General features: G+C 33.5%; 6 protein-coding genes across 6 annotated transcripts; 3 read left to right on the forward strand and 3 right to left on the reverse strand.

The window, feature by feature from the left end:
- The first annotated feature begins 35,694 nt into the window (after positions 1-35,694).
- LOC132255075 (secreted RxLR effector protein 161-like) lies at positions 35,695-36,093 on the forward strand. Its single transcript, XM_059742714.1, has one exon. The coding sequence runs from the start codon at positions 35,695-35,697 to the stop codon at positions 36,091-36,093; it is 399 nt and encodes a 132-aa protein (XP_059598697.1).
- Positions 36,094-42,781: 6,688 nt separating this feature from the next.
- Positions 42,782-43,486, reverse strand: LOC109123853 (uncharacterized). The gene is made up of 2 exons (XM_019224848.2): positions 43,150-43,486; positions 42,782-43,050 (listed from the first exon to the last, which is right to left on the reverse strand). Exons 1-2 carry the CDS (start codon positions 43,250-43,252, stop codon positions 42,782-42,784), a joined length of 372 nt encoding a protein of 123 aa, XP_019080393.1. The 5' UTR covers positions 43,253-43,486.
- Positions 43,487-60,750: 17,264 nt separating this feature from the next.
- LOC109123907 (uncharacterized) lies at positions 60,751-61,483 on the forward strand. Its single transcript, XM_019224978.2, has 2 exons — positions 60,751-61,087; positions 61,187-61,483. The coding sequence occupies exons 1-2, from the start codon at positions 60,985-60,987 to the stop codon at positions 61,453-61,455; spliced, it is 372 nt and encodes a 123-aa protein (XP_019080523.1). The 5' UTR covers positions 60,751-60,984; the 3' UTR covers positions 61,456-61,483.
- Positions 61,484-73,912: 12,429 nt separating this feature from the next.
- On the forward strand, positions 73,913-74,892 carry LOC132255017 (uncharacterized). Its single transcript, XM_059742419.1, has 2 exons — positions 73,913-74,216; positions 74,330-74,892. Exons 1-2 carry the CDS (start codon positions 74,114-74,116, stop codon positions 74,596-74,598), a joined length of 372 nt encoding a protein of 123 aa, XP_059598402.1. The 5' UTR covers positions 73,913-74,113; the 3' UTR covers positions 74,599-74,892.
- Positions 74,893-77,432: 2,540 nt separating this feature from the next.
- On the reverse strand, positions 77,433-96,013 carry LOC100257012 (uncharacterized). The gene is made up of 7 exons (XM_010662070.3): positions 95,662-96,013; positions 94,693-94,818; positions 92,721-92,921; positions 91,955-92,051; positions 81,054-81,157; positions 78,069-78,120; positions 77,433-77,911 (listed from the first exon to the last, which is right to left on the reverse strand). The coding sequence occupies exons 1-7, from the start codon at positions 95,874-95,876 to the stop codon at positions 77,684-77,686; spliced, it is 1,023 nt and encodes a 340-aa protein (XP_010660372.1). The 5' UTR covers positions 95,877-96,013; the 3' UTR covers positions 77,433-77,683.
- A 31,437-nt stretch (positions 96,014-127,450) lies between these two features.
- LOC100258732 (uncharacterized) lies at positions 127,451-128,457 on the reverse strand. Its single transcript, XM_002268577.4, has one exon. The coding sequence runs from the start codon at positions 128,212-128,214 to the stop codon at positions 127,681-127,683; it is 534 nt and encodes a 177-aa protein (XP_002268613.1). The 5' UTR covers positions 128,215-128,457; the 3' UTR covers positions 127,451-127,680.
- Between the last annotated feature and the right edge of the window lie 15,722 nt (positions 128,458-144,179).

Genomic DNA, 144,179 nt, shown 5'->3' on the forward strand with positions numbered 1-144,179 from the left:
TTTTTTTCTTTTTTTTTCCTTCATATTTTTTTCTTTCGATTTTTCCTTCAAAATTCCAATGCATATATACATATGTTATTATAAAATGAGAAATAAAAAAAATAAAAAAGAAAAACATGTAAAACTTCACTAACAAAAAATATAAATATAGATTTTTTAAGAACTTTTAAAAAGTAATTTGTAAGTATGCACTCCAATAGTAACACAAACAAAATTCCAAAATTATCCTTCATTTTTTCTCACTTTCATAGCTAGCCGTCAACTACCATACTTTTTTTTTTTTTTTTTTTACTTTAAATTGACATGATAATTGAAAAAACTCATAATTGTTATTTTTTAAAAAGAAAATTTACATATGGCAATCAACCATATCACATGAATGTTTATCAATGTTTTTAAGCTTGACATGTGGCAATCAACATGTAACATTATTTTTGTTTTTTTCCCTCTTTCTTCATTTTACCGTTTTACTTTTTTACAATATGCTAGTTACACATTCTCATAAAATATTTTTAATTTCATTTTTTTCACTCTTTCATTTTTTTATTTTAATTATTTATGAACACTTTAAATATAAAACAATAATAATAACATATAATAAATCATTAATGAGAAAAAAAATTAAAATAAATACATAATAAAAATTTTAACTTTTTACTTATATGTATATAAATTCGTCATTAAAATGTTTAATATTTTTAATTAAAGAAGATAAAAACTTGGTTGTGGTTCTACCATTTTGATTTGTTAAAATTTTTAACTTTTTTTTATATAAAATAAAAAATAAAATATATTTTTCATAAAGAATTTGTATTTAGTCATTTACATTAATTTTATTAAAAATTAAAATTTTTACATATCTTACCATAAATCAAATAACAATGATATATCATTCCCACTACAGTGGTACTTTTAATATACTCCAGTGTTACTTTTTTCATAAAAGAAGGATACCACTTTTTTTTCTAGAAAATTAAATAAGAGTAGTGCATCAGTTCCATCATAGTGGTACTATTAATATATTTTAGTGTTATTTTTTTCATAAAAGAGTGGTACATTTTTTTTCTTCCAGTGTTGTATTTTCTTTTCAAATGGTTATGTCGATGGATGTGCAATTTTAATGTGCAAAAATGTTAATTTTTAACAAAATTAAGAGAAAATAATATAAATGATTAAATAATTTTTTTATGAAAAATATATTTTAATTTTATTTTATATAAATAAACAATTTAAAATTTTAACAAAGAAAAATGTTAAAAGTTAAAACCACAACCAAGTTTTTATCTTTTTTAATTAAAATATTAAACATTTTAACCAAAAAAAAGTTTAAACCATGGTCAAGTTAGATCTACAAGCAAAAAATTAAAACCATAATCATCAATTCTAATTTTCACATGAAAAATTTAAAATATTAAAAAATACAAACAATAAAATAATACGACAATATAATAAAGTTTATAAAATAAAAAATCTTATGTCATAAATCTCTAAATGTGTTATTATATATTTATTTTTATATTAAATTTGTTCTCATTTGCTATATATTATTATTTTATGTTTAAAATGTTTATAAATAATTAAAATCAATAAATATGAAAATATAAATTGTGAAAAAAAAATTGAAATTAATTTTTTTTTATGAAGCCAACATATTTAAAACAAAAAAAAATGTGGAAGTATTATGGAGGGGAAAAAAAAAAGAAAAAAGAAAAATCAGTGTGCATGGTTAGTTGTCACTTGTCATTTTTAAAAAAAAATATTAATCATAATGGGTGATGAGCTTTTTGACTTGTGATGTAAAAGTACAAAAAAAAAAAAAAAATGGTGACGATTGGTGGCTGGATGATGAGGGTTAGATCGTAGTTTTGGCATGTTAATGATTTTTTACTATTAGAGTGCATGTTTTGAGGATTATTGTCCTCAAAATGAATGAACTTTAAAAGTAAAAAGTTTGTGGTTTCAATTTTTATTTATTTATTTTGAGATTGCATACTATTACATGATTCTCTCAATAAACCATGCACACTCCTTAAGATATTTGACAATTACAATTTAGTCATCCCGTTTTCTAAAATTATATTGATTCACTATGTCAGAGTTTGTAAGATAATGGGGTTAATGACTCTAGTCAATTGTCATAAATACCATTTCATTTAAATGATAATGTTTTGCATCAAGGAAAAAAGACGAAGCGTAAATGAAACATTTTGATTGCAACATTTATATATATATAAAAAAAGGAAAATATTGAAGCATCAAATTGAGTTGCCAAAAAACTATAGTTTCAAAACTAAAACATCATGTCCCTAATCTAAACACCCAAATTGAGTTCTTGAGACCTAAAAGTTGTAATTGCAACATAACATGCATGAATACCTGAATCTGAAGCTTAAAATCCAATTGTCCTAAGTTGAAATTGCATTGCACTAGACTTGTTGAATTGTTGAATCTCAAACAATAGTATGTGGAATTATAGTGTGCAACCATTTAAAGATCAATATGTGGGAGAATACAAAGTTCTAAAATTAGGTTTTGTTTTCCTTTTATAGATGAATGGTTAGTATTTTTATTATTATTATTTTTTGTACAAGCAAAAAATAGGATACCATGACTACATTGTCAGCCACAAGGGAAACTAACATCAAAGAGATAATGTAGATGTAAAAACATTATTACATTTTTTTTAACCTCTTTGAAGATTTCTTTGTTGTTATTTTTTGTGATTCAAGACAAAGTGTTGTGGTATTAACAACTTATTACTTGTTAGGTTTGAATTAGTGCCTTAACATAAATGTCAAAGAAGAATTGCTATGGATGTTTTGAGTTTATAAAAAACAAATGACAATTCACTTGATGATGTTCGTTAGAAGGGCTACACCAGTTGAGATTATAGTCTCAACAAAATCTTAGCATGTTAGAGGAAAGTCATATGTTATAGAAGTTGGATCTCATCAAGGTAGATTTGAAAATGGGGTTAGACCTTTAGTGAAGCCTATTAGACATAGGTCTATTGGTGGTGGAAACCCAAATAGCATGGGTTGGATTGATCCAAAAAATGAAGATGAAATAGGGTTTAAGAGTCATAGGAGGAAAGGTGGCCATGGAGCTACAGAAGATGTAAGGTGTGATGTTGAGGATGTAGTAGGTCATAATGATGGTGGAGATTGCTTTGAAGATGATAAGGATGATTGGGAAGTGGTTGACAATGGGACACTAAATGTTTGGGTCTGTGACTTGCTATCCACCGTATATAGTCTCCTTATAAAATGACATCAATAATCTAACAAGGTGAAAGCTATCAAACTTTCACGCTTATATTTACCATCATTACTTATAAATTATCCTATTAAATGATTAATTAACATATTCTAACTCACAAAGAGTATATGCTAAATTCAACTTGAGGAATTACTATGGTATAAACCCCTAAAAGTGGCCTTGTAGCCCACTTTGTAGCCACCTAAACTTCCAAAAAGAATAGTAAAAAACACTAAAAGAGAATCTCCTATACCTTGCACCATACCAACCCACCTGCAACCCACACTTTCCCTTTTAGCTTTCATTTCTCTCTCTACTCTCTTATCTCTCATCTCCCATGAGCATAACCATTTTACCTAATCACTATATCTTTTCACCATTTTTCTCTGACCATGACCTACTTCACTAAATGTACACAACACATTGCTACCAAATCTACACCTCATCACATGTTGCCTCACATCCAAGGATGAAAATGTCAAATAAAATCGACGATTTATGGTCGAAATATCGGGTGTGGGCGATGCCTGAAGCGAAAAAGGTGATCGAAAAATCGATCAACGGATATTTTGGGAAAATCGGTGATTTATTGTCGATATATAACATTTTGGTGATAAATCATGGCTGCGGTTGTAAATGGTGTTGTGGGCATAAAAAATCGACGATATATCATCGATTTATCAAGGAAAAATTGATTGATTATGGCAGTAGCTGATTGTTCTTGGTGACCGGCGACAACTATTTTTTTGACTTAGTTTTTAAGCTTGTGGTAGGCTATTTTTTAGGCTTATGGCAAACTGATTTTTAGGCTTGTGGCAGGCTGATTTTAAGCTTGTGGCAAGCTGATTTTTGGCTTGTGGCAAGCTGATTTTTGGCTTGTGGCAGGCTACTGTTTAGGCTTGTGGCAGACTAATTTTTAGGCTTGTGGTAGACTAATTTTTGGCTTGTGGTTAGGAATGGCAACTGGCGGGCTTGGGATGGGTCACCCCTATCCCATTCCCGTCCCAAAATATTTAGTTATTTCCCATCCCGTCCCAAACTCGGGGCGGGGCATTCCCATCTCCGTTATAGAGTTAAAATTAAAATCTCATTCCTAGCCCATCCCGACCCGGGTATGTGTTGTCGGCGCGGGGAGGGGCGGGGGCGGGGCGGGGCTGGGCTAGGCTGTGCTGGGCTGGGCTGGGTTGGGCTGGGGTTATTGATGAAACCAAATAGTTGTCAAATATCTTTCTTTAACAAGAACAATTGTAAAGCATTTGAAGATACCTGTTAACACCAATGTCCTCCATGTTATGAATGCACCCACTACAAAGGCAATGAACAACCCAATAACAATAAAGAGCTCCAAAGCAAGTAAATTGCCAATAAAAGGCTTGATGATGATGAACAAAAACCAAATGCCCATTACAAGCTATTCAAATCTAGATTATTTTTGGAAGCAAGTTCAAGGAATAATACAAAAATTTAGAAGTATGGCATCCACCTTAGCCTGTTTCTCAAACATTGATGTGGTCCTAAAACATTCATGTATAGACACCCTAGAAGCAGAAGCATCCACAGCTCTAGAAACATTGCTTTGGACAGATTGCGACATTGCACTTTGAATTATGCACCGATCAGTGTTCCCATTGAACTCTAAAGGCAACATAGATGATTCCATTCTTTCACAAATTTGATCAATTGGAGCCTAATAGAGTAGACATCACCTCTATCTTCATACCTGTTGATCATAAATCCTAACCATGAAATAATGACACTAGCTTAGCACTGAAATGAGTTCCATTGCCATTCATAAATATCAACAAGCTTTTCCTATTGGTATTAACCCATAAAATACCTTAAAGAACCACAACAGATATAACCCTCATTACCTTAAAAACTAGAGCCCTAGGTAGCCCACTTTTATTTGGTTGTAGAAAACTACTTATAAGTGTTGTTTTTATCAGTTTCTAATGTTTCAACTTTGATGGTAAAAACTATCATTCCTTTACTTGATTTTGCATTAGCATTTTTTAGCTAATTTGTTGCGTGAAAACCCAGCTACGGACTATATTCCCAGTATAAATTCCAAACAACAAGACTAAGGAAAATTAAACATAAAAAAAGAACACACAATTATCAGCTACAACAATTGTACTAATTTTGAAAGGAGAGGCTCATGAATATTTAACTTACTGGGACATATAGAAATAGTAGATATTAGAGGACCATATCTTCCTCTCTTAGGGATACATGTTGTCCCTTTCCTAGCCCAATACAAACGGATCTCTAGGGTATTGTTCGTCACAGTCACATTAGTTTGTTTAATGACTTCTTTACCAATTCCATTTGCCTCCTCCATGATATTGAAATCCTCCCACACCAACTTGCCCTGAAGTAAAATGTCCCAATCAATAATTCTCCTTAAAATAGATAAATATGTTCTTATGATATAGTAACTGGCTACCTGAATATAGATATTAAATATGCGTCTTCCAAGCTTGCTATATGCTTCCTCATCTGTAAATTCTAGCTCCGCAAAGTGGAGGTGATTACTACCAAAAAGTGCTATTTTGTAGACCTAATTATAATGGTTTTAAGCACCTTTGTGTAGTAATCATATTCATTTAACCCAATTAATTCATTAAGGTCCTTAGTAATTGGTTTTAACCATTTTGTGGCAAGTTTACATGTTTATATCAGCTTATGAATCAATTCAAGCATGCCAAATGATGGAGGAGCTACTTGGACAAGTTAAAGCAAGCTTTTAGCTACACCAAAGCAAGCCAACAAAAGGAGAAAAGCAAAGAGAAGCAAAAAGAAGCAAAGAGGAAAATAGAGGACAACAGCTGCAGTCTTCTTTGGCACTTTTGGAGCACTTTCCGAAGTCCATTTTCTACATGCTATATACCATTTCAAAGCTCAGGAAGTCAAGAATCCAACGCTTCAAACCGTGTATGATTTGGAGCTGAAATGAGGAAGATATGGCCTTCGGAAGACAACTGCTCCAGGCTTGTGCGAAAATTTCACACAACACCTTCCAAATTCGCACACCCCCTTGCGTGGTGCGAATTTTCCCCTGTTTCTGCCGACTCCACACGAAATCTTTTCTTTTGGATATTTTTGTATAAATTTCCATTCTTCTCCTTGTAATCCACCAATCATAAGATTTCTTAGCTAGGAAGGTTGGAAAAACTTCTCTATTTATATCTCCTTGCATCCGTTGTAACATATATTGATATATTGATATATAGATATAGAATACATATTACGTTTGACACTTAGAATATTTACAGAGCTCTCCCGTTTCTATTTTCTTAGTAGCCAAATAGCCTCTGAGGGTTTTTTCTCAAAGGATGATTGACTAAAACTTTTAGTTTCTCAAAGTATGGATGTTATGTGATGACTTGGATGCAATCCCATGGAAATTTCTCGCACTCGGAAGGTAAGGTAGTCGTTTTTCATTAAAGGTTCATTAATGCAAAGTTTGGTTTTTATTTCCTTTGGACAACTTCCAACGGCCAATACTTGATAAGCTTTTGGATTTCTATCCATTAGTTATCTCCTACGAGCTATTGGAAGGTGAGGTTTTCAATTCCAAGTTTTGTATTAATCCGTTAGAACCAATTTCAATGGCCATTGAAAGGTGAGTTTATCACTTGGAATGACTTTGAGTTGCCAATATTTGGTAATCTTTTGGCTTTAGACCATTAGTTATCTCTTACGAGCCATTCAAAGGAAGTCTAAGGTGAATAACCATTGATGAAATTCACTACCATCTATTTTGCCATTTTAAAGGATTAAAACTTGATTTGCTAAATCCATACCGGTTCGGGAAGCAAGCATCACCATAGTTGCAACCCCAACGCGAGGAGCCTATCCTGAGATTTCCAATTCGCATAAGAGCCAGAGCATAGCTATCCTATCTTTGAGAAACTTGTTTTTACACCCTTTCATTTTAGTCTTTAATGTTAGCTTAGATTAGTTTAAATCTTTCTAAAACATTTACATCTTCTTTTAAAGCTAACATCCATAAGAAAATCACCTATTTTCCTAATTTGAATATCACTTGTGTTTGTGAAAACCCTTCCCAGTGAACGATCCTAGAACCACTATGCTATAGTAGCTTGGCTACTTTAGTAATAGTATTCAAGGTATAAATTTTGTTGATACGCCTTTAAAGCTAAGCTACCATGAGTCGAATCAGGAGGCGTACATTGTAATCTCCATTTTTCAGACAAAATCCAAAATAGGTGAAGGAAAGGGGAGCTTTATGTGCTGTCATGTACAACACTGAGTGATTCATTGAGAGGACAGAGGAATTTGATTCAATATATTTATCTCCATCATCACTATCATCATCCATGAAGTCTCCTGTGCTGCTAAATCCCCAATTTGTACTGATAAAATTTCTTGATGCACTTCCTCTACCATCTATATCTCCTTCATACTTGATGTTCCCAAAGTTATTTTTAATAATTTCATTAGCTCCACCGTAGTTTATATGCAATGAATCTCTAGCTGCCACATATAGAAGTATGACGTTAATATCAACAAAAAATACTAATACAATAATTATCATTATTATTATCCTAGTGCCAAATTCCAACTACCTAGGTTTGGCCAGATTGAAAGTGCATATGTAAACTACACAAAAATAAATAAATAAATAAAAGCTAAGGGCAATTTTGATTTTATTTTAAGAAATATATTTCTAAACTCCCACAGGAATCTGGAAATTGAACTTTTTAATTTTTCTAAAATATGTCAATTTTTATAAAACAAGGAATGGAAATGAAAGTGAAAACTATTTTAAGATGTTTCTGGACAAGCTGTTTTAAGGTAAAATATTCTCTTTAAAAAAACAATCCAGATATAGGAAACTGGTTCCCTCAACACTTTTTATCCCACCATGATACACTAAGGTTAAACATACATAAATTGACATCTCTCTCTCACTCTCACACACACACACATGCACACACACAACAAATGCATATTGCAAAATAAACCCATGGATCAGAAAAGGAATTTCAATGCAGTTCATTATTTGTATGGAATAGTTATTCACTTTTTATCCCAAGTCCATACTTACGTTTTGTGCATCTGGATCTAGTTGAGCATGGAAGAAGTCCACTTTAAACATAAGGATCAGAATATGTTAGCATTGTAAGTAGACAAACTACACAATATGGATTTGATGTTATCAAGCCATGCCACTAGAGTAGGATGATCTTGACTATGGAAAATATAGTTGATAGAGAGCAAGCATTGGCTTTGCAAAATCCATACATTAGTTTCTTTTGGGTTCCTCAGTTATCTAGTTCCTATGAAAGATTCCTATAAGTGGCTGGTCAATACCTGCGCACAACACGGTCAAACATGAGCAGGTAGACCTGGCCTGGCTTGTAGCAGTTGTTGCAGAGTCTCGCATCATGAGCAGGTAGACCTGGGCATGAGCAATCCTGAGCCAAGTGACCCATTTTGCCACACATATGGCACACTGGATCATTAGGACATTGGCTTGCAAGATGTCCAGACTCTTTACAGTTCCAACAAATGGTTGTTGAATTATACTTAGCAGCTATGTGGCTACAAAAGAGAACATATTAAATCAAGTTTTTGCCAGAAATCAGTTTGGTGGATGAATCAGGGTTTAAACTATCCTGAGGAACCACCATACATGATACATCAACCAAGTATTGACATATTTTAATTCTAGAAATTGTTCTCTCATAAAACATGAAATGTTTTAGAGAAACTAGAAGGGGAGGAATTCATATTACCCAGGAAGGCCACAATTGTTGCATACAGTCACATTTGGGCAATCTCTGGCAAAATGCCCTAGTCTCTTACATTTATTGCACAGATAATCTTGCCTGGAAATTAACAATATAATTTGTTGTGAATTGTGATAATTTAAACCAAAAGACAACATCAACTAAAAGATCTTGGTTTTAACAAAGGTAGAGTCCACACATCAAGGAGACCACTTTTGAGAGGAACACATTTAGAAAATCAACATACTGAAGATAGCAACCTCCAATGTTGCAGGCTTGGACTACCATAGACAATGTTAATGTGTTTACAAGTAGATGTTCAATAGAATTCCAGAGAGGATTTCTTTCTCAATTTTATCTATTACAGCAGCTCTTCCAAATTGTTTAAGAAAATAATATATTTGTTAGAAAATAACCATACATTGATTTAGGTAATCACTCCAAAGCAAGACTCGAGGATCACATGCCCTATCCAAGTTATTCTCATCTATGGTATTTTCAATTTCTTCATCTTCATGTATCCTTTTTTATTTTTTACTTTTGCATGAAATTTTGAAGTTACAACAAGAAAGCATCCACCCAATTTTAAGCCATCTACACATGCATACACATTAAGTTCCTATATATGGTGTTTTCTAGAAGTAGATAAGAACACTGCAATTTTTCAATAGTTGTAGAGAAATTAGTCTCTTCATGTCACCAATCTGAGGCAGGCATACACAATGTGAATACATGATAAAAGCATAAGTTTTATCTTTTAGCACTACAAGCGCCCGAACATAAGTGATTCCTAGTAATAAGCAAGGCCCAAGAAGAAAGAAAGAAGGAAAAATGTATCTAAGAACAAGTGAGAAATGGAACAGACAAAAGAACATAATCATCACTAAGAACACACTTTTCAAACAAGAACCACAACATGTAACTATAACATTTATGCAACATGAGCTATAAGTGTGTGTGTGTATAGATAAAAAGAATAATAGTTAGATTTTGTTGAATTGATAAAGGAGCAAACCAGTGAACTCAATAAGGTGCGTCTCGGTAAGAAGCACGGTCACTGCTACGAAGCCTCTTGGCTCGTGGTGGGCTTCTACTTCTATCCAGAGTCATACTGGAAACATGTAAGTAAACTTTCTCAAATATATGACAAAATGAAAGATAAAACACAACACTATCAGGCCTAGGAATTGCCAACTCCGACCCACCAAAAGTATCTGCTGCCTGCCTATATCACCACACAGCCCAAACCACAAACATAAATCTAAGTCAACATCTAAGAACTCTAGTCCAAATTACATTGAACACACTCTTAAATTCAAAAATAATAATAATAATACATGCACATAAAAGCATTATATTAAAAGGCAATGCCATGACAACAGAGGAAAGAGAAGAGAAGAGACATAAGCAAGACGCAGGAAATGAAAAAAAAAGAAAAGAAAGATGAATCAATAATATTTTGTTCTCCACAACACAAAAAAAAAAAAAAAACTTAGATAACTGAGGAACCCAAAAGAAACTTATGTTTTTATATTTCATTTACTTCATTTAGCATTACAAACTGAATTGTTTTTATATGTAAGCTAAAAATTTGCCTCACTTGAGTTGGAAACCAAACAATTAACATTACTGTTCACTGGTTATATGTAGAACTTATGACAAATCTTAAAGAGAAGAAAAGAGTCTTACAAGTTGGACTTCTGAGATGAGCTTTGGTAGCGATTTATATTTCTAATTCACATGATGAAAAATCATGTCAGGGAAGTTAAGCAGTAACTATATTGAATGCTACGCTTATGAATAAATCTACTTACTGAATTTCTTGGCAATCAACCGGCCAAGTAAAATTATTATAGGAAAGATCACTATGAGAAGAAACAAAATGAATATCATATTCCAGACAATGGGAATAAATGGAATGCAGAAAAGTTAATGAGATTAGAAGACTAAATTAGTATGACATTCAAAATTAACATAACTGAAATATCTGTAAAAAAAAAAAGTACTTTCATAGAAGCTAATAGCAATTGATGTTTCTTTTTCAAGAAATGGACATATTTTTCTTTATATCTTAAATTTTAAAGATTCTTTTGCAACTTATCCAAAATTTGCTTTAAAGGATAGAAATTTTAAACAGGACTAAAAGGATATTTTAGAGAATTTCTTCCAATAAAAAACTAAAGATGATAGATTCTAGAGGGCCCAAACAGAATCTGAAAGAGAACATATGAAACATATGGGATAAATGCATAGATTCCATCAAAACTAGAGGTATTATTATAAAATTCATTCCCTAACTATTATCTGGCATTAAGAAAAGGATAAAGGGAATTTTCCATTTAGTATCAGAATATCAGCATAAAAGAAAGTTCTTTTAAGCACCGGTTCAAGTTCAAAAAGGTAAAACTCATGCCATAAAAGGTTTAATGTGCACCAACTTCTGCCAAACCTGTAGACAGTAAATTCTATTTACATTATGGCATTAAAAAACCATGCATTCAGAAGCTAACTTCTCAACAGGGAAGACTCAAATAGGAAGACAAAATGTTGATATATTATTGATATGAACGAACTCTCCTTTCACAAAATGGAGATCTGTTTTATAAAAAGAAGGGCAAATTTCTAAAAAATAGAACATTTCTAGCCTTGAGATTCGAACGACTACTACATAGGCATAAACATCATAACCCTAAATCCTATACACTAACGCATAAACATCATAACCTGATCCCTGCATTTCTAGAAATAGTTTAACAGAACATTGAGAAAGACAACAAATTTATTATTCTATAACAGAGAAGATTCCATGAACACCAAGACAAAATGGACTCGTAATGGACCTGATTGAAGTCCCCCGTATGATACAAAACTACAGCAAGGAGGCTGTAAGCTCCTGCTGTCATTCGATGGTAGGGACCACAAACTGAGACTAGCTTTGCCAGAACCTGCAAAAACCACAAAATACAAAAGGTAGCATATTAATTTACCAATGAACAGGCAAAGAAAGATTTTTCTGCTGCACCCGATTGGTAGTTTACATATAGAAATGACAAACCGATGGACTTTTAAATCAAATACCTTTGTCCCATAGCTGACTGCATCTTCAAGTTTTCCCTTATCTATAGCTGTTTTTGATGATTCTAGAAGTTGTCGTCCATCTGCAGATGAGCATGCTGCTTGCTGAAAAGAAAAAGAAATGCAATTAAATCCAGATTATTGAATGGTTTAATTATTTGTAAGACAAGATAAGAAACAATGTGTTCTATTATTCTATCAAATAGCATAGTTTGTTCATCAACCTATGCACTGGTACCAAGCTAATAACGTCAAGTTTTTGGAAAGGGTATGGAGAATCCATATCAAAATCCCTTGGAACTAGCTCAATTCCCACCTGAAAAAGAAAAAGGCAGAATCGTCAGCCCTCATTTCCACTATGAGTAAGAAGACCTGTTATCCATGAGTTTTTCCTAAGCATTACAAATATTTGTTTTAATATATTTCATTTCCTGAAAGAATTTTCCCTAAACTAGGAAATAAATTAATTTTGTTTTTAAGAATATATATAATTGCTGCCCATCCATGATATAAATATCCTAACTAAGTTTTTAATTCTTTTTCCATTCTCTCAACACAACTGAAGCATTCTTCAAATTTATATAAATAACCCATGATATAATGTTTAAAATCATAAAACTACAAAACCCACATATCCAATATAAAAGAATGTGGGGCATGCTCAAAGTTTTGGAACACATAGGCCATTGCCAAAATACCTTATGACATAATCCCCGTAGAATTGCAAATTTCCGCACATCTTTTTAGTTTAATGTGCTAAAATCCCATTCATATCGCTTCTTGAAGAATACCTCCAACCATCTCCACACAAGGGAATGAGCATTGCATGATTGATTTAATTCTCTATTTCCAGGAACCCCAAGCATCAGATTCAGTGCAGCAGCTATTGACATAGCCAATTTCTCAGGATTAACAACAACAACTATTATTGCCTACAGAATGTGCTTAAAAGCTCGCACTATCATCTCATGAATACAAAGTGACTGCAGTTACAATAAAAAGAAATAATGAACTGTTTATTCAGGCATAGGAGATGAACTCTTACAGTGTGGAATGACACATTATCCTTGCCCATAAACTGGTACAGATCCATATTTTCAGGGTTCTTCCACCACTTTTCCCACTCAGGTGTATAGCATGCAGTGATTGAGACATAAAATGTGGTCACAACATAAGTATATACAAAATGCACTTCCTTTTCTTCAATGCATTGACAATATATGCAATATATGGACATGATAAGAGAAAAAAATGATAGGTGGATGAATGAAAAATCATAGCATGAGATTGTTTGCAACTTAAAATGTTAGAGCATAAGGTATACATACATAAATTAATATAATCTGAAAATCAATTACCTCTAACATATTAGCAGAGAAATTGAATACTGTAGGTAGTGCTCTGCCTCCTATATATGCTTCTGCATCCACTATTATATGCTCAAACTGAACTTCAATGGTTGGAATATCAAGTCCAACTCTGTTTTAGGCAATTAGAAACCAACATAAATACATGATACAAAAAGGCTTCATAGAAAATAAGAAAAATAAAATAGCTCAGAATTCCTAAATCCCCTTTAACCAAGCTGGACTTAGAAGGCCTGTTAATGGCCTTTGGACTAGGCTGACCAGACCCACTTCCTATAACATAGGATGTCAATCTAAAATAAAAGACTGGGTTCATTTGAGAATTTGTACCTTCCTTCTCAACACATTGTTGGCTTCAATTAGCATATGTTCCTGCACCCACATTTCCTTACAAGGACTCTACCTTGCAAGTCTTGAACTTGATTGTAAAGAATTTTGTTCTTAGTTACAACCATGGTAATTAACATCATATAAGACATGCCAAAATATAATATCCAAAATTAAAATATATCCATAAGCTTAACAACATTGAAAAAAAAAAAACATTACAAAGAAATTGCTAGTAAAAAAGAAAGAAAAATGTCTCTAACATCATCTTAAGTAAAAAATCTAAAGCACAAGTAAATCATCATTTTCATCCATCATTGTGAGTTGGGGCTGTGAGTCATGAATTGATGAATCATCTAGTAAAAAAAAAAAACACCAAAAAAAATATTAGAAAACTTTACTAAATATTTTAATAAAAAACAATTCATAAAATTGATAATTATGTAAATCGGTTACCTTCTTTTTCCTTCCATAACCAACTTTGGGCACACATTAAGGCCTCCAAAGTATCTAGATGAAGCCTACTACGATGTTTTGATACCACCCTACCACCCGTGCTAAAGGCTGACTCAGATGCAATTGTAGATACCGGAATAGCATAGATATCACGAACAATCATCTATAAAGTTGGATACTTTATACCATTTGTCTTCCATCAACTTAAAACATCAAAATTTGAATTCCTTGGCAGAATAGACTCCTCTAAGTAATAATTTAAATCCGACTTCGTATGACTTTCTCCAATGGTACTATGAACAAATAAGTCAAACTTTGAAAGAGGATCTTGTTCATCATAGTTTAACTCCAAAAGAGTTGAACCTGATGAAGTACCATAGGATGAAGTTTTTTGCCCCAAATTAGACTTTGATTGATACTCAGAAAGCAACTCATAACACATTCCACGGATTTTTTCTATTTCATTTGAAGCTTCAGACCCATACATTAGTGAAAAGTAAAACTCTAAAATCTTTATCTTGTATCTTGGGTCAAATATAGCTGCTATTGCCATCACAATATGACACCCACTTCAATACTTGTCAAACTTTTGCAACATACTTGATGCCATCATTTTCACAACATCATTTGAGCATATCAACCAATCATACAATGCCTCTTTGATTTCGCACACTTTGATGAAGAAAGTATTTGTAGTGGGATAATTTCGTCTTGAGAACAACTCTGTTATGTTGTAAAACAATTTCAATCTTCCACATATTTCCTTTGCCATATTCCATTCTTCTTCTGATGGCACAACCATGTAGTATTTTTCACGTTGCTTCAAACGTGGGAACACATCTTTATTTGTTATAGCAATTGATAACATCAAGTATGTGGAATTCCATCGTGTCTTACAATCAAGACTTAACTTCTTATTGCATGGAATATGCAATTGGCGAGCTGCATCTTCAAACTTTTCCATTCTTAATGGGGTTGCTGACCAATAGGCAACACTCACGAATTTTTTCAATTTTTACTTCAATGACATCCAAACCTTCCTTAACAATTAAGTTCAACACATGTGCCGCACATCGCATGTGGAAAAATTTTCCATTCAATAAGAGTGAATCGCTCAAAGATAATTTCTCCACCAAGATATTGATCATTCCATCATTACTTGAGCAATTATCCACAGTGACTGTAGAAACTTTTCTATCCATATTCCAATCCAACAAGAAATCCATTAATACATCTGAAAGAACTTCTTTTGTGTGTGGAGGAGGCACATAAACAAACCTAAATTAAGAATAAAAAACATCATTAACACAAACAATATCATTAAAGGATCAAATAAAAAAAACACTTTGGAAGTTAAAAAAAAAAAACATAACTAACCTTACAATATGATGGTGTAGTAACCAAGACTCATCAATGTAATGTACAGTGATAGCCATGTAGCCTTTCTTTTGATTTGATGTCCACATATCAGTTGTGATAGCAACTCTACTTTGAAGTTTCTCTAAGTAGCTAATCATCTTATCTTTCTCAACCTCATAAATCTTCATTATATCACCCTTAATCGTATTACGGGAAACCATCTTAAACAAGGGTTGGAGACTAGTAGCAAATTCTCTAAACCCCACATGGTCAACGATTGAAAGTGGGTACTCATGCAATATAATTGCACGTGCAAGCTTCTCTCTTGAGATTTCTTGATCAAAGGTAAAACCACCAATTTGAACTTTTCCATGACCTTTTCTCTCTACTGCCAATAATTGTTGCCTAATATCAACATTTCTTCGTTTCATGCACCTATCTATGTGTACATGTAAGTGTTTTGTCCCATTCTTGCTATCAGCCTTAAGATTTCCTTTACAGTGCTTACAAATAGCATAATCTTGTCCATCTTCTATGATTTTATCAAAATCATTCCAAACAACCGAAGTTAACTTTCTTCTTTTAGATACCAAGGTTCCATCAGTAGTTGAAGTATTGCCTGTAATTGGAGTTGAACCCGCACTTGGCATGGAAAAGTTTTCCCCTTCTTTTGATGTCATTTTTCTTAATATAAAATAAAGTCTATAAGTAAAACATTCAAACCTAAATTAATAACCTAAAGCTTGGATAGGGCTTGAAGAAAGGGTTTAAAAGGCAAGATTGTATTTAGGTTAACCTCCAAGAATTGCAAGATGTCAACATAGTTTCCATTAATAGGAAAATAAATGTAATAGAAAAGTATCGAGGGCAGTGCAACCGAAAGACACATGCAGTTTATATGGACAGCCCACAGGAAGTGAGAAGAAAATAAGAAAAAAAAAAAAACAGAAAACAAAGCAAACAAAAGCAAACAAAGAATATTCTAAAAAGTAATAACCAGAAAACAAAACAAAACCTTGAAATTAGGAATATTTAACCAATATCAAAACTATTAATGGACAAAATTTGCAAATCAAATTCTCTAAAGACAAAAGAATTTTAGGGAAGAATAATTCTATATTGAATGGCACAATATGGAGACCACTAGCACAAAACACATACAACTGAAAAATATTGAATAGGATTTAACATGGAAGCAAAAGTGGCAGTTTCATAAAAATTAAACAAGGGCAAATGACTCATTTGTAATAGTTACTAGTAAAAAGCACATGAATATTAGTGTCATTAGATTGTATCTTAGTGTGATATGCACTAGAAATGGGTTCATTGATGGAATGCATAGTAGATGTTTAGAGAAAAAAAAAGCACTAGTTAAAGAAAACAAGATTCTTTTTCCCTATTCTCAAGTTTAATGAATTTATCAATTGGTTTGCAGGATGCACTTAGAGAACTTTGGAACTTAGCTTATCCTGGTAGGGAGCTCCCCTCTCTTAAGTCAGAGCTCTGGAAGGAGATGGGTTGGCAAGGTACTGATCATTCGACAGATTTTAGGTGGGTAGAGGACTATATATAAACATCTGGTATTTACAGACTTCTCTTATGTTCATGTGTATTAATGTGAATTTGGTTAAACACATTTTAGGGGTGACGGATTTATATCATTGGAGAATCTTATCTTTTTTGCCAAGAAGTATATGGTTTGTTTCATGTTCTTTCTTTCCTTTTCCTTCAATGACATCACTTGAATTTTTTCCCCCTCATTTTAAGTCACGAGTATTTGGAGAATAGCTTGAGTGGTTTAGTAGTTGAGTAGGTAGAATAAAGTTTCTTTGAGCAGTTGCAATGCCCTAGTCCATGTTCCAGAAGGTGTGGCTATGATCTTGGAAAAATCAAATATGGACTGGTTGAATATAAATTAGTCACTGTTACAAAAGTAGATCAGTGAGAGCTTTAAAATTCAAAATTGCATAAAAAAGCACATATATTTGGTTCCTTTTATGTTTTGCATGATATAAAACTTTTGGAGCGTATTTTGAGATGACTAACATTCCAAGAATCATTATAAAAATTATCATGAGGCCATGCAAATAAATTCTAATTTTTCAGGATTATCTCTTTCTTTAGATTCACCTAAGTTTTTGTGCTATCATAATATGGAAGCAATAAGAATGCAGAATTCCTCAATGCATTTCTAGAGTCAAACAAAATTAAACTTTCATATAACCAGTAGAAAATAAATTTGCCTGTAGAGAACATAAAAAATGTCCACTATTGCACATTCACAACCTCATACTTCACATGATAAAGAACCGATATGCAAATTAAACAACCATTTGGTGCTGGATAAGTAATCTTGGTGAGAAAGAAGCAAGGGAATAATGCAAGGATCAATTGAATTCTCATAGCGCCTAAACAATTATGGTATTTCTGAAAAAAGAAGAGACTTCAAATCTCATCTCAATTATTATAAAGTGCAAGTAAAATATGTATATATATATTGACCCAACTATTGAAATTCATGAGAATTTGGCATGACTAAGCACTAAATCTGAAGTCCTTATTTGCCACTTTCTGTAAAGAAAGTCCCAATATCTAGATGAACTTTATAAATATAACAAAACAAATCAACTTTGTGCTTGTTTAGATAAACTTCCTGTTTTCTGTTTTTGAAATCAGAAAATAGTGGTAACTTTTATATAAAATACAAAAACACTTAGAGACTTACATTGAAAAAGTAATACTTTTAAAAACTATTTAAATATTTGAAAATGATTTTTAAAAATAAAAGGTAAATCTATACTTTTTGTACAAGATGTTCTATTTCTATATAAAAGTTTCTGATTTTAAAAACAAAAAACAACAAGTGTAACAAACGGACACTTTTAATCAAATGCATGTAATGATTAGGATGTCTCATTAGAGTGATCGAACACTTTGCAATCAAATGCATGTAATGATCAAGAAGTCTCATTAGAGTGTATAATCTATAATTTTTTTGTACAAGATGTTTTATTTCTATATAAAACTTTCTGATTTTAAAAACAAAAAAAGGAAGTGTAGTCAAACAGACACTTTGTCATCAAATGTTTGTAATGATCAGAATGTCTCATTAGAGTGTATAGATGCTCCAGTGACAAGTATATCTCTTCTTAACTTTGTTAAATGCATCTTTATCCAAGCATTATGATTCAATGACAGAGAGACATCCCCAATTTTCCATACCCCATTTTTTGGCTCATACATTATTTATGATTTTCATTTGTCATATTTATTTCTTGACATGAGGCAGCTAAAAACCTTTTTCACTTGTTAGTTCCAAGTATTGTTCTTTGTTTATTTTGATGACATTGTTCTATACATTATAATCTACTCACCCTAAAAAATGGATTCATTCAGGGATAAAGATTCAACTAAATTAATTCTACATGGATGAAATTTGTGACTATCAAAAGGGAAGGGTATGTATAACAAATTCCATAAAATCGGAGTTCCAATTCCAACAGAAGGACTTGTATTACAACATCAGATGATAAGTGTTATAGAACTCAATAGTTCAGGACCCAGGATGACCACGTAATTTCAAGCAATCAAATGCCAGTTTGATACTTTCTAACAATTCAATCTTTACTAGTACCCATAACACTTTCCTTCAAGGACGTTTGTAAAAAGCTTAATTCAATATTGTAAATAATCAATATCTCATTTTATCAGTAGCGTTAGTACTCACAGTGTCCTAAATATGCAGAAATTTTTATCCTTCTGAAACAACCACTCAATGCTTTCATCCATGTCATGACATATCATATCATAGCTTCAAATTTTTGGATGCTCTAGTTTTGTTCACAACTAGATGCCCAAAAGAGTTAAGCTAAGAACTTCAATGAATAACTGCATATTTGGTATTTAGGGATACTTATGTACTTCGTTATTCTACTGTTAATATGAAACCCTAGAAAAATTTGACGATAAGATCCATTTCTCAATATGAAGGGAGTGAAAGCATTTTACGATAAGATCTGCTTAGTCCCTATTCAGATTCGCAAGAAACGGATTCAAAACCCTAAATAGCAACCCAAAAACTAATAGAAAAAAAAATCCTTTAATAATCTGAAACTGGAAATGGAATAATCCTAAATCTCGTATCTCTTTCCCGAATTAGAAACAGACTAAAACACCAAATCAAGACATCATTCAACCAAAAAATCAACAAAAAATCTTACCGGTTTGTAGATATGTGAAGATAATAGTTGTGATTCTTGATTTCTTGTGAATATAGGATAAACAAGGATGAATCGAGAGGAGATAGAGGAAATAAGATTATTGAATGGATTTTCGAATGGATTATCTGATGGATTTCTCCATTGAGTGGGAGAAAAAACCCTAGCGTCGACAGGAACGAGAACTGAGAGAAGAATACCTAAAATGAGGAGAGGAAGCTAATATTTATAAGTGGAGGGTAAAGTTGTAATTTCATATTCGGGGCGGGGCGGGGCGGGTCAAATTATAACTACACCCGACCCCGCCCCGAACCCGATTCGGGTTTTTAAAAAAAGCCTGAGCCCGGCCCATCCCCGATTGCCATGTTCCTATACCCGTCCCAATAGGGGTGGGTCGAGGCGGGTGACCCGGGAAACCCGCGAAATTGTCATTCCTACTTGTGGTAGACTACTTTTTTGGCTCATCCAACAGGCAAAAATATGGTCATATATATTGAAGTGGTTGAGTGGTCAAAATGGTTGATTAAAGGGCTCAGATTAAATCTGGCCTAGATTTAACAGCCAAAAACACAGCCACATTTTTAAAGTTAATCCTAATAGTTAGTTGCCAAATCCAAGGACCAAGATTAAATTTGGCCTTGATCTAATGGCAAAAAACATAGCCGTATTTTTAAAGCTAATCTCAACGGTCAGTTGCCAAATCCAAGGGTGAAGATTAAATATGGCCTTGATCCAATGGTTGGGAAGCGATTCCAATGGTTATTTGAATATCTAATGGTCATATTTCATCAAAATTTGATCAAACGACCAAAATGAATTATAATGTTAAAATGAGCATCCAACGACTATTTTGGCATAATTTTTTATTTATTTATAACTACTTCATTCTCCAACCATTTCATCCTCAATTCAATTGAAAGTATCTTGGTTTCATATTGCTCAAATTTTATTTATGATTATTCTCAAATTTTTATGAATTTGGTGTTCAAGTGGTGCATTAACTCCAAATCAAGGTCAACAATTACTTTAAAGTATCAGGTATGTACTTAATCCAATTTAAATTATGTAATTAGTATAAGTTTAATACTTTAAATAATTGAATTTTTTTAATAATAGTTTAAATCTTTAATGAAATAAAATCTTTCATCTAGTGTTATAATGAGTGTACACTTAGAAAATTTACATTTTTTATCGATTGACATGAAATCATTAAATTTAATATCGGAAATCATATATACATATATCAATTTCTTCAACAAAACAACTTTAAAATATTTATTATACTTCTAAAGATATATCTAAGAGTTTTTTTTTTACATTTCCATGACTTTTGATTACTTTTTGGTCTACCATTTGTGTTAAAATATCCATCGATATATCTCTGATATATTCGATATACCCGTAAAATTGAAGTACTGATATATCCGTCATTACTGATATTTTTATTTTTGCTCACATTTTCTCCACGCACCACCCATTGCTCCTTCGCACCTATGGAGTTGCCTTGTTAATGCGTCATCTACTTTCCTCGCCATCCGACCATAGTAGTCCGTCATTCTCCATGCATAACAACTTTTTTCTTGCCTCTCTCACACTAGGTCTATACCATCCTCGGAGCACCATGGTATGTGCTAGTCACAACTTGCACATGGCGTCACTACTGTCCACCATCACAACACTAATTATGGTCGCCCCTTTATCCTGGTTTCTTTTTAGGGCTCTAAGACCATGGGTAAGTTTCTTTTCTCTAATCTCTACGACAATTGTTCTTGGGTTTGTTATGATACTTAGGCTTTACACTTTTGGGTTTGCATGATTATTTAGGTCTAATTAGGTTTGTTCAACATTGGATTAAGCCTGTTTACTATTAATATTGGGTTTGTATTTCAAGATTTGGGCTTTATTTTTTGTCATTGCATGGACCCATTTGGGGACTTTGGTTGAGCTGTGGATGAATGACGCATGGAGGGCCAAATTTTGAAGAGAGTGGAAGGTTTGGGAAGACTATTTAAGGGCATGAAACCTTAAAGGAGGCAAGACAACTAAAATATTCTCTCTTGCATTTTCTCTATTTTCTTTGTTAATTTTGGGATTTATTTATTTTGGGCAAGAAAGAGCTTTTGATTTAGATTGTTACTTGGAGCTATCATTGGAGGCACAAGGAGCATTCGAGTTGATTTTCCACTTGTGTACATATTTTTTTCTTTCCTTATTTTTCATATTTTTTTTATTAGTTCCATTTTTGTTAGTTTTTTTAAATATTCTTTTAAAAACATTTTATTAGTTGTGTATTGTTGATTATTTCATTTGTTTTCATTTTTTTAATCCTATAAATTTATATTCACATGCCAATTTGTTGTAACTTCTTGTTCATGTGAATATATGTTTGTTTAAGAGTAATTTGTTCACTTATATGTATTTCTTCTTAAGCTCATTGTTCATTTGTTTTTTTCCTAAAGATCTTTTGTTCGTTTATATTTATTTGCTTTAAATTCTCTACTCATACATTTATCCATTTTAATTTGCTTATTCATATGTTAATATTAGTATGTTTGATATTTCCTAATTGCATGAATTGCTATTTTATATATTTATTTTGTTGTTTAGTCTATTTTTATATATATATATTTTTTTTTATTGTTTTAGGAAATTGCTTAAGATTAATGATTCTATTTTTTAAGTTACTTGAAATGATATTTTGTTTTATGGAATATGCATGTGATTGACATTTTAAATTTTAGTTGCATTATTTTAATTTCTTTTGATTTTCAATTTCATGATTTTTATTGCTTTTAGTCTTTATTTTATTTTTTGCATGAGGAAATGTACTACCAACTATTTGGAAGGAGGATCACCAGAGTTTTTGAGAAAGGAAAGTGATAGTTGCATTTTTTTGAATAAAGATAAAGGCACGACTATAAGTAAAAAGAGGAAGTTGCTACCCATTGAAAAATATATGGAAGCTTCCATCTATAGAGGCTTTTTTGGGAGGATGCAGTCTCCATAGATGGGTGGGAAGAAAGAAGAGATCTCATTATTCTTTGGGCATAGATAACAAGGAGCTTCTATATTGAGATCATGCACCAAAAGGAAGACACACACTGTATTCTTTTAAAGGCATCTTCTCAGCATATGGGAAAAAGTGATGGATTTTTCAGTAAGGTGGGATATCACAAGGCATTTTTCTCGAAGAAAAGAGGAATTAGTAAGAAAATGGAGAAAAATGAAGCACGTTTGAAAGGGTAGGAAGAAAGAATAGAGAGCTAGGAAGATTCTCTAGTAGGAAATAAGAAAAAAAAAATCAGAGAGAGGAGTAGAGAAGTTGATGAGGGTCAAGTCGAGTTTAGAGAAGGAAGAGTACTAGAAGCCAAACATATTATTGCTTGAGAGGAGGTTTATCACAACCCAAATTTTGGGCATCCCAGAACTTGACCCATGAACCAGGTTAAAGATTTGACCCATGACCTAGGTCAAAGATTTGACCATAAGGATTTCTCCTAATTCAAGCTGGCAGTAAACTAAAACACCTTGGAATTTTTTTATTTTATTATTATCAATAAAACACATAATCTCAAGTAAATTTATTAATTAAAATTTACTATATCATTTCATTTTATTTTATTTTTCTAAAACTAACCATTACACTATCACTTATTTGCAAGTATAATAAATCTATCAAACATTTTCCCATCCAAAAGCTCAAATATTTACAATAATCTCTAAGTCAAAAAGAATATTTCCAAAAATGTTTTACAAACTAACAAAATATAATTTAACTTTAAAAAGTCCATATAACGTAAATTAGTACATGTAAAAAAGGTAATATAACTTAAAATAAACCATTATTATGATTCTTTTGCTTTTTGGAGTATTTCTTGATCTTCCTATGGTCCCTCAAAAATTATATCTGCATTTAAAAATTTTAGAAAATAAAGGGGTGAACATTTCTACATTGCTCAGTAGGGTGTTTTACACCCACACGAATTAGAAATTCTAAGTCAATAAAACACAATCATATACTAAAATGTAATTTTATATCTACATTGTATACATTAAATGAACCAAAATTATACACAATTAAACCAATCAAAATTATTACTTCTCTTATTCAATCATATGTCTAGTATATCAACAATTCTAAATTTACAAAATAAACAAGTCATTTCAGTCTTGAATAATATATTCAAACATACAATTGATAAATAATACAAATCCTTCTTCCAAATGCAACATAATGCAAGTGCTTACACACAATCATGCAATACACTATTGTTCTAGGGCTTTTATAGAAGGATACGCGTTCGTACCCAAATACACTCCCCATTTGAAGTCTTTCCAGGGTAAACTTTTGAGTCTTTCACCATAAGGATGTCACTTCCTTCTTAATTCGTCCTTTTTGGGGTCCTTCAATTTCTCATTTCTCATTTCTTTTCATTTTTGCCCTCTCTGAGGTCTTTTCATTCTCATTTTCGTTTCACACAACCATTTCTTCAAATTTTTTTCTTTTTCTTCATACAACCATGATGAATATGAATTACAATTAAATCATATTTGAACATCCATAATTTTCTAAAACATAATTCTATTTACTCCTATTATATTTCATAATTTCCAACAATCCACACAATGATTTTTCTTTACTTTAATCACCATAAACATCAAAGAAAACTCACAAATAATTTGTATATCATCAAAACATAATTTAAATCTTAGCCACAAAAATTTTATTTATTCCCAACATGCTTAATAATTTCTAACAACCAACATAACAATTTTTTTCTTCATAATATCATCCCAAATATTAAAGAAAATTCCCAATAATCGAAATATCAAAAAACACAATTTATTCCCAATAATTTTAACACCCAATACAACAATTTTCCACAATTAAATCACCACAACATTCAAGAAAATTTTCAATAATTCAAAGATCGACAAAACTACAATTTATACCATAATTTTATTTATTCCCAATAATTTCAATAATTTTAACACCTAATACAACAATTAAGCCACCACAACATTCAAGAAAATTTTCAATAATTCAAATATCGACAAAAACACAATTTATACCATAATTTTACTTATCTCCAACAATCTCAGTAATTCCTAATATTCAATACAACTATTTTTCTATATTTAAGTGATTTCAAACATTACCAAAATTCCAAAACAACCCGTAAATCACAAAATAAAATTTTTAATAACCATAATCAAACTTCAAATAATATAAATAACATCTAATCTCCCAAAAACATAGTATATAATTTTTTTTCAAAAAAAAAAAATTAAATCAAAGCTTTAGGGTTAAATCATCCTACATCAGATTCAAAAATCTAACCGTTGAAACTAAAACGGACCTTGTAGGAATTTTCCTCATGTTGAATAGATTATCCTCCTAAAATCTCACGCAAAATGAAGTCGTTTGGTGGATTAACTGGTCGGCCGAAAGTGAACGAAGCTTTCCCACGACCACTTCCTTGTATGTATATTATTAATATTTTCATTTTTTTTCTCTTTTCAATTTTAGGCCACCGTTTTGCATTTTTTTAGACTCCTTCGGTAGCCGTACACTTGTATAATATATATATATATATACAAATCCTAAAATACCACACATGTCCCTTTTTTCCATAAATTAAAATCATTATTATGTAATTCACATTTCACAATTATAAATTATACTCAACTTATAATTTTTTTACCTAACAAAAAATACCCTTGTATTCTTAATTAAATTTACAACAACTAGGTTTTTTTTTTTTTTTTAAAAAAAATTTGACTTTAATTACCTAAAACATTTTTACTTTGAAATTCATTTAGAACATGATTTCATTAATTATATATAAAAAATTCAATTTCATTAAATGTCTGGAACATGAAATAATTTTTTCGACATCAAGAAACTAAAATTTATAATAATCTTTAATCATTTAATTTTACCAATATTTATTTACTAACAAAAATTTAAACAATATTCTAAAACTTAATTTCATAAATTATTTAGTCATTCAATTTATAAAAATCAAATTCTTAACCCTTTGGTATAACTTTTATTTAATTTACTTTATTTGTCAAATTCCTCAATTGCATCAAACTTTCAAAAGTTAAGTTCACTAAATTCATATTTAATTAATTTATCTTTTGTACATTTTTTTAAATTCACATATTATAATTTACTCTTCATTTAATTTCAATTCAATTTTGGTTGATATTTTGTGCTTCTATAAGGTTTAATTCCAAATATAAAAATTAAATTGATTTGTTATAAAATTAAATTCAATATCTTTTTAATTATCTATTATAATAATTCGATATAATATAAATTTTTATCAAGTTTTTCTCATTACGATTGTCTGATAATTATCTAATAATAATTAAATTAATGCTTATAATATACTTAATATTCAAAATTTCAAAGTATAATCTCAATTATTTGATGGTTAAATTTTTCTCCAATTTTAAATTTAATTTATGAAATTCCTATTTTTTGCATTTTACGTGGCTAATTTTTACATTATTTACTTTTGACCAACTTTTCCAAAATCTTTCTCAATTAAACATTAACACGTGGCTCTTCACCATTCTTTTTTACCATTTGACTAAAAATTTTATGAAAGCTTTTCTGATCCCTGAATCTAACGTGTCATTAAAACCTCAGGTGTTACAAGGTTTCTCTATGTATGGTCACCATTAAGACTTGTACTTTTAAAAATTTTCTTTTTATGTTAATAAATTTATATTGTTTTCCTATATAGTTCTGAGTGTTATTCCGTTGATCCCAATTTCCTTGATTTTTTTTTTAAATATGAAATGTGGTTCACTCTTGCAAATGAGAGTTTATTGCTGACCCTGTTTCAATATTTGCGTTGAATCTTTCATGTGCCACTACTCCTAGAGCCCATTGATTTCAACATGAAATGGGTTTTCATTTAATGGGTCTTTGGTTTATCTGTTCTCTTGGTCATACTCTACTTCGGGTCTGGTATCTCTAACTGTGTTCCCATTTTTTGTCACGCCTTTGGGGTTTGCTTTAAATGTCTGGTTTGTGCTTTGTTATGCTTGAGGGAGGGGAGTCATGCTTGAGTTTGCTGCTACACATTCATAAGTCTAGTGAAGAATCTATTTTAATGTTTATGAAGAAGGAAACAAGTTTAAGATGGCATGCAATCATATCAAGGGTTGTAATGAATGGAGATGCATGGAAGTTTACAAAGAGTTGCCCAAAAAAATGGAATAACCTTTAGAAGTTAAAATTTGTGATTAGTTTTGGGAGATATTGTCAATGGCTTTTGCCCTTAAAGTCCAATCTTTGAATGTTGTCGAGAACATAGTTGATGAATTCAAGATTCTTAGTGGTCTCGTTCATCATATGATCGATTTGTAGTTTTTGATGGTTATGATATAAGTGTCATTGGTTGGCTTTCAGATCACCTAAATACATTGGAGGCTTTGAAATTCCTTTAAGAGAAGAACAGCCCAATCGGACTAGAGGGTCTAAAAGGAAGGTTTTTGATGTTTAATTGAATAATGTGGAAAACGAGGTCAAAAACCAATTGTAAAATATTGGTTTGGATGGGTTTGTTGTCTTTGTCGGAGTTGACTTAAGCACAACAACTTGCCTTTCTCACTGGAAAGCTTTAGAAGGCTTTGGTGATTGGATGCCTAAAGACCATTTATGAGAATTTGAAAAGCAAGAAGGGTCACTTGGCATTGATTTTAATATTGTATGCAAGAAACACATAGAAATAATGGGCTATGCACGACCACCCTCCAAGAGTTTAGGACGTCCAAGGTTGGCAACTTGTTGGAATATGATTTCAAAGAGACCAAGTGCCATTCACTAAGCAGTACAATGTAGATGTTCCAAGTGAAGAAAGTCTAAAACCAAATTCAACTCATCATTTTGATTCGAGAATAACATAGGGAATTGATAAATTGGCACAACCATAGAGTAGATTTAATTGAATGCCTAGTTGAGCTTAATGAAATGATTTTTTTGGCACTTTTGGAATTGAGAATTTTCTTGTTTATGAGCTTCACTATGCACGAGAATTGTCACAAGTGCTAAAACATGGTTAGATGCAAAAATCTATGGGAAGCCACTATCCTACCTATTTTGAGTATCATTTTTGAATCAATTAAAGGCGTAAAAATAGTGTAGACACACAATGTGTGTTGGATGCTACACCAAGATGGCAAATCAAAATCAGTGTTGACGTCATTTTTACTCCAAGTTAGTATTTGACATATCGAGATCCTGAAAATTATTAGACTTGAAAATCAAAGCTACTATGATACTTGATGGATGTCGTCATGAAGCTTCCAAAATCCCCACATTACTACACATTGCCTTGTATGTAGGCATCTAAATCTAGAACTTTCTCTCGTTTCCAAATGTGTTTGAGGTTCGTTGTTTCTATAAGTCTTGATGCTAAGTTTCAGTTTAGTAAGGGTCATCCTTCCACCTAGTTGCACCTCGGGACCTAATCTTACATAACCACGACGGAGCATGAGTATTCATCTCTCACCAAAATGACAAGTCAAGGGATAGTGTTTCAGATGGATCGGGCAAGCCACTTGAAAATGAATTTAAAAAAGAGCTTGTCCATTCATTCTAACCATAGCAATGAATGTTATTTTTGTTACACGCCCACAACACCCACAAGACTTGTTTCACAAAATGGGTATCAATCTCCATTAGTTGTGGGATTTTTTTATCTGAGGTGGTCCAACACCTCTAACCAAGTCTTCCACATTCCCTATAGTCTAGGAACGTGACCCACAATTGTTTTGAAATAGTGGCAACGACAACGACGTGGTTTTGATGGGAAACGACAACTCTAAACATATCTTTTTGGTCCTTGAACTCGTCTCTTAAGATTTTCTTCAGTACTACACCATCTTCTATGAGAGATTAGAGTTTGGAAGAGCCAAAACTTGCAGCAAAACAGTGAGTATAATAAATCAAACACCAATGGCTGGAGGTAATAGCCAATCCTAAATTTCTTCTATTTCGATTCGTATGGTTTGTTTTCATTCACATTGGATTGTGTGTATGTTCTACATTTGGTATCAGAGCATCGTTTTTGCCTTTACCTTGATATTATTTTGCCGTTTTTATGACAAATTGAGGTTAGAAATCCTTTGTTCTTGGAATTGAATTTCTAACATTCACCTCATTGTCCAAAGTTTTTATTTCTGTTAGTGGGATTTATATAATATTCAACCTTTTTATTTTAAATATTAGTTTTGGCATTAAAAAAAAAAAACTAAGTTTCAATCGGGTTGAAATTGACTTGTCTAAGATTGAAGATGATGTAGGGGTTTTCTGAAAATACCCTTTATCTATTTTGTTGTTTCGGAGAGTTGCTGGAAGTATCCATTCATTGTATAGGTTGCCACCGAGTTCTGTTGGAATGCCTTCAGGTTTTTTATCACCATCCTTTGAACTCATCCTTGCCATCTTCGCTTAGCGGTGTTGGATTGGGAGGTGCTGCTGGGGCATTAAGAGATTTGAATCTAGTGGTGCAATTGCAGACTTGTCCTCCATAATGTTTACTACAATCTGCAAAGATTATTCCCTTATTCATTGTTCAGAATTAATTAGAAATGACATGGATTAATATTTTGTTACTCAAAACCCAATTCACAATTAGAAAATGAGATGTGAATATAAAAGAGCTTATTCATTGAAAGCCTAAAGATGACCCTGAACACATTAAAGGTTGCGAAAGTTCATTGTTGGAAACTCAAATTTTAAAAAATAAAAAATAAATTTTTTTGTGCAAAATTTATTATGTGGATTTTATACATGCAAATATGGTTAATTTGTGCTAATTTGTATGTTTGTATTATTCATGCCAATATTATGTTGGTACAATTTATTTAAGTTATTGTATGTGTAAATTTATAACTTTATTTGCATGCAATATTGCCTAAATTGTGCTAGATAAATTATAGTTATAACTTATAATTTTAGTTAAAATTATTTAGCACATTAAGATTCATAAAATGTTCACAAATTAATTAAAATAATTATTTAGGGTGAACAATTAAGTTATGAATAATTCATAAACAATTTTTTGGTTGCCTACTATGTTATTGCATAATTATTCTTAGGTATTAAGTTAAGCCTAAAATATAGTTTTTAATGTCTAGTGAACCATATAATTTTAAATAATTAAGGAGTAGCCACAACATCTTTAATTATATAAAATTATATATTAAGTGGATAAAGATCACATATTGAACATTAATTATAATTAATTATATAAATATAACAATTTTACCCCACAAGGATTTTATTATGTTTATATAATTAATTAGGATAAAAAATTAAAATTAGTTTTTCCTAATTTACCCACAAGAGTTAGGAAGAATTAATTTAATTGTTTATCATAAAGTTTAAAGATAGAAGATATCAAACTATAATCATAATAAACATTAAAATTATGAATTCAATAAAAATAGTTTGATAAAATCTATCATAAAGATAATGAATCTAATTGAATTACAGATTTAGCCCACAAACAATTTTTAATAAAATTAGATTTAAATTTTAAGCATGTTTTACATTGGTGATTCGTTCCCAATTGGTGTCTTAGCTGATTCATGTCCGGCTGGTGTCCCTTGATTTTGGTCCTTAGGGAGTAATCAACAAAATTTATAACCTATTACACCATGTACTAGGATAGCCTTAATTAGCATAGCATAGTGGCTGTAGGGTCATTCATTGGGATGGGTTTTCACTTCACAATTGATATTAATTCAAAAATGAATTGATGCCTTTTCATTTCAAGGTTAGCTTTAAAAGAAGACATAAAGATGTTTGAAAAAGGATTGGTTTTAAGCTAACCAAAAATAGTAACTGATTTTACTTACAAAGAAAAGTGTTTCTTGGAGTTTAGATCACTAGGCTCAGGTTCCTTGTACAAAAAGGGAGTTCCGGTCACTTGTTTCTTTTCCTTGCATTAGAGAATTAACATATAGTTAATTCTCTAACCGGTGTGGTACAGATGCTTCCCTTTAATGGGTTCAAACACTAAATCCCTCTCACTGATGCAACTTGCAATGGCTCGTGCCTCTCACATAGCATTTGCCATTCAAGGTGATCTGTAACCTTGGATTTCCCTTCACAAGCTCGCAAGAGATAACTAATGGATATCTCTTTAGAGTCCAAAAGCTTACCAAGTGTTGGCTATTCTAGAAAATCATACCTTCAAACCACCTCCCAAAGGCTCGCAAGAGATAAACTAGTGCATCTCAATGAATGGAGATCACTTGCCTTACCAAGTGTTGGCCTAGGTGATTTAAAGGCGTTTTAAGTTAACTAAAAAGATAAAAACCATTAACGGGTCACACTTTCTCTTCATTAAAAACTAAAACAACAAAACTTCCAATTTATGCATGTGGAAACTTACCCGGCTTTCTTCACTCCAAGAGACGAAGAGCCTAGCCTCTCATCCTCTGAGGAAAAATCCTCAGAGTTTGATTAGCTAGAAAGAAAAAGAACGAGAAAACAAAAATATGAAGGAAAAACAGAGCAAGTGCTCTGTAAAAATATATTACTTCCTCTCGTCGGATTACATGATGATATCCATCATGATGATGATGATCATTTGTAAAGAAAATTACAAACTATATATAAGAGGTTATTCACCATTTGTTCTTACTTAAAGACTAAGGAATCCTATGATAGGTGGATTACAAGGAGAGTTTGGGGATTTAGACATCAAATATCTAAAGAAAAATATCTCAAAATGTCGGTCGCACATATCGGGAAGCTTCAGGAGAACATCGCGGCACTGTGCAAAATGGCTCCGGGTAAGCACTATCAGAGGATCCGGACATGTCTGACCGGGGAAGTTGAAATGCCCTGCTCTCCCATCCGACGTCAGGTGCAGGATGTGAAATATCCGGAGAAAGTGGAATGTCGGCTAGACAGAATTCTTCCTCGGGTGGAATGAGCTATGCCACGCGTCGCAAGGGGGACCGTCTGCGTGTGCAAGGTGTAGGGACCCTTTCCCCTGATGACACGGAGCGCGCATCGCTATCCGGAGCAACTCCATCCGGATTCCCTAAGAGAACACGTGGCGCGCTCCCTTATTCGGACTTCCTCAAGGAGAAGCACATGACACTCGTGAACATCACACCCCGGACGATAGCATACCCTATCCGGATATGTTGTCCGGATCATTGACTAAAGTGAGCAAGCCTTGCTACTTCATTCCAAAAGCCTACCACAGCCCACATTCCACTGCCCTCTAATGGTGTGTCTAGACACCCTATCCGGACATATTTTCCATGGATTCCAAAGAACTCTCCTCAATCTCAGATTGCTTTGGTGATCAAAAAGCTACCAAAACACCAAAACTTAACACAATTTGATTAGAATTGATTGCAAGGGTCCTTAATATGTTAATTGGGTTAAAAGGTGATAACTACTACTCAAAAGTGTTTAAAAGAGTTAATTACAAGCTATCAAATAGCACTTTTTGAGTAGTAATCAATTGGTAAAACATAAATTTATTTAACGCCTCAAATATTAATAAGCTTGTAATCTTTTTGTGCAATTTTACCTATTTTTTGGGATATTCGTTGTGAGGTTCTCGAACTTAAGGGAGATAACTTTAAGATTTGGAAGGAGAAAGTTCTTCTTCAATTAGGGTGCATGGACATAGACTATGCCATCAGGAAAGATGAACCACCTAAGATCACTGATACCAACAAACCTGATCAAATTCTACTATACAAACGTGAGAGAAATCTAATCGCCTTAGCCTGATGTATATTAAGACTAAGATTAGTGCTAGTATATGTGGTTCAATCGAGGAATGTCCGTGAATTGCTAAAGACTATTGATGAGCAATTCGTCACTTCGGATAAAGCCTTGGCGAGCACCCTAATTATGAAGTTCACATCCCTGAAGCTCACCGGTATAAAAGGTGTACGGGAACACATCATGGAAATGAGGGACGTAGTGGCTCAACTGAAGAAGCTTGAGGTAGAAACGTCTGAATCCTTCTTGGTGCACTTTATCCTCAACATTCTTTCCCCTCTGTATGGACCTTTCAAAAATCTCTTACAACACACATAAGGATAAGTGGTTTATCAATGAATTGATGACCATGTGTGTTTAAGAGGAAGGAAGGTTAATGATGGAGTAAGGAGAAAGTGACATGCTAGTAACGCAAAAGAAAGGAAAATCTCAAGCCAGTAAAAAAGGGAAGCATCAAATTCCTCCCAAAGTTGACATTAAGAAAGACGAAAAACGTTTCTTCTATAAAAAGAAAGGACACGTGAAGAAGAAATGTTTGAAATTCCAGAAATGGCTTGAGAAGAAAGGAAACCCTACATCGTTTGTTTGTTATGAATCTAATATGGTTAACGTAAATACCAACACATGGTGGATTGATTCTGGATTTACAATCCACATTTCAAATTCCTTAAAGGGTATGCAAGACCTAAGGAAGCCAGTGAGAAGTGAGCAATTCATCTTATCGGAAACAAGATGGGCTCGCACGTGGAAGCAATAGAGACATGTTATTTAACTTTAGATAGTGGTTCTATTTTAGAATTGCAAAGGACCTTTTATGTACCAAGTTTCTCACGAAACTTGATTTCAGTTTCTAGACTTGTACCTGTTGGATATTCCTTTCATTTTTCAGAAACATCTTTTAATTTGACTTATAAATCTAATTGTGTTGGGAATGATATTTTGTTTGATGGTCTTTATCGCATATTCTTACAAAATGATACCACTTATAATTTATTACATGTCCAAACTAGCATTAAGAGATGTGTTGTAAATGAGGATTCTTTTACATTATGGCATCGGAGATTAGGTCATATCTCCATAGATAGAATCAAAAAGTTGGTAAATGATGGGGTACTTAGTACTCTAGATTTTACCAACTTTGAGACTTGTGTGGACTGCATTAAAGGAAAGCAGACCAACAATCAAAGAAAGGTGCTACTAGGAGTTCTGCCATATTAGAGATCATACATACTGATATATGTAGTCTAGACATGGACTCTCATGGTTAGGAATACTTCATCTCCTTTATAGATGATTACTCACGATACATGTATCTCTACATGCATCACAACAAAAATGAAGCATTAGATGCCTTTAAGGTTTTCAAGGTAAAAGTAAAGAAACAATGCAACAAACAAATTAAGATCATGAGATTAGATAGAGGTGGAGAATATTATGGTAGATACATGGAAGCTGGATAAGCCCCTAGGCCATTTGCGAAGTTTCTTCAAGAGCATGGGATTGTTGCTCAATACACCATGCCTGGTTCTCCAAACCAAAATGGTGTAGTAGAGAAAATAAACCGAACTTTATTGGACATGGTGAAGAGTATGCTAAGCAACTCAAAACTTCCTAGATTCTTGTGGATTGAAGCACTTAAGACGACAATGTATATATTAAACTGAGTTCCAATCAAGGTTGTCTCGAAGACGCCATTTGAGTTATGGAAATGTTGGAAACTGAGTTTGCGACATATGCGTGTTCGGGGATGCTCGTCTGAAGTGAGAATTTATAATCCGCAAGATAAGAAACTAGACCCAAGGACTATAAGTTGGTATTTCATTGGATATGCTGAAAGGTCTAAGGGGTATAGATTTTACTATCCATATCACAACACTAGGATTGTGGAATCAAGAAATGCTAAATTTCTTGAATATGGCTTGGTTAGTGAGAGGGATCAATTCAGAAACATAGTTTATGATATTGATCATACAGAGTCTCAACCTTCCACTTCGAGTGATAAATTGTTTGTTGTTCATAATACCCTTCTAGTTCAAACAAGTGTAGAACAAACAATCGCTAAAGTTCAACCAATCACTAAAGACCAACCAGTCATTGAAGTTCCACAAGCTATTGACAACATTTCAGTAGACCAAGTTGATTAGGAGTTGCCTGACACTTCTAAGCAACAAGTTGAATCTCATACTTCCTTAGAAGATAATGGTGCAATCTTAAGAAGGTCTACTTGAACTAAGAGGTCAACAATTCCTAGTGATTATGTAGTGTATCTACAAGAATCTAACTACAATATAGGAGCCAAAAATGATCCTAAATTTTTTTCACAAGCCATGAGTTGCAAAGAATCAAAATTGTGGTATAATGCCATGAAGGATGAGATGAGTTCCATGAGGTGCAACAATGTTTGGGACCTTGTTGAGTTGCCCAATGGTGCAAAAACCATTGGTTGTAAATGGGTTTTTAAGACAAAGAAAGACTCATTAGACAATATTGAGAAATACAAGGCCAAACTTGTTGCAAAGGGGTTCACTTAGAAAGAAGGAATCGATTACACAAAGACCTTATTTTCTGTATCTAGGAAAGATTCCTTACGCATTATATTGGTATTAGTAGTCCACTTTGATTTGAAGTTGCAACAAATGGATGTGAAAACTACATTTCTTAATGGAGAGCTAGAGGAGGAGGTTTACATGAAACAACCTGAAGGATTCCCTTCTAGTGATGGTGAGCAATTGGTTTGCAAGCTCAAGAAATCCATATACGGTTTAAAACAAGCATCTCGCCAATGGTATTTAAAATTCCATAACGTAATTTCTTGATTTGGTTTTGTAGAAAATGTTATGGATCAATGCATATACCTTAAGGTCAGTGGGAGTAAAGTCTGTTTTCTCGTTTTATATGTGGATGAAATCTTACTTGCAACCAATGATAAGGGTTTACTTCATGAGGTGAAACACTTTCTTTTTAAAAATTTTGACATGAAGAATATGGGTAAGGCATCTTATGTCATTGACATTAAGATCCATTGAGACAAATTTTGAGGTATCTTAGGTCTATCTTAGAAAACCTATATCAATAAAGTTTTAAAGAGATTTCGAATGAAGGATTGTTCACCTAGTGTTTCTCCTATAGTGAAGGGTGATAGGTTCAATTTGAACCAATGCCCGAAAAACGATCTTGAGAGAGAACAAATGAAGAACATTCCATATGTTTCTACAATTGGAAATATGATGTATGCTCAGGTCTGCACAAGGCTTGATGCATTTGCTGTTAGAATGTTAGGACGATATCAGAGTAACCCAGGTTTGGACCATTGGAGAGCTGCAAAGAAAGTGATGAGATATCTTCAGGGAACCAAAGACTACAAGCTTATGTACAGACAGGCAAACAATTTAGAGGTTGTTGGCTACTCAGATTCAGACTTTGATGACTGTGTTGATTCGCGTAAATCAACATCTGGATACATTTTTATATTGGCCGGTGGAACTATATCTTAGAGAAGCATTAAGCAGACCTTGATTGCTATTTCTACTATGGAAACTGAGTTCATATCCTGTTTTGAGGCTACTTTGCATGGTGTATGGCTTAAGATTTTCATTTATGGGCTTAAAATTATGGATTCTATATCTAGGTCATTGAGTATATATTGCGACAATTCAGCTACTATCCCTATGGCAAAGAACAATAAAAGTAGAAGTCGAGCAAGCACATCAACATTAAGTATCTAGCCATAAGAGAACATGTTAAAGAAAAGAAAGTGGTTATTGAGCACATTAGCACTGAATTGATGATCACTGATCCTTTGACTAAGGGCATGCCACCGTTGAAATTCAAGGATCTGTAGTGAACATGGGACTTAGTTCCCTTATGTAGTTTCTATTGTCTAAACTCTTATTATGATGTTTTCTCATATTGATGTGCACCTTTATTTAATTTTGAGAAAATTTAACTTCATTGGACCAAGAATGAACATAGGGTTTATTCATTAAGTAATATTGCCACATAAAGTATAATGTTAAGAAATAAATGCACTGTAATACATGGAAGGTAACACTCATTATATAGAAGACTTATCACCATGATTTATGTATTTGTTACTTAATGTGGATAATTGATGGATTAAGATGAGACATTAGGTTAAAGGTGTGAACCAAGTGGGAGAATGTTATTTCTGTCACACGCCCACAACACCTACAAGATCCGTTTCACAAAATGGGTATCAGTCTCCATTAGTTGTGGGAGTTTATCTGAGGTGGTCCAACACCTTTGACTAAGTCTTCCACATTCCCTGCAGTCCAGGAACGTGACCCACAACTGTTTTGAAATGGTGGCAACGACAATGATGTGGTTTTGATGGGAAGCCATAGCTCTAAATATATCTTTTTGGTCATCGAACTCGTCTCTTAAGATTTTCTTCAGCACCACACCATCGTCCGTGAGAGATTAGAGTTTGGAAGAGCCAAAACTTGTAGCAAAACAACGAGTATAATAAATCAAACACCAATGGCTAGAGGTAATAGCTGATCCTAAATTTCTTCAGTTTTCGATTCATATGGTTTGTTTTCATCTGCATTAGATTATGTGTATGTTCTACAACGAAAGCCACAACAAAACAAGTTTATGAAGCTCATCAATAATGGAAATTCCAATCATCAGGCATTTGGTGACCAATTGAAGCTAGCATACATGAAGCCATATGAGTGACATCTTGCATCTTGGTTTTTAGTTGCTTGGTATCCTATATACCAAATTCTAGAAAGCAATTTCCGAGCTTAATTCCTAATTTACCTTTTCACGTGGATGTTTAGTTCAAAGAGACAATTCAACTGATTCTTTTAATAAGAACATGTTCTATATCATCTTTCCATTGTTGGGACTGCAAAGCTATAACACACAAGGTGAATGCTAATTTGATTTGAAGATATTTGTGAATCCTTCATTGAAAGATAGTAAATTTCTCAACATTTCAGAAACTCTCAAAGAAAGATTTAGAACAGCTCAAAATAGCTTTAATTGGTCTGGATCCTCTACTCTACAAACTACTTGGTTACTATCAATAATGATAGTTTGGGTAATGCAAATTGGTATATTGTTTGACAATATTTCGATAGTCAGCGATGAGAAGACTGCAACTATGGTCATGATGGGGAGGAGTCAGGTTGACTATTGAAGATGATGAGACTTGGAATAGTTGCAATCACCAAAATGGTTGCACCCCAAGGCCCACTTTTGCATAGCCACTTTCAAGAAGAGGAACAAAGACTCAAAGTACCATCAGTTTTGTCACCTACGACCATACCCAATAATCACTCCCCACATCCCATAGCTTCAACTTCAAACTTGTCACGCTCCCCTCATGATCCATGCTTTCCTTTATCTTCATAACATGCTCTTTAGACAATAACCATAAATCAACTAGAAACTACTTCTAGATGGGCCTTGACTAGCTAACCTCTCTCATATGGCCTGTCATCATTGCCCAAGATGACCTTAACATACCCGTAGTCATTGTTCAGTTGGAAGACATTTCTTTGCTCTTGGGTAGTTGTCATCAGGAATGTGATAGAAGAGTGTAACCATATTCGGGGTATTCAATTTGTTGTTGATGATTTTGGAAGGTTTTTTTTTTTTTTTTCGAGTTGTCGTTGTCTCTATCATGCCCGGATTCTGGGCAACCCAGAATTCGACTCGTGACCCCAGATCAAAGGTTTGACCCTAAGGGTTTTTCCTAGTCTAAACTGGCAGTTAACCAAAACACCCTAATTTTTTTTTCTTCTAGAAATAAATCACAATTTAAATTAAAACAAAACTTCTTCTAACTAAGGTTCCAATTCACCAATATAAAAACCAATACTCAAAAGCAAAATGAGAAAGTAAAAATCATTAAAGTCTCTAATCTAAGTCTGTAATAAAAGTCTAAAATTTCAGCAAGTTTAATCAAAATAAAGTCCAGGTACAAATGTATATAGTTTAACAGTACATTAGTACAAGTTCCAAAATAAACAAACATAACAATTATACTACAACCATTTAAATTGCTCCAAAATCTCCTGAGACATTTTGATTCCCTCCATGCTCTATTTGATGGTCCTTAGAAGTAATATCTGTATCCAAAAAATTTCAAGAAAGAAGAGGTGAACATTTCCTCATTACTCAGTAGGGTGTCTTACACTTGAAGGGATTAATTAGTTCCCATAATGTTCAATGGTATACAAAATAAAACATTCAACTATAAAATAAACAACCAAACATTTTATTTGTCTAATTATATCACTTCAACAATTCCTAATGATTAAATAGAATGCATGTGAGGATGTGACACAGTCATACAATACACTGTTGTTCTCGAGCTTTTACCAAAATAAATGAAATAGAAAATCAAAGAGTAATTTTATTACACATATAAATAAAATAGAAAATCATAATATAAGTTTATGACATACCTTTCATATTAGAAAGAAGACAAATAAGTCTTTCTATTTCTTGGGTAGAGACTATTCGTGTTGATAACATGTTATAATAAAGTGAAAAAAGAAGAAAACAAGAAAGAGAGAATTAAAGGCATGAGAAAAATTGAATAAATTTATATTGGGGTTCTTCCCTTTTATAGGGAGTTACAAAGAGATATTATGGATGATTATCTACAAGTTACTATAGTTGTACAAAATATAATAATTTATAACATTTATCAAATTTTGGTCCTTATAACCATCCACTATTTTCATTATTAGAAACAAGAGAGAGAAATATAATAAAGTTTTCAAGATTAATCTTTTAAAGGAAGCATTGAATCAATGGATTTATTATTTCAATTCCATTTTAATGGTTATGTAAAATCAATAACATTGAATCTTTTAGGTATTCTCCTGGAAAAGATTTGAATTTAGGATTAATTTATATAAAAGAAATTCGGAATATAGCTAGATAAATTGATTTATATATGGAGATAGGAAAAAAGTATATTCTAGATCACTAAAAAAAAAAAAATTCCCTTGCAGAATGGAAGAAAGATTACACACCTGAATGTCCAAGTGGTTTATTGGTTTATGAGACTGTTATATGGTTGGAAGGAAAAAGAAAAGTAATATATATTTATGGGTTTCAAATTTTATGCTGTTGAATTGTCAGAAAAAGAAAAGTTTGGATTAGGTGGTGGAGATGAGGGAAAAAAAAAGGGGGAAATAATAATAAGAATAATAAGATGGATTCTTAGAGTTTTATTTTAGATAAATAATTGAAAAGGGTAAATTACCAACATATTTGGGTATAAGAGTTCATATAAATTGAGAATTACCTTTAGATTAAAATGATATTACTTATAAATAAAATTAAGAATTAAAGTACTGAAAAAATATTTGGTAGGATAATGTTAACATAGAATATTAATAAAAATGTCGAATCATAATTTTAGATAAAAAGACAATTGGAATAATTATTTTTGAATTATGTTATGTTAGTTATGAATCTAGTTTTTCAATATATAGCAAGGGTTTTAGAAATTTGAGTGACTTTTTTTAGATCAAAATTGATAGTATAAGTCATTTTATAATTTGTTATTTGTTTTCTTTTGTTCTTAAAGTATCAAAATATTCAATTATTTTGAAATGGATCAAGTAATATTTTCTTAAAATGTGATATGATTTTGTTTCTTGTTTTGTAAAATAAATTTGAAATATCATTTGTTAATTTTTGTGCAAGTGAGTTTTATCTTTTAATTTATTATAATGATTTGAAAACTTTGGTTACTAGTGAACCCGGTTGTTGACCTTTGTTACCCTTGATGAAGGTAACGATGTGAAACAAACCTAGCCAATAAGGGTATTATTGGTCTTTGGTATTTCATTGATTAGAAATTATTCTATCCATGAAAAATAAGAACAAATTAAGGCTAATCATTTAGTGCAAATTTCATTATTTACACATGATGTTATTGTTAGTGAACCAAAGTAAAATGTTTATTTAAAAAATACCTTTTGAATATGAACTAATTATGCAAAATATATTATATCATTTTTAAAATTAAAAGTGTTTAATTTTTCAAACAAAATGAATTTAATTATTGAATTAAATAAGTTTACCTATTAATTGATTTTTATAAAAATATGATATATTTTCATAATTTTATTGAATTATTCTTTTTTATCAAGTTATCGATGTCACCCTTCTCTATTATTTCACTTTTCATATAGAAATAGTATTTCTCTTAGAAACAACTTCAGAATTAACTTCCTTTTTTAGAATTGACTTCTTGAAGTGGTTATTGTGGCCTGAATTATCAGAATCTAACAAGCCACAACCAAATGAAGTCCTCCCATTCAACTCAAAAATTGAAGCTTTTAGGCCTGAGAATTTCCAACCCTAGTGTTCTTTTTCAAGTTCATTTTATGCCAGCAGACTATTAAGCGATGCCCTGGGAGTCACCTTGACATCTTCAGGGAGCATTAAACAAGCACAAATTTTGATAACTTCACCAAACCAACATTTGGCAGTGCATAAGGGCCAAGCTGATTACCCCTAGGTTCAACCCATCTATCCCCTACCAGCCTAGCTCTTTAACTAATGGAAGGGTCTATTTTGATGGGAAAGGCTTGTTTTTTCTGGGTACAGGGCCATGCTGACCATTATTAAATAAAAGGAAACACACCCTGCTTTTGTTTGTTTGTTTGTTTGTTCATGCCGGGTTCAACGACAATCTAGCGAAAGTCTTATTTGTTGGGATGGAAGCCAAGATTCGCAGGAGACTGAATCCTTGGGCTCCTCTCACGGAGAGTCCTAGCTACTTTTTTTACTCATGGAATACAAGTATGAATTCTTCTGCTTTCTTCTAATTTGTCCGATGAGACTCCCTTTACGTTCTGCCATGTGAATTTTGGGAAGAGTAGAATGACAAAGCACATGCATAGTAACCATAGAGGATAAATTCAGGTTCTATGTACTGAACTCAATACGATCTTCACACACAAAAAAAAAAGTTGGAATATTTAAAAAGAAAAAGGGGGGAATTTCTGCAGTATTGTTTCTGTTGCTGTTAGCAACTCTAAATTTTTGGTCTGTATCACTTCAAAATACTAATCATGTACCATTGTAGGTGCCTTTGCTTGGATGATTACTTGTCAGGCCATAAGGGTTGAGAATATGAACCCAAGAGGATGGATTAATTAACTTCATGCAGGGATAATTCTCAAGGCACTACTGCTGACCTTGCTCTTTCTTTAAGCCATGGGTAAATGGCTAGCCCTTCACTTTTAATTTTTTCGTCCTAAGTTTCTTCAAAGTTGGTGTAGGAAATTGTCTCACCTCATGCGTAAGAAGAAGTGCAACTTGTACATATATGTATATGAATGCCTGCACAACCGAACTCAGCATTGGCAATTAGGAAGGGCCACAGAAACAAAAGAGGTAGGGATCTCTAGACTAGCCCCTTCTGAAAATGAAGCCTCATGCACTTTTCTTTAAGATCATCAACCACATGTTCTTGTTTTCAACATCTTCTATGCCAACATGCTCTTGTGTTTTGCTAGAACATGGTCAAGTTTTTTATATGACGGGCCAACAATATGACGATGTTTCAGCTCCGTGCTTTTGATTGAAGGAAGATGCATTGGTTCTCAAAACCAAAGCAACTCCCGGGCGTGGGTGTGAAAGGAGAATTTCACAAGGCAACTAAGGAATGCAATGTGGCATTAGAAGATTTAATTCTTTGATAATGAGGTATCCTAGTATCCCATGCCTATAATACATGGGAAGATTTTCTTTGCTAACTGGATACTGCATTCCATACATGCATGGGATGGCTGGCAAGATCTGATCAAACTGCATGTTGGACCCCCAGAAACATTTGAGAAATCCTCCTTTGATCCCTAACTCGGACCTCCACAAAAAAGAAGAACTGTCCCCAAAAACTAGTTAATTTGATGTAATTAAAATACATGAAAAGTCCCATTGGAACAATTAATGGATATAATCTCTTTCTCTCTCCCTCTCTCTCTCTCTCTCTCTGTCTCTCTCTCTCTCTATATATATATATATATTATGGAAATTAAAGTTAGAGATGGTTCTGAGTTGAATTGAATAGTCTTTCATTACATCATGTTTTTCTACATAAAGAATTAATGAGCTTCTGGGTTATACAACCAGAGCAACAAATCTTAGTTAACAAATTTTTACATTTTGAATAAGTGTAGTTCATTGATTCAAATGAACTAATAGAGAAACAAGGCAAAGGCCGACTGTACCACTGAAAATGGTGAGGCTGACAAAACCCCCAACTAAACCTACAAGGTCAAAGAGATGTGAAAACTCGGTATCCTTTTGAAGTTTGCAATCATTCCCAGATGCATAATTCCACCCATATTCATGTCTGCAACACCTCTCCAATCTCTCCTTCATTCTAACCACATCTATCCTCTCCTTTAGAACCCTCAAATTTGCATCAACCATGTTACTTGATCTCCCTGTCAAGCCAAAAGGATGAAAACTAAGCACATCCATGCATGGTAGGCAAAAAAATATATGAAAGACAGCCACCTAATAATAATAATAGTAATGATTACCTTCATCTCTATAGCTCTGAGCTCTCACTTGCAGCCGTTTATGACTACTGTGCTTGAAGGATGGTTTGATTACAACAGAGAAAGCAGGTAGAGAATAAGTCATATTGCTGTCCAACTATGTATCTCACTGTATCAATAATTGGACACAGGCAAGAAAAAGATAGGAAAATGTCTCTCAAGCTAGGAAATAGAAGGATATCTGAATGGTTATCAATCTGGGAGTCTGTTATGAGGTGGGTTTTTGTTTTGCTTTCCAAGAGAGCACTGTTATACTCATGAAGATGGAAAAGTGTAGTAGTCTTCTTAGTTGAGAATTTTTGTGATGCAGTTGCTTATATAGCAGCAGAGATTAATGCCTTGTGGTCAAGAGACAAGGCATGTGGTTGATATAATACCTATAGAAGTGCCCGAGGAATGGGATTCAAAGGAGAAAGATTCAAACAAAATTAACTAGGCTGGCAATGAGCAAGTTGATGAAATGTACAAAGTCAAAGCCATAATAGTTTGATGAACACGATATAAGGTCTTAATCAACTTAATTAAGCAAATAAGAGGGGATTTGGAGGTATTTGACAAAGAGACTAAGTCATGTTTGGAGGTGATGTTAATATATTAGGAGGGAAGGTTCTCAAACGGCTCAGTTTATGACCTCTTTCTCATGGGAATCCTGGTTTCCTTAATGCTTTAATATTAGTGATCGGTCTTCATTCTTCTTATTAACTTGGTTCCATTCACTTTGCTTCAATTGGCCCTTGGAAATGGCCGGCCGCATCCGGCCGCATCAGAATAATTCGGAGTGACTGAGTTGCTTTCGGGAAATGAGTTGTGAATTCCTACAAGTGAATATGTGGAGTATCTGTTGATTTTCATAGATGATATGCATGGAAAGTTGGAAACAGATACTTTTAATTCTTTAAGTGATATCTAGGGTTTAATATTCTCCCCGACTTGAGTTCACAAGCCTTGAAGAACCCTTTGATGATGAAAGAGGCAGCCTTTTGCTTCCAAATCGTCAATAATTTTCCACCATGATGGTAAGCTCTAAGTACGCTTTTGGAAGACACCAATGGTGAGACCCTAGAGAGTGGTGGCGCAACCAAGGGGGGCTAGATTGTTCTTCTCTAAGTCCTTTTCTTTTATTTAATTATGCAGTCGTAAACCCCTTTATATGATGCTTAACCCTAAGAGAAAAAAATCCACTATACCTTTAATGAGCAAACTAATCATCTTGCCGTTAATGGACCAATCTCATGCTGCAAGGTACACCTTAGTTGATGAAAATCAACAAGCATTCAAGGATCCATTGCATGTTCTAGTTGGGTCTATTACTAAAGCAAGATCTAAGAAGATCAAAGAAGCACTTAATGGGCTAATTCAAGATATTTGGGTTGATTCTAACGCGGGACATTCCAAGTTTGGCCCAAAGGAAGATGAAGATGTAATAAATTTAATCCAAGCTATTGAGGGCCAATCTGGCTTGATTGGGCATGATTTATGGCATGGGTTGATGACTGATTGACTTTCCAACTTCATATCAGTTATTTCCTATTCTAGAGCTTCTAAATTCAGGCCAAATCTACCTTAATTTTAGGCTTTTATTATTTAGAATGTTTTTTAGCTATTTTCCTATTTTGGATCTACTAATTTCAGACCAAATCAACCTTTATTTAGGATTTTAATATTTAATACCTTTTTTAGTTTAGGGTTTTAATATTTAGTAAGTTTTTTTCATGACATATAAATAGCACACACTCATTGTAATAGGGGATAATTTTTATTGAATAAAACATCAGAAAAGGTGAGACTTTGCTCTTCTTTTGGTTCTTCAAAAACTGTGAACTTATCGGGGATTCTTCCTTGTGGCGTTCAAACCTTATACCTTCGGTTCGTGATTCCATTGTAATCATTGGGTCAAGGTCTGTTACTTATACTTTTGGTTCACGTTTCACTTATAAACGTTAGGTTAGGGTTCTATCAAAAATCTGTATTTTAGCTTTCTTGGGCAATTATTCCAATACTGTTTGTTGGGTCTCAAATTGTGTCGATTGAGGTTCGCATCACTAGTCCTCCATCAAAACATTTAAAATGTAGAGTAATCTTCCCTCTACAAAAGAAGATTAATTGCACTCTATTATTTTATATATGATAATAAACTAAACTAAGATGTCTGCTTTTAATACCTACTATATATAGTTTCCCACGAACTCATACCCATAACCCAAGACTCAAAATGTCATCAACCTAATGAATTACCTCTTAATCCATGAATTACAATTCCATCTTTGTGATGATTACTTGATATATCTATATCTACTATTATAAATATTAAATTCCATTAATTGGAATTACTATGATCATAGATTTACATGATCATACTATTTAAGAAGATATGACTATTTCATTAGGGAGATAACATGGTGTCTTTGTTAATGTATATTACAAACTATTGAATTAGATATTATCCACGTTCCATGAATATATGATTACCTTTTTATCTAACTCGTATGAAATTCAAAATAACCATCAACTGTACAACAATGCAACAACACCTTTTCAAGATTAAGAATGAATGCAACATAGTAGTTAGGAGAGAAGGCATATCTAGGTGATACCAATTGTGACATGTCTTTTGAAATGTATAACCAATATGCACTAGTACATATACCTTGGATTCTAATTCTAATGATTAAGATAAACCATTTTACTAGTTAAGGAGACAATGCACTATACCCACTATTGAGTCATCAAGATTCATAACTGTTGTGAAGACTCGATCAAATTTCACAAAACCCTAGTCTATATCCTTTGTGTAATCACTCAAACACATAGACCAAATACAATGTAATTTGATTGGACTGAATGTTCAAATAAATCATACTCAATAGAATGATAAAAGAATGAATAGTGCACTAAACATCATTTCTATTAATAAGTAATAAAATAGCTCAAAAATAATCTTTGCTTGTGGGCTAATTCTAATGGTATGTGCATAGAATAAGATTAAAATGTTGAGAATTGAATTTGTCTTGATGTTAAATATTAGTAGAAATGTGGCAATCTATCCCATTGGGATAAGATGAAGTTTTGGGCTTGAATGAATTCACTTCCATACTTTCAAATCAACCCCTTCACACCCAAATACAGGGTCTACACTACCAATGTTCATCACCCTCCATGGCTTCTCCTAGTCATATATATCTATTTATTTGATTGTATTATTAGTATATTTTTCCATTGAAACAAGATTTTATGATTATTGTTTCTTTAACCTTTATTACATCTTAATTTTTTTGAATAAACTTTGACTTGTACCACACAAACCTACTCCTATATCCAATCGTAAGCCTGACATAATTGCATTATTTTTGCCGGGTCTACGTAGACTTGTTGGCTTAGAAGATGTAATTCCTCAAAAGTGGAAAGCATAAGGAAAAACATATAAAAATTTTAAAACTCTCGACAATGTCACAAAAATAATTGATTAGTCCAAGATCGATGAACTTATAACCCTAAAAAGGGCACAAATAAAACAAATAGGTCTTAAATATACAAATTGAATAAATGGTTTTTTGAGTAGGCATAAGTAACTAAAAACAGTAAGATCTCAATAAGTTGTGAATATACGGGAGAAAAATGGGATAAAAATGTATTACTATTAACAACATTTTTTATTTCCATGTGGCTCTTGACATCATAGAAAATAATGAGAATCCTAAATTGCAAAAAGTGGAAGAATATTGATATATCAATAATTTTTGGAAAGAAGCAATATATGTAAAGTCAAACTCATTAATAAAATGAGAAGTTTTTGGACCTATAATTCAAACATTGAAGATGTAAAGTTTATTATAAATGAACATAAAATCTAACATTTAAAAATGTAAAAACAGTTGGATACCAATGAGTAATTATAGAAAAGCATGATTCCAAATAATAAAACAAAAATTATAACATAAGATTTTCTATGGAGAACTATTATTAACTCCGATAATGATTTAGTTATATGATCGTTAGTCTCTAAAGGACTTAATATATACGTTATGACATAGCTACAATGTATTATATTGATTCATAGATATGTTAAAATCCTTGAAGAATAAAAAAGTGCATGAAACACCCAAATCCTTGAATGCTTTAAATTGTTTCAAGGAAAATGTTGAAACATTGTTAGGACCCTTGAAAGGTTCATAAGAATAGTTAATTATTTAATGAAAGAATTTGAATTAAAATATCTTGAAAAACAAAAATTTTGCTTTGACTTGCAGATTAAGTATTTTCTAAGTGATGTCTTAATATATTAGTTGACGTATACAAAGAAAGTCTTAAAGTATCTTCATATATATAGAATCACACCAATTTGCCATCACTATGGTTATTTGTTCATTTCAAGTGAATAGAGATATGTTTTATCTTAAAGAAGAAAAAGAAAAAGTGTTTGGTTTGGAAGTACCATATTTTAGTGAAATTAACACGTTTATATATCTTGCAAATTATACATGACCTAAGATAACATTCTCTATCAAATTGATAGCAAGATATAAGTATGCATCTTCACTATGGTTGTTCGTTCACTTGAAGTGATTAGAGATATGCTTTATCTTAGAGAAGAAAAATGAAGTGTTTGGTTAAAAGTATCATATCTTAGTGCAATTAGCACACTCATATGTCTTGCAAATTACGCATGACCAAAAATAGCATTTTCTATGAATTTGATAAAAATATAATGAGGAAGAATTGTGCTTTGAGGTGAGATAGGCTTCAAAATTGACCTAACATCCTTATATCATGTACATTTAAGCCCAAGACCCAAATAAAATGTAAAAATTAAGTTGAACGATATTATCTTTCATTAATCCCTAAAATACCCTTAACCCCTACATGGACTCATAGTGAGTGTGAATTTCAATTTCTTTGTATTTTTTTTCCTTTTCTATTCCCTATTACCTATTACCCATTTCTAACTTTCTATTTTTTTTTTCTTCTTTTCTTCCAATCTATATTTCTATTTTATGTCAAATAAAAAACAATAATGTTTTTTTTTCTTTAGTTTTTTAATATATTGAATCCTTTTTCTCTTATTATAAGCAAGGATAAATTTTTTGGGGTTTTTCATATTTTTGTATTTATTTTTTAGTTTAATTTTCATTTTTTTATTTTAAATTTACATTACCCTTATATATATATATATAATTATTTTCTATATTTTCCACATTAACCATATTTAAAAAAAATTAAAAATTGACTATCACTTCACTCTTATTATATATATTTATCCTTTTAGCTTTTTACTTTTTAATGTTTTTATTTAAAAGATAAATTTATTGAAAAAATAACTAAGATATGAAGTTTTAATATTATATTAATAATTTTTTTATCTAGATAAACTAATGCAAAATATTTTGACTAACAACAAGAAAATTGTCAACACAATTTTTTAGTGAAACTTTAGAAATTAAATTTCAAATAAAATTTTATCTAAAAATTATTGAAAGTGGTATTTAATTTTTTAACTGACTTTCAAACTTATTTAATTTTTTTACTTAAAAGGTAATAGAACATGTTTACAGAAAGTTAGTTTTTCATTTTTAAATAAATGAGTATAAATATATTAAGAATTTAAGATAATCTTAGTAAAAAATTTGACAAATGTTATTATAATTTTATATTAGATTTTTAAATATAGATTCATTTGGATAAAATTTCACAAAAAAAAGGATGGTGGAAAGAAAGAACATTGCTAAAACTACAAAAACAAAAATACAATTACAAAATTTTGATGATGAGATTTAAAAATAAAAATCAAAACAATTCTTGAGTGAGGGAATTTGAGTGGGGAAATTGTGCAATTCTTGAGTGAAAAGGAAAAAAAAAAAAGGGTAAGTTTTTCAAAATTACTTGAAATCTTTAACAAAAAGTAGTCTTGTACACCCTTAGGCAGTTAGTAAATTTGTCTTGTAGAGCTAGTGTAATACCTTTGTACAATAACTTAGATTTCATACATCGTCTCATGAATATCTAACGATAGGTTGGTTAACTATGTTTGCATTGGTTTGGTTTAAAAGAAGAGGAAAAATTGTTGTACAATTTTGTTCCACAATTATCATTAGTGAGATAGGTATTTAAATGATCTTATACAAGTTAGATAAAGTGCATGAGATGAATGTATGCTTAACCAATGTGTGTGAGTAATTTCATCTATCATCGGTTAGGGGAAATAAACAAATGACTTTTTCAGAATCACTTAAAATCCTTCATAAATGACAATCTTGTACGTACACCTTTGTATAGTTAGTATATTTGCCTTGTACACTTAATGTAAATACTCTACAATGGCCCAAATTCCATATACCCTCTACTCAATGTGTGCCCATAGGTAGGTTAACCATGTTTCCATTGGTTTGGTTCACAAAATAGTGGAAGATGTAAAAACAAAATTTTCCCTCAAACATCATTAGTGGGATAAGTATTTGAATTGTCATATGCAAGTTAAATAAAGTGCATAAGATGACTGTGTGATAGAGGAATGTGTGCCATGAGAGTGTGCAATCCTTAGATGGCAATACAAAAAAAAAAAAGAGTTGTCAAAAATTGTTTGAAATCCTTCACAAAGGACAACCTTGTACACCCCTTGTGCAGTCAGTACATTTGCTTTACACAGTTGGTATAACACCCTTATACAATGGTATGAATTCCATTCATATGCATACATTATGTGTCCACATAAGATGTATAAACCATGTTTCTAATCGTTTGATTTAGAAAATGATGTAAAATGTAAAAACAAAATTTTCCCTCAAACATCATTATTGGGGTAAGTATTTGAATTGTTATATGCGAATTAAATAAAGTACATGAAATGAAAGAATTTGTGGTAGGAGAGTGTACAATCCTTGAATGATAAGAAAAAGAAAAATGTTCAAAATGAACTAAAATCCTCTATAAATGGTTGCCTTGTACTCCCCAGTTAGTGCATTTTCCGTGTAAAATGAGTGTAATATCCTTGTACAATACCATAAATTTCATACATATGCATAAATTATGTCCACATGAGTGTGTAAACTATGTTTCCAATTGTTTGACATTTAAAATAATTAAAACAAATAAAATGTTATTTTATTTTATTTTCAATGCAAAATATAATTAAAAATAAGACAAAGAAATTATTTAAAAAGTATTATTTAACTCAAATTTATTTATTCATTTCCTTTTATTTTTGGAAATGACGAAAAAAATTTATTTAACCAAAAAAAATAAATATAAGATCTGTTAGAAAATACCAAATTTATTTATTTATTTCATTTTATTTTTGGAATTAAAGAAAAAAAGAATAAAAAATTATTTAACCATAAAAAATATTAATATAAGATATGTTAGAAAATAGAAATAACCCCAAATTTATTTACTTATTTAATTTTATTTAATTAAATTAGAAAGTAATTTATTTGAATAGATCAAAATGTGTACAATTAATCTATTACTTTGTTAATTATGGATATATTAAAATTTTCCATTACACAAAAAAATTAATAGAGAAAATAAAATTAAAAAGAGTAATAAATATATATAATTTAGTTATTTAATTATTTTTCATGTAAAAGATGGTCACACAAAAAAACACACAATTGATCAATTCATTTGTTTTATTGTAAACATATTATATTTTTTTTAATATTTTATTATTAAAATAACTAAAAGAAAAAATAAAAATGGATAATCAATAAATGGAATGTAATTCTTTTTATTATTTTCATATAAAAAATAGTACTAAACAGGGTTTTCAATTTTCATTTTTAAAAATAATTTTCAATTTTTAATTAAAAGTATTTTCCAAAAGAAAATATAAAAAATAAAAATCATATTACCATATTTTTTAGAAAGTATTTTTTTAAATAGTTTTTGAATCAATAATGTAATTTTTCTTTATTTATAATTTAAAATAGAAAATAATGGCAATTTTCAATTATTTATAAATTTTTTTTAAAAAAAACAATAAAAAAATCCAAACATTTAAAATAAAATTGTGTTGGGTATGTGAATAGTGATGCAATAAAGACAAAAATGTTTAATAAATGTTAAATCTCACAAAAATCAGCATCAGCATGTGATAGATGAAATGAGTATTTTAGTCAATAACTATTTTATATCCTTAAAATCAATTATAGGTGATATAGGGATCTTGGGTCAATTTTTAGGTCCATCTTGATAGACAAGCACCCGCACCAGTAGCTGATTCTTTTCCTCTCTAACAGATGTTGTTATGATTAGTTAGAAGATGGTTAGGTGGTTCAATAGATGGTTAGGTGGTTCAATAGATGGTTAGATGGTTAGATTAGTTGCACCGTAATATATATATATAGCCATTGGTCTACTGTAAAATATGAAATAATAGAAACAAATCCTTCATTCTTGCTAATCTGTGCTTGAGCATTTTCATGGTATCAAAGCCATAGGCTCCTGAATTTTCTTTTTCTGATTTCTCTCCCAGACAAGACAATCAAGAAATCTCCAACAACTCTTTCTACTACAACTTTCTTCTGATATACATCATCTGTAGATTACCTTTTGCTTTTCTTACTCACCTCAAGAAAGCTTCAAGAACATACTATACCTAGTTTCCGATGGCTTCATCAACACAAACCACGCCGGAGATTATCTCTTCTCAGGTAACCTCTACCCCGAACATGAGCATGCTGAACCATCCTCTTCCTATCAAACTAGATAGAGATAACTATATCCTTTGGCACATTCAAATGGAAAATGTGATATATGCTAATGGATTTGAGGACCATATTGAAGGTCTGAGACCATGTCCTCCAAAAATAATATCCACCGGAGAAGTGAACCTAGATTTTCTGGTTTGGAGGAGATATGATTGTATGATCTTGAGTTGGATCTACTCCTCTCTCACCCCAGATGTTATGGGCCAAATTGTTGGGCTACGAACATCCCATGAAGCATGGACAGCCCTCTAACGAAGCTTCTCTGCTTCCACCAAAGCAAGAACAATGCAGCTGAGACTTGCTTTTCAAATAACCAAAAAAGGTCCTCTTACCATGATGGAATACATCCAAAAACTCAAACACATCTCTGATAGTCTAGCAGCTATTGGAGAACCAGTGCCAGAAAAGGATCAAATCCTTCAATTACTAAGTGGACTAGGGGATGAATACAACCCCATCGTGGCTTCTCTCACAGCTAGAGATGATGACCTTCAACTTCATGCGGTACATAGCATCCTTCTGACTCATGAACAGAGACTGCATCTTCAAACCACAGCTGTTGAAGAAGACCTCCTCATTGCCAATATTGCAACTCATAACAGACCACGAAGGTCACAGTCCAGCAAACCCTCTCAAGGGAAACCACCTCAGTCATTCATGCCAACCCCACGACTTGACACTCTTCCAGATTCATGACAACAACATCCTCAAGGATATCGCCCTAACCGATTCAAAAATAATTGATCCCGGACAAATAACCGACCACAGTGTCAATTATGTGGCAAGTTTGGGCACATGGTCCTCTTTTGTTATCATAGATTTGATATGAATTATCAAGGGCCACATGCACCAGCCTCATTAACCTCTCAAATTGGTCCCACTCCTCCTGCTCAAGCCTTGATGGCAGCACCTTCCCCAGCATCAACAAACTCCTGGTTTTTGGATTCAGGCGCCACCCACCATCTCTCCTACACGACTACTAATATCCATAATGGTACTCCATACAATGGCACTGACTCTATGATGGTTGGCAATGGTAAGTCTCTACCCATAACCCAAGTTGGTCATTCCTTTCTCCACACTTCTGCTAAACCCTTTGTCTTACACAAAGTGCTTCTTGTTCCACAACTCACTTCAAATCTCATCAGTGTGTCAAAATTTGTACTAATAATAATACCATTCTTGAATTTCATCATTCTTCATTTTTTGTCAAGGACAAGGATACCAAAGTGACTCTTCTCCAAGGCCAACTTGAACGCGGACTCTACAAATTTCCTACCTCATCTATCAGCTCACCTACTGCCAGTTCTAAACATCAAGTGTTTCTCATAAAAACTCAGCCCACTACTATGTTGTGGCATCAACGAGTTGGCCACTCTTCTGCTATAATACTTCAAAAAAAATTTCATACATGTAATATTTCATATAACTCAAATAAAACAATTGATGTTTGCAATGCTTGTTGTTGTGCCAAAAGTCACAAAATTCCTTTTTCTTTGTCCACTTCCCGGGCCTCCTCTCCTCTTGAACTCATCCATGCAGACTTGTGGGGACCAACACCTATTCCTTCCTCCATAGGTGCCCGGTATTTTTTGTTGCTCATAGATGATTACTCTAGGTTTGTATGGTTATATTTACTCTCCACCAAGGACCAGGTTCATTCCACTTTTGTTCAATTTAAAACTCTTGTTGAAAACCAGTTTCAGACCACCATTAAATGCCTTCAAACAGACCATGGTGGAGAGTTCACTGACCTCACCCGGTTTCTATTTCTTCATGGTATACTCCATAGATTTTCTTGCCCTTATACACCTGAACAAAATGGCCAAGTCAAATGCAAGATGCGCCATGTTGTAGAAACCGGCCTCACTCTTCTTTACACAGCTGCCCTTTCATCCAAATTTTGGTCCTATGCTTTCACTACAGCAGTTACCCTTATCAATTGCATGCCTTCTCATTTGCTCAATTACAGCTCCCCATTTTCTCTTCTTTACAAACACCCACCTGATTATTTCCATTTCAAAGTTTTTGGTTGTCTTTGTTATCCACACCTCAGACATCTCAACTCCAACAAATTTCAGCCACGATCCATACCCTGTATCTTTCTTGGTTATGCAACATTTCACAAGGGTTATTTTTGCCTTAATCCTACAACTGGTAGAGTATATATCTCTAAGCATGTAGTCTTTGCAGAGACTACATTTCCATTTCAGGCATTGACTTCTCCTTCCCACCAATCATCTCATTTTCCTATCACTCCAGCATTTCCTTTTCCTCAATCTCCTATTCTCTTCCCCTCCACAACCAGCTCTCCTTCGGCTATCCCATCTGAACCTGTTCCCACATCACCTTCAACCAGCTCTTTGTCTTTACCCCCACTCATTCAAGTGCCATTTATGGATGAAGCAGCTGAGATTTCTACTGCTTCCTTCCAGGATTCCACAGCTCCAATTCCTAGCCATCCTATGATTACCAGATCCAAATCTGGTATCTGTAAGAAGAAGACCTATCTTACCTCACTCATAGCTGAGCCACATACTGTCAAACAGGCTCTTCAAGACCCCAACTGGAAGCTTGCTATGGAACAGGAATATCAAGCTCTATTGAAGAATCAAACTTGGTCTTTGGTGCCACCCCCGTCTAATGTCAAAATTATTGGGTGTAAATGGGTCTTCAAACTCAAACATAAACCTGATGGCAACATTGACAGGTACAAAGCTCGGCTAGTTGCCCAAGGTTTTCATCAAACCTATGGCATTGATTTTTTTGAGACATTTAGTCTAGTTGTAAAGCCTTGCACTATCAGGCTTGTTATCTCCATTGTTGTCTCTTCCAACCGGCCTATTAAACAACTAGACGTCCACAATGCTTTTTTAAATGGAGATCTTCAAGAACAGGTGTTCATGATGCAACCTTCAGGCTTTGAAGATAGCTCTTTCCCCACTCATGTTTGTCGTCTACAGAAGGCTCTCTATGGCCTTAAACAAGCGCCTCGAGCCTGGTTCCACAAGCTCAACTCTTTTCTCTTACAGTTGGGATTCCAATGCTCAAGGGTTGATGCATCTTTATTTTATTTCCACTCTGCATCTGATATTATCATCCTCTTAATCTATGTGGATGATATTCTCATTACTGGCAGCAATCCACCATAGGTCCATCATATCATTTCTCAGCTTAGCTCCCATTTTGCTCTTCGAGACCTTGGGGATATTAGCTACTTCCTTGGCATTGAAGTCACCCGACTTCCTCATGTTCTTCATCTCAATCAACAACGCTACATACATCAGCTACTTGAGCATGTTGATCTTCTTGGGGCCAAATCTGCTAGCACACTTGGTGCTTTGGGAAAATTGTTATCAGCAACAAATGGAGAACCTTTATCTGCTCTTGATGCTACTCACTATCGCAATCTTGTGGGTGCTCTTCAGTACATCACTCTCACAAGACCAGAAATCTCATTTGCAGTAAATCGAGCTTGTCAATACATGGCTCATCCTACCACTTCTCATCTGCAAGCTGCTAAACGCATACTTCGCTATCTCAAAGGTACTACTACTCATGGTCTTTCTATCCATGGCTCACCATTTTGGTTTCTTCAAGCTATACCAATGCAGATTGGGCTTCATGTCTCGATGATAAAAGAAGAACCAGTGGCTTTTGTCTTTTTTTGGGCACCAATCTCATCTCATGGTCCTCCACCAAGCAATGTGTCGTCTCTCGTAGTAGTGCAAAATCGGAGTACCGAGCACTTGCTTTTCTCGCCGCTGAGGTTTCCTGGGTTCAGTTTCTGCTCAAAGAGTTGTGCATTCCTCAACCGAACAATCCTCTGATCTGGTGTGACAATATCAGTGTTGCTGCTCTTGCAGCTAACTCTGTCTTCCATGCCCGCTCCAAGCACTTAGAGATTGATCTTCACTTTGTCCGTGATAAGGTCCTTCGCAAAGAGCTTTTGATTCAATATGTTCCTTCTACCGACCAGTTGGCAAATGTCTTTACTAAACATGTTCCAAGTTATCAGTTCTCAGCCACTCGTACTCGTCTCTCTGTTGTCCCGAGACCTGTCAGCTTGCGGGGGGATGATAGACAAGCACCCGCACCAGCAGTTGATTCTTCTCATCTCTAATAGATGTTGTTATGATTAGTTAGAAGATGGTTAGGTGGTTCAATAGATGGTTAGATTAGTTACACTGTAATATATATATATATATATATATATATATATATATATATATATATATATAGCCATTGGTCTACTGTAAAATATGAAAGAATAGAAATAGATTCTTCATTCTTGCTAATCTGTGCTTGAGTATTTTCACATCTTACCTTATACCACAATTCTCCCGTATAATTATGCACAAAATCAAAGGCACTATAATAGGATTAAACATATACTATGATATTTTCATGGAACAATTGACATAAGCTTATTCAAAAGAAATATAATCATGGTTGCTTGGGTATGTGGATGTTAATTATCTTTTAAAATCCTACAAAGCTCAATCTCAAATCGTTTATGTATTTATGTGTGGTAATATTGGTTAAGAAACTAATAGTAATTAACTTCTCAAATCATTTAGAAATATTCGTAATTCATAAAGTAAGTTGTGAATTTGTGTGATTAGGATCTAATGTATTCAAGAGTCAATCTAACAACATTACATGAAGACAATATTGAATATATTACACAAATCAAATGTAGGTATATATTAAAGGTTATCAAACCAAGCATTTCACTAAATTCTTTTACACTCGCGAGCTTAAGAAAAGTGGCGAAATTAACATTCAACACATACTCATGAAGGTGTCATCATCTATTGTATTGAAGTTAAGAGACGGTCCAACAATTTTGCTTATAGACTCAAGCCCTGCACTTTGGAAAAACGGATTCTGGACCACCTGGACTGATGCGCGCTATCTATTATATATATATATATATATATATATATATATATATATATATATATATATATATATATTAAATTTCCATCACATTTGAATATAAAAAAATAGAATTTTGGACATGAATATATTTTTAATGCATTCTTATCAAATACAAAATATTAAAATAAAACTTTAGAAAAATTGAATTTTAATTATCTTATATCCAAATTCTATTTAACCAAGTATTAAAAATATGAAAACCATTATCATAATTTTTAATGAGTTTTTGTTAATATTTTAGATATTAATTAAATATATAGAATTTTAAATTTTAAAATAAAATTATAAATATTTTAAAAATCATACATATGGAATCATTTCTTTTTTATCATTGAATACATCTAAATTATATTTTTCTATTAAATATATTTTCAAGTACTATATATTATTAATTTATTGTCAAATATTACAAATTATATTATACATATATTATTTAAGAATAACAACTTAAATAGATGTATTATTTCTTGTTTTATAATATTTTTTAGTTTTTTTTCAAAAAAATTTCCACTAATATTATGTATCAAAATATCTATCAATATTTCCCAATATATCCATAAAACCGAGTTATCAATATATTCATTGAATCCGATATTTTTTATCCTTTACTTTAATAAAGTTTAACAAAGATAGTGTAAGAATGACTAACATTCAAAGGGAATGTTATAATGTGTAGAAATTTGTGGATGTTACCATTCTTGTATTAAACCTTTCAAATATTCATATAACCTCCATAACTATAAAAAATATATTAATTATAGTCATTATGATTATAACCCTATAAGTAGAATTAGGGTTATTCGAAAGAGATAATTTAGAGTTTACTTTTTTTGAATTTCTGCTTTCAGTTCTTCTTTCTAATTTCTTTATTTTTACAATTTATATATATACCCATGGGCCTGAACCCTGATCAATCATTGCGCCCATACCACCAGAAAAGGGGGAACACTAGGCCCATGGCCCAACAAAAGTGTACTCTAAGCGGAAAACCCCTAGCTCCACCAGAAAAGAGGGAACACTAGGCCCATGCCCAACAAAAGTGTACCATAAGCCAAAAACCCCCAACAAGGGAGCAAAATTATACAAAAATGAATTGCCTGAATCAACTATATATGCTAACCGCCAAACACCAAACACCAACCACCAAACCAGGTCTGAAATGTTGCCTTTTCTTGCAATTCATTAGGTAAAGTGAAATAATATTAATATTTTCTGTATAGTAAAGATTTACTTAAATTCATTTTTTTCAACTAATGAATCCAAAGTTATTAATGTGAGAATTTAATTCTAATATATATATATATACATATATATTTAATGGCATTAAATCTTTTACTAAATTTATCTTTTATTTAGGTTTTGTTAAAACAACTGGGATACAAGATTTCCTTTCAAAATTAAAATTTACTAATTTTAGATGTAAAAAGATCAAATTTTATTAATTTAGTTTTAAAACACTTGAACATCATTGATTTTGATTTAGAAAAACTTCTTATTTGCAAAGCTCAATGAATAATATCAATAATATTATGTGAAAAAAATGTGTAGAAGGGATTTGATCATTGATCTAAGATTTTGAGTAAAAATAGATGACTACCATTAGGCTACACAAACACTTAAGTGTCATTTTGCCCCTGAAATAAATTTCATATCTTGCCCCCATTAAGGTTCCTTTTTAGCTCTGTCACTGGCAAAAATAATGCAATTATGTCAGACTTACCATTGGATATAGGAGTAGGTTTGTGTGCTACAAGTCAAAGTTTATTCAGAAAAATTAAGTTGTAATAAAGGTTAAAGAAACAATAATCATAAAATCTTGTTTCAATGGCAAAATATACTAATAATACAATCAAATAAATAGATATATATGACAAGGAGAAGCCATGGAGGGTGATGAACATTGGTGGTGTAGACCCTGTATTTGGGTGGGAAGGGGTTGATTTGAAAGTATGGAAGTGAATTCATTCAAGCCCAAAACTTTATCTTATCCCAATGGGATAGTTGCCACATCTCTACTAATATTTAACATCAAGACAAATTCAGTTCTCAACATTTTAATCTTACTCTATGCACATACCATTGAATTAGCCCACAAGCAAAGATTATTTTTTGAGCTATTTTATTGCTTATTATGGAAATGATGTTTTGTGCACTATTCATTCTTTTATCATTTTATTGAGTATGATTTATTTGAACATTCAGTCCAAGCAAATTACATTGTATTTGGTCTATGTGTTTGAGTGATTACATAAAGGATATAGACTAGGGTTTCTTGAAATTTGATCGAGTCTTCACAACAGTTATGAATCTTGACGACTCAATAGTGGGTATAGTGCATTGTCTCCTTAACTAGTAAAATGGTTTATCTTAATCATTAGAATTAGACTCTAAGGTATATGTACTAGTGCCTATTAGTTATACATTTCAAAAGACATGTCACAATTGGTATCACCTATATATGCCTTCTCTCCTAACTACTATGTTGCATGCATTCTTAATCTTGAAAAGGTGTTGTTGCATTGTTGTACGGGTTGATGGTTATTTTGAATTTCATACGAGTGAGATAAAAAAGTAATCATATATATATTCATGGAACTTGGATAATATCTAATTCAATAGTTTGTAATATACATTAACAAAGACACCATGTTATCTCCCTAATGAAATAGTCATATCTTCTTGAATAGTATGATCACGTAAATCTATGATCATAGTAATTCCAATTAATGGAATTTGATATTTATAATAATAGATATAGATATATCAAGTAATCATCACAAAGATGGAATTGTAATTCATGGATTAAGAGCTAATTCATTAGGTTGATGACATTTTGAGTCTTGGGTTATGGGTACAAGTTCGTGGGAAACTATATATAGTAGGTTTCAAACGCAAACATCTCGGTTTAGTTTATTATCATATATAAAATAATAGAGTGCAATTAATCTTCTTTTGTAGAGGGAAGATCACTCTACATTTTAAATGTTTTGATGGAGGACTAGGGTGTACCTTGCAGCATGAGATTGGTTCATTAACAGCAAGATGGTTAGTTTGCTCATTAAAGGTATAGTGGATTTTTTTTCTCTTAGGGTTAAGCATCATATAAAGGGGTTTACGACTGCATAATTAAATAAAAGAAAAGGACTTAGAGAAGAACAATCTAGCCCCCCTTGGTTGCGCCACCACTCTCTAGGGTCTCACCATTGGTGTCTTCCAAAAGCGTACTTGGAGCTTACCATCATGGTGGAAGATTATTGACGATTTGGAAGCAAAGGGCTGCATCTTTCATCATCAAAGGGTTCTTCAAGGCTTGTGAACTCAAGTCGGGGAGAATATTAAACCCTAGATATCACTTAAAGAATTAAAAGTATCTGTTTCCAACTTTCCACTGCATACTCTCATCTATGAAAATCAACAGATACTCCACATATTCACTTGTAGGAATTCACAACTCATTTCCCGGAAGCAACTCAGTCACTCCTAATTATTCTGATGCGGCCGGATGCGGCCGGCCATTTCCAAGGGCCAATTGAAGCAAAGTGAATGGAACCAAGTTAATAAGAAGAATGAAGACCAATCACTAATATTAAAGCATTAAGGAAACCAGGATTCCCATGAGAAAGAGGTCATAAACTGGGTCGTTTGAGAACCTTCCCTCCTAATATATTAACATCACCTCCAAACATGACTTGGTCTCTTTGTCAAATACCTCCAAATCCCCTCTTATTTGCTTAATTAAGTTGATTAAGACCTTATATCGTGTTCGTCAAACTATTATGGCTTTGACTTTGTACATTTCATCAACTTGCTCATTGCCAGCCTAGTAAATTTTGTTTGAATCTTTCTCCTTTGAATCCCATTCCTCGGGCACTTCGATAGGTATTATCTCAACCACATGCCTTGTCTCTTGACCACAAGGCATTAATCTCTGCTGCTATATAAGCAACTGCATCACAAAAATTCTCAACTAAGAAGACTACTACACTTTTCCATCTTCATGAGTATAACATTGCTCTCTTGGAAAGCAAAACAAAAACCCACCTCATAACAGACTCCCAGATTGATAACCATTCAGATATCCTTCTATTTCCTACCTTGAGAGACATTTTCCTATCTTTTTCTTGCCTGTGTCCAATTATTGATACGGTGAGATACATAGTTGGACAGCAATATGACTTATTCTCTACCTGCTTTCTCTGTTGTAATCAAACCATCCTTCAAGCACAGTAGTCATAAACGGCTGCAAGTGAGAGCTCAGAGCTATAGAGATGAAGGTAATCATTACTATTATTATTATTAGGTGGCTGTCTTTCACATATTTTTTTGCCTACCATGCATGGATGTGCTTAGTTTTCATCCTTTTGGCTTGACAGGGAGATCAAGTAACATAGTTGATGCAAATTTGAGGGTTCTAAAGGAGAGGATAGATGTGGTTAGAATGAAGGAGAGATTGGAGAGGTGTTGCAGACATGAATATGGGTGGAATTATGCATCTGGGAATGATTGCAAACTTCAAAAGGATACCGAGTTTTCACATCTCTTTGACCTTGTAGGTTTAGTTGGGGGTTTTGTCAGCCTCACCATTTTCAGTGGTACAGTCGGCCTTTGCCTTGTTTCTCTATTAGTTCATTTGAATCAATGAACTACACTTATTCAAAATGTAAAAATTTGTTAACCAAGATTTGTTGCTCTGGTTGTATAATCCAGAAGCTCATTAATTCTTTATGTAGAAAAACATGATGTAATGAAAGACTATTCAATTCAACTGAGAACCATCTCTGACTTTAATTTCCATAATATATATATATATATATATATATAGAGAGAGAGAGAGAGAGAGAGAGAGAGAGAGAGAGAGAGATTATATCCATTAATTGTTCCAATGGGACTTTTCATGTATTTTAATTACATCAAATTAACTAGTTTTTGGGGACAGTTCTTCTTTGTAGAGGTCCGAGTTAGGGATCGAAGGAGGATTTCTCAAATGTTTCTGGGGGTCCAACGTGCAGTTTGATCAGATCTTGCCAGCCATCCCATGCATGTATGGAATGCAGTATTCAGTTAGCAAAGAAAATCTTCCCATGTATTGTAGGCATGGGATACTAGGATACCTCATTATCAAAGAATTAAATCTTCTAATGCCACATTGCATTCCTTAATTGCCTGGTGAAATTCTCCTTTCACACCCACGCCCAGGAGTTGCTTTGGTTTTGACAACCAATGCATCTTCCTTCAATCAAAAGCACGGAGCTGAAACATCATCATATAGTTGGCCCGTCATATCAAAAACTTGACCATGATCTAGCAAAACACAAGAGCATGTTGGCATAGAAGATGTTGAAAACAAGAACATGTGGTTGATGATCTTAAAGAAAAGTGTATGGGGCTTCATTTTCAGAAGGGGCTAGTCTAGAGATCCCTACCTCTTTTGTTTCTGTGGCCCTTCCTAATTGCCAATGCTGAGTTCGGTTGTGCATGCATTCATATACATCTATGTACAAGTTGCACTTCTTCTTACGCATGAGGTGAGACAATTTCCTACACCAACTTTGACGAAACTTAGGACGAAAAAATTAAAAGTGAAGGGCTAGCCATTTACCCTTGGCTTAAAGAAAGATCGAGCAAGCTCAGCAGTAGTGCCTTGAGAATTATCCCTGCATGAAGTTAATTAATCCATCCTCTTGGGTTCATATTCTCAACCCTTATGGCCTGACAAGTAATCATCCAAGCAAAGGCACCTACAATGGTACATGATTAGTATTTTGAAGTGATACAGACCAAAAATTTAGAGTTGCTAACATCAACAGAAACAATACTGCAGGAATTCCCCCCTTTTTCTTTTTAAATATTCCAACTTTTTTTTTTGCGTGTGAAGATCGTATTGAGTAGAAGATGTTATTGAGTTCAGTACATAGAACTTGAATTTATCCTCTATGGTTAATATGCATGTGCTTTGTCATTCTAGTCTTCCCAAAATTCACATGGCAGAACGTAAAGGGCGGCTCATCGGACAGATTAGAAGAAAGCAGAAGAATCATACTTTATTCCATGAGTAAAAAAAGTAGCTAGGACTCTCCGTGAGAGGGGCCCAAGGACTCAGTCTCCTGCGAATCTTGGCTTCCATCCCAACAAATAAGACTTTCGCTAGATTTTCGTTGAACCCGGCATGAACAAACAAACAAACAAACAAAAACAGGGTGTGTTTCCTTTTATTTAAGAATGGTCAGCGTGGCCCTGTACCCAGAAAAAACAAGCCTTTCCCAACAAAATAGACCCTTCCATTAGTTAAAGAGATGGGCTGGTAGGGGATAGATGGGTTGAACCTAGCGGTAATCAGCTTGGCCCTTATGCGCTGCCAAATGTTGGTTTGGTGAAGTTGATCAAAATTTGTGCTTGTTTAATTCTCCCTGAAAGATTCAGTCTTTGAGTTGAATGGGGGGACTTCATTTGGTTGTGGCTTGTTAGATTCTGATAATTCAGGCCACAATAACCACTTCAGGAAGTCAATTCTAAAAAAGGAAGTTAATTCTAAAGTTGTTTCATAGAGAAGGGTGACATTGGTGACTTGATAGTATAGTGCAAAATTAAATTATGAAAATACATCATATTTTTATAAAAATCAATTAACAGGTAAACCTATTTAATTTAATATTTAAATTCATTTTCTTCGAAAATTTAAGCACTTTTAATTTAAAAAATATTATAATATATTTTGTATAATTAGTTCATATTCAAAAGGTATTTTTTAAATAACATTTTACTTTGGTTCACTAACAATAACATCATGAGTAAATAATGGAATTTGCATTGGAAGCCTTAATTTGTTCTTGTTTTTGGTGGACCGAATAATTTCTAATCAATAATATACCAAAGACCAATAATACCCTTATTGGTTAGGATTGTGTCACATCGTTACCTTCATCAAGGGTAACAAAGGTCGACAACTGGTTCACTAGTAACCAAAGTTTTCAAATCATTATAATAAATTAAAAGATAAAACTCACTTGCATAAAAATTAACAAATGATATGATATTTCAATTTTATTTTACAAAACAAGAAACAAAATCATATCACATTTTAAGAAAATATTACTTGATCCATTTCAAAAAAATCGAATATTTTGATACTTTAAGAACAAAAGTAAACAAATAACAAATTATAAAATGACTTACTATACTATTAATTCTGATCTAAAAAAAGTCACTCAAAATTTTGAAACCCTTGCTATTGAAAAACTAAATTCATAACATAATTCAAAAATAATTATTCCAATTGTCTTTTTATGTAAAATTATGATTCGACATTTTTATTAATATTCTATGTTAATATTATCCTACCAAATATTTTTTTAGTACTTTAATTCTTAATTTTATTTATAAGTAATATCATTTTAATCTAAAGGTAATTCTCAATTTATATGAACTCTTATACCCAAATATGTTGGTAATTACCCTTTTCAATTATTTATCTAAACTAAAACTCTAAGAATCCATCTTATTATTATTATTATTATTATTATTATTATTATTTTCCTTCTTTTTTTTTCCTCATCTCCAACCCACCTAATTCAAACTTTTCTTTTTCTGACAATTCAACAGCATAAAATTTGAAACCCATAAAAATATATATATATATTTTACTTTTCTTTTCTTTTTCCTTCAACCATGTAACAGTCTCATAAACCAATAAACCAGTTGGCCATTCAGGTGTGTACTCTTTCTTCCATTCTCCAATGGATTTTTTTTATTTTTTTATTTTTCAGTGATCTAGATATATACAATTTTCCTATCTCCATATATAAATCAATTTATCTAGCTATATTCCGAATTTATTTTATATAAATTAATCCTAAATTCAAATCTCTTCCAAGAGAATACCTAAAAGATTCAATGTTATTGATTTTACATAACCATTAAAATGGAATTGAAATAATAAATCCATTGATTAAATGCTTCCTTTAAAAGATTAATCTTGAAAACTTTATTATCTCTCTCTCTTGTTTTTAATAATGAAAATAAAGAATTCCAAATGAGGAAGTAAAAATAATGGATGGTTATAAGGACCAAAATTTGATAAATGTTATAAAATATGAGATTTTGTACCACTATACTAACTTATAGATGATCATCCGTAATATCTCTTTGTGACTCCATATAAAAGGGAGGAACCCTAATAAAAATTTATTCAATTTTTCTCATGCATTTAATCATCTCCTTCTTGTTTTCTTCTTCTTTCACTTTGTTATAACATGTTATCAATATAAGTAGTCTCTACTAAAGAAATAGAAAGACTTCTTTCTCTTTTTTATAACGTGAAAGATATGTTATAAACTTATATTATGATTTTCTATTTTATTTATATATGTAATAAAGATACTGTTTGATTTTCTATTTCATTTATTTTATGTGAGTACATAAATATGTATAAATATTACTTAGAGAATATGTTTTTCTTTTTAGTCATAAATCATGAAAAAAAATCATAACCAAAAGTTATGAAAAATATGTGCAATCTTTATATCCAGAAGTTATAGGGTAAATTACAAAATTACAAATACATAGCCAAAAGTTATATATATGATTCCTAATTATTTGTTTTTAATTATACGATATAATTGAAAGTTACACAAAACAATATTGTATAGTCAGAAGTTATAAAAGGAATAGTTCATAACCTAAGGATATGTACAAATTTATAAAATGAATAGTTCATAGTCTGAAGTTATATATAAATTTACACAGTGCATAGTTCATAACCTAAAGTTATGTACAAATTTGTACAATAAATTCTTCATAGCGTAAAGCTATGTACAAATTTACACATTTTATTGTTCTAAAAAAATAATCATAACTCGAAGCTATGTAAGATATTAGCCTTTAATTTCTTTTAATTATATTGTAAATTGGAAGTTATACAAAACAAAATTTTATACCTAGAAGCTATACAATGAATATTTCATAACTTGAAGTTATGTATAAATTTATACATTTTTGTTACGATAAAATAGAATGTTTAGTAGAAACTATACAGAAAATGTTTTCATAGTCAAAAGTTATATAAACCAGATTTTTTGTACTCAAAATAGAAACTTGTAAATATCAATATTTTAATTTTATACAACCAGAAGCTATACCGAAAATTTCTTATAGGCAAAAGTTATGAAAAATATTGTTTATCATGATCAACCTATGTAGAGAATGAAAGTGTATATTTCTATATATTCTTATAATTAAAAGTTATATAATAATTTGTATTTGGTGGTCTGAAGCTACATGAAAAATAATTTGTATATCGTTATAGGCTAAAGTTATATAAATGATTAATTTGCATATTCTTATAGCCCAAAGCTATATGAAAAACTTTTATATATTCTTATAGCCTAAAGCCCGAAGCTATATGGAAATTTTTTGTATATATTTTTATATCTTAAAAAAATATGTAAAATATTTTTGTAGCCTGGAGTTCTATGAAAGAAAATAGGTATTTCCTATAAATGAAAACTATAGAGATTTTTATTTTATATGTTATTATAGCTAAAAGCTATACCAATAAAAAAAAAGGTTAATACTATATAATTTCTCATGGCTAAGATCTATGTGGAACAATTAATTTTATAATCTTTCATAGCTAGAAGCCATATAGAAAATTTATGACATGAAATCATATATGTGAAACAAAATATATATTACACTTTAAATAGAGATTATTATAAGTATTATGATATAAACTTTATTGTTTTACTTAGAACCTAGAGCTATAAGAATTTTATATATTTTTATAGCTTGAAGTTAAGAAATATGAATTTTTCTCTTTTCTAAGAATTCAATTATTGAAATCCTTACTTTTCTATGATTTGGATTATACATTAGTATTCTTTCTGTTAGATATGAAGGTTTAAATATCTAGCTAGATCTATAATTTTCATGCTTTATTTTAAAATAGTTGTCATGTTTCATGAAAAAACATAGTTAAATGTTTCACATTTATAAATTTATTTAAATATTTTTAGTTTTCTATTTTTCTTGTTATTGTATGTAATTTATATGTCATTAAAATATGATAGCCCTTTAGTTCTTTAGAATAATATAAAAGAAAGATATGTCACTAAAAGACTACGATCCTCCTCTAAGTTCACTATAACTAGATGTAATTGAGAATACTCAGTTTTCCATTAATAACCACCAATTTTTTCTAATCGGATTGGAATTATTTCCCGAAGTGAATGTAACCGATTAGGAATATGATCATAGACTAGAATATGATCTAAATCTAGTATATAATAACTTCTTCATCCATGAAGGTGATTGTTTTCCAAAGAAGAAATTTAGATCCTACCACCAAAAGTGGTGAAATGAAAAAAAAAAAAAAAAAAGGTTAGGTTTGTAAAATAAAGTTGAACAAAAAATGATTGTTAATGCATATTGGTCATACGATCAAACATTTCATTGACTTTTACCAAAATTAGAAGAAAAAGATTAGTAAATAGAAGGATAATATATCTAACCTAGATTAATATAACTTTCTTTAGAAATCCTAATGATAAAATTTATTGATTGATTGGTGACGAAAAATGTTTATTGTTAAATTCTCATGTAGGATCTTTACTTTCTTATGCTGTGTCTTTTTATTTAATATATTACATATCATATTTGCTAATACATGTTTATGTTTTATTTACATATAATATTGATTGCTTAATAAGTATATTCTAAGATGTTTGTCTCATTAATTGTACAATATGTAATAATTGATGTTATTACCGCATATATCAGTTTATGGAAACTTGATTGAAAGCTCTAGAAGAGCTCATACTATGTCACTAGTTAATTGATGTCATTACTACATATATCAATTTATGAAAATCTTATTGAAAGCTCCAAACGAGCTCATATAATGTCACTAGTAGAACACAAATCCATATGAATGATACTTGATGTTCTATCAAATCTAGAAGAATATGAGATGACCAACTTGGTCCCCCAGGGTGAACAATGATGCATCAACTCCTTGAAATGTCACATGGATATTCATTAAAGAACCATAAGATTCTTCAACTAATCGTTGGTATATTTGAACCTTTGAAGGATATTATTACATGTTATGAAATTTTCTAGTTTAAAGGGACAATTTTCCCACCATTATGGGGAGGCAAGTCAATTCAAAAAGAATGATGAAACATTACATGGTGTATTCTCCTTGTCTTGTCTTGATCCTTGTACAAGGCAGTGCAAACTAAAAGTTTAGAGGATTAATCATTTGTAAGGACTTGCTAATTAGTGACCTAATGTTTTCACAAATATAAAGAAAGTAACAAAGTCACGCATATCGGTTGTGAATACCCGGACACATATTGATGTCCTTGAAGGACAATTAAAGAATGTCATAGAAGTGAATCTGAGACACGTTTGAAGCTTGATAGACTTATTGGCTCAAAGAATTCAATTCCTAGAAAAAGAAAAGGAAAAACTTATGAAAAGTTTGGTACTCTTGAAAACCCAACTTGATAAATTGTAAGCCCTTAAAGAGGCATAAATTGATCAAATACCGGTTTAAAACTAAAGAGATCTCAATGAGTCACACAGGAGAAACAAGGAACCATAGTGACTAATTCATAGACAATATATTTGTATTCCAAGTGGTTATAGACATCATGAGAAATAATGAAAATCAAGAACCACAAACTGTGGATGAATGTCGAAAAAAGAATGATTGGCCAAAATGGAAAGAATCAATCTAAATAGAGCTAAACTTGTTAGCAAAACGAAATGTATTTGGACTTATAGTTTAAACACCTGGAAACATAAAAGATGTTGGATATAAATAGGTCTTTATGAGAAAGCGAAATGAGAATGATGAATCATAAGATATATAACATGACATGCTGCTCAAGGTTTATCTCAAAGACTTGGTATAAACTATGAGGAAACTTATTCCCCTTTAATGGACGCAATCATATTTCAATATTTAATAAGTTTAATTGTCTCTGAATGACTAGATATCTACGTCATGGATGTTGTTACAACCCATTTATATGAGTTTATAAATACTGACATATATATGCAAATCCCTGAAGGATTCAAATTGCCTGAAACAACTAATCCAAAACCTTGAAAAATTTACTCAATCAAACTACAAAGATCTCTATACATATTAAAGTGATTCGGATGCATGCGGTATAATCACTTGAATGAGTATTTGTTTAAAAAAAAAAATGATATGTGAATAATCCAATTTGCCTATGTGTTTTTATTAAGAAATCGGAGACTAGGCTTACAATAATTGCAGTATATGTGGATGATTTAAAACCTTATAGGAACTCTTGAAGAGCTCATAAAAACAACCAATTATTTAAAGAATGAATTTGACATGAAAGATTTGGGGAAAAAAAAATTTTGTTTTGGCCTGTAGATCGAGCATTGTTTAAATGACATATTGGTCCATTAGTTGACATATAGAGAAAGTATTAAAATGATTTTATGTGGACAAATCACATCCACTCGATTTCCCCGTGGTTGTTTGTTCACTTGAAGTGAACAAAGACCCATTTCATCCTAAATAAGAAAATAAAGAATTGTTTGGTCCAGAAGTACCATATCTTAGTGCAATCGATGTACTAATGTATCTTGCAAATTCTACTAGATCAGACATAGTATTCTCTATCAACTTGCTAGCAAGATATAGTTTTGCCCCAACTAGAAAGCAATGTAATAGGATTAAACATATATTGCGATACATTTGTGAAATAAGTGACATGGGCTTATATTATTCAAAAGAATCAAAATCGCAATTGATTGGGTATGCAAATACAGGATATCTTTCATATACTCATAAAGCTCAATCTCAAACAGGATATGTCTTTACTTATGGTGGTACGACAATATATTGGAGATCAGTCAAGCAAACAATGGTAGCCACCTCTTCAAATTATTCAGAAAGTCTTATAATTCATGAAGCAAGTCGTGAATGTGTATATAACTTAGGTCAATGATTCAACATATTCAAGAAGCATGTGAACTACCTCCATCAGAGGCAATGCAACCAAGTTACATGAAGATAATGCTACTTGTATTGCACAAATTAAAGGAGAATTCATAAAAGGTGATAAAACTAAGCATATATCCCCTAAATTCTTCTATTCCCATGAGCTCCACGAGAAAGGTGAAATTGATATGTAATAATATAGTAGATCTATTCATAAAGGAGTTACCTTCGACCACATTGAAAATGTTAAGGTATGACGTCGAAATGTGAAGATTGAGAGATCTACCAATTGAAGTGTTGAAGAAATCATGATCATGTCTATATGAGGGGGAGAAGACTAATATGGATATACTACACTATTTTTTCCTTAGTCCAAGTTTTGTTCTACTGGGTTTCACTAGTAAGGTTTTTAACGAGGTAGTTATCATATTCTTGTGATCATCCAAGGGGGAGTGTTATAAAATATGGTAACTTGTGGATGATCATCCATAATATCTCTTTAGGACTCCCTACAAAAGGGAGGAACCCCTAATGAAAATCTATTAAGTTTTTCTTGTGCATTTCATCCCCTTTCTTGTTTTTTTCTTTGTCTTCCACTTTGTTATAACAATAAACTATTTTTTAGAATATTTTTATGTTCTCTAAAATATTAAAAAAAGAACACATTTGATAACAAAAATAAAAAATAATTTTTATTGTAAAAAATAGAAAATAAAGTATTTTTAACGAATATCTTTTAATTATTTTCATTTATTTTTAAATTGTTTTAAAAATTAATTATACAAACATAAAAAATGATTAAAGAGAAAACATTACATATAAAAATTATTTTTAAAATATATTTAAATATATATAAAACAAGTAAAAAATATTTTAGATTTCGAACATATTTTTGTTTCACAAAACATTGTACACAAATTTTTAGAAACTACACTTCCAAAACAAAACATTATCTCCTCTCTCTCTCTCTCTCTCTCTCTCTCTCTTGATTTCTAAACATAGGTTTTGCCAATGGATATACATGATGCATGCCTTCCTTGTTACCTCACTCTTCACATCATCCACCAACTTTTATAGATAGCTGTAGAATCTATTCTTATCTCCATTTCAGACCTTAACAGAAGAACCCCGTTACCGGGTAATTACAGTAGATCCAAAAACATAACTCCAAACACTAGTCATTTATTTAAGCTAATTAGGACCCCAAGTATGTCTATGTTAGGCTAAATATTGACTTGCTCATCACCAGCGTGCTTCGCTCTCTTTTGAATTTTTATCATTTGAATCACATTTCTTATAGAGACATCTATAGGTATTAATTATAATATGAACTACAGAGTCTGTTGACCTAAACAACCTCCCCTTCTATATAAGAAGACAGGGAAGAAGCAACTGTACTGAGAAAACTCCCATCAATTTAACATTGCTCACTTGAAAAGGAAACCCAAACCCACTTCAGAAGAGCATCCTAGATTCATAATTTTTCAAATATCCTTATGTTTCCTATCTTGAGAAAAATTTTCCTATCATTTTACATATATATGAATTATATGTAAATCCCTGAAGGATTCAAATTGCCTGAAGCAACTAATCCAAGACCTTGAAAAATGTACTCAATCAAACTACAAAGATCTTTATACGAATTGAAGCAATCTAAACGCATGTGGTATAATCGTTTGAGTGAGTATTTGTTAAAAAAAAAAAAAAAAGATATATGAATAATCCAATTTGCTCATGTGTTTTTATCAGGAAATTGAAAACTAGGCTTACAATAATTGTAATATATGTGGATAATTTAAAACCTTATAGGAACTCTTGAAAAGCTCACAAAAACAACCAATTATTTAAAAAAGGAATTTAAAATGAAAGATTTAAGGAAAACAAAATATTGTCTTGGCTTGTAGATCAAGCATTGTTCAAATGACATATTGGTCTATCAATTGACATATGGAGAAAGTATTAAAACGATTTTATATGGACAAATCGCATCCACTCGATTCCCCTCATGGTTGTCCATTCACTTGAAGTGAACAAAGACCTGTTTTGTCCTAAATAAGAAAATAAAGAATTGTTTGGCCTAGAAGTACCTTATCTTAGTGCAATCGATGCACTAATGTATCCTGCAAATTATACTGGACTAGACATAGCATTCTCTATCAACTTACTAGCAAGATATAGTTTTGCCCCAACTAGAAGGCATTGGAATAGGATTAAACATATATTGCGATACCTTGGTGAAATAAGTGACATAGGCCTATATTATTCAAAAGAATCAAAATTACAATTGATTGGATATGCAGATGTAGGATATTTTTTAGATCCTTATAAAGCTCTATCTCAAATAGGATATGTCTTTACTTATGATGGTACGACAATATCTTGGAGATCAATCAAGCAAACAATGGTATCCACCTCTTCAAATTATTCAGAAAGTCTTATAATTCATGAAGCAAGTTGTGAATGTGTATGACTAAGGTTAATGATTCAACATATTTAAGGAACATGTGAACTACCTCCATCAAATGCAATGCAACCAAGTTATATGAAGATAATGTTGCTTGTATTGCACAAATTAAAGGAGGATTCATAAAAGGTGATAAAACTAAGCATATCTCCCCTAAATTCTTCTATTCCCATGAGTTTCATGAGAAAGGTAAAATTGATGTTCAATAGATTCAGTCATGTAATAATCTAGCAGATCTATTCATAAAAGAGTTACCTTCGACCACATTGAAAAGGTTAAGGTATGATATCGAAATATGGAGATTGAGAGATCTACCAATTGAAGTGTTGAAGAAATCACAATCATGTCTACATGAGGGGAGAAAGCTAATATGGGTATAATGCACTTTTTTTTTTTCCTTCATTCAAGTTTTGTCCTACTGGGTTTTATTAGTAAGGTTTTTAACGAAGTAGTTACCATATTCTTATGATCATACAAGGTAAAGTGATATAAAATATGAGATTCTGTACCACTATGATAACTTGTGGATGATCATTTATAATATCTCTTTAGGACTCCCTATAAAAGGGAGGAACCCATAATGAAAATCTATCAAGTTTTTATCGTGCATTTCATTCCCTCTTTCTTGTTTTCTTCTTCTTATTCCACTTTGTTATAACAATAAACTATTTTTTAGAATGGTTTATGTTCTCTAAATTTTTTTTAAAAATAACACATTTGATAACAAAAATAAAAAATAAAAAATAATTTTTTATTTTAAGAAATAGAAAATAAAGTATTTTTAATGAACATCTTTTAATTATTTTCATTTATTTTAAATTTATTTTAAAAATTAATTATACAAGCATAAAAAATGATTAAAGAGAAAACATTACATATAAAATTTATTTTTAAAATATATTTAAATATATATAAAACAAGTCAAAAACATTTTAGATTATAGATTTCACCGCTAATAAAGCAAGTTGGAGAAAGCTGTACAACCTTCCCCTCAGTGTCCTCTTTTTAAATGGCGTAAGAAGACTTCTCAATTCCGAACATATTTTTGTTTCACAAAACATTGTACACAAATTTTCAGAAACTGCACTTCCAAAACAGAACATTATCTTCTCTCTCTCTCTCTCTCTCTTTTTTTCTTTTTTTTCTTTTTTTTTGATAAATTACAATTCGAGGGGGATGTTACACAAATCCAGAACCTCCAGGCATTTTCTCACTCTTAGCTATTGATTTCAATCCACATGGCGGCTAGCTAAACATAGGTTTTGCCAATGGATATACATGATGCATGCCTTCCTTGTTACCTCACTCTTCACATCATCCACCAGCTTTTATAGATAGCTGTAGAATCTATTCTTGTCTCCATTTCAGACCTTAACAGAAGAATCCCGTTACCGGGTAATTACAGTAGATCCAAAAACATAACTCCAAACACTAGTCATTTGTTTAAGCTAATTAGGACCCCAACTATGTCTGTGTTAGGCTAAATATTGACTTGCCCATCACCAGCGTGCTTCACTCTCTTTTGAATTTTTATCATTTGAATCACATTTCTTATAGAGACATCTGAAGGAATTAATTATAATATGAACTACACGGTCTGTTGACCTGAACAACCTCCCCTTCTATATAAGAAGACAGGGAAGAAGCAACTGTACTGAGAAAACTCCCATCAATTTAACATTGCTCACTTGAAAAGGAAACCCAAACCCACTTCAGAAGAGCATCCCAGATTCATAATTTTTCAGATATCCTTCTGTTTCCCATCTTGAGAAAATTTTTGCTATCATTTTACTTAGTGTCCAGTTGTTTGAACAGTGATAATATATACCTCGAAGGCCTAAAAGTAAGAGCGATATGGCTTCTGCTCCACCCGCTTTCTCTACTGTAATCAGACCATCCTTGAAGCACAACAGCCATAGACGCCTACGAGTGAGAGCTCAGAGCTTTAGAGATGAAGGTAACCAACCATGCACTTGTGTTGTCATGCATATATAGAATACTGAAGAGAAAAGTTTCAAAGGGATTAATTACCATGTTTGATGCTTAATTTCCATTCTTTTGTTTTGGCAGGGAGACAAAGCAATATGGTGGATGCAAGCTTGAGTGTTCTAAGGGAAAGGATAGAACAAGTTCAAATAAAGGAGAGACTGGAGAGGTGTTGCAGACGTGAACATGGGTGGAACTATGCACCAGGGTACAATTACAAACTCAAAAGGGATACCCAATTATCAGATTTATTTGGCCTGGTGGGTTTGGCTGCTGGGACTGTTGGCATCACTCTTCTCAGTGGTACCCTTGGCCTTTGCCTTGTTTCCCTGGTGTTTCATTTGAGTCAATGAGCTACACAGAGATAAGAATGGAAGTTGTGTTGAGTCTGTTGACAGTTGACAAAGATGATGTGAAATCCAGAAGTTAATTCTTTATGTAAAAAGTGATGTAATGAAAGCACTGTACTTAGGAAATATGATACAAAAGTGGTTGATCAACTACTAATTAGCCATCTTCAGCAGCTGGCCAAGTTGAAAACATACTTCAACTAGGCTTTTCTTAATATATTTTTCTGTTCCATTTGCTGATCAATGAAAGGCCATGGCCAAGTTACCTCAAATTGAAGACTCCCATTTTTCCTAGGACTACTCTCTCTATGTTAAAAAATACTAAAAATGAAAAAGAAAATATTAAGGGAAATGATTTCCCATGAAACCATGAAAAATACTAAAAAAAGCAAATATAATTAAAATTAATTGATACGCATTTTTAAATCATTAAATCTTTATATAGAAAAAAAAATAAAAAATAAGTAAAATCACTTCAAAAAAATATATAAAAATAATTTATCAACTTTATATCTATATTTTATTTTTTCTATATGTTTTTTTTTTTAATTTTCTTTTATTTGCATTTCCTCCGAAATTTTCCAAGAGTCAACCATACTCTTACGTATTTTAACATTATTATAATCAAACTAGTTTTTGTTAATAGCTCAAAAGCTCACAAACTTATCTTTCCTAAATCTCAAATGTCTTATTCTCAAAGATTTTGATGAAAAATATAAGGAAAAAAAAAATCAATTATATAAATTTTGTTTCATATATAGATTAAATAATTTAAAAATGTATAAATTTTAGGGACAATTGTGTTTTGAGTCCAACTGGGTCCAAAAATTAAGATTTAGTCCATAAAAGTTGCATAATTGATGAGAATGATATAAAATGTGAAGAGACCAATATACCCTTCAAAACTATTTTGAGTATTCTCTACCATAATGTTTGATAAACTTTTTTATCTTAATTTTTTTTAATAATTATTTTAAAAATTTATTATTTTTAGAAGACTAATTTTAAAAAAAAATATATTCTAAAAATATATCATTTTTAAAAAATAATTTTGACATACTTTTAGTTATTTTTTACATACATAATTTTAAATATATATATTTTCCAAGATATTTGATTTTTCAATAATAATAATAATAATTTATTTTTATTTTTTTGGAAAATGGTGTATTTTTTTCCAAATCACTAAATTAAATTAAATTTTATCCGGGTTTACAAAAGGAATAAAATTTAAATTAATGTTTTTTTACTCTCTTTTTTTCATAGTCAATAAAGATCATTTTTGGAAAGATAAAAAATTCATATCATTTCTTCTCAATTTTCACACTTTCTCTAGGTCTTAGACTTAAATGGTGAATTTATATGGATCAAAACTTAATTTTTGGACCCAACTAGATCCAAAACACAATTGTCCCTAAATTTTAATTAATATCAATTATATTTTATTTTGTTTCATATTTTTTATAATAAAATCAAATATGTTTCATTAATATTTTCTTAGAACCAAACATAAAAATTTGCAACATTTCTTTTGACGTTGTCTCCAGCTTGACCAAAAGCTTTTTAGAACTTGGTAAAGCTTGTTACAAATTGTATTTAATTAGCTAATGAAGATCGCGTGGATCACAATGTGATCGCTAGATGTTGTTTACCACCAACCCAATTCTTTAATTCTCTCAAATTTTGTTTGGATCTCCAAATGCTCTAATTTATTAAACACCTATTGACAGACATCTCTCTTGTCTTGAGCTCTGGAATTATTTGACCAAATCTTACCTGTCAGATTACATCACCAAAGCCCTTAATCGTGCAATTTGAGGTCATTTTATACGCTTTATGTAGTCTAACTTTTATTTTTAAATTAAGTATATGCTCAATCAATAGCTACAATTCCTCTTATAAACAACAAATTAAGCATTATATAATCATAAAAATAAAATAAATAAAAAATTGAGGCCACCACAAATAAGGGAAAAGTAATAACTGAGAGGTCAGATAAGATAAAAAGGGGGATAAGGTTACATTGAAGACACAACATTAGGGTTTATCATCTACTTATTAAACAAGAAAAATGACAAAACTGGGTTAGTATGATTAGCCAAAATGACAAAACTGGGTTAGTATGATTAGCCCTAGATTATTGAGTTGAGATGAGATGAGATGTTAGTTGGGATTTGGGCTTACAGAATGCTGAAAAGGTATTCATGTCATCAAAAATGGAACTTTCGCAGGTGAATATGAATGAGGTCATCATATGTGATAGATTAGTCTTTGTAAAGAGTAGGAAAAAAAAAAATGAAAACACCCATAAAGGAGGGAGGTTGAATGTGAAGAAGAACTGTTCTTAACGATACGTAGAACCTGTTTGATAGTGTTTTTAGGAAACACTTTTAATATTTCTAATACTTGAAATTTTTTATCATTTAATTATTAAAAATGTTAGAAACGTTTTTTAAAATTACTCCCAAACGGGCTCGTAATTATGTACAATGAATCAAAGACTTGTCTTCTAGGTGCTTTAATGTGAGAATGAGAAGGGTAAAAGTTGGACCATGAACAGATAGACTTCACATGGGGGGAGGGGGAAGGAGCTATATTTCCAGATTTATGATCGAATACACCAGCAAACTGTTCTCTCAAATAACCTGCAAAATAATTAAACTCAGATCTGTGACCTTCAAGTCTATGAATCTGGCCCCACAAATATAACTCATAATGCATTTTGAACTGGAAAGGAAAAAATGAATGGTTTGGGATCTCCAGATTAATGCATGGCTGCAGAAACTGCTTCGTTTAAGGGAAGAGCAGAATGAACTAGGTCATTCAAATACTGTGACTTAGAGTTGAATTCATGGTCATTTCTTAAAGGTTAGATTTACACAGAATTGATCTCTTAAGACACTAAACCTGAGAGTCCCGTCTTCTTTCCCACTGCATTGGATCCCTAACAAACTATATCCCAGAAACTTCAGTCACGTGGGTCGCTAAGTTACACAATTTCCATTAAACAATCTAAAAGCAAAAAACCAAAAAACCAAAAACAAAACATTTGAACAGAAAAATGCACCCATGATAGAATTAACCAGTTTCAGCTCCGGAGAAATGCCACGGTAGCAACACGTGATCCTACTGATCCTCCAAACATGAACGTTGGATATGAGCGAACATGATTGACGTAACGAAATGGAGGAGAATCTCGAGAGACATCTTGGTCTTTGGGAGTATCAGGCTCCTGGGATGCACCAAGTACTCTCTGATTGTAAGAATCCACTTCACGAATCAGTTCATCTTTTGTATTATTACATGATGTGACCACCTACAATGACCAAAAGTGACAAGGAAAGAAAAATGATTTAGGTGTAGGATGACTGGATCTTGTAAGAGGGAAATTCCCCTCATTAAAAACAAACATTATAGTAACTAACGAGGACCCAATTCAGAGAGCAGAAATAAACAGATGATGAAATACTTACAAATATTCCTCCAGGAGCCACCAGTCTTGACACTGAATCCCAGTACATGATCCTGAAAAAAAGTAAACGAGAAGTCCACAATTTCTTTATGTATTTGTCAATCCATTCCACAACAATAATGGATTTAACAGAAAGTTAATACCACTAATGAGCTGAAATGTCTTTAGACAACGTTTGGTTAACTAGATAAAATAACATAAGATATACATATTCTAAGATATCATTTCCATTGGAATATTATATCATTGCATTTTATATATGATAGAAATGATATTTAAGGATAATATATCTAATGGAATATGTCATGCCAAGCTTATATTAGGTCGGAGAAATTGTATTATTTGGAAATCGTTCTACAATTTATGCTTTAGGTGCTGTTTGGATACACTTTTTATTTTTCGTTTTTAAAAATAGAAAATAACATTAACTTCCATCTATGAAACCTACCTTAAAAATATTATATTTAAAAAAAAATATTTAAAAAATATGATAATTCAAATTTTTACTACCTCAAATTTTAAAAATTTTAAAAGTAATTTTTAAGGATATGAGGAAAGGTCATACTTTTTATATAAGAATGATTATATTTTATATAAAAAGTACTACTAGTTTTTATTTCTAAAAACATAAAAGAGAAAGTGTATCCAAACGAGCACCTCGTAAGTAATTTGTTTATTTCTTTTTTTAATCATATTTATGATTGAAATACTTAATTTATAAATCAAAAAATATTATATCATGTTGTTAAATATATATAAAAGCATTGTAGCGCTTGTGGCATGGCTTAAGATGTAAAGGGTGGGGGAAAGTTTGTGGGAGGTGTAAATAAAAAAGGTTTGAACATCCCTAAAAGGAGCTTAGCCAGAACATGAGGAGATGACACCTTTGCATATTGTGTTGTAGTCTAAACCTTTTGTATAGACTCCTTGTATAGTGAAGGAGTTCAATCATATTTTGATCAAATTTTCTTGTAATCATGGAGAGGACTTCTCATCCTTCTTATGTTTTTATGAATATATATAGATAGATAGATAGATAGATATCTCATTTCTGATAAATAAATAAAAAATAAAACATAAAAAATGTTCATGGGAGGTTCCAAGTTCAAGTACCAATGAGAACAAAAATTTACCTATAAAATAAATAAATAAAATCATTTTTGTATATATTAAATATTATGAAATAATATTGTATATTAATATTATTTTAGGTTGTATTATAGACATTTTTTAATTTTGTTTTTTTAAACTAAAAATTTCTTTATTTTTAATCAATATTTTTTGTTTTACAAAATAAGTAACCTAAAAAAATGAAGGAAATAGATGAAAGGAATAAATTTATAATCTATGAGAAATGTATATCTTACGTCTCAACTTAGGATTATTATATCATTTTTGTTATAAGGCAATAACCATGGTATCCTAACAAAAAAACGCACAAAAGTACACATGATGTATACAAAAGTACCAAAAGGCCATACACCAAGTGGATGGATACACAAAAACCAATTCTCACTCACCACAAGCTTAAGTAATTGATAAAGTCCAACAAGGACATAGAAAAATTCCTATGTATACTCTAAACCACTCCAAAAAATTATATATAAATGTTTGTTTGATTGGTTGGTCTACTTTTCAATATTCTCAAATGTTCGTTTATTTCTCTCCTTTCATATGGTCTAGAAAAGGCATAAGGGAGTGTTTCTCCAAGTTTTCTTCCTCTTTCTCTCAACAAAGGATCCATGCTATCTTAGGAGGGTCTTCTCAATTGAATGCATTACCCACTCTATTCCAAGCAAAGTGAAAATCAACTACCACAATGTTACCACTTTCAAGCATATCTTCCATTCGGTGTCAACTAGTACCTCCTTTTAAGTTGGTCTAGTATCAATATCCTTCCCCATGTAACTTCCCAAGCAAACAAAAACTGAATCTTAATGGAACCCAATGATTCCAAACAATACTTGAGGAGAAGGCCTCCATACTACATCGGCCAATGAATATACTGATTTTACTATAAAAAAAAATACCACTTTGAGATCAGTCAAACCATTTTATCTTCAACATCCTTGACAATTGACTGTGATTGCAATTGCCTAAAAAAAGCCTCCACCTCCTCTACATTCCAATCATGGAGTAGTCTTGAGAAACAATGGTTCTAGCATCCCCCTTCCCCTCATGTTCCCATGCTTCCACTGCCCATGCATCTTTGACAATAGCTATAGAGAACAAAGCAGGAAAGGCCTCTCTAAGGGACAATTCACCAGGCTGATCACACCAATTATCCTTCCAAAATTTCACCCTCTGCCTATTGTCCACCCTGAACCCAATACTATTATTGAAAGTCTCCCACCCTCTTCTAATTACCTTCCATACTCCCATTCTATACCTTTTCCTCTTCATATTTCCTTATAATCACTATCTTGTAAAAAGATTCCTTCTCTATGAAAAATCTGAAGCACCATTTATCAAGTAGTGCTTTATTGAAGCTAGACAGAGTTCTGATGCCCAAACCCTCCTCCCTTTCATCTATGCAAAATGCTGGCCAATTAACTAGATGAGACTTTTTCTTCTTGGCACGTCCTCCCATAGGCAAGATAAGTTTATTATATCCCCTCTACATGGGATATATATATGTATATTTATAAGGTTGGATAAGTAATCCTACTACTTTTCTCATCTCGTGCTTGGTTGAACATGGGATATGATATGAAATAATTGATCTTGTCTAATCGCCAACCAAATATAAGATAGGATATGTTATCTCATCTCTTTTCCTATCACATATTATATCTCCAACCAAATACGATCTAAGGGAAGTAAAAGGAAAATGTTTGATCAAGTAAATATTTATAGAACACAATAATTAAGATCCGAAAATGTAAAAGTGAGGGATCCCTCATCACAATATGATGGCGAATAAACACAAGCGACATAAGATGTAAGCCCATTTTTAGCAGGGCAGGGAAGAAGATGCCATCCTTACCTTTTGATAGGACCATCAGGATGCAAGCCAATGGCATCTAAAGTCCCCTTATCTATGACAAGTTGAAACTGCCTTTCCAACTTTGACTCAAGAACATCGTCAACCTGGAAACCAGACAGAACACACAATAGTTAATTCTAAAGTAATCAAATAACAAACAGATATTTGGCAAGTTACATTTCATATGAATCCTAACTTCCTCCACAAACTTGTAATAGTAATCTTGTCTGTTTAAATTACACATATAATCACTTCTACTGGAAGGCTAGAACCTTTCATTATTATCATTTAAAATAAGTGGGAGTTGGAATATCCTATGTAAATCAGTAAATGATCACTTGAAATCAGTCTATTCAACATCGACCATAGCATTTGAGGAAATGATGTCATTTCAATTTTTCTCACAATCATGTTTTGAGTTGGCTCTAATAAGTCCATTCTTTTTAATTGTTGCAAGTCCTTCCAAAAGATGGGTTTGTGTGCCACCAAACTTTATGGAAATGAACAATTGGACTACTTCATTTCATGCAAACACTCACTCAAGGGGTGAATCCAGAAATGATTGCCAACACTTCATTATTCCTAATGAGAAGAATGCTGTACAAAAAAGGAAAAAAGAAAAAGGGAAATTTTCAAAAAAGATCACCTTGTACAAAAATACCTTTATGAACACCTCAGCAAAGACAGAGCATACAGTCAGTGCTCCCCAATCATAAAAAATGGAACACTTCTTATCAACAACTGGTATGCCAGTCATTTTATTTCTTTTGAGAAAAACCATTACTTTCTTCATTAATTTAATTATTTCATGATGCATTTTGCAAGGCTATTAACCTAAGCACTAATTGGCTTGATGTACATTGCTGGTTCATTACCTAGCAACTTAGAGTTTTGGATAGGTCTGCAATTTCGGCAGATTGGGTTAAGTTAGCAACCGCCTTGAGCTCAACCCAAACATGAAGGTTGTTTGTGCAAAGCTCAACCCACTATTCAACCTGAGCTGCCCAACCCCAAGATAACTCAGTCCTATTTTTCTTAACTCAAAATGAAATTGGGTTAGACTCAGATTAGTAAATACATGTTTAGTTGGTCAGATTTGGAGGATTGAGCAGGTTTGGCTGGTCATAAAATCAACACAAAAACGAGAAACTGAATTTTACTACATATATTTAACAAGGAATTTACTATCAATTAAATGCACATTAAATCAACCTATTATCAACTTACATTTAAAATACATTTAAAAATAAGCTGATCAACAAATTTATAAACCCAATGTAAGAATGGTGATCAAAAGGAAATATAAAACATATCTAAATAAAAAAGTAAAAAAAAAACTAATAACTACTTATTTTTTTTGATAGGTAAATAAGAGATTGTATTAGTAAAGCCTAGAAGCGGCAAAAAGAGTAAACACGAAATATACAAGCAACACCCAAGAAGCTAGGCAAAAAGAAAGAAGAAAACCTTTCTCCTATCTAGACAAAAGTCACTCTATAAAATCAATCATGGATAAAGAATGATCCTCTAAATACAACCTACCCTAATTCACAAAAGTGTACAAAAAAAAAAAAAAGTTTAAAAGCATGGTCGGATCATTCAATGTCATTGAACACTCTTTCATTTCTTTCCTTCCATAAGGTCCACATTAAACAAAGGGAGGCAGCCCTCTAAGCCTTTTCCTTTCTCTTACTCACAAAAGCACCATGTCAAACTATCAAATTCCTTTTGATTGAGGAATGCAGGACCCACTACACATCAAAAAGAGAGAAAAGCAAGCTCCATAGCATTGGAGCCTTCTTACAAAATAGGATCAAGTGGTCAATGGTTTCCTCTTCCACTTTACACAAGTAACAACTATTTGCCATATTCCAGCCCCTTCTTTTGAGCTGATCAATGGTCAAGATTCTGTTCCAAGACGCTTCCCAAGCAAAAAAGCTTACCCTCATCGGAGCCTATGATCTCCAAATAATACTCCAAGGAAAAGGGTCACTAGAGGCTCTTGTGAAGGAGTGGTAGAGAGATCTAACAGAAAAGGAGTCATTCTTGCTATTCTTCCAACTCAAGACATCCTCCACATCTCTATTCAAAACCAAAGGATGGAGTTTCCGAAGCAAGCCCTCCACCTCTTCCATTTCCCAATCATTTAAGTGTCTTGAAAACATCCTATAGAAAAAAAAAAAAAAAAAAGTGTCTTGAAAACAAAGGATTCCAACTACCCACCTCTCCACCCTCCTCCCAAGCATCAAACACCCACTCATCCTTGTTGACCCCCAACCAGAACAAATTAGGGAAAGCATCTTTCAAAGTTTGGTCCTCACACCACAAATCCTTCCAAAATTTGACCTTCCTCCCAATCCCTACGATTAAGCGGGATCCAGAGCGAATACTTTTCCAATATTTTCTAATAGCTTTCCACACTCCCACACCATAGGCTCCCCTCACTTCTCTCGAACACTAACCTCCTTCCTTTACCCTAAATCCGTCTATGATGACTTGTTTCCACAAAGAATCCCTCTCTACAACAAATTTCCAGCTCCACTTCCCAAGCAAAGCTTTGTTTAGGGCCAAAAGACTACGAATACCTAAGCCTCCCTGTCTCATATCAGCACAAACTGAGCTCCAATTCACCAAGTGCGGCTTTTTCTCTAAGGCACCACCGCCCCACAAGAAGTCTCTTTGGATCTTTTCAAGTCTTGTACACACCTTCCACGGAATGACAAAAAGAGACAAAGTAAATTGGGAGACCTGAAAGAGTGCTCTTTATCAAGGTAAGCCTCCCCCCTTAGAGAGATATTGTCTCTTCCACAAGGACACACGTTTTTTGAATCTCTCTTCCACTACGTCCCACACCCTTAAGGATTTGAAAGAGACACCCAAGGGAAGACCCAAATAAGAAGTAAGGAGCTTCCCAATTCTACACCCCAACACCGAAACAATATTCTCCAAAGAATCAACCCTTCCTACAGGGATAACCTCACTTTTATCCCTATTCACTTTTAAACCAAAAATCGCCTCAAACCATAAGAACACCCAACTTAAGTATCTCAGCTACTCACTATTGGCCTCACAAAATAAAAGGGTGTCGTCAGCAAACAGAAGATGGAGCAGATCCCTTCCTACTCCACTACTGCTTCCCACCTTAAACCCCTCAATGAAACCCTGCTTCTAGCTCTGAATAGCAACTGGCTGAGAGTCTCCATGACTAATAAGAGATAAGGGGATGACGGGTCGCCTTGTCTCAAGCCCCTAGTGCTGTGAAAAAAGTCTGAAGGGGTTCCATTAATTAAAATTAAGAAATTAGTTGTGGAGATGCACCATCTAATCCAATTAATCCACCTCTGCCCAAACCCCATCTTGGATATAACTGACAGAAAGCAATCCCAATTGACATGATCAAACGCCTTCTCAGTGTCCAATTTTAGAAGGAGACTAAAGAGATTATCCTTCAACCTGGAGTCTACAGCCTCATTCGCAATGAGCACGGCATCCAGAATCTGCCTATCCTGAAAGAAGGCATGCTGGTACTCTGAAACCACCTCCCCAATAGCTAGTTTCAGCCTATTTGTCAAGACTTTGGTGAGTAATTTGTAAAGGCTCCCAACTAAACTTATCAGTCTAAAATCTTTCAACTCTTCCGCACCCCCCTCTTTTGGGATCACGACAAGAAAAGTGGCGTTTAGACTCCTCTGGAAAATGCCAAGGCGGAAAAGGTCACCAAAAAAGGCCATAATCTCGATTTTGGTAAATTCCCAAGAAAATTGCCAAAATGCCATGGTGAAGCCATCTAGACCAAGCGCTTTATCGCCGGAGAGGATGCATAGGGCTTTGAACGCTTCTTCTTCTGGGAAACGCACCTCTAAACCTTTGGACCTTTCTGTCCCCAAAACACGAAATTGTAAATCCCTAATTCTTGGTCTCTAGTCCTTATTTTCCGATAACCAAGTCCTATAAGCCCTACACACCCCAGACTTGACATCTTCCTCATTAGTAAGAGTGACCCCATTAATTTTCACCTTGGATAAAATGTTTCTTCTCACCCTAGCATTGGCCATCTTATGAAAAAACTTGGTATTCTTATCTCCCTCCTTTAACCAAATTTCCCTAGATTTTTGCCTCTAGAAATTTTCTTCCATTAAAACGCAATTCTTTTACTCCTCCAAATCCCCCATTCGAGCCTCTGCTTCCTCAAAGGACAGGGGATTAACACTCTCCTTTGAATCCCATAATTAAATTCGAGAGAAGGCCTCTGATTTTCTAGCAGAGACGTTACCAAAAACTTCTTTATTCCATCTTCTTAGATCCCTTTTAAGAGCTTTCAACTTTTCAACAAGGCAGTGGCTATTAGACCCTACAACCAAGTACCCAGTCCACCACTCTCTTACTAGCTATTTGAACCCATCTAACAGAAGCCACATATTCTCAAAGCGGAAGGGAGTCTTCCCTTTTTTAACTTCCCCACCCTCTAGAGAAATGGGACAGATCCACTCATTGGAGACTAGAAAGCGGTCCAACCTTGACGCTGCTTGAGAATTAAGACCACTGTACAACGTGAACTGACCATCAGAAGAGGGCAAATCCTTTAAACTCAACTCCTCAATGACCTCAAAGAACCTTCTCATCTCTGCTGTCAGACTGAGCCCATTCCTCCTTTCCCCTGGAAATCTAATGGAATTGGAATCTCCCCCCCAAAACACCCACCCCAAACACCCACGCACTAGGGATCATCCCACAGGCCTTTAATTGCACCTAATTCTTCCCAAAACTCCTTTTTTTCCCTCGACAGGACTAGTCCATAGACACCAATGAACGCCCAAACAAAACCATTTCCCACATTCTTAAAACGTCTCAAGATGGTGAAACCATCGTGCTCTAGCTCCAAGAGTTCCAAAACCTTATTGTCCCAAAAAATAAGAATGCCTCCTGAGGCACCCTTAGCATCAACTGTACCCCAGTCCATAAACCTTCCAGCACCCAAGCTTTTCACCACCTTTAACAACATCTCTTACACCTTTGTTTCTAAAAAAACAAACTAAATTTGCTTTCTGAGATCTAACTACTGACTTAACCATCCTCTTTTTCTCCCTGTTGTCAAGCCATCTAACATTCCAAGAGAGGATTTTGATCTTCATCAACCCACTAGGATCATTTTCCATTTGTTCTTGCTACTCCTTCTATTCGCAAGCACAGACTCTCCATAGCAAACCATACAATCCAATCTCTTAAGTTCCCTTTCAGAGCGTGATGCGAACACCGCTTTCTTCTTTCTCCTTTTACAAGGAGTCCTCCCACCAGCCATCTTCTTCAACTTCTTCAAATGTAAAACAATTTTTTCTTCACACCCCTCAATCGGCATTCCCAAGAATCTATTAAAATCTTTGAAATTGGAGAGCTCCTTGTTGGAGGGCAAATCCTCTCTGAAGGAAGCATTCTCAAGGAAAACCACCTCTAACCCATCTTGCGATTCCATAGAGAGAGGCCCCTTTATAGAATCAACCCTTATCTCCAGTGCACCCTCTTCCCACTCAAGGGTCCTCCCCTAAGCTTCTGAATCGGCGTTGTCCCTCTGCAATCCCCGCCCAGAACAGGAGATTCTGGCACCCATAAAGGAGTAGAAGAAGAAGAAGGCCCTTCCCCCCAAAAAGAATGGGACAAAGAAAGCGTACCTTCGAATCTAAGAACTTCTTCTAAGATAGCGATGTCTGCTAATGGTTTCAAGTTCGCCTCCGAAGCCGTTGGAAATGACACACAAGGGTCGAGGCCTTGGGGAGGACCCATCACCATGGACGGAAAGCTAGGGCACCGAACATGAAGAACTTCTTTGGGAGAAGAGTGGAAATTCTCCCCTCCTTTTAAAAGACAAGCCCGACCCACTTCCAATTGGGCCTTGCCTAAAGAAAGCCTTTTAAGGCTACCTCCTTTAACAAAGCCCAACATGGCCCGAGATCTAGCAGCAAGGGCCTCCTTCTCTAAGCCCAACAAAGCCCCTAAAGAACCCGCTCCACATAGCTCCCCTTTCATTTCTATACCTATAGTCGTTCCTGTCACATTAGGAACAGTGTCCTCTCCCTCTTTTGCAAAGAGCAACGAGTCAACCATCGACACATGGTCATCCCCTTTCCCAGAGCAAACTTCAGCCACTCTCGGGAGGGCGCGTGACCCAACCTCACCCTCATCCTTTGCCCTACTTCCTCTGCAACACCACGAAGGTTGCACCTTGCTAATCGATGGAGTAGTCTCCCACCACAACTGGACTACGAAATAGGTAGAACCGACCACTACCTGCAAAGAGCTAGGGAAATTCCACCCTCTTACCCCAACAAGGACCCTAGCCCATTGCAAGTTCCTGCGTTCCACCGTATCCTCATCAACACCCACAAAGCGACCACAAGCTTCCCCTAAGTTCTTGCATAAACTCATCCCCCAAAGATGCAGTGGAAGACCCAGAATTCTTACCCACACCTCTCGGCTCTTCCTATCCTCTATGAGACACCCAACAGAGGGGTTCCAACAGGAGGCATTTTCCTTTAAACCACTTGACCCCCGAGTGCAACACCCTCTCAACTTCAACGGCATCTTCAAACTCAAAGAGGATAAAGGGACCTCCTAATAGAGCCAAGTGAAGATTTCATTTCAACATCCAATTGGACTGAGCCCAAGACTTAAGGGAAACGAGGTCTGGGGGCTGATCAAAAAGTCCCCCCCATCTCCCTGCCAAGCTCCTACTCAAGACTTCCTTGTTGTTGTCAATCACCCTCTTGTCAATTTCTCACAACAAAGCATTCCGAAGTTCAGCAAAACCAGAAAACTTTGCCTTTACTGTCGAGTCTTCCTTCCCGACACTAACCCCTTTGAGATCCCTCCCACATGAAGAAGAGGTTGAGGACTCCTCTTCCTTTTGGGTCAAGGAGAAACCCAAACTTCTTAACTTCCCAACCAAAAGTTGTCAACCCCCAACCACACTCCTACCTTCAGGGAACACCAAGGAGAATCTCTTACCTTCCACATCCCAGGCTGTGCAAAACAAAAACCATCCTGCTTTGTTAGTGTGCAACTCCAACTGATACCTTCTTCCCCCCTTCGCCCAAGCTTTTTTGAAACGCTCCCCTACTTTGAGACAACTATAGGTCTCAGCCCCTTCCAAAAGGAAGGTTAAGCCTTTACCATTGAAACGAACCTAAGAAGGAAAGTTGGGGCCTCTTTCGCAGACTGTTCCGAACACTTTCCCCTTGACCTCGTCAACTCGATAGGAACGATCCGAAAAGCTTATACTCTACAACTAGAGGGCAGGTCTAGCGGAAAGCGAAAAGCAAATAGAAGTGGAAAAGCCGATGATGCAAACAGAGATGGAAGTAGAGAGCTAACCTAAGCACAGGAAAAGATCCATTGAAAGAAGGGATTCGGGGAGGGAATGGTTGACGATTCACTAGTATCTATCTAGTTTAGCTCACTACTTAACTTTCTTCTCAAAGACTTCCCACTTTTCAACTGAACTCGAAGAACTGAGCCTATTTGTGTCTGCTGCTTGCCACTCTCATAAACCGGGCAGGCGGGCTTTTAGGCACACAGAAAAGGGGAAGGGATGGAGAGTGCTTCTCCGCTAGAGTTGGGGTCGGGATCGCTATAGTGGCTAGGGTGAGTCTTCCTACACGGTTGGACACCCGGCTCTAGACGAAGGGGGGTTACCACCACATCCTCTCCCGATAGACTCGAAAATCTTGAAGGTCTTCGAATCCACTCCAAACCAACACTTACCACCGAGAGAAACCACTGCCATCCCTCACCTTCTTCCAGCAAAAAAAACTAATAACCACTATTTTTTTTTTTTTGATAAGTAAACGATTATATTAACGAAGGCAAAAAGCCAAAGAGCATACAGGGAGTATACAAGGCTACAAACCCTTAACCAAAAAACAAAAGAACCCAACCCCTACTTGGAAGCTATCCACTCCAAGAAACCTATAAAGGAATTCGACTCCATATCAATGTACACTTTAGCCCAACCCCAAAAATTATACACAAACGAAGTCTTTAATTTCTGAAAGGCTAACACACCCCCTTTAAAGGCGAGCCTATTCCTCTCCTTCCAAATTGTCCAAAAAATGAAAAGCGGGATGGAACTAATAACCACTATATAAACTTAATATCTTATTAACTAATATTTTATCAATCAACCTACATTTAATAAATTAAAAACCATAGATAATATCCATTTAACTAGAAGCCTAGAACCTTTGCAAACTAAATAACAATATGCAAACATCCTTTTACTCAATGAACCTAATAATAACAGCCTTATGTTACAATCGATAGAATGAATTAAAAGCTCCAAAATAATAAAAAAAAAAAAGAAAAGTAAAATCAAATAATACACACACACACATGCATAATTAATTTGGGTATTATATAAACAAATAATTGGGTTTGGATTGGGTAGGGGTTGCCCAAGCCCTCAACCCAAATTTAATTTGGATTGATATTGTTTTGCCTAAACCCCACCCAAGTTGAAAGCTAATTAGTGGAAGCCCATATAAAATCAAGTTGGTTTTGGGTAGGACTAAAACATCCCCACCCCCAAAACAAAGTTACAGCCTTATTTGTGGGTTAAATTGATGGGTATAACAGCTGTAGTTCTAAATTGGTGGTTTTAACACAATTTTCAATAGATACATAGGATATCTGTATGTTTATATAAGTGCCAACGGGGGCATAACCCATGTAAACTGGGAGTACACCTGGACTGCACAAAGAGAAACTGGTTAAGGTCACTAGAGGTTTAAGACAAGGAGACCCCTTTCTCCTTTCCTTTGTACCATTGTAGTGGATATCCTCAATAGGATGATGAATAGAGCAGAGGAAAGTGGTTTATTTGAGGGGTTCTTAGTTGGTTGTTATAGAACTAGAGTGTCTCTTTTACAATTTGCAAATGACACTATTTTCTTCTCTAAAGCCTATCTGAAATTCTGCAACACCTTAAGCTAATCTTTTTGGTTTTTGGGTAAGAGAAGAACACTCTTTCCAATGTTAATGTAAGCCAAGAGTTGATATCCAAGTTGGCCTTGACACTAGATTGTAGAGTTTTTAAAGTGGCCACTATCTTATTTAGGTCCCTTTAGGAGGGAATTCAAAGACAATAGGATTTTGGGACCCAATGTTTGATAGAATTTTGCAGAGGTTAGATAGGTGGAAAAAGGCTTTTTTGTCTTTAGGGGAGGATAACCTCAATTTAGTCATGTTTATCTTACATCCCTATCTATTTCCTCTTTCTTTTCAAAATCTCATCATCAATAGCCTTAAAGATCGAGAAAATGCAAAGGGATTTCTTTTGGTCAGGGACAAGGAAGGGGAAGAAAGATCAATCAATTATGATGTAGTGTGTAGGCCAAAGAAATTGGAGGTCTAGGGATTCGGAAGATTTCCCTGAGAAATTGTGCTCTCTTAGGGAAGTGGCTTTGGAGGTTCCCTAGGGAAAGTTGTGATCTTTGGCATCAAGTTATTTCAAGCATTTGTGGGACACATCCTAATGGATGAGACGCTAACATTTTGGTTAGATGGTCACATAGATGTCCTTTGAAAGCTATTGCACAAGTCTTTCAGGACTTTTCCCCATACACCCGCTTTGTATGGGCAATAGGGAGAGAATCTGATTCTAAAAATATTTATGGTGGGGAGATCAACCTTTGTATTCACAATTTTTAGGTCTTTATAAAGTTGTTTCCATGAGAAATCTCATTATCTCAATTATCCTTAGTAATACCCATCTGTCTTCTTAGAATTTTAACTTCTTTTGCAATCTCACTAATTCAGAAATTGAACTTCTTGAAAGATTCATGTCTTCACTTACTTTAATGTACTTGTCTTTTTCTACTGCAAATTCAAGAGCCTGGTCCCTGTCCTTCTTTGCTTTATTCTTGGTAAAATCTTTTTCCATGGTCTTATCCAAATCCTCAAAATCTAATCTCATTCCTTTCAGCTAATTTTGTTAGGAAATCAAAAGTCCCTTCAAAGGTTAAGACCTTTGCTTGGTTAGTGATGCATAAGAAGGTAAATACCAATAACATACTATAAGTGAAAATACCCTACAAATCTCTTAGTCCTTAGTGGTGCATTTTATGCAAAGGAAGTGGAGAATCAATTGACCATCTTTTTCTACATTACCCATTAGCATTGGGGCTTTGGCCTAAGCTCTTCAATGTAACAAATACGAATTGGGTTCCTCCTAGGAGTATTGGAGATATGATGATTATATCATTTAGAGTATTAGGGAATTCAATCAGAGGCGAGATTCTATGGCAAATCATTTGAATCACTCTACTATGGATTGTGTGGCAAGAGAGAAATATTAGGATTTTTGAGGAAAAACAAAAATTGAAAGGGATGTTGTGGGATCTTCTTCACTTCTAATCCTTTTGGGCCTCTTGTACAACCGCTTTTAGTGGAGTTCCACTTAATGTTATTCAACTTAATTGGCTTTCAGTCTATAAGTCAAAAGGGGTGGATAACATTGAGAGAGTTTGATTTTAGTTTCTGAGATATTTTGTACGTGTTTATCTGTTGTTCTCCTTATATAGTGAATGAGTCTAATTTTACTTTGATTAGGTCTTGTATTTTGTGGGAAAGCTCTCATCCTTTCCTTAAACTTTACTATTATCAATATATATTTTGTTTTTTATCAAAAAAAAAAAAAGGATTAGATAAAAGAATACTTAAAAAGTTAAAACAGGATCTTACATTGAAGTCATGAGCAACACTGTAGTAACAGGAGAAACAAGAAAATCCTTGCATTTCATGGTATTGGCAACTACTATGTGTATTACATATTTGAAGCATAGGAATTTCAATCAGGATAATAGACTATAATGGTTCACAATTCAAATCCAATCTGAAACTTTTTTTCATACCAAAAAATTGATATAGGTGAACCCATCACGATCAGCAAGGCTTCGAGCAAGGTCAATTGCCCCTTCACTATAATCAGTTCCAGTTAAATCAGAGAACCTGAAGCCAGAAACACCAATCAGCTGGTTTTTTATGATTCTCAGTAATATGCAATAGTACAAAACTTATTTCAGTTTTTAAACAAAATATCAAAATTCCAGAAAATTTATAAATTATTAAAGATTATCAAGTTGCCAAATGTTTGTTATTTCAAGGGTTGACTGTCTTCAGTTGACATGTTTCAAATTGTTTGTTTGTCTACTTTATGCATGCTTGTTCTTGTTCAATGACTATAAATATCTATGTATATAAAGCTAGTTTCTTTTGAGAAAGCAACATTATTTTCCCTTCAGTCATATATCCAGGTACACATATCAGCACACCTGTGTTATAAGACATTGCAGGTTAAGTGAATGAAGCATTTAAAACATCCACCACCTCATCTACAGAAGTCCATGCAACATAGCTTACAACTAAGCCACCTTAAATCCTAGATTGTTCCCCGCATGGGCCAATTATTTGCTATCCCCACAATGTATCAAATCCTCGATAAGATTACCCATGCTTGCCATAGAGCAGTTTATACACCACATGTGTATCAGATTCTCATACAGAAAACGAATATGAAATATATTCAACATGTGTGTCCCAGTTAACATAACGGACATAATGAACTGTGTTAACTTAGCAGTATTAATGTAAAACTACAGATAAAAGTTTAAAGAATACCCCTGCTTAGCAAGTTCCTGAAGAAGCAAACCATTGCCAGTTCCAATGTCGAGTACACTCCAACTGGACAAATATTTCTCACCCTGTTCAACAGGCTCAGATTTGGCATCATCAAGATGATTGGGCATGTGACCTTGAGAAATCTCAATGCACAAGTTTTTGGTCCAGGAAACAACAATCTCCATGACTTCAACCCCAAACCTGTAGAAATGGGGAAAAAATCACATAGATGAATTTCCAATGCAGTACAGTGTGATGAAATAATATTGCACAAAGGTAAAAATTAGTAAAACCCTGTCCATCTGGGAGGATGAAGGTGCTCTCCAATTTTTAGCCTATGAAATGGAACACTTCAGAAGTCCTTAGCTACTACTGAAGCCATGATAAAGTAATCACTACAACCAATTACAACTCCTTCCCATGTCAGAATTGTTTCCTCCAAAGCCTTCATGTTCTTTCATCCACATACACCATGTAGATTGCAAAATTGCAATAGGCCAAGAATTCAACCAAACTGTGCCTCCAAAATCCTAGAAATCACATCTCAACAAAGAAAGATACAATTATGAAGCACTGCAAGTCAGAAACCAAGCATCCAGAGAAGGCCCAGCAGCCTTTGCTGCAATCCAACCCCTTTCCTCCTCCTCCTCTCCAATTCCCACATGCACTCAAATAGTCAATAAAATAAATTTTACTTTCTTCTTTTCCAAATACACAAAATATATTGCAAGCATTTACCTATTTTATGGCCATTGTCCAAAAGGAGCTTTTGCTAGGGCCAGTTTAGAGGACCATATTAACATGAAACGGGTGGACTCCAAATCATCATGATTTGTATGTGATATTGATGTATGAACATAAATAAGTAAATTGGAACATCATGAATAAAGTGTCATATCAAAGGTTGATCAATTTCTTGTTTTGCAAATAAACAATTAAAAAAGGTTGTAGGATCACAGATTAGCATATTATTCTAAATCCACAGTTCTATGACTGAATTTAAATAGAAGCTAGTACCTTATTAGAATCTTTTAGTCACAGAACATTCATATTGAGAAAATGGTAAACATTCACTTCAAAAATGCCAAATGTAATGTACTGAAAACATGTTTTGAGAAAGTGAATGACTATTGATTCTTAAAAAAGTTCACATTTTCTCTCTAAAAGAGATGAGAAATAAACCCTGAGATGCCTAAATCTATGATCAAGCTGGGTTTACAAATTCAGAATTTTTCTAAGCTCATCCCTTCTTATCTAAGGTGCAGTATACCAAGGGTCAACCTACAACTTATCAATTAAAATATTTGTTTAGATCTATCACCATGCCAGTCTTGTCCAGCACACTCTCAAAAGAGGGAATCCTGAGTAGGACTTGCACCATGGAGACAAAAAGAAAGAAGATGACCTCTTATACCAGTCTGAAAGAGCATGAGAAAAAAAAGGCAGTCATCAACAGTTTGACACTGGTGGCTGTCCCATCTCTTAGGGAGTGGAGACTTACAGGAAATTAAGGAACATAGAAATGATACCATTGTCAAGTTGATGCCTTTACCAAAAGGAGGCAATGGACACCCACTTATTTGTCAACAACTCAAAACCCTATGATGTAAGTGAAGGTGGTTCCAAAAAAGAAAATTAACCCTCAACAAGTAACAAAGAAAATGGGTTAAAGTCTTTACATGGTATTCAAAGAAGCACCCACAATTGGAAGGAGCCGTACATTGATTTAGGTGTCCCAAATTGGGCAATTGTAATGTATGTGGATTAAAGAAAAATAAACCAAAAAACAAAAACCCAAAACCAAAAATTTTACACATACAAAATAACTCAAAATAAAGGTGAATGTAGAAATAAGGCAAATGAAAGGATAACAATATAGCTGCCTATAAATTAAGTGTCCACCGTATGCACAAGGCATGAGAAAAAAAATGTAAATAAAATACAGATGTTACATGATCAAACCAAAACTCACCAAACTTCACCAGTATGGCCATGTTCACGGAAATTTGTCAATTCATCTGCATATGCAGCATCCCAATAACTCTGAAGACCTAGCATCGATGTCACCACTTCAGAATCCAGTTCATCCTTGTCAGAACTGCTCACACAATATGTGCTTTAGAAACCAGAGTTAAAATTTAAAATATCAATACATGAATACCAATATTTTAGATCTTCTGCCAACATTATGATTTAAACAAATGTTCCCTCCTAGTCAGTGGACCCATGTTCATGTTTCAAATTATGAGCAATTTTTCTGGTTCTAGATAATTTACTTCTAATCCGTTTCTCCAACAATCAAATAAAAATTAAGCAAACCTAATAAAACCATCCCACTTCCAATTGAATGCTCATTAATTTCAAAAATCTTATTAAAAAAATCCACATTTCCAGTAAGAATTTTTTCAAGAGCCACAGACACCATCTCATTTTCACATTCCACTTCATAATCTATGATCTTCACAACATAAAAATCCACAAATATTTTCAGAGCATGATTCTGTTTAATACAGAATTAATCAATCATAGCTTCTGATAAATTTAAACTAGTAAACAGAAAGACAAGCAATTAGAACTCATCACTAAATCTAGGTCAATGTAATTCGATCTCACAATCACATACTAAAAAAAACTTCCCCAATCAAACAATTTGACCAATCCGTTTGGTTACTGAGAAAAGTAGGGAAAAAAAGCCAAAGTTTCACCCTTATATCATTTTTTTCCGAACCAATAAAATCTCCACTCAACTACGAACCTAATAAACTATTTCCTCACTTGAAGAGCATTTTTTCTCCTTTTCGAAAAACCAGAGCATGAGAGTGCATAAGAAAACCTAAGATTCGGTATTTTTTTTTCCTCTCATTTCCTTCTACTACATTTTCTCGGCAGAAAAACAAAAAAAAAAAAAAAAAACATTTACACCAATCTAACAAATGGTAACCTGTAATCTGAAGCGGCACGGAAGTTTCCGGAGGCGAGAGCGTCGGAGGCGTCGGCATGGCGCTGATCATCGTCGAGAGTGCTTCCGTAGTCGCTCTTTATGGACCATGAGTCGGCAGCCACGGAGCGGTCATCATCGGAGACCAGATCAGCGTAGGTCGGAGCTCTGGCCTGAGGGATATCGGAGTCTTCAGGCGGCAATCGGATTCCGGCCATAGCGTCAACGACGATGGAAGACTGAGACGCAACTTCCCGAGAGAGGACAAGAATGAGGATGGGCTGGGTTTTGTTGGCACAGTTGGGCTAAGCCAGGACATTTTGGGCCCAATCGACCATTCCAAAATGGTGACCCAAACACTGAGGCCCAATCGGGTCCCACCCAAACAAAATTTTTGGCAAGATATAGAAGAGACCTTTTTCCATTTCAATCGGAAAAGAATAATAATAATTGTAAACAACAATATTCTCTTATATGAACATTATTTTTGAAAATATATATATTTTTAAATTTTTTTTACTTTCAATATAAAAAGAATTTCATTTAAAAATTATTAAATTTAATTTTCTTTTTTTTTTTCCTCTTATTTCCCACAAACCTTTAATAATCGAAATTTTGTATGGATCCAATATTACCTAATTCGATATCAAAATTCTAAAATTCTTTGAAAATGTGACTTATTAACAAATTCCCTTTATCTTATTGTATTTTAAAATTGCCCAAGATTTTACACATGAAAACTTTTTTTATTTACATTTAATAAGAATATGGAATTGGTGGATGGACAAAGATCATAGCAAATGAGAGAAATATAATGATGAAACCTAAATAATCTTTATATTTTATCTCAGCTCTTTATGTAACATCAAATCCTAAGTATTTAATCTTGAACTAAATAAATAATACATTATTTTTATTATAATTTTTAGGGAAAAGTGTGTTTTCAATTGCTCAAATCAATTATGAAATTGAGAACCGAACTTCCCCATTTTCAAGTTAAGTATGCTAATCCCAAAAATAATTTTAATTTCATGCACTGAGGGCTAAGTTGTTTTTTTACACCTGATATGTCCTCCCCATTCCGCTAGATAAGCCTCCACATTTGAAAAACCAAAATCCCTCTTAAATTCTCTCCCACTATTAGGGGTGTAACTAAGGACAATTTGGTCAGCTTTTGGATAAAAAATGAACTTAATAGATATAGTTGGTTTCATATGTAAATCGAATAGACCAAATTTAGGGTAAAAAAATTGAATCAAACCAAGCCTTTTGAGGTTGATTTGGTTCGATTTTTGTAGATTAGTTTTGACCCAACTTAATAATCTTTTTTAGTCCTAAACCTATTTGTAAATTTGTGTTTATTTTCAACCTAAATCTCATTAATTTGAGTTTATATTAGACCCTAAGTCTAATTTGTTTTTAAAATTAATTGAAACCAACTTAGATTTGATATTAAAAATATATTAAATGCATTTAGAAATATATTAAATGCATTTAGAATTAATTTGACAATAATATAAAAACAATGAATTACTTGAATAGAATCTAATATAAAAAAAAATTATCAAATATCAAACAATTATATCTAAGTTTTTTAATATCATTTTGGTTTGGTTTTTATTGGTTAGGAAACAAGAAAATAAAAAATCAAACCAACAAGATCAATTTTGGTTGGTTTGAATCGATTTGTCAGTTTTTTTTTTTTCAATTTTGCTTACACCCCTACCCTTTATCACTTTCTCCACTAAACACCCAAAGAAACCCAAAGTTTCCATTTTCTCTTCTCCTTCTCCTTCTCCTTCCCAATAATAATAATAATAATATATTTATATATATATATATATATATATATATATATATATATATATATATATATATATATATATATATATATATAGATAGATAGATAGGAACAAACCCACAATTATCACTGTAATGGTCAAAGTTATCTATTACATCTGTAATAAATATGACATTGGGTAATTGGTTTTTCACTTAGTTTAGAATTTGTTATTGAAATATACATTTTAGAATTGAATGTGAAATTGGAGTAGTCCTACTAGAGATGAGATTTCCAATACCTTTTCTGAGACATCTTGTGAGGTAAGAGCATGACAAGTCATTTCTCGAAATTCCCATAAGTCCTTGAAGTTGAATTCAAAGTTAGGAAATTTAATAGTAGAAATAGAAACATTTAAAATTAATTTCTAAAAACAAAGTGATAAAGAAAGCATTTTGCAAGCATACTTAAGCAAGACTAACATGAGTGAGATATATGACCACCTAACTATTATGAACTAAAAAGCAACCATAGTTGGATCACCAGTGTCAAGATATTTGTGAGATAGAAAGGTTGCAACATAATACTTAAGAAACCAAAAAAAAAAAAGCAATTAGGTTTGTTGCCTCTGGTAATTGTTTGACAAAGTAAGAAATGTGGTCAAACATCAAGCATTTAATAGCCAAATGTGTTAAACCTAAACAAACAAGTTAATAGATAAATATTGATCATGCACCAACCCTTGTAGATTTAGCTTCAAACTCCATTAGGGACTAATCATTTCTAAATTTTGTTCCCTCATATGTCTTTTTGCTTGTTAACCTAATTGTTCATTTTTGGTTTGGAAATGAAATTTCTAAATGGAGACCAACCTAGCTCCACATGAAGCACTATGGAGCTAACTCATAGACTATAATGAAGATCGAAAAGCTAGCATTTGGCTAAATTGACCTATACAACTATCAATAGTTTTAAATCTAATTAAAAGCAACTTTTCCCATAATTGACAATAAAAAGGACTTTTAATTAGCCTTGGTTACATACCTTCCATCAACATATACATGATCCTTTAATATTTTGTCTAATCACCTTGTTTGCTTCATTCATCACCAAATGCATAACCAATTTCAACTTATACAAGTGCATCTTGTCCTATACAACAAGGAACAATTCACATGACAATAGACAAATAACAGAATATAAAATTAAGGATATATTATACTTACCTCAGTGTTTGATTGTGTTAAGGTTTTTCTGTTCCACAACTTCATATACTTTATAACAAAAATGTCACTATCATTTCTAAAACCAAAATGTAAATTTAAGATTTAGTTACATAGATGAACATGTAGACAAATAACACCAACTTATTTAAATATGTTATTTGAGAAAACAAAGGCCATGCTTAGTTAAGAAAAACACCCAAAAGGGAGGGTGAATTAAAGGGGGGGGGGGTGAATTGGGTTTTTAAAATCTTTTCAATCACAACAAATTCAAACACAATATAAGCAAAGTAAAGAGATAGAGTTTAGAGAATTCAAACTCGGGTTTATAGTGGTTCGACACTTCCTTACCTACGTCCACTCTCCTCAACCTCTTAACTGAGTGAGGGTTCCACTAACTTGAAACTTCAACCAGGCTTCCAATCTTCTTACACTTGGATTCCGGCTTCAATGAGCCCTTACACAACCTCTTCAAGATTCAACCCTCTTGAAGACTTTAACACTCAGATTGTTACAAGATATAATCACTCAACCTAGCTTAAAGATGGTACAAATACAAGACAAAGCTAGGATGACACACAAGAGTGCACTAAAGGATATGCAAGTGGTGATTTAATGCACTATGAAGGAAATGAGAGCTTTTTGATCAAGAACAGGTAGGTAGGCTTTGAATGCAAGTGTTCTCTTGTCAATAAATGAAGTGGAGCTCTCAATTTATAGGTTTCTAAGCTTGGGAGTCAAAAACAACAAAAGGTAACCTTGTCTGGTCGAGCTAGGGGTCAACCGGTTCACTAGCCGTTGGAGTATTTAATGCATGACAAGTTACCGTTGCCTCAACCGGACCTCAACCGGTAAGAGAAACACCTCGACCGGGAAGAGAAGGCTACTAGGAGAGAGAAAAGGTTTTTGACCTTCCTCGACTGGTCCTCGATTGGACGACCACAACCGGTCGACCGGTTCCTCAATCGGTTGAGCCGATTGGGCATAGCCTCGACCAATTGAGCCTTTTTGGCCCCGAAAACCTATTTTTTGATTCCTCTCTTTTCTAACACTTAGGCAAGGTCTTTAGGTAAATTATTAAGTCAATTATAAAACATTTTGCCTAAGGTACATTAGTTAAAAACTCGGGTTTTAATGAAATCGACGTTTTAAAGAATAAACCGAGTTTTCTAAGATGCATGAAACGTATGAAAATCCTAAGTGCACTCATGCATTCATCTTACATTAGTTTCCTATGATCACAAGTCTTCCAAGCATCTCGATCTTATATCCATTTGGTCCTTTGATGAATTTTCGAGTTTATACCTGAGATTCTTAAACATTTAAACCAATTAGTCACTTAACCATGGTTTGTTATCATCAAAACCTAATTAGAAGAACCCTTGGGCTAACAATCTCCCTTTTTTTTATGATGACAAACCTTGGTTATCTAGGAGAGAAAAAAAAAAAATCTCCCCTTCAAACCAATCATGGATCAATCAAACGATTTTTAATAGGAAGCAATGTAAAACACGAAAAATGAACAATGGATCATAAAAATATCATATCATATATATATGGAAACCTCACATGTACAACAAGATAGATATGACAATGATAATAATGACATGCATGAGGGTCTCCTAGATCCTATAAATTTCTCCCCCTTTGGCAACATAAAAAAAAAACGGAGGGGGATGTCTAGATAGTCTCAAGGCTGAGGGAGGGAAGAGGAAACACAGAGCGGAGGAAGCCATCATCTCCTCATGCTGACTCGCCTAACGACTCTAAATACGATCAATGCGCTGCTAGAGATGCTCGAATATAGTCTGTTGGTGATCCATATGCTCCTCTATGCGCTCAAATCGCTGTTGGAAGTGATCAAACCGAGAAGTGACTCCAACCTGATACTGATCTAGGTGCTCCTCCATAGAGTAGAAGCGAGAGTCATGGACTAAGGCAAGCTCCTCCATACGAGTCCCAAGAGAGCTGATTTGAGCGAAGACATCCATCCAAGGCGCATGATCAGGAGCGTGAGGTGCCTGAGATGGTAGCTCGGTAAATGATGGTTGAGATGATAGTCCTGTTGTGAAAGAAGACTCAATCATCATAGGCTCTGAGAAGGTAGCCCCAACATGATTGCCCTCTAACTGAGGTGGAGGCGGAATGTCAAGCTTAGGTCCTCTCTGCTCAAAGTCCCTCTGAGGGTCCAACCCATCCTCCATCTCTCTGATCTCGGCCTCCTCCTCTACTTCGAGATGTATCTGATCATGTCCTCAAGCCTGTCGCTCAGCTTTCCTAACCTAGGAGCCATCGGATGCCTTCTCAAACTTCATGTGCCCCAAAGACTACTCATCATACGTGTCATAGTTGGTGGGGGCCTCGAAATCCGTCTCTCTACTCAAGTTGACCCCGACATCCTTGAATACTTGGGTAAGGAAGCGGTTGTAGGGGAGTACTCATGTCATGCTCTCAACGCAGGAGATCATATGCATCATCATCAGATATCCCATGTGAATCTGTCTCCCGGTGATGATCGAGTCCACAATAAAAGCCTCAAGGTAAGAGACCTCGTCTCGATGTCCTCCACGTGGCAAGAGAATAGAGCAGATCATGTGGTGAAGGACTCGGCTGGTCATGGTCAGGTTGTGTGCCGATGGCTTGCCCATGCCTTAGGCATCGGCAAGTCCGCACAACCTCTGAACAACCTCTCTAGGCTCGAATCCTGGCACAATGGGCCACGCCTTGGCCTTATACACTCGGAGTCCAACCGAAGGGATGTCGAGAATGCGGCAGATAGTCTCGGGACTCAATCTGATCTCAACTCCTCTCATAGTGGATAATATGGGTCCTTCAATCCCGTAGGTCGCTCGGGAATAAAAAGCCCGCACCAAAGTCGGGAAAATCGGCTCAGCAATCATCACAACTAGCAGTCATCCCATTCGTCCGAATAGTCCCTCAAACCCGAAGTGTTGAAGTTGGGAGAAATTGATACTTTTCCCTAGAATGACTTTCCTTTGGGCAAATTTTTGCTTGTAGCGTTGATAGTCCTCAATCAAACTGAAGAGGGCCTCCGTCTGCTCGGGTTGAGATGGCTCAGTAGGGCGCTTGCCTTGAGCCCTAGAAGTGCCTATTTCTCACCTTGGTGCCATCCAATGGAATAGAAAGGAGAAGGAGAAAGCCAAAACGAGAATGAAAGCAAATAGGAAAGAGCAACTACCAACCCGAAGCCCTAGACGCACGGAGATGGAGCTGAACAGACCCTGAGGCGCGTGGTGCAGAGAGGAAACACTCCCAAAAACTGAAATAATCAAAGCCCTAACTCAAATCCATCCCAAAATCAAGTCCAAGCCTTCAATCAGTCCAAAATCCAACCCAAAATGGCCTCTGGAAGTAGGTATGTGAAGGGGCGGCAAACTATGGAAGAGAAAATGTGAGAAATGAAGGAGGGGGGAGGGTGCCTGACGAACCGGTCGACCGATTCCTCAACCGGGTCAACGGTCAACAGTCATGGTCAACAGTCAATTTTTCCAAAATTTTGTTGCATTTTCTTGTCTCGTGATCCCCCCTGCCATTTTCAGTTGAAATCCCCAATTTTTTATGTCCAATGCCACGGGAATTTTGATTTTTGGTCAAAATTTGACCTCTTTCCTAAGATTATATCTATATGGTGCATATGATATGGATTTCACGCAATCATAGGGTATATTCAAGTGTAATATCAACAAGAATTCATCAAGTAATCATTTGATCATAAAGAAATCACCCTTAGTTGTCTTCTAATATCAACAAATTGCTCTTCACTTAGGGGTTTTGTAAAAATATCGGCAAGTTGATCTTTTGTGCTTATAAATTCAAGTGTAATGTCACCCTTTTGTTCATGGTCTCTAAGAAAATAATGTCTTATCTCTATATGCTTAGTCCTAGAGTGTTGTATCAGATTTTTTAAAATGTTTACGGCACTAGTGTTAACACATTTTATAGGAACATGCTCAAAAATCAAATTGAAATCACTAAGTGTTTGTTTCATCTAAAGGATTTGTGCACAACATAAACCGGCTGCTATGTATTCGGCTTCCGTCGTAGACAAAGCTACCGAATGTTGCTTCTTACTATGCCAAAAAACAAGTGAGTGTCCTAGGAAATGACAAGTGCCACTAGTGCTTTTCCTCTCAACTTTACAACCGACAAAGTCAACATCCGAGTATCCAATTAATTCAAAGTTATCGCCCTTAGGATACCATAGGCCTATGTCCATAGTCCCTTTTAAATATCTAAGAATTTGTTTTACAGCACTTAAATGAGATTCCTTATGACAAGATTGAAATCTAGCACACAAGCATACACTATACATGATGTCGGGTCTACTAGCGGTCAAATATAGCAAATAACCTGTCATGCCTCTATACATAGTTGAGTTGACGGGCTTACCTTTCTCATCCATGTCAAGCTTGATGGATGAACTCATTGGAGTCTTCATTATTTTGGCTTCCTCCATATTGAACCTTTTGAGGAGATCTCTTATATACTTTGCTTGTTTGATGAAGGTTCCTTCCTTTAGTTGCTTGATTTGAAGTTCAAGGAAGAAGTTGAGTTCTCCCATCATGCTCATTTCGAACTCACTATGCATGCATTTAGAGAATTCTTCACAAAGAGAGACATTAGTAGCTCCAAAAATGGTATCATCAACGTATATTTGTACTAAGAGCATGTCATTTTCTTTGGTTTTTAAGAAAAGAGTTGTGTCAATTTTTCCCATTTTAAAACCCTTTTTCAAAAGAAATTTACTCAATATTTCATACCATGCTCTAGGTGCTTGTTTCAAACCATAAAGTGTCTTTTTAAGTTTAAAAATATGATTAGGAAAGTTAAAAATTTGAAAACCGGGTGGTTGTTCAACATATATCTCTTCATTTATAAAGCCATTTAAGAAGACACTTTTCACATCCATTTGATATAAAACAAAGTCTTTAAAACATGCAAAGGCAAGTAGCATCCTAATGGCTTCCAATCTAGCTACGGGAGCAAAGGTTTCTTCATAATCTATCCCTTCTTCTTGATTAAAACCTTGGGCTACCAATCTTGCTTTGTTCCTTATAATTATGCCATTTTCATCCATTTTGTTTCTAACCCATTTCCAATAACACTTTGATTTTGAGGTCTTGACACTAATTCCCATACTTCACTTGTTTCAAATTGGTTTAACTCTTCTTGCATGACAATCATCCAATTTTCATCAACTAGAGCATCTTTTATATTTTTAGGTTCAATTTAAGAGATAAAAGCAAGATTATTGCAAATATTTCTAAGGGATGATCTAGTTCTTACCCCACTAGATGGATTACTTATAATTTGATCTTGTGGGTGGTTGATGACAAACTTCCAATCTTTAGGGAGGTCTTGGCTTGATTCACCTTGCACTTGTTGAGGAGAGGTAGTGCCAAAGGTGATTCTTCTTTCTTGGGATCCTCTACAACTTCTTCTTGTTGCCTTCTATCTTCAATTTGTAATTTTCCCATGGAGGTCTCCAAGCCTAAATCATCATCAAAGCTCTCTCTTTCTTGGAGAGAATTGTTAAATTCATAAAAAATAACATGAATGGACTCCTCAACAACCCTGGTTCTTTTGTTAAAAACTCTAAAGGCTTTACTTGAAGTTGAGTAACCAAGAAAAATTCCAACATCCAATTTTGAATCAAATTTTCCAAGATTGTCTTTGGTGTTTAATATAAAGCATTTGCACCCAAAGACTTTGAAATAGCTAATGTTGGGTTTCTTGTTTTTTCAAAGCTCATAGGGAGTTTTCTTAAGAATAGGCCTTAATAAAATTCTATTTAAAACATAACAAGAAGTGTTAACCGCCTCGGCCCAAAAGTATTTTGGTAAATTGTTTTCATTTAGCATGGTTCTAGCCATTTCTTGAAGAGTTCTATTTTTCTCTTCAACTACCCCATTTTGTTGAGGAGTTCTAGGAGCCGAAAAGTTGTGGTTAATACCATGCTCATTGCAATAGTCTTCAAAATCAGTATTTTCAAATTCTCTCCCATGATTAGTTCTTATACAAGTAATTATAAAACCTTTTTCATTTTGAACCTTGTTGCAAAACTTTGAAAACTTATAAAAGGCTTCATTCTTTTGACTTAAAAATAAAACCCAAGTGTATCTAGAGAAGTCATCCACAATAACAAAAGTATAAGATTTTCCTCCAAGGTTTGGTGTCCTAGAGAGACCAAATAAATCCATATGTAACAATTCAAGAGGTTTAGTTGTTGAAATGAAATTTTTGTTTTTAAAAGAGTTTTTTATTTGCTTTCCCATTTGACAAGCTTCACAAACTTTGTTTTTTTGAAAATTTATTTTGGGAAGGCCTCTAACAAGTTCATCTTTGTTGAGTTGGGAAATGAGATTCATGTTAGCATGTCCCAACCTCCTATGCCACAACCAACTTTGATCATGCATGCTTGAAAAGCATCTATCGTGGCCATCATATTTTGAAATATTTATTGCATAAACATTATCCCATCTATGGCCCATGAAAATGGTTTTATCATTTTGAATATCTTTGATGATGCAATAAGATGCTTCAAAAATCACTTTAAAACCTTTGTCATAAAGTTGGCTTATGCTCAAAAGATTATGTTTTAAACCATCCACTAATAAAACACTTTCAATAAGAGAGGATGTGCTATTACCAATGTTGCCTTGACCAATGATCCTTCCTTTTAAATTGTCTCCTAAGGTAACGTATCCTTCCTTTCTCTTTGTAAGGAAAGCAAAATTGGATTCATCCCCGGTTATGTGTCTTGAGCATCCACTATCCAAGAACCACTTATCCTTCTTTGATCCCTACAAAATAAAATTTAAGTTGATTTAGGTACCCATATCTTTTTGGGTCCTTGGGGGTTAGTGACCTTGGATTTCTCAACCCAAACCTTTTTGGGCCCTCCTCTTCCACAAAAGTTGCAAGTGGTGGAAGGACTTGCACTTACAGATTCTTTTACAAAGTAGTTTTTAAAATACTTTTGATTTTTTTATGATTTGAAACCTAACCCTTGTTTGTCAAAGACACATTTTGGGCTAGCTAAGATCATTTCAAAATATTTTTGTCCACAAGAGAAAATTGAAAGAGAGGAGGTTAACCATTCATTTTTCTTTTTCAAAATCTCATTTTCACTCCTCAAAATCCCATTTTCTTTTTCAAGATGAGTTTTAGATATTTCAACAATTGAAAATTTTTCTTTCACTTCTTCAAGTTCCTTTTCAAGTTCTTGAATTTTCTTTTTAAGAGAATTATTTTTCAAACTAATTTTTTCAAAATCCTCATATAATTCTTCAAAAAACATCATGCATATCTTCATCACTAAAGTTAGAGTTTACCTCATCTAGATCATCTATTGCCATGAAGCACATGTTTGCCACTTCCTTCTCATTTTCTTCTTCGGAGGATTCTTCACTTTCACTCCAAGTGGCCATCATTGCCTTCTTCATTCTTCTCTTGGCTTCACTCTTGTAGAGAGGACAATCATATTTGATGTGTCCCGGTTTTTTGCACTTGAAGCATGTCAAATCTCTTTTCTCTTCCCATTTCTCCTTGTCACCATGGGATGAAGATTCATTTTTAAAAGGATCCCTTCTAGAGGTGAATTTCCTTCCTCTAAACCTTTCACCTCTCATGTATTTGTTGAGCTTTCTTGTGATGAGGGCTAGATCATCATCTTCATCACTTGGATTTTCTTCTTCAACATCTTCTTTTTCCTTGGTTGTAGCTTTGAGGGCTATGTTCTTCTTCTTTTTGTCTTCACCCTCTTGTAGCTTCTTTGTCAAATTGATCTCATTTGTCATTAATGACCCTATGAGCTCTTCCATAGGTAGCTTAGTCAAGTCTTTTGCTTCTTGAATTACGGTGACCTTGGTATGCCACTTTGATGGGAGAGACCTCAATATCTTCATCACCTTCTCGGATTCCTTGTAGGTTTTTCCCAAAGCTTCAAGACCATTGACAATGTCGGTGAACCTACTAATCATTTCAACAATAGTCTCAGTTTCTTTCATTGAAAACAACTCATAGTTATGAACAAGTAAATTGATTTTTGACTCTTTCACTTGATTAGTTCCTTCATGAGTTATTTCAAGCAACCTCCAAATTTCCTTAGCCAATTTGCATTGACATATTCTATTATATTCATTTCTATCCATAGCACATTACAAAGTAAAAACGGCTTTAGCATTTAATTGAAAGTTTCTTCTATCAAGCTCATTCCATTCTTGCTTGGGTTTTGGAACCAAAACTCCATCCACTAGTGTAGTGGGAAAGGTTGGGCCATCTTCAATGACATCCCATACATCTAAATTAGTAGATTGCAAATACCAAGTCATTCTAGTTTTCCAATAGGGATAGTCGGTTCCCGTAAAGAATGGAGCTCTATGTTTTGAAAAATTTTCAGCTTGGGATGAGCTTGATGGAATAACCATTTCCTCTTAGACAATTAACTCTTAAAAAAAAAGGTCTAGCTCTGATACCAATTGAGAAAACAAAGGCTATGCTTAGTTAAGAAAAACACCCAAAAGGGGGGGTGAATTAAAGGGGGGGTGAATTGGGTTTTTAAAATATTTTCAATCACAACAAATTCAAACACAATATAAGCAAAGTAAAGAGATAAAGTTTAGAGAATTCAAACTCGGGTTTATAGTGGTTCGGCACTTCCTTGCCTTCGTCCACTCTCCTTAACCTCCTAACCGAGTGAGGGTTCTACTAACTTAAAGCTTCAACCAAGCTTCCAATCTTCTTACATTTGGATTCCAGTTCCAATGGGCTCTTACACAACCTCTTCAAGATTCAACCCTCTTGAAGGCTTTAACACTCAGATTGTTACAAGATATAATCACTCAACCTAGCTTAAGGATGACTCAAATACAAGACAAAGCTAGGATGACACACAAGAGTGCATTAAAGGATATGCAAGTGGTGATTTAATGCACTATGAAGGAAATGAGAGCTTTTTGATAAAGAATAGGTAGGTGGGCTTTGAATGCAAGTGTTCTCTTGTCAATAAATGAAGTAGAGCTCTCAATTTATAGGTTTCTAAGTTCGGGAGTCAAAAACAGAAAAAGGTAACCTCGTCCGATCGAGGTAGGGGTCGACCGGTTCACTAGTCGTTTGAGCATTTAATGCATGACAGGTAACCGTTGCCTCAACCGGTCCTGGATCGGACCTTGACCGGTAAGAGAAACACCTCGACCAGGAAGAGAAGGCTACTAGGAGAGAGAAAAGGTTTTTTACCTTCCTCGACCGAGCGACCACAACCGGTCGACCAGTTCCTCAATCGGTTGAGCCGGTTGGGCATAGCCTCAACCGGTTGAGCCTTTTTAGCCCTAAAAACCTATTTTTTGATTCCTCTCTTTTCTAACACTTAGGCAAGGTCTTTAGGTAAATTATTAAGCCAATTATAAAACATTTTGCCTAAGGTACATTAGTTAAAAACTCGGGTTTTAATGAAATCGACGTTTTAAATAATAAACCGAGTTTTCTAAGATGCATGAAACGTATGAAAATCCTAAGTGCACTCATGCATTCATCTTACATTAGTTTTCTATGATCACAAGTCTTCCAAGCGTCTCGATTTTGTATCCATTTGGTCCTTTGATGAATTTTCGAGTTTATACCCGAGATTCTTAAACATTTAAACCAATTAGTCACTTAACCATGGTTTGTTATCATCAAAACCTGATTAGGAGAACCCTTGGGTTAACATTATTGAATAAGAAATTAATTAAAAATTTTTTGTTGTACAATGCTTGGTTCAACATGGTCAAATTTGGATATTTTCAACCTGTATGTGCTGTCCATGTGTGTGGAAGATTTTTTCTATTGTATTTGATTGTCTACTTGATGCACCACTAATTGTTTTATCCTATTTCAATGACACCGAAAATAAAATCTCCACTTTAGTAGTTAGAAGGTTGACAATGTGGATATGTTAGTGGTTGTTATCATAAACTGTAATGAATAGCTAAATAAAAAAAAATTCATAAGTACTAGCTTGTTACACCTAAGTCATGATTCTAATTGTTAAAGGCATTTTCTTATACATTCAAGTCTTATAATTGTGTCATACATGGTCACATTTCCAAATGTCACAAACTATCAAGTTAAGATAATATATATATAAACTTTTTCAATAATTTCATGTGTCTTTGCCTTCATGGACAAGTTCACGAGCACCACCTTCAAAATATGGATAAACATTAATAAAAATTCCTCACTAAAATATAATAGGGTTGCAAATAAAATATGTGTTGAAGTTCTCACTGAGATTGATAGGTTGAAGTAATGGCATTGGGGAGGTTCTGATTGTTGTGCATTTATCATGTAACATACAATGGAAATAATCTTCATGTATACAAGTGATAATAAATTAGAAATACACATTACACATTAAACTTTCTTATGAATATGTTTTAAGAATAGGTAAAGCATGTAAAATTCCACGCTATTCACCCAATATGTATCATTTGAACATGGTATTTCCTTTATTGTAATGTAGAATCCATAAATATCACATAAGACCTCACTATTATATAACAAGGAAAGTGTGTGAAAATTTAGTTTATATAAAAAAATAAATTGATTTAAATATAAATTTTGAAATAAATAGTTTAATATACTTTGGATATCATTCTTTTGCCAATGTGTGTTTAGCCACAACCCTTTCTTGATATAGAAACTTAGGGAATTACTTCACACATTATGCCATGAATGGTGATTTGCAAATTACAACATGATTAACCAAACTCTTTACAACCCTCTTATAGTGACAAATAGTAGAAGGCTTAAAGGATTGGATACCAACATCTCCTTTAGCCACACTTTGCATATCATCTTATAAATTCAAGTCTTCAATGATAGGTGAAATGTGGCTAAGTAGGTGAGGCATACTGTAAGTTATGATTTCATGCTAATGTGAACTCTTTTCAATAGGAGACAATATATTAATGGGTCCACTTGGTGGCTGAACTTATTGGGGAAAAGGATGGTCATCATTCTTTTGCTAATGGGAAATTGGCATGGGCAACATATTGGTAGGAACGAAAAGTCTCAACATCACATGCCAAAAATGTAGACAAGGCAGCAATGTTTTCAAGGGTTACCTTCACACGTGCTTCAATTACCCAATAGATATAGGATCAAGCTACAGGTAATGAGTACTTGCATAGATATTTAAAAAGTACAAAATTAAGGTAAATTTGGCTTCTTTAATGAAACATTATATGGTAAAAGTAGGACCTCAATGGGCCCATAAGCATGTGATGATGTTGAGGTGTATGAATGTGATTGATTTTGTGGAGGAGTTTGATTTTGGTGTAGCACTTGCATGTATAGTGAGCATGAGAATTAATTTATTACAAAAAGATGTTAAAAGTGGTACATAATTGAGGGAATGGAGAATTAAGATCATACATTGAAATGACCATAACCTTGAAAAAGTTTGATCTCTATTGATAATCATCTTCTAATTAGCACGTCGAATCATATAGCACACATGGGGTTTGTCATTTCAACAGTAACAAAGGGTACGTAGAACTTAGTCATGTAAAAAAACTTAGAAATGGAAATGAAATTCAATTTAAGCATACCAGTTAGTTGAATTCTCTCCAATAGCATGCAATAATATGGATATGAAGTAATGATGATTTGAATTATAGTAATAGGTTCAAACCAATTAATATTGTATATGCTATAATGAACTAGAAGTTATGTGACTTAAAAACTTTTATGATTTGGCATGAAGGTCATAGTCATTCGAGATTATCTATGATGTGTCGTATTATTAACAATTATTTTGGGCATCCCTTGAAGAACTAGAAGATTTTGAGGCCTAATAATTACATTTGTGTTGTTTGCTCACAAGGCAAATTAATTACTAAACCATCATTTACCAAGGTTGAATCTGAATCTTCAGTCTTCTTAGAATGCATTTAGGGAGATATTTGTGGACCTATTCATCCACCTAGTGAACCTTTTCATTATTTTGTGGTTTTAATTAATGCATCCACTCATTGGTCCCATGTTTGTCTTCTTTCAACTAGAAATGTCGCCTTTACTAGGTTACTTGCTTAAATAATTCAATTCAAGGCACAATTCCCTAATCATCCTATCAAAATAATTGGTCTTGATAATGCTAGTTAATTCTCCTCTCAGACATTTCATTATTTTTATGTGTTAGTTGATATTGATGTCAAGCATCCTGTTGCTCATGCCCACACTCAAAATGAATGAGCTAAATCTTTTATTAAGCATTTGCAATTGATTGAAAAACCTTTACTTCTGAGAAAAAAATTGTCTTTATCTGCTTCGGGGCATGCTATTCTTCATGTTGCTACTTTAATTCGGATTCATCTTATAGCAAATCATGAATGCTCACATTTACAACTTGTTTTAAGCTCTTAACCAAATGTTTCATTTACATTCTAAGTTAGGTCCTCAACAACAACTTAGTATATATGTTGGTTTTAATTCTCCCTCCATTATTCGTTATCTTGAACCTTTAATAGGTGATGTTTTTACTTCCCGCTTTGCAAATTTTCATTTTGATGAAAATGTTTTCCCACCATTAGGGAAAGACAAGTCAATTTCAAAAGAATGACGAGACATTACATGGTATATATCTTCTTTGTCTCATCTTAATCCCCACAAAAGGCAGTATGAACTAGAAGTTCAGAGGATTATTCATTTGCAAAGACTTGCAAATTAGCTACTTAATACTTTCATAGATATAAATAAATTGACCAAGTCACACATATTGGCTGTGAATGCCTCGACACATTGATGTCCCTAAAGGTCAATTGGAGGATGTCATAGCAAGTGAATCTAAAACACTTGAAACATGGTAAACTTATTGGCTCAAAAGATTTAGTTCTTAGAAGAAGAAAAAATGAACAACATATGAAAAGCTTGGTACTCTTGAAGAGCTTATAAATATGAAAGGGTCAAATGATGAAACGCAACTTGATAAATAGTTAGTTCATGATGGTACCTAGAATTGAAGAAATCTCAATTAGTCACACGGAAGAAACAAGAAACCATAGTGACATTATCATAGACAATATATTTGCATTCCAAGTGACTATGGATATCATGAGAAATGATAAAGATCAAGAACCATAAACTGTGGATGAATGTCGAAAAATGAATTATTGACCAAAATGGAAAATAACAATCCAAACAAAGCTAAACCCGTTTACAAAACAAGAGGTATTTCGACTTATAGTTCAAACACCTAGAAACATAAAGCCTATTGGATATAAATGGGTCTTTGTGAGAAAGCGAAATGAGAATGATGAAATCATGAAATATAAAGCACTACTTGTCGTTCAAGGTTTCTCTCAAAGACCTGGTATAGATTATGAGGAAACTTATTCTCCTGTAATGGACGCAATCACATTTCAATATTTGATAAGTTTAATGGTCTCTGAAAGACTAGATATACGTCTCATAGATGTTGTTACAACTTATTTATATGAGTCTACAGATACTAACATATATATGAAAGCCCATGAAGGATTCAAATTGCCTGAAGCAACTAATCCAAAACCTCAAAACATCTACCCAATCAAACTACAATGATCTCTTACATATTAAAGCAATTTGGACGTATGTCGTATAATTGTTTGAGTGAGTATTTGTTTAAAAAAGTATATGTGAATAATCTAATTAGCCCATGTGTTTTTCTCAAGAAATCGAAAACTAGGCTTAGAATAATTGCAATATATGTGGATGATTTGAACCTTATATGGACTCTTGAAAAGCTCACAAAAATAGTTAATTATTTAAAGAAGGAATTTAAAATAAAATATTTGGGAAAAACAAGATATTGTCTCAACTTGCAAATTGAGCTTTATTCAAATGGCATATTAGTTCATCAATCGACATATGTAGAGAAAGTATTAAAATGATTTGTTGGACTTGGGTTTGGGCACCCAATTGGGTTGACTCGACCCGACCTAATAAATGGGAGAAATAAGGGGAGTAGTTTCTGAAAGTTTTAAAACTACCCAGAAACTACCACTATTAAAAAAAAAATTTATTCTCTCTCCTTGGAAACCAAAGAGAAATATACATTTTCTCATCTCTTTGAAAACAAAAGAAGAAATATGTTTTCTTCTCTCTCTTGAAAACTAAAAAAAAGAATACAATTCTTTTGAAAAAACATAAAGTCCTTTCTCTTGAAGTTATTCCTATTTTTTTCCGTGAAAATGAAGTTCAAGGCTTTTGTGCTGTGAGAAAAGAATGGTTCTCGTATTCGTAGTTCCATTCATGACTTGAGGCGAGAAAATTGGCCATTGAAACAACCAATCTAAATCTTAAGCATTTCAGAAGGTAATTGAGTAGCCTTATCTTTTATCATTGGTATCAGAGCCCTATTATGTTGTTTTTTTGCATTTTTTTTGTTTATTTTTATGTGTTTCAAAGGAAAAATAATATTTTTTTTCTGAAAAATAAACAAGTAAGAAACTTTTTTTCGGATAAATATGATTCTGGATAAAACAATGTTCCGAAAAAAAAAATGATAAGAGCCACTTAGAGAAAAAATAGGTGCAATGTGTACCCACCTCTGTAGGAACTTTTGGATGAAATTAGAATTGAAATGGACAATTTAAAAAAAAAAAAAAAAAACAAGAGCCATAATTTTCTGGTTATAGTTCCCAGAAAAGTCCTTCTCTAAGACAAATAAAGTGGAATAATTTTTTGAATTTTTTTTTTTGGAAAAAGTAATAATAATACTAAACAAGTTAAATATGTTTTAGTTTACTTATTTGACATCAAAGTTGAATTACTCTTGTTAGTTAGAACTTTTCTCATGGTCACTTGAGACCCAAGTTCGAGCTTTGATGCCCTCATTTCTATTTCAAGTTTTTTTTTTGAGTTGAAGTCAAATTATGTTAATTTGTTCAAATATAATTAGACTATAAAAAAAAATCAAAAGGAAGGTCTTAAATATGAGTATTTTTTACTCCTTAAATAAAAATGAAGGAGGGATTGCCTATGAAGAAGCTTGATCCCATGATAATAAGAGTAAGAGTCTTACATTCTACCAACTATGCTAGATATTTTTTGTTTTCATAGAAAGATTATGGTTATTGAAAACAACATTTAGAGTTATGGAAGACATTGTGAATAATCCTAATATTGTTGTTCCTTTTGACTTTAAAAAATAAGATTAGTTCTTTTTCTACATATTACTTTTTTATGCTTTGTACATGAAATGTAAATATCTTATATGCAAGATATGACATGAATATTTATCGTTTGATAAATAAGTATGTCTTTTATTTACATGCATGTCTTCAATTCTTTTCTATATGATTGATACATGCTAGTTGTATAATATATATTTTTTTTGAAGTGGGAGGGTTTAGGCTAAAAAGAAATTTAAGTAATTTCTTGCTTAAAATTAGAAATACTTGCATAGATTATTTCTAATTTGTAATAATTAAAATTGTATATAGGAGCTGATTAGGAACATAGTGAACTTTCCTTTCTATTGCAATTTAAGGTTATTGTATATTAGAAGATTATTAGAGCAAGTAAAAGTTTCAATATCCATAAAAGTATCAATTAAAAGTATCAATCTCTAAGTAGTTGAATATGTCGACTACAATTAGGAACATCATAGCAGAATTAAACAAGGATGAGAAATTGAATGGCAATAACTACGAGGTTTGGCATCGCAATGTTCAGTATATCCTTGTAGAGCAAGAGACTCTTGAAACACTGAATCATATCATGTAAGAACCTAAATAAGGAAACTCTACTCAACATAGAAAACATTAGGAGACTTATATGGCCCATAAAAAAAAAGAAGAGTTTTTTTAGCTTGCATTACATTGTTAAACTGTATGCAAGATGATCTCTTGATTGAGTATGAGGTTTACCAAACTGCTCATGAAATGTGGCAAGGTCCAAAGGAAAAGTATGGTGGACTTTCATCTATAAAGTTGAGATAACTTGTAATAAAATTTGGAAATTACAATATGCAACCAAACCATGCAATGAAACAACATCTTAGAGAGATGAAAAGAATGATAAGAGAGCTTAAGACATCCAGGCATGTCTTCTTTGATGAGCAAGAAGTTGAGGCAGTCATCAAATCTCTACTAAAGAGTTGGAAGTCGAGCGACTTATGGTTGTTAGGCCTAATGAACAAGCTTATGTAGCTTAATCCAATTCTGGAAAAACTTTTTAATGAAAGTGTAACAAAAACAATTCTTTAGGAAGAACAAGAGATTTGATGATGCTTCAAAGAAAGGAAAAATTGAGACACACAAGAAGTTTAAGCGTGTTAAGAAGGATAAGTGCAAGTTCAAATGCTATAACTGTGGCAACTAAGGTCACTTTACTCATGAGTGCACTAAGTCAAACTAGAATTAGTTCCCACTAACCATATAGCTAAAGACTATGGAGCATATGCAAAGTTTCGATGAATTAGTTTCAGTACAAGATGAATTTATGTAGGAAACAACTTTAAAGTTGAGGTTAAGGGTATTGGAACGTGTAAATTGGAATTGTGTAGAAGGCGTACCTTATTCCTACATGATTGTTTTATGCTCTAGATATTTGATAAAACTTAGTCTCCGTGTTCATTCTTCTTAGTTTAGGTTTCAATTTAAATTTTCATGACTCAGTAATGGAGTTGTATTTGGGAACAACATACTTTGGTCCTGCATTTATTTTGAATGGTTTTATGATTCTTGACATTTATAATTATGTGTTGTCTAATACTAATTATAGTTATTATTCGTTAATGACTACTTCTAGAAATGTGTGTGATAATGTGATCATAGGGCATGCTAGACTTGGGCATATTGGACAAGAAAGAATGAATAGACTAACTAGAGAAAATCTTCTTAGTCGATTCACTAAAATTGATATGCCAACTTGTGGATATTGTCTAGCTAATAAAACTATAAGAAAGCCATTCGGAAAGGGAACTAGAACCGGAACACCATTGTAATTGATCTGTTTTGACATCTATAATCCTATGATTATTAGAGCAAGGTATGAGGCCTTGTACTTCATCACATTTATAAATGACTCGTTATGGTCATATTTATTTGATTTCTCATAAGTTAGAAACATTAGATTGTTTCAGACACTACATTAATTTAGTTGAGAATTAGTTGAACAAAAAAATTAAAACATAAAGAACATATCGAGGTAGAGAATATCTATTAGAACAATTTAAAGATTTATGTGATGAAAAGGGTATTGGTACTTAATAAACTATTCCACTGACTCCACAACAAAACGGTGTTGTTAAGAAGAGAAATAGAATGTTGTTAGACATGGTTAGGTCAATGATGGCTCAAGCAAATCCTCTCATTTCATGTTGGGAAGATGCATTGTTGAATACTTCTCATGTACTTAACCAAGTACCCTTAAAGTTTGTTTCATCTACTTCATATGAGTTATGGAATAACCAAAAGCCTGATCCTAGCAATTTGCGACCTTGGGGATTAGTGGCTTATGTTCACAATTCTTCTCATAAATATGGAAAATTGAGTCCTAAAGGAAGGAAACATGTCTTTATAAGATACAATGAACACTTCAAAGGGTATGTTTTCATAAGTGAGCATGAAAAATGAAACAATAATTGAATTAGAATCACGAGATGTCATGTTTTTAGAAGATGATTTCCCATGTAAGGGTGAGATTGATAGGGATTTACATCTTTATGAAATCATGGATCCCGAAATAAGATCCATACCCGAACAATAATTGATGTTTGAATAGAGTGGGAGTGAACTAGTGTTTGTAACAAATATAGTAAAACAGTCGATGTTGAGAAAAATTTCTCGATAATTATTCATTATGATGATGTTGAACCTAAGTCGGTTCAAGAGACTTTTACTTGTCCAGTTAAGGATGAGTAGAAAAAAAACCAATGGAAGAGGAATTAGAGTGGATGCAAAAAAAATCAAGTCTAGGACTTGGTTGATCTGTCTTCATATTGAAAAGCTATTGGGAACAAATGGGTTCTTAAAATAAAATGAAAGGTAGATGAATCCATTGAAAATTATAAAGCTTGATTAGTGGCTAAAGGGCATACCCAACAAAAGGATTTAAATTATGAAGAAACCATATCTCCAATAATTAGGTTTGCCTCAATTCACCTCATTCTAGCTATAGTAGCTGATATAGATTTAGAGTTACACCAAATAGATGCTAAGACAACTTTCCTTAATGGAGAATTGAATAAAGAAATCTATATGGAATAACCAATGGATTTCATTATCCAAGGCTAAGAGCACAAAGAGTGCAAGTTGAATTGATTGATTGATTGATGGCCTTAAACAATCATCTAGGCAGTGGTACTTAAGATTTCATTGTGCAATAACTTCACATGTTTTCACAATGATTGATGAGGACCATTGTATTTATATTAAGCGAAATAAAGATAAATTTGTTATTATCTTTATACATGGATGATATATTTATAGCTAGAAACAATTTGGAGTTTGTTCAAACCATTTAAAGATGGTTGTTATTTTATTTTGAGATGAAAGATATGGGAGAAGCATTTTTCATTCTTGGAATAAATCCATAGTGATCATTCTCACAAACTAGTGGCTCTTTTACAAGAGCACTATTTTAAGAATATCCTTGAATGATTTAATATGCAATATTGCAATAACACTTCATTTGCAAAAGGTGAAAACCTAAGTAAATAAATGAGTCCAAAGACTCCAAAAGAAAAGAGAAAAATAACTAATGCTCTTGGGAGTTTAATGTATGCTATGATGTGTACAAGACTATATATATATATATATATATATATATATATATATATATATATATATATATATATATATATAATAGGAATTAAGCCATGATTCAAAACAAAGAAGAGGAGTTAGAAAATACACAAGATAAATAATAAAAAATTTAAAGAGAAGGAACCACAAACTTTTAATTAATTAAAACTATCCATGATAGGAGGTAAACTGAAAACATAAAACAAACTTGAAAATTTACATAGCTTAAAAACCATCCATCATTGGAAGTATAACATAAAACATAGATACATAAGGAGATGAATATCTTACAATGGGAGAAGGGAGGAAAGTTTTGAAGAAAGTTTGGGGCTTGAAAGGCTTACATGTTGAGAGAGAAAGAAGAGAGAAGAGAGAGCATAAGCTTGGGAGAGAAAATAAAAAATTCCAGGTGTTTACAAAAGATGATCAAGCCTCCTTAAATAGCCAAAAAGAGGAGACAAATCACTGTTTGCTTTTTTACTAACTGCCATGAATAGTAATCTCGTGCATGAATAGTGAATAGTGAAAAGTGAATAGTAAAATTCTCTTTCTACTGTAGTACTTTAGACTTTTCCACCGAAAAACCTACTTTCGGCTTAAAAGACTACTGACAGGCTGCTTTAGACTGTGTAGTCACATGCTTATTGCTTTTGGTGCTGAAACTACAAAGCTAGAAAATATTCTTGTCGGTAGGAAGACATAAGGCTGATGATCACTTGGATCTTCTTATTGGAGGAAGGATACCTTCACAGTCGTCACCATTGTCTGGAAGGTAGCTTGTTGAATCATCAGATTCTGCATAAGAATTTTCTTGGGAAAAACTTGAGCTTCCTTCTTCAAGGATTTTCTAGAAATCTTGAGGGGTCTTAGCTACCGCGAGTATGGCTTGTAGTTGTTTCTTTTTTAGGAGAAACTGTGACATATCATCACTGGTTGAGACTTGTGTGGGGTTCTTGAGGAAGTATTGCTTAACTGCATCAATAGATGCATCATTTTTCAAGGCGTCCTACCATTTAGTTTTAAAGGTCCTTTCTAGAGTTGGAAAGACTGTTGATTCATCTGCAATGATAATATAGTCCCACTGAACTATCCAAGCAAAGGCCAAATTTGTTGAAAAATAATAGTAAATGGGGAAAAACTGAAAGTTCTTTGGGGATAACAAAAAAATTGTTGAATAGCTCAAAGCCATCCATGACGGGTTTAGGAAGAATCTTAATAATTGGACCAAAATAAATCCACCAATTGTAGAACCAAAATGGGAGAGAGGAAAGCTGATTCTTAGATGGAAAATAAAACATCCATAAATGATGGAAGTCTTTATTCTGGATCAGAAAAGCATTGAACCATGCTCTCTAATAATCCCAATAATTAAAAAACCTTGGCTTTGATGGTTCAGAGAATTCCCTTGAAATATTGGGATTTCCACCCCATTGCTTGACAGTAAGAATCTTATAAATATGGCAGGTGGAGAATGTCAAGCCCATATTGCTGAAATTATCAGTGTTATGCTTAATTTTAACAGAACCAGTTTCTATAAGAACTGCTTCATAAAACTCTCTTGTTTTTAAAAGATCACCAGAGGGATAGTGAAAATTTTCTTGAAAAGCTTTTGCAGCAATCTCTTTAAGGTTTTCAAAGAAAAATTCTCTTTCAATAACCAAAAGATGTTGATTTAAATCATTTTGCCAATATCTTGATTTTGTTGAAAGATGTGTGGGGTTGGCAACCACCACAATTTGCTTGTTTGAAAAGGAGGAGCTTGATGCTAATTCCTTTTGAGATAGATTAGCCTTAGTGACTTGCTTGAAGGTCTGAGACCCTGAAATGGCTGGGTATTGGGTGGCCTTGACTGGATTAGCTGGATCAGAATGATCATAGTACAAGGTCATCATCTTATTAGACATAGGGTTAGAAGAATGAAGCCTTGCTTTTTCTTTTTCAACTTGTTGGCTCCATAGCATTTTATGGGGATGAGGAGCTTGACTGGATTGAGTTTTCTTGTTAGGAGCTTGGGTATTCTTTTTAGGGGCCATGGTCCCGTGAACCCTGCAAATTCTACGAGTTGAGTGATTAGGAATGGAATTTTCTCCTTTAATAGACTTAATTTGAAAAGTAGGGTTTAAAATAATCCAATTAGTTAAATTATACTTAAAATCTATATACTTAATTATTTTCTCAGATGTGAAAACAACTTTTAAAAATCCTTAGTTCAAAATATCAGTTTGAAATTTTGAAATGCATAAAGGAATGCTTAAAATATGATTTATAATGAGATTATGAATGAATTGGGTACCTAATATCTTAGGTGGAACATCTATTCCAACAAGATTAATTTCTTGATCACAGGGAGTGATGTTTACAACATGATTAGCAAATTCAAAAAGAATTTCCTTATCAAATACCTTTATTCTTATACCTTGGTTATCTATCCACAAGGGATAAATAGAGCTTAAGAAGGGTATTCCTAGGAGGGCTTTCTCCTTAAGATCCTTAACAAGGATAAATGTTTGCTTAATACAGATGTCATGGTTACGGATATGAACATATGTTAATTTATACTTAATGGCAAGTCTTTTGCCATTGGCTCCAAATAAGGACTTACTAGTTTCTTCACATAAAGGAATAGGTACAAGACCTTCTTGAAGGCAATTTTCAGTTGCTCCTGAATCAATCAAAGCTATAATATCAAAGACAAATTTATCTTTGACTACTATAGTAAGGGAGACTTCCCATCTCTGGAAGATAACCCTATTCACAGTATTCAAAAAACACTTGTCTCATTATCATTAACATGAGAAGTTTCTGGAATATCCATAAGGTTTCCTTGGTTGACAATTCTATTGATTTGTTCTTGGAGATAAGAGAGACCTAAACCTATGAATTGTCTTAACTCCTTAATCTCCTTCTTATACTGCTTAATTTCATCATGACGTTCCTTAATGCTTACTTCCTTGGGAGACTACTGGTCAAACCTGTTTAAGATATCATTAAGGTTATAAGGATTTACAGTCTTCTTGGCTTATGGCTTAACAACAGATTTCTTAAATATTGATTTGTTCTTGGAGATAAGAGAGACCTAAACCTATGAATTGTCTTAACTCCTTAATCTCCTTCCTATACTGCCTAATTTCATCATGACGTTCCTTAATGCTTACTTCATTGGGAGACTGCTGGTCAAACCTGTTTAAGATATCATTAAGGTTATAAGGATTTACAGTCTTCTTGGCTTATGGCTTAACAACAGATTTCTTAAATACTTCATAGAAATTTTGCTTAGTCTTTTCATCTTCAACTTTCCTTAAAGTATCTAGGATAAATTCCTGATCTTGGCTTATGACATTTATAGTTTTAGGACGGAAATTACAATTACCCTTAATACATTCTGCTTGGTCACTAGAAGATTGGCTAGAAACTTCACTACTACTGTCTAGTTGATTAATATCATCTTCATTATCTGAATCAATCCTTGATTTAGAATCTGTGGAGTTTAACATTACCTTACAAAGCATATTTTTTAGGTCATCTGAGATACTTAAGTTATTAATCTTTTGCTTAACTTTACAATCTTTTTTATAATGGCCAACCTTGCCACACTTAAAACAGATAATTGGTTTGACATCTAAAGGGGCTTCTACATTTTTTTGGGCATCCTTGTTGACCCTTCTTTGGACGTGTCTTGATTGCTTAGTATCATTTATCCTATAGTTGTCATAGGTTCCTCTCTTACTGTGGTAAAACTTATCTTTGCTAGGCTTCCTGCTTGGTTTTTGCTTAAAGGGAGGCATAGTTTCCTTTTGGCTAAAACCAAATTGGCTACAGAATGATCCAAATTCATTCTTGTAGATCTTTTGTTCATTCTTCATTTGTTGCTTAACCTTGAAGTCATTGCACAACTTAATCCCTTCAACTGTGACAATGCTTATAATTTCACCATAGGTTAGCTTATCATAAGGGATTTGACCATTATACTGTTCTCTTATCTTAATCCTAATTCTCTTAGAGAAAAGCTTGGGTAATCTTGAGATGAATTTTTCTTTCCAAAAAGACGGGTTACAGTCTAATCTTAACATGACTTTGGTTAGGAAGACTTCCTTGTACTATCTAAAATCATGAAGCTTGGGACACTTAAGGTTGGTTAAGAGATCTGCAGTCTTATCTTTAATCTTTGTAGGATCTCCAATGAAGTGTTTGGATATTGAATAGATAAGAGTAGCAACTGCATCCTCAATATCTTGACCATCTTCGTCCTTAACAACTTCATTATTTTCATTAGTCCTGTAGGCTTTTAAGATACTATTTCTATTCTCAAAAGTGAGATAGTTATCCCACCATCCCTTAAGCTGTCTTGTAAACCCAACAACAATGGTCTGCCAATCTATTGTTTAACTTATAGGTTGTACTAACCATGGTCATTTCTTAGAGCTTAGTGAGTATCTTATACTCGGTCATACCATCTATGTTCCATTCATAAATAATACCACTAGTGTAAGAGTCTTGAGTATACTGGCTTCTTTCCTCAAACTGCATGTTAGGAAAGGTAGGTCTAGGATAGTAATTCCTAGTCTTAAAGGCTTCCAAATTGTTGATACTTTTTGGCACATATTGATTATGGGGTTCCTCAAACATCTTAATTAGTTCATCAGCATTTTCTTCTGAACTAATATCACCCTTAACCATATCGATTCTATTATGAGGCTAAACTGTCAAAGGGTCCACAAGATTATTCTTAATCTTTTGGTTAATCCTATCAACAAAAGCTTGGTTAATTTAGGGATTTTCCTGGAATTCCATAGAGAATTCATAAGGCTTGGTGTTATTCTTATCAGTTGTATCACTGGTAACCCAAATCTTGTGTTATTTACACGCTTACAAGGATAATCTGGATATTCCTCTTGTTTGAAGAGTTCAAACCAAATCCAAAACTTAATGTTTTTCTTTTCTTGTCTTAAGTAGGCCTAAAATTCTTCCTAGTAAATGGTTCTAATGACTTTAGGGATAGTACTAAAGAACCAATCATTCCTTTGCTTATTGGCTTCAAAATAGAAGTCATTTCTTAAGAGATCCTTGTTGATCTCAAAGTCCTCATCACTTAAGCTTATAGTGTTAGTCATTTGGGAATAGGTAGGAGACATAACAGGGGACTCATCCTGTTGTGATTCCTAAGTAGACTCATTTTCCTCAGTGTAAAATGGTCTGGCCACATTGGAGTGACTTCTAACACCTGTTAGCTTAATATTCTTAAGATTTGCTGAATTGGAACCTTCTTCTTCTCTAGTGGTTCTGATTGGGATAGAAGAGTTTCAAGCTCTAGAGGGTTCATAAACTGAAACTCTAGGACTGCTGGAATGTCTGAAAAAGTTGGAGAAAATCAGATCTCCTCCTCCATTAGGATATTGAATAATCTGTTCAATCCTTTCATATCTCTGTTCAATGGCTAGAACGACATTAGCAAAATGCCAGTTTTTTGGAAACTCAACATCTTTCCACAAGATCTTCTTGGGGACGATGAAGTTTGACTTATCTAGCATATCAAAGTAAAAGAGAGTGGTCTCACCCTTAGGACTAGTGCAAAGAGCTCCAGATCCAACGCTTATGTTCATGCTTTTATAGGCAAACTTGGTTATGATTGAAACAAGACTGTTTCCTAGTTTGATATTAAAGCCATGGGTCTTAATATGCAGGACAACAAAATCTAAGATGTTTGCATCTCTTAGTTTAACTATGAAGTTAGGGAAACACTGGAAATAAACTGGGTCATCATTCAGTCCAGCTTGGACTCCGCCTATAATAGAATCCCAATAATCGATATGCCTATTATCCCTTAAACACATGACAATAGAGGTGTTTAATCCTAATCTTGTCAAAGGCTTAGCTACTACTTGAATCATACCAAAGTGTATGAAATTATAGCCATCTTTCTTATGTTTTTCAATGGACTTGTTATCTAGGAGTGTTATGACTTGATCGTCTTGTTCTAAGCTGATTGACATTTCAGAATTTTTTATAGTATAATCTGTGAAAAACTTAAAGGTTCATTTCTTATAAATTTCTTGATTAGACACCTTGGGTAACTTCCAATCATCTAAATCATTTTGGATCTTAGGATAATTGATCTCTTCACTGTTTACAACAGTATCTTGAGAATCAATGGATCTCCTAGACATGGTTCTGAAAATTGAACTCATTTTAGGGTTTTGATCTAGAACTTAATAGCAAATTGATAAACCTTATGAGACGTCACCCCAACCCTCTTACAGCCTAACAAACGCCTATCCATAGCTAACAACGGCTCAACTGGCAAGGCTCGCGCTCCTAGGCACACTGCTACCTATCCTAGGATAGCTCAAAACACCCAAAACAAACCCAACTTCCCTTCCCGTGGCTCTGATACCACCAACAACACCCAGGACAAGGTCATATGATGGTGAGTCATTACCAAGAAAATCCTAGAATGATGCATTGGAAAATAGTAAAGGGAATTCTTTAGTATCTAAAAGGCATTGTGGACTATTCCTTTTGTTATTAAGGCAAAAAATTGCACTTAGTGAGTTATTCACATGTCGTTTGGGTAGGTGATCTAGATGAGCACAAATCAATATCCAGATACACATTCTTGATTAATAATGGTGCTAACTTATAGAAAAGCAAGAAACAAACTTGTATAGCTTTGTCAACCATCGAAGTTGAATATACTGTTTGTTTAGTTGTAATATAAGAAGTCGTATGGTTGAAAAGATTTTTGCAAAGCTTGGGAATAGTCAAGAATGTTTTTGAAATAATGAAATTCTTTAATGACAATCAATTTGCCACTATTTATGTAAAAAATCTGAAATATCATGGAAAAACTAAACATATAGATACCAAGAATAATTTTAAAAGAGATATTATTGCACCAAGAGGAAATGATCTTGAATATTCATCTACATGCGAAATGGTTATTGATCCATTCATGAAATCCATTATAAGAAACATGTTTTCTATACATGTAAAGTCATTAGGACTACATAGGTTATGATGATCTATGTGGATCATATATCGTGGATCATTATCAATTGGATATAAGATACTTTATATATGATAAAATGATATGAGCATTTGTTATTCATATAATTAAATATGTAATCGGTACTTACATATATATGTATGTCAACAAGCATAGGTTAACTCTCTCATACAAGCAACCGCCCTAGTCAATATGTTTATGAGTTGGAATGAGACTTAGTATACTAATGATGATAAATGAGTGAAAAGTATACAAGAGACGATGAGTGTCTCCTTGATTAAGTATCAAGTTGAGGTATATAATAAATGACATCTTGACCGAATGTAACCGCCCACAATTACATTTGCCTGTTTAAACCAGACTTGAGTTTTAGTATAAAAGGTTTAAGGAGAACCATAAATGCAAAACTCAAACAAGCTGCTGGTGTTAAGCTATTAGTTGAGGTTCGTATGGTGGTAGTTTGACATACATTCCATAAGTGGAGAGAAACAACCATAGCATGTATTTCATACTACATGTGTTTAAATATGACTAATAAGGAAAGTGAGTGATTAATTCTTGCATCCTCATTGTGTGAGATTCTTAAGGCTTATTACAATTATAATAACCCATTATTATATTATTTGTACTTTTGACTATGTTTTGAGGTAACAAATTAATGTTGCTACTTTAGTATGTTTTTGACAAAAATGAAATAATTTATCTTTATGGGACATATTGGGCAAGTAGTTATTTTGGATCTAAAAAGCACGAGCTCATAAGGAAGACTTTTTTGAGTTACATTGATAAAGATGTGTTCATGTCGACCAATTATATTGCTTTTGTAGTTGATATAATTGTGAATACATTTATAATGTTAGATAGTATACAACTTCGAGGGATTAAGTGTGTACATTAAAATGTAACTAATAAGTCTAGAGTACGACAAGACATGATTATTATTTTCACTCTTTTTTTTTTTTAGTTGAGCTACTATATATCCATAATAGGTGCATAAGTTTATAACTCCCAAATTACAAGTGTGCTTGCATGGTCACACGACCCATTTGCCTGTATGAATGACTTTCAAAAAGGAAATATGATGGACTTGGATGAGTGATTGGGCTAGTTCAGCCCACCTTGTGCAAGTGGGAGATGTTGGACTTGGGTTTGGGTGCTCAAGTGGGCGACCCAACCTGGCCTAATAAATGGGAGAAATAAGGAGAGCAGTTTCTGAGAGTTTTAAAACTACCTAGAAACTGTCACTATTAAAAAAAATGTTTTTTTATTCTCTCTCCCTGGAAACCAAAGACAAATATATGTTTTCTCTTCTTTCTGAAAACAAAAGAAGAAATACGTTTTCTTCTTTCCCTTGAAAACCAAAAAAAAGAATACAATTCTTTTGAAAAAACACAAAGTCCTTTCTCTTGAAGTTATTCCTATTTTTTCTCCATGAAAATGAAGGTCAAGGCTCTTGTGCTATGAGAAAAGAATGGTTCTCGTATTCGTAGTTCCATTCATGAGTTGAGGCAAGAAAATTGGTCAATGAAACAATCAATCTAGATCTTGGGAATTTCATAAGGTAAGCGGGTAGCCTTATTTTTTATCATGTTTTTATATGGAAAAATTACATCGACTCAATTCTCCCATGGTTGTTCGTTCACTTGAAGTGAACAAAGACTCATTTCGTCCTAAAGAAGAAAATAAAGAATTGCTTGGTCCAAAAGCACCATATCTGAATGCAATAGGTGCACTAATGTATCTTACAAACTGTACTGGACCAAGCATAACATTCTCTATCAACTTGCTAGCAAGATGCAGTTCTACCCCAATTAAAAGGTATTAGAATGAGATTAAACATATATTGGGATACTTTTGTGGAACATGTGACATAGGCTTATATTATTCAAAAGAATCAAAATCACAATTGATTGGATATGCAAATGCAAGATATCTTTCAGATCCTCATAAAGCTCGATCTCAAATGGAATATATCTTTACTTATGGTGGTGCAACAATATCTTAGAGATTAGTCAAGCAAATAATGGTAGCTACCTCTTCAAATCATTTAGAAATTCTTGCAAGTCATGAAATAAATCGTAAATGTGTATGACTAAGGTCAATGATTCAGCATATTCAAGAAACATGTGAACTACCTTCCATCAGAGGCAATGCAACCAAATTATATGAAAATAATGCTACTTGTATTGCATAAATTAAATGAGAGTTCATAAGAGGTGACAAAACTAAGCATATCCCTCCTAAATTCTTCTATACCCATGAGCTCTTGGAAAAAGGTGAAATTGATGTTCAGCAAATTCGGTCATGCAATAATGTAGTAGATTGTTACCTTTGACCACATTGAAAAGGTTAGGTATGGCATTGGAATGCAAAGATTGAGAGATCTACCAATTGAAGAGTTGAAGAAATCATGATCATGTCTACAAGAAGGAGAGAAAACTAATATGGATATACTACACTTTTTCTTTTTCTTTTTTCCTTCGTCCAGGTTTTGTTCCATTAGGTTTTACTAGCAAGGTTTTTAACGAAAAAGTTACTATATTCTTATGATCATCCAAAGAGGATGTTATAAAATATGAGATTTTGTATCACTATGGTAATTTGTGAATGATCATCTATATCTTCCTATAAAAGGGAGAGATCCCTAATGAAAATCTATTCAATTTTTCTTGTGCATTCCATCATCTTTTTCTTGTTTTCATCTTCTTCTTCCACTTTGTTGTAACATATATTTATATTTTAAATATAATTTTGTATTTTTAAAAATATTATAAAAATCATCCAAACGCCACTTAAGATTTTGACTTCAATTAATTTCTATCTTTTTAATTTGGAAGATATTTGTTTTATTTTCTTTCTTGCATCATAATCCAAAGTGAGAAATGTTTTCCATATTTGTTTTTTGGGTGTACCAAATCTGACAAAATTAATCATTTCTATAACTTAGCTTTGTATAAAAAACAAAAAATGGGAAAAAAAAAAAACCAAAATAGAGTGTGTATAATAAACCACTATAATTAATCTTATATATGTAATGATGTATTGCAATACATGTCGTGGGAGAGTGAGGTCAGATTGAATAAGTAGAACAAACTTCTCACCTATATTTCAGAAAAAAAAAAAAAAAAAAGACATTTTCCCTTTTCTAAAATACCCAAAAAAAAAAAAAGAAGAAAAAAAACCAACTAGAAAGGCCAAATATAGGAAATATGAAAGGAAAGGGCGTTATCTGGAACAGAGTGGTTCTTCAGCGATGGTCTCCAGCAATGGCTTCTTCGACCTGCACATTGACAACCTGTGCTTGAACTCCGGCGTCGAATACTCCTCTATATCCTCTAAATTCAGCCTCGTCTCCCCCGCGTTCTCCGCCGCCGGAGACGGCATGATCTGGGAGCCCCTCCCCGACTCCGCCAGCAGCCTCATCCTCCCGGCCGACGCCTGTTTCACCGAGGAGTTCGCCCTCATGAACAGAGCCCCCATGTCCGCCGCAGTCACGACAGAATTCAGCCTCTTCATCGGGAACATGGCGTACACGTTGCCCATTTCCAGGTCCTCGTCCGCACCTAGAGCCGAAAATCTCCGCCCCATGTGCAGCGACTGAGAATTCACCACGAAGAAGGAGGGCTCCTCCAGCATGAGCTCCGCCACCTTGGTAGGCCTGTCCAACACCCGAACCTCTCCGCCCGGAAAAATCACCTTTGCAGCTCTATACTTCCCCATAGAAGAGGTGGCCAAAGCGCAAGAAACGTAGTTTCCCATGAAAGAACAGTTGAGATTTGGAGATAGTGGGACTGTGATTTACAGAAAAGGGGTTGTAAAGAAGTCTTGATCGGCGACGAAGATGAGGAGGATATGGGAGAGGAGAGATGGGGGACTTTGGTGGGGTGGACCGTGGAGGGGTTCAAATATACATGGGAACATAGGAAGGTGATATGGGAAATGGGAAAGGGTCTAAATGAAATGGAAGATTCTTAACATGGGCCAGTTGTTGCAGGGACAAAGGGGTTGACATTTTATTTTTGAGTCCGCGTTGCGCGGAGGCATACAAACCCTAGGAAGGTTACAAGAAAAGGAATGGAACCAACATTTTCTTGTGCCATTTTATTTTATTTCATTTATTTTCTAAATTTTGCCTTAATGTTTCCAATTTCTACTATTAACATGTCTAAGCATCTGCCAAAAGAGTGAATCTATTTTTGTCACATCACTAATTTTTAAAATATTTTATATACACATTCTTAGTTTTACTAGTATTGGTATTTTATTAAGAATTCATTTAAAAATAATTCCAAAAATAAAAAATAACTTTTAAAAACATTACTTTCTATGAAAGTATCATATATTTATGCAGATGCCAAAATTTTTGTAAATATTCTTTGTATTATCATTTCTTATAAAAAAAAATTAAAAATACCTCAAATTTATTCTAATGAAAAGTTTACGAAATGTATTTTTTGAGTCAAAAAACTATTTTTAAAAATAATTTTTAAACATGACTTATGTTTTTTGCTTTTCTTTTTACATTTACTTTGCTATGTTTAATTATAAATAAAAATGAAATAAAAGTTTTATTAATTAGCATAAAGTGTTATTGAAATATATTGAATGATAAGAAATTTAGAGTTAAAGAGTGAAGTATATAAAAAAATATTTTATAAAAGTTATTAAACCTTATCAAGCAATTAAAAACCTATTTGAAAATTATTTTTTAGAATAATTTTCTGTTATTTAGAATAAAAAATATAGAAAATATGTTTAATAATCAAAAACTGTTTTTCATTTTCTATTTTTAAGAGTAGTTTTCAAAAAATATTTTTTAGTTATTTTCTATTGTTTTATGTTTTTTTACTTGTTTTTTAAAGGCTGTTAGAAGAAATAATTATGTAAACATGTAGAATGATTAAAAATAAAATACTATATATAAAAATTATTTTTAAAAAAATATTAAAAATAGATTAAAAACATTTTAAATTTTCATACAGATTTTTGTTATACAAAAATTAGAAAATTGTTTTTCAAAATTGTTTTTGAAAACAGTTATCCAACAAGACTTAACTTTTTCTTTTTCTTTTTCCTCCATTCTCATTCTAATTTTGATCCAAATATTTTTCCAAAAGTTATGCATATACTCTCCATAGTAAATGGTGTGTTAAAGTTTAAGTTGGTTGCACCGATTAAAATTGGGTCATGTGAAGTTATAGTCTCACCAACTTCTCATTATTTCTATTCAGGAATTAATTTTTGAAACTAAATACAATATTAATATGGACCTCACATCAATTAATTATTACCGTGTTTGTGCATGTGACATGAATTCTAGGTACATTTCAATCGTCTCATGGGCTTCACCAGACACCTACTTTCTGAAATAAGTAATGGTATATATTTATATTTTATAACTAATTAGAAGAAACTTAATAGATTGGTTTTCAAGATCTACTCATCCTTTTTTTAAAAAAAATATTTTTCAAATATGTGCCTCATCCCATCCTTATAAAATAACTCTAATGAGTAGAAGATTGAAAATCAAGTTTCTTTTAGAAACATTGTTAATTACTCATATCAAACCCTTTGAAGTCCTTTGAAGTTCGCAGATTTGAAATATTTTCTAATCCACTGAAAGTTTGCTATCTCTTTGTACAGCTGTCCTAACTTTTGAAAGGCGGTCACTGAAATGATCCATAGTTTTTCAAAAAATAAAGACGAAGTTTTTACGTGGTTCGACCAATTATGTCTATCTCTGTAGATGAGATAAAACATTTTTTTTATATAATAGAGAATATTACATAAAAAAAAAAAATAGATACAATTATAAAGTATCTTTGTATCCCCAACATTGTAAGTTTTTTTTCATCGCTAAAGGCCTCTTTCTTCCTCACATTTACCCCTTAGTGAGCCTTTTTACACCACCAGTTGTCTTTCGCTTTTTCTGACATTTCTACCTCATCTCTCTCTTTCATCATTTTTTTCCATCATGACCTAAAATATTTATAGAAATATTATCACTAACTTTTCTTATTTGGTAAGGATTTTAATTACAATCATATATAAATTAAGAAAATATTCTATATAATATTTGTTTTATATAAAAAAAAATTCTAAATAACAATTTGAGACATCTGATAACTTCTTACTTTTTGTTTACTTTAATCAAAGAGTAAACCTAAATATAATTTGTATGTTAGAATCAAAATAAGCCTGCTATAATAAGTAACATTTTTTTTTATTTTCATGTTATTTTTTTTAATCATAAACTCTTCACGTGAAATTAACTGAACATATATATAAACTCTTATTAAGATTAAAAATGAACTTTAAATATAATTTTTCAAAAGTTAAACTAAATGGGACATTAATTTTTTCACAATAACACATTATCTTTTTATTTTTTTATAGTTTTTAATAAATAAATTTAATTAAGAGTGCGTTTAGACTCGTTTTCTTTCAAAGTGTTTTCAATGAAAGTGTTTTCTAAAAAATATTTTTAATAAAATCACTTATTAAATATTTAAAAAAAAACATTATAAATAATTTTTTAACACTATAAATGATTTTTCAATTTTTTAAAAGCGTTTTCTAAATTTTATCAAACACTTAATATTAAAAAAAAAAAAACCTAAGAATGTTTGGTTGATTCAAAATAAATTTTGTTATAATTGTAATAACACTTGTAAAACTATAAAAATTGAAAACTTTGATATTTTTAGATGGTATTAATCAAGTGAAATATGCATAGATATAAATTAAAGAAGCCAAATAGTATTAATTAAGTGAGATAGAAGACAAATGTCAACTTTAAGATATAAAATTGATGTAGGCTTGAAGTGTCCGCGTGGGCGTCGGTGTCGGTGGTCGAAACGAGGAGGAAGCTCACAAGATGCCTGCTGCGACGTCACGGGAACATTTTCATCTACCTTCCCCATTCTTTCTTTCTTATTTATTTATTTAATTATTTATTTTAATTTTGAAATTAGTCCATGTTGAATCTTGCACCTGATCATCCTGTTTGTTCTTTAATGCACCTGCCAGGTGGGATATATATTGTTGAAGCCTTTTAATATAGTGTTTATTTAGATTCTTTTATCTTACCACTTAGGCTTCCCCAATTTCTTTTATTTATTTATTTATTTTTTATGCCAACATCTAAAAGAGAATGACCCTTTCCTTTTTTATCTTGGTAATATAAATGTTTTTTTTAGATTCATTTATTTATATTTAAATATCTTCATTTTTTATACTTTTGTTCAATGATCCAAATTTAATTCTACATGTCAAAAACTAAAATTTCAAATTTGATGCAATATTAAATGATTACCTTAAAATTTTCCTTTTATATTTAATATTCCAAAAATTTTAAATTAGATTTATTAATATTATTGTTTCACACTTCTATTGATAGGTTTTGTTTATGAAATTTTCCTTAATTTTGTAATTGTCCAAATGAAAAGTTTTTTTTTTTTTTTAATACAATCTTAATATCTTAAAAATATCGGTTTCGATATATTTTAAGGCCAAAGTTAATTAATCCTTTTATGTTCCATCTAATTTTAAGACTTTGATACACTAGAATCATAGTAGGTAAAATAGAATTTATACACAAGGATCATAGTAGGTAAATAGTGGTGGAGTCAGGTAGAACCTTTAATATATATACAAAAAATTTTAATTGAAAAGAATTATATGTATTAACTTAATGGTTCAACTCATTTACGGGAATATGCAGTTTTTATGTTTGAATCCTTATTTGAAAGAAGTGAAGTTTTTATTTTGTAACATTTTAAAAATGAATGGCTACGGCACAATTGGATTCGCCCTTGATATGAATATCAATAAAGAATAATCTCGTATATTTTTCACATGTAGTTATCATGTTATGAATTATTTTCTTTCAAAAAATATTATTATTTTTATTAATAAAATAATAGCAGGAAAAGAAAAAAGAAAAAGAATAAAAAATGTTAATATTGAAATGTTTTTTTCCAATAATATATATAGTTTCATCACCAATGACAAATTCATAGATTAATTCCAATGACATTGAACATAATTATTAAAGTAATAGATAGAGGGGTTGGAATTGGACGAATATAAGCCATGATGGACTCGGTGAATTGAAATAGTGATGGCTTGGTCCATGATTCCGTGGGAGGTGCTGCCGTGTCGTATAGACAGTTGAAGCCTAATACATATATACAAATATAATTAGAAACGTTCTCTTCCATCCTCATTTTTATTTCTAGACGTCTGGGGTTACGTGTTGACTCCTTCATGTAAGTTATTGCGTATATATTACATGTGGAATTTAAATTACTAACTATTAAAGCGTGACATGAGGGCTGTGAAACCTTCACGAAGCCGTCAACAAATCAATCATCGACTCGCCTGCCAAGTGCCAACAATCCAATGATGTGATAAGGTTGGTGATGGGACCTACAAACTCAGTCCCAGCCAGGACTGCCAAATTTTTTTCCCTTTTTTTTTTCTTTTCTGAAAATAATACTAACAAAGTCAGTTGGGTCATGGCTCGTGACTCGTCTATGCAACGAGACATCCTAGAAGCTTCCAAATCAATACATCGAAAGTATTTTTGGGAAATTGTCGAATTAAATAGTAGATAAATTAATGCTTGTTTACTTATCTATTTCCTTGCAATAAACTATTTAGAATTCTTTGACTTATGTTTATCATTTGAAAAAAAAAATATTAGGATAGCGATTGGGTACGTATTCAATATATAATAAAATTTGAGTCATTGGATGAGAACTTTGACATATAGGTTAAAATGGAAATAAATAAAATCAAAATATATAAAAAAAATGAAACTAAAGTACAAGTAAATGGAATATAAGTGGAATGGAAGGTAATATGACTAAATTATAGAGGTAATATATTGTGATTGGTCTTTTTTTTATTACTATCGATTGAGTACTCTAACGAGACCCTTATTGCTTTGCCTTTTACTTGCAATTTTCAATTCTAAATTTAAATGCTTTGCCATTGCATTTAGACTTGGCTTTTAACACTTGAAACTATACCCCTTATTAAAGATGATCCCCTTCATGTACAACAATCTTGCTAATGTGGCATTTATATGTATGCACTAAAATTGTCTATTTCTCTTTTTTTCCATTTCTTAGACTCAATTCCAATCTTCCACTTAAGCAATCACCAACTTGTTAATCTTGTAAGATCATTCAAAAATTTCTAAAAACACATTAAATTGTCATGTGAAGACAAAGCAATAAACACAATTAATAATGAAATGTTTGAAGATGCATTCAAAGAAAATTTAATAATGGAATGTTTGAATTTACATCATCTATTGCATATTTTTAGAAGTACATGTTAGTTATTTAACGGCGATAGGTGCATCAAAACTGTATGGAATCCATGGTAGTCCTTGTAGATCTTGCAAACCCAATGATTTTTCATTGCAATAACTCCCACATTGAATCTTAGGACTAGAGTGGTGCAATCCTATTTGGGGTTGGTGACTAGAGATCTCTATTTCTCTTTCTTTGAAGTGAATAGGATGCAAGATTGAAACCTTACTCCTAAAGAGGATATTTATAGGCTTTCAGTAAGCTTAAGTGACTTAAACTTATCTTAGACCTGGATTACTTAATCTAACCCACATGGATTCTAATCGATTAATTAGTCAATTAGGTTGTAATTAATCAATTAGCTAAGTATAGAAAGAGAGTCACAAACTTTTGTGCAAGATTGTGTATTTACCAAATTGCTCTTATGCACAAGTGAATAAAGAACTCATTTGACTCTATAAATCGTGTCATCAAGGAATATGAGCTTAAGCGAGGACCACTGAGACCTATATAGAAATATTGGATCCCTCATAATCTAATTATGAAGTTGACTCAACATCCCACTTATAAGGAATCTCGGATTACTTTGTTCCCTGGTCGTAGGATGCATGCCAACTATTCTTAGGTTTCTCTAGATCTAAACATAGTAGAAGAACATGGCAATCAAAACCATAAATAATAGCTCTAGAGAGAAAAACATACCTATAATATAGATGTTCCTAGATTGATTCTAATCCAATGAAGTAAACCATAAGTGTCATAGATCTCATTTTGTCTAATCATTCATTTCATGGATCTTTGTCATAAGAGAAGGGTGGTCTCCTCTATAGAGAGGCTAGGGTTTTCTTTTTTGGAGTTTGTAAGACAATGGCCAAAAGTGAAGCCTTATACCCCTAAAGGGGTTTATATAGGCTTTCCTATGGGCATAAGTGACTTGAGCCTAACTTTAGCTTAGGTTACTTAATCTAGTCCACTTGTGTCCTAACTAATTAATTAGTCATATTGAACTCTAATTAATTAATTAGCCCAATCCAAAAAGACTATTTATAAGTTCTAGTCCAACCTTGCATTTTTACCAAATGCCCTTATACACACTTATGAATTAGAAACCTATAATTTCCTTAAATAAATGTGCCAACATGAATCAAGAGCCTGAATGGGGACCATTAGGACCTATAAGAAAATATTGACTCCTTCAAAATCTAATTCTGAAGTTGACTTAATATTCCATTATAGATAATTAATTGGATTCTAACATCTTATGATATTACAATGAAACAAAGCTTGGGTATGTAACCTACTATCCACTACATGTAGACTTCCTATGAACTACTATTTGTAATCTAGTGAGGTATGTGTTGTCATCGTCTTAAGATTACCTATTTGTTCCTTGAGTTATAAATCCTCATATTATATGATCAACTAACATAAAATTAACTTCTAAATAGTATATGTAAAATTCTACTTAAGGAATTACCATAACCATAGTTTTTTTTTATCACATATCCTTAAGATCACCTAACGAGACACACTGTCTCAATCTCATAAGATATCATAGTGCCTATATCTAGGATACCTCTAACCATTAACCTCCATTAACAATGACGAATTTCGTAGGGAATATATGACCACCTTAGGGTCTCACCTATAGGTCAAAGTCTTTCTTGTTGAATTCCATATAGGCTTAATATTCTCTCAAGGTTGAAAGTCCACACAATGTAGTATCTTAGTGAATCACGAATACCTAATAGCCAATGTCATGATTCACTGCAAGTCCTATCCAATGTGTAATCATAAGTGCTAGTATACTCACATGGAAAACCATCCTGATGATTAAGACAAGTCATCCCTATAATTAGTTGGTAATACATTATAGTCTCTAATGAATTGCTTAAATCTCTAAACCGATTGCGAATTACTTATCATCTTACAAAGAGCCCATAATTTAGATCTTTCGTGTAACTTTTAATATATCCAAGTCATGTACAATGCAAGTGCTAGGGGTGTGAATGCTTAGAACATAATTAATACAAACAAACATAATAAAGGCAACCAAAATGATGATAAATAAATTTATTAATGAAACTAAAATTTGTTACATCATGTCATGATTTCTAGGGTCTTTATCCCAACATTATTACAGAGAGTCAATTGAATTTCAATATCTTATATATATATTACAAATTATACAAAAGTGCTCAAATTAGTGACCTATTATCCACTTTATATAGGTTTCATATGCATTGATGTTCATAATCTAAAAAGGTGATGCTATCGATATTTCAAGATTACCTCTATAATTATTGAGTCTAAAATCCTCCTATTGTGTGATCAATTGATATACTCTAACTCAAAAAGAGTATATGTCAAGTTCCAGTTAAGGAACTACTATGATCATAGTCTTCTTAAACACACTTTCTTATGATCACCCAAGGAGACACAATGTTTCAATCTTCATAAGATTTCACGTGCCTCTATTGAAAATATCTATTGTCACCTACCTTTATCAATAATGATCCACTCAATAAGGAATATATGACTATTTTAAGGTTTCATTCGTAAGTCAAAGTCATTGCAAACTTTGACATAAACTCAATATTCTCTTAAGGTTGAGAGACCATCTAGTATAGTAGCTTGGTGTTATCATAACTATCTGATAGCCTTATGTCATGACTCACCATAGGTCTTGTCCAATGTATAACTATACATATTAGTGCACTCACTAAAGAAACCCATCCCGATGACTAGAGTGCACTCACTATGGGAACCAACATCGATAATTAAGACAAAATATCACTCAAATTAGGAGATAATGTACTACAATCTCAAATAAATTACCTAAATCCATGAATCAATTGTGAACCAATCATCTACTATCAATAAACCCATGAGTTGGTGATTCGTGCCCAATTGGTGTCTCAGTTGATTCGTGTCCAGCTGGTGCTCCTTGGATGAGGGAGTGATCAACAAAATTTATACCTATAACACCATACACTAGGGTAGCAAATAAAAAGCTACTATAGTATAGTGACTCTAGGATCGTTCACTGGGAATGATTAACAAGCAATCAAGGATACCAATTCCAAGTGAATTGGTCTTGTTTCATTTCACGGTTAGCTTAAGAAATAAAACACAAACTTTGATTGGTAAAGGTTGAGACTTAAACTAACTAACTTAACAGAAGTTTGGAATAATTTAGGAAGAAAAACATTCCTTGGAGATTTAGGTTCACTAGGGTGGTTCCTCATGCAAAAGACATAGCTCCGGTCAGATGGTTCATTTCCTCGCATTAGAGATTCAACATATAGTCACTTCTCTAACCGATGATGTACAGAGACTCCTTCAATTAGATTTCACTTTAATTCTCTCACTGATACAACTTGCAATGGTTTAAGCCTCTCACGAGCACTTACCATTCAAGGTGATCTTTAACCTTGGACTTCCCTTCACAAACTCGCAAGAGATAACTAATGGATGTCTCCTAGGAGTCCAAAAGCTTACCAAGTGTTGGTAATTCCAGAAAATCCTACCTTGAAGTCACCTCCCAGAGGCTCGCAAGGGGTAAACTAGTGCATTTCCATGGTTGGAAATCACTTGCCTTACCAAGTGTTGGCCCAGGTGACTCCAAGGTGTTTTAAGTTAACTAAAAACATTGAAATCACTAAAGGATTTCACTTCCTCTTCATTACTAGCTAAAACCACAGAGCTTTGCATTCTTGCACTTGGAACCTTCCCCGACAACCTTAGCGCCAAGGAATTGGAGGTTTAGTTACTCATTCTCTGGGGAAAACTCCTCAGAGAATTCATAACTTAGAAATAAAATGAAAATACAAAGTGAGAAGGTAAGGCAGTAGAAAGAAAAAAACCTTTACTTGCTTACCCAAACGTTTTCAGAAGGAACTCCTCCTCGAGAACAGGCTCCCGAGAGGTATATATATCAACATAATATAAAACTAATTGTTACAAAGATATTTAGTCTTTTTACTAACTTAAAAACTAAGGAATCATGTAATTGGTGGTTTACAAGGAGTATTTTGGGATTTAGACAACAAAAATCTAATGGAAAATATCTCCCAATGTCGGTAGCAAGCTTCGGGAGGCTTCAGGAGCCATTTCGCAGGAGAAAAATGGTGTCTGCGAGATTTCGAGACACCCAAGAGGGCTGCGAAATTATTTCGCAACACCGAGCTATCTTCATAGGGCTGCGAAGTTGGCTTCCACCTTGAGGTTCCCAGCTCCCTTCTCGCGGCATGGTTCGTGAATCGTCAGAAGGAGAAACACCTTACTGTACAAAAGTGCTGCGAAATTCTCGCAACAAAAGGCTAATTCCGCAACACTTTAGAGTGATTGACTTGTAATGGCTGTAACTTCTTCGTTTCAACTCCGAATCGCTCACCGTTTGAAGCATTGGATTTTTGACTTCCTGAGCTTTGAAATGGTATATAGCATGCATCATTTGGACTTTAGAAAGTGCTCCAAAAGTGGCTACTACGACTGTCATCAAGAATATGCTTTATGGCAGATTCTCTTTACTTTTTCTCCTTGCAATCCGAATTCACTCTTGGCAAATGAATTCTAAGCTTTGCCCAAGATTCCTCATAGCTCTCCTCATTCTTGACTTGCTTCGGTGATCAATATACTATCAAAAACACCAAAACTTACACAAAGTGATCAAAATTGCTTTAAAGGATCCTTAACATGCCAATTGAGTTAAAAGGCCTAAACTACTACTCAAAAGTGTTTAAAAGGATTAATTATAGGCTATCAAATAGCACTTTTTGAGTAGTAATCACTCCCCCCAACCGACATATTGCTAGTCCCTTAGCAATATAGGAGAGAAAAAAGAAAATAAATAGCTAATTATACTAAAATTTACAACATCATGCTGAAAGGAAATAATTCTCAAGTGGCATGATGATCTAATTCTCACATGAAGCATTAAAGAAATACAAACCCAAATCTCAACAAGAGTCATAACAAACTATGCTAACCACTGTCAATCAAGGGAGTGCATTATGCAAACTGAAGTTTTAAAATCATTTCCCCTTTCTAAGAACCAAACTTTAATCTTCCACAATAATCTATGTGTATTGGCTCTTTAGGTTCCGAGAATAATATGCTAAACTAGTCTTTCCCCCCAACCTATCTCTTTTCAACACTTTAGCAAACTGACCAAAATCAATAAGAAAAGAACACACTTTCATCATCTTTTTTTTTTTTTTTTTTTTTTTTTTAAGGTAGCTTTATGGGGTACTCTTTCTGACTTGTCCATGTAATGGGGGTCCATCGATGACTCCCAACCAATTAAGGTTTAGGGCATCAAGTTTTAAGGATCTTTCAACCACTAACTCCTCAGATTTTACCCCGGACTTTTGAGAATGAATTTTAATACCCAAGCACCTACAGTATGTTAAACTCTACCTATTCACCCTTGTAACGAGCATTGAGGTCGGTGACTCCCAACCAATTAAGGCTTAGGGCACCAGGCTTTAAAGGCTTTCACCATATGCCCTTCAGACCTTGCTCGGGTTTCAAGGCAAGCAAACAACTTTCTTTATTTCAAAGGCTCATTGGCCTTTTGCAGGGTGTTTCAATTTTTATCAACTGAGGTCAAATATACCAAGTCCCAAAATTATCCTAAGTCAAGAGGGAAATAGCTTTTCATCTTATAATCGGAATCTAATGTGCACAGTGTGTGGATAGCTTAAAGTGGAAGAACTCAATTCAATTTCAGTAGAAGTTTCAACAATTGAACCACTTTAGTAAGCATAATCCATACTCTAAGTCAAGTGAAAAACAACAGTTCAATTTCTCTTGGTTTAATTTGAAAATTTTTCCTCAAAATTCATGGAAAATAGAGTAACAAGAGTAAAAAGTAAAAACTATAACTAATTAACCAATATAATTGCAATACCAAAAAGATTTAGAAAACTTCCTTCCTCATACCCCCCAACCGAATTGAGCATTGTCCTCAATGTGATTTGAGTGACTGTAATAAAAGGGAGGAAGTGATACCTCCTTGCTGATATCAAATTCGAATATTGATTGGGGAAAACCACATGTTTCAAAAAGAATAGAATATGTGAGAAAAGGAAATAAAAAGAACTTAATGCTAACTTTTAACAAGAAATATTCAACTTGTATTACTTTGAGTTCATTTGATTACAATGCTAAGGACAAGTAACACAAGGAATCCCAAATATAGTACCAAAATACTGGGATTTCTTTTCAACAAAAAACAAAAATGCATAAAAACATAAACAGAAAATATATATAATGTCTTATGAGTGGGGTGATGGTGCTAGGCAGAAGAATCTGCCTCCTCAGTAGGTGGATCAGCTGTGGCTTCGGGCTCTGGAGGATGAGACTCTGAAGGCTGAGAGTGTGGCTCTGGTGGAGTCCCAGTGGAGGGCTCTACAACTTGTGGCAGATCGAAATGGACTTGGAGCTGCCTTAGGATGGCAGCTTGTTGAGCCTGAGAGGCTAACATCTGCTCCTGGCATGCTTTGATGGCTGCCAATTCCTGAGCAAGATTGCTCTGAGAAGCTGTAAGAGTCTCCAGTGCATGGCACAACTCTCGATATTCGGATATAGGGATGGCCATCCTCGGCTCAACTGATGTGGATGGCTGTGATGAAGCAGGTGCAGCTGGTGGAGCTCTAGGAATGGCAGGAGTAGCAAGTGTTATACCTTCAGGTATATGTCTTGGGGAGGCTCTCCTTGCTGCTGGCTGAGGCTGCCCAGGCTGATCAATTTTGTAGGCCGTCATGTTATTCCATTTATCAAGAGTAAATGGCTCACGGCATATTCTCTTTTTCTCCAGCTGAGGCTCAGCCGGGTATCCTAGATGTTCCATAATTTGGCATAGCAGCCGTGGGAAAAGGAAGGGAATGCAATCTGCTCTTTGAAGCTTCTTCTTGTGAACCTTCTCCTCAAAGTAGAGAAGGGCTGCCATGATAAGATGATGAGGCCCAAAGAAGAATCCTTCTGACATCTTGTACAGAGCTTCCAGGAGAACTCCTCTTCTTTGAGTCCAATGCTGCAGGGGATAGATATTATGCCTCAAAAAGGCATCAATCAAAAACATAACTGGGGGAAGCTCCCCCCTCAGCAAATGTGATCGATTTGCAGCTCCTCTGGAAAGGGTGCGAACCATCTCTAACTCAGTAGGATTTGCCCAAGCTTTAAAATTGTCGAATTGGGTTGGCTCAAAAGGAATTTGCAAGGCTTCAGCAATATGTCTTGCTCCCAAAATACCATGTCTCCCATCAATAATAAAATGAATCAAGGTTGGATTCCTGACCTCTTTAGTTGTCATGGACTGGTAGAAATCCGTGACTATCCGAGGACAGAAAAAGTCCCTTGGAGCTAGCAGATGCTTCATATGATACCTCCTCAGCAGCTGGAATGATTGGGCAAGCTCCGGCCTCACTCTGAATGCTGCCAAGTCGAAGCAAAGCTCAGAATGGAATGCCCGAGTTCGACAATCCAGGTTTCCTTCGATTGGGGGCTGAGGAAGCATTGGCCTTCGGATTACTTCTTCCAGAGGTGTTTCCGCTTGAATTTGGGGTCCTGGAATTGGCACTTGAGGCTCCTGAGATTTTTCTTGGGGCGCCGGAGATGGTACCGGCGATGGAACTGGCAGGGGACTCGGCGAGGGAACCGGAGATGACACTGGAGATTGAACCGACGATGGAATTGGAGAGGGCTCTGGAGAGTGCTCAGTCAAATCGATGGGTTCTGTGTTCTCAACCCTTGGCTTCTTTTGTAATGGTCGACCTCCGGACCTAGTTAAATATCGTTTTGCCGGCGGCTTTGGTGGCGCCGGCTTCACTGGAGGTGGAATTGGTCTTGACGGCAAAGGCTTTGGAGCAGAATCTGGAGGTGGCTCCTTTCGCAGCGTCTTTTTGCGGTTCAAAGGGGATGAAGACTTAGCCCCTCGTGTTCGTGCCATTTCGGGCTATCGATCTTTGGCCGGCGTTGCTGAACGGAGAAGGTGACCGGAGGCACAGACGGCGTGGCTTGGTGAAGGAGACGAAGAGGTTGCGAGAATGGTGCTCTGATTTTTGAAACCCTTTTCGCAGCACTTTTGACCGGTATAAATAGGAAAAACGGAATCCTAAGGGTCAGTTTAAGTTTCGTAACAAAACGCCAATTTCGCAGCAAAATGGCATTTTCGCAGCAACTTCGCAGTGAGTTTCGCAGCTGCGAAATTGATGTTACTGTACTGCGAAGTGGCACTCGTGTGCCAAATTCACTTTCGCAATTGCGAAATACCCTGCGGAATGGGACTTTTGGTGCGAAATCACGTTTTTCCACTTCGCAATGGGTTTCGCAGCTGCCAAATGGATGCTACTGTGCTGCGAAGTGGCACTCGTGTGCCAAAATCACTTTCGCAGCTGCGAAATATCTTCGTAGAGACTTCTACAGTGCTGCGGAATGGTTTGGCAGCAAAATGCTCTGTTCGCAGAAGTTTCCTTCACCCTGCGAAATTTCGCAGAGCTCTGTTTTTCCCCTGTTTTTGCTCTGTTTCGGCTCCAATTTCGACCTGATTTTTTTTCTTTCAATCTCCTTGAAATTTCTTCCACCTGGGATCATTCAAAACGATTAAAACACACCTAAAAACATGATTTAAGATCAAAAATTAAGATCAAAAGTATAGAAACAACTTGAAAATTTACAAAATTTACAAAAATTTTGGACTATGGTAAAACCACGTCCAGCAAACCCATTTTCACTTAGGCTTTTTGAGGTTCAAGGAGGTTGATTGCCTCCTTTTCTGATTTGAATGGCTCCATGAATGGCTTGAGACGATATCCATTGACTCTAAAGCTGTCCTTGCCATTGGAATTCACAAAGTCCATGACTCCATTGGAATATACTCGGTGAATAACAAATGGACCAATCCACCTTGACTTGAGCTTCCCAGGAAAGATATGGAGTCTTGTGTCATACATCAAAACTCTTTGCCCTTCCTGAAATTCCTTGTTAGAGATGAGTTGATCATGCCACTTCTTCATCCTCTGTTTTGCAACTTTGGAATTGATATAAGCATTATTTCTTAATTCCTCCATCTCATTAAGGTCTAGAAATCTCTTTTCTCCGGCCTTGATCAAATCCATATTCAGCTTCTTTATTGCCCACCAAGCCTTGTATTCAACTTCCACAGGGAGATGGCATGCTTTGCCATAGACAAGACGATAAGGAGACATCCCAAGAATAGTCTTATAAGCTGTTCTATATGCCCACAATGAATCATGAAGCCTAATAGACCAATCCTTTCTGTTGGAATTCACCACTTTCATCAAGATGTTCTTTATTTCCCTGTTAGCTAGCTCAACTTGCCCGGAAGTTTGAGGATGATAAGGTGTGGCCACCTTATGCTTCACTCCATACTTGGATAACAGAGCTTCAAAAGGTTTGTTGCAAAAATGAGCACCTCCATCACTGATTATAGCTTTGGGCACCCCAAATCTTGAGAATATGTTCTCTTTAAGAAACTTGAGAACCACCCTATGATCATTTTGTTTACAGGGGATTGCCTCAACCCACTTAGAAGCATAATCCACCCCCACCAAGATGTAAGAATTACCAAAAGACATTGGGAAAGGTCCCATGAAGTCAATGCCCCATACATCAAATAACTCAACTATTAGAATGGGGTTCATAGGCATTTGATTTTTTGTTAGTTTTCCAAGCCTTTGGCATCTATCACAATTTCTACACATGATGTGGGCATCTTTAAAAAGAGATGGCCAAGTAAACCCTGTTTGCAATACCTTCATGGCTGTTTTCTGAGAGGCAAAATGGTCTCCACATGCATTCTCATGACAATGAGATAAAATTCCTTGCTGCTCCTCTTCAGGGACACACTTCCTAATAATCTGATCTGCACAATACTTAAAGAGAAAGGGCTCTTCCCAGTAATAAGCATGAATTTTGGCAAAAAAGTGCTTCATGTCCTGTGCATTCCACTCACTTGGAATTTCACCAGTTACTAAATAATTAGCAATATGAGCATACCAAGGAGTTTTCACTAGGAACATGAGTGATTCTTCAGGGAAATCATCATTGATAGGCAAGGGATGGGAATTATGTGCTATAACTAACCTTGACAAGTGGTCAGCTACTACATTCTCCACTCCTTTCTTATCTTTGATTTGAAGATCGAACTCTTGCAACAAAAGAATCCATCTAATCAGCCTTGCTTTTGCATCTTGCTTTGTCAATAAATACTTCAGGGCTGAATGGTCAGTAAACACAATGATGAAAGACCCCACTAAATAAGCTCGAAATTTGTCCAAAGCAAATACCACAGCTAACAATTCTTTCTCTGTAGTTGTGTAGTTCCTCTGAGCTTCATTTAGTGTTTTACTTGCATAGTAAATCACATAGGGCTTC

This window comes from Vitis vinifera, chromosome 14 (genome assembly GCF_030704535.1).
Source record: "Vitis vinifera cultivar Pinot Noir 40024 chromosome 14, ASM3070453v1".
Taxonomy (NCBI): Eukaryota; Viridiplantae; Streptophyta; class Magnoliopsida; order Vitales; family Vitaceae; genus Vitis; species Vitis vinifera.

What these genes read in the sequence shown, in the direction of transcription:
- LOC100258732 (XM_002268577.4), bottom strand. Translation starts at nt 128,214, where the DNA reads ATGGGAAACTACGTTTCTTGCGCTTTGGCCACCTCTTCTATGGGGAAG.
- LOC100257012 (XM_010662070.3), bottom strand. Translation starts at nt 95,876, where the DNA reads ATGGCCGGAATCCGATTGCCGCCTGAAGACTCCGATATCCCTCAGGCC. An exon ending in CGTGCCGCTTCAGATTACAG is followed by an intron (nt 94,819 to 95,661) that starts GTTACCATTTGT and finishes TTGTGTGAGCAG; the next exon opens with TTCTGACAAGGATGAACTGG. An exon ending in CCTGATGGTCCTATCAAAAG is followed by an intron (nt 78,121 to 81,053) that starts GTAAGGATGGCA and finishes ACTTTTTTTCAG; the next exon opens with GATCATGTACTGGGATTCAG.
- LOC132255075 (XM_059742714.1), top strand. Translation starts at nt 35,695, where the DNA reads ATGAAGGATTGTTCACCTAGTGTTTCTCCTATAGTGAAGGGTGATAGG.
- LOC109123853 (XM_019224848.2), bottom strand. Translation starts at nt 43,252, where the DNA reads ATGACTTATTCTCTACCTGCTTTCTCTGTTGTAATCAAACCATCCTTC. An exon ending in TCAGAGCTATAGAGATGAAG is followed by an intron (nt 43,051 to 43,149) that starts GTAATCATTACT and finishes TTGGCTTGACAG; the next exon opens with GGAGATCAAGTAACATGGTT.
- LOC109123907 (XM_019224978.2), top strand. Translation starts at nt 60,985, where the DNA reads ATGACTTATTCTCTACCTGCTTTCTCTGTTGTAATCAAACCATCCTTC. An exon ending in TCAGAGCTATAGAGATGAAG is followed by an intron (nt 61,088 to 61,186) that starts GTAATCATTACT and finishes TTGGCTTGACAG; the next exon opens with GGAGATCAAGTAACATAGTT.
- LOC132255017 (XM_059742419.1), top strand. Translation starts at nt 74,114, where the DNA reads ATGGCTTCTGCTCCACCCGCTTTCTCTACTGTAATCAGACCATCCTTG. An exon ending in TCAGAGCTTTAGAGATGAAG is followed by an intron (nt 74,217 to 74,329) that starts GTAACCAACCAT and finishes TTGTTTTGGCAG; the next exon opens with GGAGACAAAGCAATATGGTG.